Consider the following 144,179-nt stretch of genomic DNA (forward strand, 5'->3'; position numbering starts at 1 on the left):
GGTCTGCAGCTATGCAGCCCCTTGCACAGCAAGCTATGATGCACTGTATGTTTTGACACCTTTCTGTTTGAACCAGCTTACACTTTTTCAGCTATTTGTGCTACAAAAGTTAATTTGCTGGATCAGACCACACAAATCAGCTTTCACTCCCCTTGTGCATCAATGAGCCCTGGCCACCCATGGCGCTGTCACCGGTTCACCGCTTTTTCTTCCTGAGAGGTATTGACCACTGCAGACCGGGAACAGCCCACAAGAGCTGTTGTTTTGGAGTTGCTCTGACAACAGTTGTCAAAGTCAAATCCTTACGCTTGTCCATTTTTCCGGGTTCTAACACGTCAACTTTGAGGAAAATAAATTAACTGTCATGCCTAATACATCCCACCCATTGGCAGGTGTCATGATAATGAGATAATCAGTGTTATTCACTTCACAGTGGTCATCATGTTATGGCTGATGCAAACTGTTCATGTCTATCAACATTTTTCAAATCCAAGGAATCCACAGGAATTATTATAATTATTTTTACCTGAGGTCACAACATACACCCTTGTAATACAACCCCACTTGGAGGTATGTATATATATATGATTACCACCAAAACATCAGCACAGCCCCATGTGACCTCAGGAGTAGACCTGCAAGGTGTTGCTTTGTTTTGCATAAAAAAAGCTGCCACAGACTTAAAAAAGAAAGAGTCTCACTGTGCCACAGATTATATGGTGTACTAAGAGAATGTAAAACAAGGATGAGTAGCTACTAGGTGAGACCCAGGCTACACTAGCTCAGCCAATGTTGACATATCTAATAACATAGAAATAAGACACATCTATGGAGAGTTGTTTTTACTACTGCATGGGCTGGGAGAGAAATCACATCGGGCTATCAAACCAAATGCTTATCCGAAAAGATATTCTTATAGGGTAAACGTGTCATTGTTTCATTTCAGAGGTCACACGATACAACAATGGAAAATTGTACTTTAATGCTGGAGAGATGCTTCCTCAAAGTACCCAATAACAATACCTTATGGATGAAAATTGTCCTGATATTTAAATTTATCATCACCTCCAGTCATTTCATTTTCCTTATCTAAGTACTGGACTCTCCCTTGAAAGACTGCCAAGTGACCTAAAGTCTATCCTTTGTCATCTGCTGGCTCAACCTCATGCCTCTTAATCCTCAGTTCAATTGATAGCAGAATCTACACAGGGCACTGTTGAACTGTACTTCCTCATTTATGGGGACTATTGTATGGTGAAGTTAAAGGTTAAGACTACTTTATTTCTTAGCTCTGGTATGGTGGTCTATTATCATGGGTCATCATCAGAAGATAGTCATTAGAAAAATGAGTGTGGCCTTAACCTCCAAACACCCCTTACAGTAAGGAAGCTGGTAATTTGTGATGTCAGGAGTGGGCAGACTGCCTTCACAAGATCGTCTTCAGTGACTCACAAAGAGCATTAGGATTTTTTTTTTTTACCATTCTGAATCATCCATTTAACATTAACAGCAATCAAGAAATAAATGATGTATTTCCCCAATTGGTTTTGTTCATATTTTACTCATTAGTCCTAAAGTGAATAAATGATTTCAGATGACCCAATTTAATGCATATGCAGTCAGTGTATTCCTGCATTTAGTGAAAGAATAACTTCGACATTTTCTGACAAAGTATTATCAGGAGCACCACACTTTAAACAGTAGCCAAACTTACTTTCTCTAATGTATCCATTTAAAAGTGGTTTTGAATTGCCACTCCAATCCATACAGGCAAAAATGCTGTTGGGGAGAAATGCATTCTTCGATTTGTTCAGATGGACGAAAAGGGAGAAAATGTCTGATATAAGATGCTGCTTATTGTCTTCGCGAGCTCCTGATTTTGTATTCAATAATGTTATCTTATGTTATGGCCAATTACAGTAAAGTACATCATTCAAAATCCGACAGATGAGCACTTCACACTGTGTGCTCTGAATTTGTTTTTTGCTGGACTGGACTTCCATTCCGTTCCATATCTGTAGTTGATAATTGTTTATTGAATATATGTAAAAGATTGCGAAACACATTGAACAGCCAGAAGGTTATTGTAAAGTACGTAAAGTGACCTTCACACATTAAAGGTGACGACATCACTGGGACCATGACCTGATTTGTTTGCAACCACATGGAAGCATTAGATCCCTAAACTAGCTACCAAGCTACTGTACTGTATTATTATCATTAAATAATATCACCAGAAAATCAACAAATGCTGTGTCTAATTCTGACTTGATGAGCCTAGTTTCATATATTTGCTCACGCTGGCCCCAACTCATCTTTACTTTTCCTTTTGGCAGATATGGAGGGAGGCAGAACGTTCCCTGTTGGGAGGGCTGAGAAGACAGTCTCCTGGGGCAGCTAGCAACTGGGACAAACTGAACCCCACAGTTATCTAGACCCACAACACTGTCATCCATCTGTTCAATTAACTGGCAGCTTTATCAAAACATTTGATATACTCAGTAGACAAACTGAAAAGGGGGTTGCAAGCTCAAGAATACATGACATGCAAGTAGGCCAACAAATAAGGTCAAATATATTGCGATAGAAGAATTTGACACTTTCCAATGAGAGTCTCAAAATACAGTTTGCATACTATCAATATCCTGCCTCTATGAAGAGCGATAAGACAAATTTACTTTTTCTTATCCCTCAACCAGGAATCCCTCATGAAAATCAAATTTTCTCTCTTCAGTGCAGATGTAAGTCTTATTATCTGACCTGTGTTTCCTCCCCTCAATTCCCTCAGTCTTTGCTCAGTAAGCGCATCAGACTGATTAGAGAACTTTTCGAGGAGTCTTACCCTGCTTCATTCCCGGCTCCTGTCTGCGTTATCATCCCACAGCAAGCACAGCCAAGGGATCCGGTCAGCACACAGATAATGTTGCACACGTCTCCGACACCGGCTTCAAAACTGGCTACAATACATCACCTTCCTCTTGCTCTCTTTGTGTCTCTTTCTTTCTAAATCTCTTTTTCGTACTCAAAGTTCTTAACTCCAGTTCATTTTCTGTCTTTAACCGTTTGATTGAAAGGGGATTTCTATTTGTTACTATAGTTTCATGAGACAAACTCTTTAGTTGTATAATCAAGGTATCCATAATAGGACATCATCAATTTTAGTTATCAGACATGAATTACCAAGGTTTGTGAAACTCACAGGCAGTCACACAAAGTCGTGTCAGGATCACACAATCAGTCAATGTAAGCAATGAGCCAGCTAGCTACTTTTTCATGCACACTACAAATGACTAATCTATGGTAACTGATCTTAAACTGAAGATGTGTTAGTGTTTTTTACATGAACTGTTCAATTGTTTGAACAGAAAATGTTTTGTCACTGGTCAGCAGAGAGTCTTGTCTATACTTTTCACTTTCTTTACACTCTGAATACAGCCATTTTGTCAAATGCATGCAATTGACAAAGTTTTATCCTACAGTGCAAACAAAGTAGGTTGCAGTGGTCTATGTGGAAGTGGATTATCAGGAGGGTACAGCCTGCATGCTGTTGCTGTAATCTCAGTGCTTTTAGGTTGGATCAAGGACACATGCTGACGGACTACAGGCGGTAATCAATTTCTTCACCCTGAAATCTTGGTGACACAAGCAGATATTTCTTATTTATTTATTTAGCTATCTTCTTATGCTTAAATGTTGCTTTACCTGTGAAAATATCAGTTTCTTTCAAAACATTTCAAAGCAGGCTTTACCAGGAGTTCAGAGCTGATAACCTCCTGCCACCTTCAGAAGCCATTATTCAGACTCATGCGGGGAGAAAGGCATTAGAGATAGGGTGTCGGATTTTATGCTTTCCAACAGGAACATGAGACTGACATGAGAGAATCATGCTGCTCCCCTTGTAAGGACTGTCAATATATTAAACCAAGGATTGTTGACTGGATTTTTATTTTCTCTTAGACAACAGATATATTTCTGCAGCAAGCTTGATCTCCTTCTGGATCAGATTGTACCTTATCAGAAGAAACCGACTGTGTAGAGCTATCTTAAGATACTGCGGCAGACTGAGCTCTCAATCCGCATGTGGTTCGATAGGCACATTAGCCGCATCATTATTGCAGGCCCAGCGACACTGCACTGCTGCTGTGAGGTAACCTCCTGCTGAGGGGCAGGGTGGATATCTAATTGAAAACCAAATGTTTCTCTCACATAAGCATTAAAGGGGATTGATTTGGCATTGATTCTGCAATTCCAAGGACATAACCTTTGCTCTGGTGGTGATGACATGAAAAGAGACTGGGTCACCTGAAGTCCCCCAAATGTAACCGATTATGTGCCTGTTAAATGGACTTCATTCTCTTCCTGTGCATGTCATGGGAGTAAAATGTTTAAGGACTCTTATTTCAGTCTCTTTAACTATACAGTCTCTTACGTTTTACAATGCAAATGGTTCTAGCTAGACGATGCTCTGACAGTTGCAGCTTGTGGAGACCAGTAACTGTATTGTCCACAATAATGTCACAGTTGTGTTATAAACTATTCTTAATGTTTGAGGCCAGTCAGTATATTCCTATGCTGTTTGAAGGTAACAATCAAAGCTAATCAGATCCAAGGAACTGCTGATTCCTTCCTCTGTCCACAGAATGACCCATGTGATGAGCTCAGTGTCACAGCCCACCCATCTGATGGTAGCTCAATGGTCAGCCACCAGTTTTCTCATTTCTCTTTAAAGGCCTTTGAAGCTCAGGCTTTAAATTAAAGATCCACTGATATAATTCCTCCCTTGCAGCAGTTCGACTCGACTCACTTCATACTGCCTCAGCAGTTTAACTTCAGAGACTTTGCTAAGTGAAAGGGTTTTGGAAATGTTTGGACAAGTGAGGGATGAAATGACACAAAGAGGTCTGAGGTATTGGTGCTGAATAACCATGTATGTGTCTAAATAATCCTAGTTAGATAATAATTGATTTTTATCTTGATGATTAGTACCTAATGCAAAAGATCCATCCCTGTAAGACCCCTTGTTGTTAAATTCCAGTTCAAGTTCAAGTTCAAGTCTTTTATTTGTCAGGTACACAGACTTTTAGCACTTTACTGTAGTTGCTAATTTCTTTTTTTTGAAAGACCACATTTATCCAATAGCCTTGCAAGGCAAGACAATAGGACCCATTGGCAATGAAAATGTAGTCTTTCAAAACAAATCTTATTTGCAAATGTGTTTTTTGGAGAGCTAAAGGTGTTGTTGTCATTTTAAACCTGGTCTTACAGGGGCGAACTGTGTGCCAACCTTACAGTGTTCTTGTTTTTACATTTACATTACATTTACATTTACATTTATTCATTTAGCAGACGCTTTTATCCAAAGCGACTTCCAAGTGAGAGGTTTACAAAGTGCATAGGTCACTGATAATAACAACAAGATAGCCCCAAAGCATTGTGGGTAGCCAAAAACAAGAAGTACATATTGTGAACAACCAAAAAATAAGTGCCAAAGGGAAGAAACCATAAGAGCATGTAGTTAAGCAAGTTACAATTACACAACATGAATCTCTAAGTGCATTCTACATGACTTTGTGTTTGTCTGTGTATCTGTGTGTATATTCATGCGTGTGTGTGTCTCTGTGTGTGTGTGTGTATGTGTGTGTATGTGTGTACGTGCGTGTGTGCTGCTATTTCCCTACTTGGTGGGCAGTGCCTTGAAACCCAGGTTGTGACCACATATTCCAGATGATCTACCATCTGGAGTGGACTGACTCACACAGAGCTCTGGATCACATCACACTCAGCAGTGTGAGAGGGGATGACAGAAGTTACATTGCCACGCTTCCTATTAGCAACATATTGGTTGTGTTAATGTGTACATGGTGGTTTGGGGGGGATACTTCTCACTGTTGCCCATCATGCAGAACAGAAAACATTATCCAACCAGTCAAGCTACACATGTCCTGCCTCCCCAAACATCGCATGCTTCAGCTTCCTAATAATATACAGTATACAGACTGAAATTCAGACCTAATGCTTATAAAAATATACAAGATTTGCATCAGAACATGGATGAAAATGTTGTCTCACTACACCGTGATTAACCTGACCAACATGCACATTTTGTGGGAGGAAAAATGTATAACTTTTCACGTCACTAACTCAGTCCCAATGTGGAAATAACCTGTCAAATTCAATTTCTTTATAAATAATTTAGACAGTAGAGAGAGACCAAGCCTTGCATTATGAACCGTATGAAGCATCAAAGTGATAAAAGCTTTATACGGCTAGATTCTGAAAAAGCCTATTAACCCATGTATGGTGTTCAGGTCTGTGGGACTGATTTTTATGTTTACTAAAAGATAATTATGTTTACTACAATCAATTATTTCTTCAACCTGAAACTCATTGGCTTTTACTGTGAAGAAAGTAAAGTGTACACCCACTACATATGTATATTACATGTGTGCTGTACATGTGTTATGTGCCAACCAGGTTCAAATTGCGGATTGGTTTACAGAAACTGTTGGCTGTGTTGTTATAAAAACTCAACAGTATGGGTCTAATGTCTACCATTCATAATGGTGTAATATCGCATCCATCGCTATCCTGTAGTATGTGAGCACCTGTTTTCTCATTTTCTTTTCCTTTGACATAAATCCAACTTTAAAACCGTGTTTATTCCCTGCAACTGTTCTGAGCTTCACATCTTGTTAGGTCTCTGGAGACTGAGTGGCACCCTTGTCTCATCTGCTCTAAATGTTCAGCCCTGCTGGGACAGAAGGCCTTGTCAGGTTGACTTTGAAGCCCTAGTTCGGAACCCAGCCAGCCTTTCTCCTACAAGAATTCGATTTATTGTTGGGTGAGAAACAACAAATTTCAGAAATGTTTATGCTAATACAATACACTGAGCTACTGACTGAGAAGTACATTGGAAACATAAACAGAAGCTAATGGAGGCCTATACAAAAGGCATGTGGTAGTCTACAAAGACTAATGATGTATTCCTTTGAAATAAAGAAATGCAACAATTTCCTCAGGCTGAAGCCTGGAATGGTGTGGACATAATGCACTTTACATAAAAAAGGCCAGGCTTTGCAGGGTCTTTGCATAGTCCAAGACAAAAAACATAGTTTACTGGTAAATGGTGAGTTTTTTTGTTAATATATACATACACAAAATAACTTCTACCATGATCATCAACACCAATGAGCCAAAACATTATTATAACCTGCCTAATATGCTTTTGGTCCTCCTTGTGCCGCCAAAACAGCACCGAGCTGCCAAGGCATGGACTCTACAAGACCCCTGAAGGTGTCCAGTGGAATCTGATTTTAAAAAAATACTTCAAACCAATAGCAATCTAAGCCATTGAGTTGTTGTTGAGCTTCATTACTGTAAACAGCATTCAGTGGCTCCATTTTCTGAGAGACAACCTTTTTAAATTGTCAGCCATCTCCATATTGCCATATTGTTTTAATTTTGTCCATTTGAAAGTAAATGCTTTCTTACAGACCAATCTCAAAATGTGTGCTTACTAGGCATATTCAAATTCAAATTTTAGATTCATTTAGCCATATGGAACACAACATCTTGCAAGAGGCAAATTGTGCTTTAGAGGTGAATGGACCGTCTTTCTTCATTGTAATTTTAAGCATTGATATGTTCGGGAAAAAATTGATTTAAGGAGTGATTTGTTTTGCATTGGCCCATGATTTACAATGAAACTAATTAGATCTTGCACTGATATGCAATGCCCCTTTTTGTGTTCCTACAGCTCCATGTGAAACGGCTGTACAAGGTGTACTTACGGTATTACTATAAAACAAATGGACAAATGCGATTTGGAAATGGACCACGTGACTTCCTACACATCTGCTGGAACATCAGCAAAAGGTGTGTAAGGTGCCCACAGGTGGATGATGCTACTTTACTTTTACTATAACAAAAAGATGAATTACTGCACAGGTGCAGGTTAGCATGTTAGCTTCACGGAGTATGTTGCCAAAGTAGCTGACTCGGAATACTGAACAAAGAAAAAGAAGTATGTGTTGGTAAAGGGCATCAAGGTTGGGAATCTCATCACAGGACTAAACATCAAGTAATAAAGGTTTAGTAAAGACAAGCTGATGATGGTGGTGCATTGCTTAGAAACATCACGTGTCTGTGAAGGACAGCTTACGTAATAGTGTGGCCCCTGTGATGCATGGGCTGACAACAGCAGAATGACAGTGAAGCATGCTGTTGTCTCTGCTCTTATCGCATGTGTTTGACAGACAGATGACCTGACCGTCGAGAACTGTTCTCTGTAGAGAAAGTAGAGTGATAGAGCAGAAAGGATGAGGTGGGAGACAGCTAGAAACAAAGAAGCAAATCATGGAGGGATGCAGTTTGGGTGTGGGAGAGAGAGAGAGAGAGAGGGAGAGAGAGAGAGAGAGAGAGAGAGAGAGAGAGAGAGAGAGAGAGAGAGAGAGAGAGAGAGAGAGAGAGAGAGAGAGAGAGAGAGAGGGAGAGAAGGAGAGAGAGAGAGAGAGAGAGAGAGAGAGAGAGAGAGAGAGAGAGAGAGAGAGAGAGAGAGAGAGAGAGAGAGAAAGAAAGATATGTGTTGTCGCCACATTGAACTCAATATCTGTTTCTGAAACTTGACATACTGGACGTGTGCAAAAGTGAGATTCAACACATTTTGCACACTGCAAAATCACCCAAAAACGTATTGGTACTTGAAATCACAATCGAAATATGTCTTTGACTAATACAAATAATACACCTCAACAGGGTAAAATGATGGTAATCATGATGTGCAGATGCTGAATAAGACACTTATGTGACTGCTTGAATGGTCCATTTCTTCGTGAATGAAATAAAAAAGTTTAGTGAAACAGTAAAAAGTCTGAAACAGACCATACCTCTGATTGTACTTATGAATATGTAGCTCCTTCGCCTGACCTGCGCTTCATTTGATTTTAATGTCCAGCTTTATCCAGAGCCCTGACAGTGACACTATTATTGCAGTTTATTGCATTTTTTTGAATGAGTGTATTAAATTACATCAAATAGCTATTAAATCAATCACCGCCTCCCAGTAAAGGGTTATTGGGGTTAATCCACCAAAAGCACGGTGGTGCAAGCACCAGTGACTAAAGGTTGATTTAGAATAAGTGTTGAAAGGTGCACTCTATGTTCAGTTTTCATAACATTTGCTTAATGTAACCTTAATTCTACTGTTACACAATTTTGATGGTATCCACATGCTTACTGCACTCCAGAGAGAGTAGTAAGGATGAAAAACAGTATTATAGATCATTACGCTATGAGCAACCTACATAGATGATTTCCACTCCATTTAGACTGGTCCTTTTAACATATGTATAGTGGACATGCTTGCAGTTATGAAACTCTATTTAGTCCATGTTTTTCTAAATTTTACTTGTTTTATTTGTTTATTATTCTATAAAATGTGTGATTAATGCTACCATCCAAAAAAGAAACTGACCCCAATTTTGAAGAGGTCCAAGGTTATTGTATGTGGTCAGGTAATTCCTCATGGCTTATCAGTGTCAGTGCAGTCCTGTTGGTATTCCACTTTTGTTCCAGAGCTGGTTAATGCAGCAGAAATGCAATATAGCTGTACCACAACTGTTAGCAGAGAAAACTTGTCCTTTATTAGGCCAATGTTTGATAATGAAAACATTGTGGATTGAAGATAATACAATACTACTTGAGAATTAAGATGGATATACAATGACCCTCTTACCAAGCAAATAGGAAAAAGATACCAAATAGGACTCAAGGAGATACGATTGATTAACTGATCCATAACAATAATCAAGGGCCTATTGTCCACAAGAGGGAAGTATTTTCACACTCATCTGCCAATTCATTTGTAATTTGTCACTTAACAGATTGTCAATAATTTCTGAGGAGTGGGCCTAATCTAATGACTCACAGCACGAATATCTCAAAGTAGATCTGACCGATTCAGAATTAATTGTTGATAGTGTCACACTTTACAAAGACTGTAAAGATAGCAACATTGTGTTACACAGCTTTATTTTGTATTATTATGAGCATTGCAAGATAAGGGAAGAAAATATATTGGACTAGATTGCACTGCAAAATAACTTGGTGTTAGCCTACACAACGAATGAACAGCATGAAATGTAGGCTAACATGCAGAAAAATAAAGTTAACTTATATAAGCCCATTATGTTGGTTCATTGACTGATGCAAAATAAGGAGTTTGTGTCCTTACAATAAGAGGCGACAGCCAGTCAGACATTTGTCAAAAACTTATGGAAAGCGAGGTTTTCTGAATAAAAACTTTCCGTGGCTTTAGCCCATAGTAGGCTAGCTTTGCCGCTTAGGCTCCTCCTTGTCTAACGTCATACGATTCTCATCTCTCAGCGTAGGCGATTGTCAGCTACTCTGGCAGTTCAGGTTGTGGAGTCTTTAAGGACAGTCTTCATCGCAGGATCTTAGGCTACATTGTAGCCTATTCGGTGAAAAGGGCTCAGATAATTTCTCGAGACTTAAAAAAAGTCCTATAGAAGCGAACTACTGTTCACCATAGTCACGGAGCCGAATTCTCAATTTGGCAGGAGAAAGACGTTTGAACCTTGTTTTAATTTTAAAGTTTCAGGACCTGTCAATACAATAAGCAACTAGATTCCTGTTCTTTTATCCTGCGGTTTATGCGCCATTTAGAAGAACGAACTGTTTCTGGAACTTGTCGTTGGAGCATCTCCCGCCCCCTAGCCTGTACTCTAAAATACCAGAAGGGGGTCCTCCACTTCCGAACTGCAGCACTGGATGAATACGGGATTCAAGGTAGACTGAGGAATCTGTAATTTACAACCTGAACAGAACTTATACGGCTTTTGATCATCTTCTTTTTGCCTTTATTCATCTGTTGTACCCTTTGCAGAACTGAGCTCATCTCGTTCGCGTGTGCTTGACGCGCTTTGGATTCATTTTGTAAGGGAGATTTAATCTTTCTTCGATCTACTCGATCACCGATTTGAATCACGAAGCACAATTCAAAGCTACCAGAGCTGTTATTGGAATAGCCGTGGACTCTTATTGATGCTTTAAGTAGGCCTATATACTTTGAAAAGTACAGCATCTTCTCAAGGTAACGGAGCAGTCCAGACGGACAGGAATTTGCGCTGAAGTTTGCATGCCTAGTCCATATCGTCTCGAGTGAACGTAGCCATCCACTCAGGGTATCAGAAAAGGTCCGTGTGGTTGAAGTGCCATGGCGATGTCTACAACTCTTTGGATACTCCTACTGGCTTTTAACATCCAAGGTAAGCACACATTTAATTTTGGAAACAGCTTGAAATCCATTCACGTTTGTGGTCTTTGTTTATTGTTTGGAACACAACTTAACATCTAAATACCTTAATCAGCCCTTACAGGTCAGTAGCATTTATTTTCAACTAATCTCTTGAGGTTACAGGATAGGTGCATACTTGACAAACGTTGTAAACCTAAAGAGAAAAATCCCCAGTGAGTGAGAAATAGACGGCTACTTTGGCTGCTTGTTCCCAGCGCAACAACAGTGCTGAAAGATAGATGGCGATAGTGATGTGCGAGGCATCTGGCCGTTGAAACTTCATAAACATTCTTCTAGACCAGGTAGCTCTAACATGCAAGGCCAAGCAGCACAAACTAATGCTAAGATTTACAATGATTTTAAACACTAATTTGAGTCAGTACTGCAATTGCATAGATCAGTATACAGGATTTCGTTATTTGAATGCACGTTTCATCACAAAGCAATGTATGCAAACCATTTAATGAGCAACCAACTCAAATATAACCTGTGAAAATTAATAGGATTACATTAAACTCTCAGCCTTGGGATGTCATCAATGCAAAATGTACCTTGATTGTAGGTGAAGAAGCGATTATTCCCTTTATATTCAATGAAGATTAAGAAAAGCAATTTTATGAATTGTATGGATCTTCTTATTGCAGGATCTCCGCCTATTTGTTTTCAGTAAACGGATTGCATTTGAAGATTTGAATGTTGTTGCTCTATGGAAAACTATATAGGCCTACTGAAGGTACTTCATCCACATCCTAGCACAGAATATATGGTTTCAAGTGTCAAATTATATGGTTAAAACAAAAATAATTATCGACTGTGGTCACAATTAAGATACAAGTACATTAATCAAACATGCTTTTATCCTGGCAATGCAGAGGACAAACAATCACAACTTTCACATCAGGTGCTTCTATGTCAGGTTGAAGGGACATACATGATTATGTATGTGATGTGTCAATCCAAATTGAAGGCATCAGGAGTGTGTCAAGGAGAATAGCATTGCAGTAACACAATAATGATATGTGTGTGGCAGAAGGGTAGCTAATCCTGTCTGTTCATGTAGCTTGGAGCCCAAGACATGAATCCATTATGCAAAGGGCTTTCAGCTAACAGGCTTTCCTTGCAACTTTAATGTTCTGTTTACATTATGGATTGGAAAATTCCATTCTACAATAGTAGGGTTTCTTGTGAAAAGAACTTCCTAAATGGGCTTGACCTTGGTGATGCCTTGTCATGTAATTCTTGTCATCTGAATGATGCAATCAGCTTGATTCATGGTAAATAATTTGACTGATTTAATGACATATCCTGATATCTCTTTGAACTACATACCCATAAATTGCTAAATTACATTTACTGCTGATAGAATGTAGAGGCAGTTTCCTTGTATGCAATTTGTCCCTCATGTATGGGACACGCCAAGTTTCCTCAAGATCTTGTCCATTCACCTCCTTTAGACTGACCAGAACACAGAAATAGTGCTTTAAGATGTTGACCTTGCTCGATACTGAGTCTTATGCGGTATGACTTGTTTAAGACTGATGCTCGCCTTTGATCAAAAGCCCTGTCTGATTTACATTGAGATGATCCCTTTGCTTGTGGAGAAGATCAGGATTAACTGGTTCTCTTGGGATTCATGTTGGATATCTTTGAAGCTGTTCAACCAAAGGAATGAAACAGTTGAGAATATTGCACATCAAAATGTCAGAAAATGGGTCTTTATAAGTAATAGTGGGAGTGGTGTTGTTTATTACTGAAATCACTGTGTCCATGTTTTACAGGGTTTTATTGTATTTCAAAATGATATATGTTATCTGGCTTAAAGTCCAGACAAGTTATTACTCATTGGTGTATACAGTAGGTAATTCATGTCAACTCATCTTTGCAAGATGTAAAGGGTTTGCAAACCTTTTGTTTTTGCCCATACTTTGTTGGTTCTTTTGACATGCTTTGGCAGGAATTCCGTCTTTCACCCCAAGGTTAAAGGGGATCGCCATAAATGCCTTGTGCCTTTGATGGTCTAAGTGATATACAACATGTTCTGCAGACTACTTGGATTTCTCAAATGCACAAACAAGTGGGAATGGCTCAAACAGATGCATGTCACCACAATCCCCATCCATCTTGCCTAATTAAATACAGGCGTGCTTGACAAAGGAAGCTTTGGTTATTTAAAAAGGAGATTAGTGAACATGTATGAACTTTGTCATGAAAACGACACGTAAAGATAGGGTGATGGTATGACACCACTTACTATAAACTCATGTGTAGGGCATATGCAATTACACAGAACTAATATGCAGGCTGTTGATTGATTCATCTGATAATGTTCATAAAGCACATGATCTAAGAAGTCATGCAGCAATTTCATGAATGTGTATCTTGGATTAAGAGGATTTAGGCACTGATGATACATTGATCAAATTTCCTCTATCAAAATGCCTTCAGAATACCTAATATTTCCCCTCCTCCAACACATTGTTGTCTGCAAGAGTGTTGAGATCTCAATCTATCGTATGAAGATATGACCTCATTTTCTCACAGGCTTTGTGAAGAGTTCTTTTTGCTCTCATTTCAGTTATAGTTAACTTTCTAGTAGGCCTATTTGGCTGTGATGAGAGAGATGCTTTCCTCGAATCATAAAATACAATTTTAGTAGTATGATCTTCACTGTAAAGTAGACCTATGCTAATTTTGTAACCGAGCAGAAGGGTTGCAATTTTGTCAGACAGACAGTTATGACTTTCAACATAACATTCAGTTCACTGTTGTAAAATATTGAGCTTTTATAGTGAGTAATATGCAACTTTCTTGGTTTCACATTCATTTATTTTACTTACCTTTGAATTCAAATTCAGTATTCAATTGTCTGTTACCTGCTTTGGTGTCCAGTCCCTGTTTTGGACATGTCAGGGCCTTGTAGTATCGAAGTGGTTGTGCCCAAATAGGTGTCAGCTCCAGTGGCAAGTCAAGGAGATTTCTTACTTCATTTAGATGGATTAAACATTTGGGAAATGAGCACAGAAGATTGGATGCACGGCATACACAAATACTATGAATAAAAAAATAAAATAATCTTGTTTATAAATGTAATCCCATTAATAACTTGGCAGCAGACAAGCAAATTATCCTGCTTCAGATGCTCTCTGGGTCAACTCATAAAAAGGTTTGTATTGATTGCTCACAAAAACTAACGAGAGTGCATCCTCATGTGTTTATTCTATGTGTGTTTCTGTCTATGGTATCTCAGTAATAACAAACTGATACGTATGACAGAGGTCAAGGGACTGTCATCAATATTTGATGTGCTTGGAAGCAGAAAGTGTCTGAAAGTGCTGGTGTGTGTGATGTGGGCAGCACTTCAGGGCCAGAGAAAAGGAACATTCTCAGTGGATTCAGTCAGAAAGATAAGCTGTGTTTTTTTCCCTCACTGTTAAGACACCCATAATTACTAAACCATTATGCATTGCATGCAATTTGGTGGACCACAGTCAGGGCTGTAAAAGCGAAAGAGTCTTTCTGTATCAGTGGGACTGCTGGTTTGAGTGTGAATGCAAATGGGAGGGAGCCCTCTCCCCTGGGGAGTCTATCTGTAGTCCCTGCTGAGGTGATGGATGGGAGAGAGCTCCCAGCCCTGGGTGAGCAGCTAGGAGGCCACACACTGCACATTTAATCCATCTTTTTCCTTTAAGGCATATGGAGGCAATTGTGGACTAACTTCATCAACCCTGTTTGTGTATTTGAACTTATTATGGCTTGGATGTCAGATATAATGTAAATCCTTGTCAAAACAGTGTTGGGTTATTTTCGCATGAGGGCACTTTCAGTTCAGCATCACCGTTTATGCTTTTTGCAAATGGATGGTCCTTTATTTTTTGTTGTTGCAATTTTTCATTTCTTAAAGATTATTTCATCAGTATGTCTGTAGGAGAATAAGGGATGAGTTGACTAAGATCTGCCAAATGCACCACATAAGATGTATCATTTTAAAAAGCTTTTTCTTTTTGTCATTATTTCCTTGTAGCATTTTTGGTACCCTTGTGGTCCCCTGCACAGAAGCAGTGTATCGGCCAACAGATGAATAAAACATCATGATAAGCCCTGAACCTAAATAATGGAAAGGTTATGGCAGAATGGAGTGTTCTCTGCTCACGGATGAAAGCACAACTAGTATTAACGACTGAATGTTAAATTAGGCTCCCCTCCTTATTGTTAAGAGTCCGCAGTGTACGTAGTCCATATTGTTAACGGGGAAGAAGTCTGTTATTTGAATCTTTAAGTGAATACTCCCTGAATTTGTCTCATATTTTTCCTGTATCATCTGCTTTAGTAGGCATCCTATAGTCTAGGCGTTTGTATCACTTCTCTATCTTTGTCTCACATACAATCCAGTAGGGAGCACAGTTCAAAATGTGTTTTAGTCTAACACTCAGCTCAGTTGTTTGACCAGGAAATATTTCAATAAAGGGCATTGTCAGTGGGCTCTGTTCGAAAGCATGGGCTTGGAGTTTACCATCGAGTTGGCTGGTTGGTTGTGGTTGTTTTACTGCTCAAGTGTCTCCACGATCTCACGCCTTCCTAACATCACAGCACACATGTTGGATCAGGATGGAGCCCATATTTATCTGCAAACTTCAGTTGCAATTTTCTGCTTCAAATCCTTGAAATCCTGTTCTGTTTCAGCTCAAGTCACAGAATCATTGAAGGAAGGAAAGAGGGAATCAATAAAAGGGAATCCAATCTCGCCAGTGCTCGTTCTGATTTGGTATTAATCTGATTCTCTGATTCCAGTCCTGCTTTACAGATTATATGCTTGATTCTTCGTAGAACAGGATCTCGACTGACTGTTCTTGTACCTTTACGCTGTTTATGAAAGTGCTTTTCCAGCGGCAGTATGTAGACTTATTAAGAAATCTAATGTAAAGGGTTAGGGTCCTCTCTAAATCCTCTCTGAAGAAAACAAAATAAACCCAAATGTCTGAGGGCTGACTGCACTCAGTCCACACTAACAAGATGGCTTTCCTCCTCACCAATGGCTCCCAGAAGACTAATCATAGTAACTACACACTTCTCAGTCCAAGGTGTCGAATTAGTGACCAACTGTAAACAGTCTCTCACTGAAACTGCTAGCTTGGTCCATTTTGTGTTGTTGAGACCATATTCCATGTGTTATGTTCATCCTTCAGATTAATTTAGACTTGGGTTTCTTTGCTGTAGTTTTAGAGATAAAGACACTATACAAGGCCTCCTTGGCACATGGTTTCAGGATTTGCTTGTGGTGGTGGTTAGTCATAGGCCGATCCGGGATTGAAGGAACGGATAATTCTTGGTCTCCTCGCTAAAGCTGTTATGCCTTTGAAATATATCATATCTGATCACAGGAGTGCCCAACCCACTCTCTCTTCTTGTCTGAGTAGTCAATTTATGACAGATATCTGGACTGATGTGTTTACATAAGAGTCCAGGCCAAAAGGATTAATGTCTATGGATAAGATAACAATATGGTTTAGGGAACAACCCTGTGGAATATATGTAAATTAGGACTCTAAGAGAAGGCCTGACAAGTTGAATTAACTGTCCATGCTTGTTTTCTTATCCCTTTTTATTCAATGAAATCACCGTCCTCATACATTCAGTTTTCTGCAGTTTTCCTTGTTATATCTATCATCTCTTTCTCCATGAGGATCTCTATTTGGATGTATGCATGCTGCAAGGGCAACTGGTTAGAGCGGGACACAAAAGGGGGTCTGTTACATGAAATGTTTCCCTTTTTAATGAGTGATGGTGTTCTCTCATTTAATATTCTGAGCCGATAACTCTCCGGGAGACGACTGTGCTTCAAAGCAACAGCTTGGTTGTAAATAGGGGTAGGGGATGGGAGGGGGGACTGCTTAGAAAACACAAACACAGGTTTATTTATTCTCCCTGACAGATAGCTATGCTCCCATAGCACTGAAGCTTCGTGCAAAGCTCCTCGATGCCCTAGTCTCAAAGAGGGACAGACAAACAGACAGGCAGAGGTCATCTCCATCCTGCAGATGTGGTTTCACCTTCCAATACAGCCTTCTCATTCAAATCTGTGTTGTCAGTCTATTCCCATGTATTTGTTTAACCGCAGATTATTAAAACATGAAGGCTGAGATCTTTAGCAGAGACACATCTTTTTTTTCTGTTGCCCTGTGAGACTGCACATGAAAAGCCAAAATGTGTGTGTATCGGGTGAAATCTCTCAGATAAGATGCCCACTGCCTATCTCCCTGCTTTGATACTGCCCTCTGGACTGAATTGTAGATATAGACAAATAGACAGCTTTACAGAGATGAAGATAAACGCAGAGATGGCCTGCCGTTTGGCATTGATCCCTCCGTGTGCCCAGCAGGTTCCAAATCCAGAGTAACTAATGTAGTCTGCTATCGATTCCCCAGTTTCAAGCTTGACTGAGTTTCATTTTAAAGCTGCAGCGTTTTCAGGAAGTCAGATCTGCCAAACGCCCACACCTGTATGTTCACCTCCCTCTCACTGTCATTGAAGTGTATCTGTGTGGATGTTTCTACACTGAAAGGTTTTCTGCATGGAGATTTTTGTGTTTTTGTGTGTGTGTATGTGGAAAGATGTGTGCATTTGTGTGCGTGGTATTTTTGCTCTTTGTGTGTGTGTATGTGCCTGTTTGAATGAGATATGGAAGAAATGACAGAAAAATTAACAAGAAAATACAAAAAAGAGAGAGTGGAGTATGGAAGGAGAGAGAGAGAGAAAGAGATAAAGAGTGAGAGAGAGTGAGAGAGAGTGAGAGAGACGAGGGATAACGAGAGAGAAATACATAATGGACAGTTTTCGGGGGGGTTGAAGCTTAAATCGATAACCTCACCCATACCATGCAGTCGTTTCTAGAACTTTGGCTACCTGAGGGGGTGGCTCTAAAGAGTTGCAAATGACACAACTGTCAGTGAGTCACACCCATTTAGGCTAACCTTCGGATTCTCATGTGCATTGCCTCTTTCTACCAATGTTTTTATTTGAACATATTTTTTCTCTTCTGTGTACTTTTTTTTCCTGTGTCCGGAACAATCAAACCACCCCTTGGATAAATTGTTTGTCACAAACGTCTCTGAACTGGGAAAATTATAATTCATCCTTTGTTATACCTCTTCAGATGAGAGAACAGGGAGTGCTCAATCCACTGTTATCAAAAGTTAAGAGAGGCTGTTTGTCTGAGAGTGATGAAGTAAGATGCTCCTAGTGTTCCTCCTCATAAATACTGAATGTGATTTGCTCAGCCTCTCGGGGTCTGCACCACACATTCAGACAGACAGACAGAGCTCAGCACCTCCCCATGAAGCCTGAGGATTGACTTTCACAGAGAGGCGCTGGGAGGGGGGAGCTGTCCTCCCCAGACAGAAGCTGAAGCTCTCCCTCTCTCTCCTCCTTCATCTCTCCAGGCCGCTGTGTCCCGGAGCACTGTTTCTTCTTCCTGTTCTCCATCTCTTCATCCCTCCACCCCCATCCTGCATCCACACTCTCTTGGAATATCTTTACCAGGAGATCCCACATGGGAGCTTTCTCTCCTCCAGCATAATCTACGCATGACTGTAGGCTCGGTGGTGAAATTAACCAGTCAGAGAGCTGGAGAGGGCTAAGAAATCTGCGAAGGAATGGATGGGTCTGTCTGTGTGTGTACTGGGGCCGGCCAAGTCTTTGTTGGCATGCACGGTGCCAGGAGTTACGTCAGGCAGGACTGGTTAGAGTGAAGGTTTCGGGCGGGGGGGGGGGGGGGCAGCTCAAGTTGGCCATAGTTTTTGACGACGGCATGTGTTTCTGCACATGTGTAAATACTGTGCTGGCAATGACCCCCACCCACATGACTGGTTGCAGAAGCACAGGCTGAATCAAGGCTGATAATGAAGAACATCTATGATACTGTAACAGTACAGTGATTTAGCTTAGAAGTTTTCTATATTATGTTAATCTTATACCCTATTTCCTGCTGAGATATGTGGACTCGTTCTGTGCTGAATGTTCCTTGCCAGTTGCATTAGAGGTCATGTACTGTATATGCTTCTGGCGGGGGAGTCATACCGGCACTTTCAGCTTCATAAAGGCTGAAACTGGATGAGTACAAAAGAGCAAGTAATAAAAAATTGAAATGTGAAACTGCAGCCATTTTATCCTTTATTTAGCAGCAGGCCCCTTAAAACAAAATACTGTGCTTCTGCTTGTCGACGTTTAGGTTGCCAAGTTCAGAGTTGTACTGTACAATGACTTAGAGCACTGTGCTTCCTTCTCTTATTCATGGAAAAATGATTTGCAAGGGGAAGAAAACTGCAAAACGGAAAAGAGAAAGGCAGATTTACATGAAGGCACTAAGGGGAGTCGAGGAGGGGGCTGGGGAGGCCACGCTTTTTGAATGAGGCCGTGTTTCAGGGGGTGACTCCAGTTCACCATGAAATTGTGTTCCTGGCTGGATCTCTGTTACTGAGCACCTTGGGATTGCTGGCTGGGTGAACAGAACTGCAAATAAAAGTTTGTACAACTTTTTTCCAGCTCGTTACACTTTTTTTAAGCTTCAGTTTAGGAGATTTGCAGACCTCCCTAAACGCCTCTACCCTAATCATGCTGCCTTCAGAAACAAACATTTTCCAGTTCATATGAAAACAAAAACTGGAAATTAATTATCAGTGCAGTAACGCTCTGGTAATAATGTGGTCGGCTGAATTGGTTTAATTAAAGCAATTCTAAGTTTAAATGATTGGAAAGCTTAGCTAGATCTTGCAGAACAAGGGGGAAAGCAACGGTATCCTATGCACTGGAATGGATGAACGTCTGTCCAGACCAGGTTCAATGGATCTTGAAAATGCTAGCTGAAAATAGTGGGAGGATGAAACCAATTGGATTCGCCCCACATGGTTGAGGGGGTGTTTTATCCCTGCTGTTTGTAAATTAATGGGAACTCTGAAAGAGAAAATGCAATCCCTGCCAGAGCGGTGCTCTTGTGGAAGTAATCCTGACAACACCGGTCTGATTCTCTGTGACGTTCTCCGGGGTTTAAAGGGTTAAGCCTATTGATAGGGTGCTTGGATTTGCCAATGTGTAATTCTGGGGGAAGTTTCCTTGACTTCTGTCTACTCTGTGAATGGATATGTTATGTTTAGGGATAGGGGGGCTGATGCCCCCTGCCCCTCTGCTCTGCCTCAGCACGGTAGCCCCTCCCCGGCTCATTCTGCTGATGTTTCATGGTGGGGGGGGGGAGGCTATTTGTTTTTGCTAGGGGATGGGGGAGAGAGGAAGCAGTGCAGTGGACCATGAATGTGTGTGTGTGTGTGTGTGCGCTGCACTGCGCAAGTGCACATCCACACGCAGTCCTGAGGCAGAGGCAGCTTCACGTTGCCGGCCCCACTCCCCCTGATCCTGACCCACTTTCTTTCCCCAGCTCCACGCTCCCTCTTTAATTGCCGCTCGGCACACTGAGGCCATCTGTTCAACTGGGGCCCGTCGCCATGGAGATGTTGGGAGGCTTTTCGGATTTGCGGCGGACTGACCAACAGGGAAATAGGGGTCAGGGAATGGGGGCGGGGAGTTGGATAGAGTCAGAGGGGCACTGGAACTGTGTCATGGGATTCTCCTATCACTGATTGTCATTGGCAGAGCAATACCACACCTGCAAGCTAGACCTGAAACAGTGTCACATACCCTGAATGCTTTGTTACACGTTGTTTTCCCCCTGATAGTAGAGCAGTACTCATCACTCGTCTGATACCACAGTATCTGATGAAGTGTCAACTAATGTGGATATAACTAAGCTTGGTTAATGGGAGGGATTTTATAGTGATCCCTTTAAATCAGTACTGTTGTGACTGAAGGAAAAGGGATGGATTCAACCTTTGCAGCTTGTTTACAAACTCCTATCAGGGTGTACCATTCTGAATACAGTGCACACACCTATACTGCAATGGCATGAAGGAATAGAGTTGCCCCTCAACAGATTAAAATTTTCATCAACATTGATTAGTAACACGTGTAGGTGCAAGTATTATAGGATATGTATTCCTAAACGGCCCTGAGCACTCAAGTATCTTTTTTGAACTTGGAAAAGGTTTGAGTGACAGGTAATCATTACATTTCCACAGGTTTGTGTAGAAGCTTTCTGCTTAGATTCCCCATTTGGCTCAATTAGATTTGATGTGTAGTTAACATTGGCTTTATTTGTTTGCTTATGGCACAGTGAGAGGTGCTCTTAAATCATCAGTGCTGTCTCTCCGTATTATTGGAGCTCCTCTTTATTTCTTTCCCAATGACACGCTTCAGTGAGGAGGGAGTTGTGCAATGTTTCCAATTAACACTCACGCATAGTTCAGAGCCACAGTTTGCACGTCGCAGTTGCCTCTTGCTACAAGACTGTCAGCAGCACTTGCATCAAATGTGCCCTGTGCAATGTTTAAATATTCAAATATTCCTTGCCTGTTCCACTGGCTCCTACTGGCAAATAGCTAGTTGCCATTTTATTTTTAGCGGAATGTTTAAACTGAAATGGCTTCTTTGGATCTTTGCTTTTGACCTCTGGCACTAGAACTGTTGCTAGTTTTGAGAAGCTTTGTTTATTTTCCCCTCTTAAAAGGTCAATATTTGGAACTGTCCTTTCCGAAAAGGTCAATAGCTCATCAGTGCCCCAATAGTTGGTCTCAGTGCAGCCGTTGTTCCCCGAGTGACAAGGAACTTCCACATTCCCCTCTTCAATAGCAAAGACATTTGGTTTGTATGTGTTTTTAGAATATGTTAAATACAATGCCATATGCTATATATAGATACATATTTTTTTCCCAGAACATATCTATCATATGGCTCTGCAATTATAAATGATAGCAATGCAACTTGTAAAGTATAATACATTGTTCTGTACAGAAACATAAGCAGTTACTGTGTAGCAGAGAACACATGTCTAAAACATTCATAAGATTAGCTGCTGTAGGAAGAGATTAAAACATGTAAAGACCTGTAGCATCAGGTGTAGTCAAAATCTTAGATGTGCCATGACGATAATAAGGCACAGCTCTGTATAAAGAAACCTCTATGATTGCACTCGATTCAGACCACCTACTAGGCCTGCCATTTCTTGCCATGTTTGATGCCAGTGAGATCAGCATAAATGCTCTGGTTCCAGACAGCCTGCTCCTCTTCTCCATCACTCCATCCGAGACAGCTTAGACAGAGAAATACAGGGAAACTGTCACAGGAAACAAGCCAGGGCTGTCAATTTAGCCCAGTCTGAACGCTTGATCCTTCCAGTTGCTCAAATCTACAGTGAGCGAGCTCAGAGTTAACAAAACAGGTTACCTGGTTCCTGTAATTGGACATGTAGAGGATGGAACATGTCTGTCTGTCTTCAGATGGGGTCATAGAGCACCGATTTAGGGAGATCTTCCACCATTTCCCCTCATCGTGAGACACCTTATCCTGCTGTTGACGACCAAAGGTTGATACAGGCCAAGGCCTGTTGTGGCTTGGGGGGTAGTGCTCTGGATTACCTACAGTGAAGGATTAATCATAGTGTTCTGTAGTGGTAGGGTGGAAGATAAAAAGCTAAGTACAGCCTAAGCAAATGTGCTACAGTGCCCTCCAAAAGTATTGGAACAGTGAGGCGAATTCCTTTATTTTTGCTGTAGACTGAAAACATTTGGGCTTGACATCAAATAATGAACGTGAGACCAGAGATCAGCGTTTCAGCTTTTATTTCCAGGTATTTACATCAGGATCTGATGCACAACTAAGAAAATATCACATTTTGTTTGAATCCACCCATTTGTCATGTGATCAAAAGTATTGGAACAGATATACTTAAAACATATTTAAGTGAATAAGACTTAATATTTAGTTGCAAATTCTTTGCTTTCAATAACTGCAGCAAGTCTGTGACCCATTGACGTCACCAAACTTTTGCATTCTTCCTTTTTGATGCTTTCCCAGGCTTTCACTGCAGCCTCTTTCAGTTGTTGTTTGTTTTGTGGGGTTCCTCCCTTCAGTCTCCTCTTAAGCAGGTAAAATGCATGCTCTATAGGGTTTAAGTCTGGAGATTGACTTGGCCAGTCTAATACCTTCCATTTCTTGCCCCTGATGAACTCCTTTGTTGTTTTGGCAGTGTGTTTTGGGTTGTTATCTTGCTGCATGATGAAGGCTCTGCCAATCAGTTTGGTTGCATCTTTCCTTAAATTGGCAGACAAAATGTTTCTGTAGACTTCCGAGTTCATTTTGCTGCTGCCATCATGTGTTACATCCTCAATGAAGATTAATGAGCCCGTCCCAGAAGAAGCCATGCAAGCCCAAGCCATGACATTACCTCCACCGTGTTTCACAGATGAGCTTGTGTGTTTGGGATCATGAGCAGTTCCTTTCTTTCTCCAAACTTTAGCCTTTCCATCACTTTGGTAAAAGTTAATCTTTGTCTCATCAGTCCATAAAACTTTGTCCCAGAATTTTTGAGGTTCATCTCTGTACTTTTTGGCAAATTCCAGCCTGGCCTTCCTATTCTTCTTGCTAATGAGTGGTTTGCATCTTCTGGTGTAGCCCTTGTACTTTTGTTCATGAAGTCTTCTGCGAACTGTAGATAGTGATACCTTCACTCCTGCCATCTGGAGGTTGTTGCTGATCTCACTAACAGTTGTTTTAGGGTCTTTCTTTACAGCTCTCACAATGTTTCTGTCATCAACTGCTGATGTTTTCCTTGGTCTACCTGTTCGACGTCTGTTACTTAGTACACCAGTAGTTTTCTTCTTCTTCAGGACATTCCAAATGGTTGTACTGGCTATGGCCAATGTTTCTGCAATGGCTCTGATTGATTTTCCATCTTCTCTAAGACTCACAATTGCTTGTTTTTCACCCAAAGACAGCGCTCTGGTTTTCATGTTGTTTTCACCTCTGAATACAGTCTGCATAGACAAAACCTATCTTACCCAATCTGAACCTGAGTGTAGACATTCAGTGGTATTTATTGATTGAATAATGTATGTAATAGGACACACCTGGGCAACAAAACACACCTGTCAGTCACATGTTCCAATACTTTTGCTCACGTGACAAATGGGTGGGTTCGAACAAAAAGGTGATATTTTCTAATTTGTGCATCAGATCCTGATGTAAATACCTGGAAATAAAAGCTGAAACGTTGATCTCTGGTTTCACATTCATCGTTTGATGTCAAGCCCAAATGTTTTCAGTCTACAGCAAAAATAAAGGAATTGGCCTCACTGTTCCAATACTTTTGGAGGGCACTGTATGTTTCTATCTGCTTTTTGGCCTTGAGCACCTCTGATTATTTGATTCTTCTGACCTCCTCAGCTCATTGTTTGTCCTTCATGTCATTGCCAGGGGATTATATGGATATTCGACTTGAATACTTGGACTGGAGCCATAATGAGAGTAAACATTGTTTAATGATTCAAGAAACCTTCAGAATTAACCAAGGATGTGTCTGTGTAGATAAAACTAGTTAAGCCTAATCAAACTGATTGTGACAGCCTGTGTTATGTGTAAGTTCTGATTGCAGTTTGAATGGCAAAGTCAGACTAATTAGTCTTCCACAAGAGCACGCCCTGACTTTGCAGTCATACTATTTGATAGTTTTAATGAGGGTTGACCCCCATTCCTATTTGAATTGGACTTTATCAGTCTGTGCTTATAGCCTAAGCTTTTGAAGCAATGTATGCATTACCGTATAACATTGTCACACTCAACAGAATTACATTGTCAATTGTTGGCTGGGAGAAAACAAAACAGTGGGATGCATTAGCATTCAGACGAGGACAATTCACCTCTCGACCACTCTGCCAGGATATTTATTTATTAATTTACCTTTGAGATGCCATTTTGGTCGACGGAATCCCTTGAGAATAAAATGCATTAAGCCACTCACTGTATTTACTTGTGTTGGATTGATGTTGATGTGTGAGGGCAGGGTTAGAGGATGGAGGATGGGAAATTGATCATCAGTGAATGAGTGTCAGGGGAGTCTTGACATTACAAACCACTTTTCATGCGCACAACTCGCAAACTCTGTCATGCAGAAAGCCCATGCCATCTGAGACTGTCCACAACGATGCAGTCCTTGTTATCCATGCAGACCTGCACCCTTCTGTCATCTCTTGTATCATTTGGTCTTACGTGATCATTTATTCTTTTTATTTGCTCATCTTCTATGATGTGTTTGAAATTTAATTGGCAGCATGAGCAATACAAGTGCATTGCTACTCAAGTAGGATAGTGTGTATTTGTGTGTGTAGTAGTAGAAGCAGTATAAAAGCAGGTGGGAATTCTTTATTTCCTTAAATAATACATGCATAAATAAGACAGGAAGTAGTTACCCGCTTTGGCGCAAATGATAGTGTAAGTTCCCATGGGATTCCATATTATCCCTTGCTGCCTGAAAAAACCCTGTGTCATTGTGTTTGCCATTAGCAAGAGCAAAGCAACATATTAATTGAGATTAAATAGAAGAGAGAGAGAGAGAGAGAGAGAGAGAGAGAGAGAGAGAGAGAGAGAGAGAGAGAGAGAGAGAGAGAGAGAGAGAGAGAGAGAGGGAGAGGGAGAGGGAGAGGGAGAGGGAGAGGGAGAGAGGGAGAGATAGAGAGATAGATAACTGGGTAATATGTGTAATAAGAAGAAGTGATTCATCTAAATGGAGCAATAATACATGATACATGATGAAAACCTTGTTATAAAATTCTATAAACCAGGATAAAAATTATATAGACCATACTGAGGCTATGGCAGGTGTTGCATTTTTATTTATTTAGTATTTACCCTGAATGTATTGCTTTTCTCAAGAAACACTACGAATCTTACTCTATATTTCTCAAATGCAGCATAATGAAGAACCTTAAACCCCCTGAGAGCTAAATCCTTTATAACTGTCTTTCGTCTCTTGTCTTTGAGGTTCAGTCATCCCACACGCCTTGAAAAGAGTTTTAATCTGACAGAGATGAAGTCTTCCTCCCGTTTGAATGCCCTAGAGAATCGTGAGGGGGAGAGAGATAAACCACCATTAAGTGTTCTGTAGCATTTGAATTCAAGAAATTTCAAGGATGGGTATCTGACGCTCTGATGCATGAATGCTTCTTTGTGTGTTCAGACTCATTTGTTGTGCTCTTCTAGATATAGATAATGTTAACACAACTGATTTAGCATGGTGTGGATTTGAGATACACTGGATTGTTCTGAAACAAAAGGTGTATTTCTCAATCCACTTAATTCCCTTTGATTCATACTCTAGAAAACTGTTCCCCTAGGTTACACTTTATGTCTATGCTGCATCCTTTCCTAAATTACTGATTAAATTAATTATAATCAGTTGATTCCTTCTCATCAGACACGCTTGTTCCTTAAACTTTAAACTTCGTAAGTGCTTTACTGTTCTTGAAAATGTTGTTTGTTTTCTCCCCACATATTTAGTTTTAAAATCAGTCAATATGAAAGAAAATGTCACAGGACATTCGACTAAAATGTTTATGTTTACTCAGCTAATGCAGTTCACAACTAGAGTATGTATCTGTCATTGCTATCTTGCTTTCCTAGTGTCTTTGAATGTAAATGTATTATTCATGTCTGCATTATAATGTCAGAAGGTGTCAGCAACCTATAAATCAATAACTGACTTCAACCCAGACACCTCAGGGCTCCAGACCAAGCTATGTGATGTCTGTAGAGCCCAAGACAAATCTCAGCGCAATTAAGAAAAGCAAGGCAATTTTTTAAAATTCTGTCCATCATAAGTATCACTTTGCTGGTTATTTTGAAAGTATCAATCAATGGAAGTGAGACCTTTTGTGTTTTACTACAATGTCGCCACTATGTTTAAAAGGATGCTTCCAAAGCAAACTGCGTTTCACCAATGAAGAACAGTCTTTTCCATGCAAAATGAATTCACCCAAACGGATGATACTCTACTATGTAATTCTCTGGAGCACAGTTGCAGACGTATATTTTTAGGAGCGTGCATTTCGCAAAATGCACAGTGAGCAATCTGTGTGTTCTGCTGAGATGTGTCAGGATGGCATAATGTTAAGGGTTTACTCAGATGGTCCTCAACGCTTTGCCCAGAGCTCTGCAGAAGGGATGTGTGTGTGTACCCGGTGCTGGAGGGGGTCACGTGCTGACCTCATTGTGCGCACGAGTAAGTGCACTCTGCAGTGTGAGGCTCTGTGTGCTGCACCCCCCCCCCCCCCCCCCTCCCCGCTCCCTGCATAATGAGAAAGGGACTTTTCTGAGTGCTTACAGCTAATTGATTGATTTGCCTGGCACAAATATCCTAGACAGAGACATTTATTCCCTCTATTATGTCTGTCTGCGGAGCACAGGAAGCAGTGAAAAAATGAAAATGGACCCCCATCACGGAAAAAGGAAAGATTTAATATTTTTTCATCCCTGGCAAGGAACTGTCACAGTTTATTACTCTGCCTCACCGCCCCCATCCGCCCTCTGCAGATAAACTATGTGCATAGCCTGCACAGCTCGAACATGCACTGGGTAAAGCACCTGGACCCTAGCAATCTTAAAACCACATTTTCCCAGCGTAAACACGGAGGTTAATGAGAGTGGGCCATTTTTGCGAGCTCCTTGTTCCCTAGTTACACATCCAGGCGTAAATAGAGGAGGCTTCTCTTGACCCCCCCTTCCCTCTGTCCTTGCCCAGTCAGAGGTGGTGCAGCAACTGGCGGATGCATCTCCCTCAGTCTCTCCCGTCTCTCAGCCAGAAGGAACTTCCATTTCCTCCTTCTGGACCCTTAGAGAGCGCAGCTGGTCCATATCTTTCGCTGCTACATTAGCTCTGGCTGCCTGAGCTGCTTCCCTGAAGCAGGCCATTTGCCGCCGGAACAAAATACAGCCGGGGGTCAATCGCACATGTCTAAAGGTCTGTTGCGCTGTTGCCGGGTGTGTCAAACTCAAATCACACTTGGCATTTGGGCGGGTGCTGTTAGAGGTCAAATGTCTTTTATGCACCAACCAACATGTACTTGCCACACAGCCAGTGTGACCGGAAAAAAAATCTGCAGCATGGACAGATGGTTTGTAGTTCCAATGACTAAACCATGTTGACTAAAACGGAGGAAGCAAGTGTCAGTGAGGATAATGAGAGTTCTCAGACAATGAGATGTGTTTCTGTGAAAATATTGACATTTTCTGAGCTCAAGGTGATTTCCCACGTGGAACACATTGCTATTTGACCTTGCGTTCCAAAGTGTTGATCTGTTCTCCTCACTGCCACAATGTCTTCATTTTTTGTCAAGATCATGGCACACATTCCTACTTGATTTACCACTATTGCTGTGTACAGAAACATCCAACAAAATAGAGTTTTACCGTGGATTGTGTTTCATTTTGCCATAGCCTTCGTTTCTGCACCAGGGAGCTGAGTGTTCTGCGTACCGCAGCCTAGCTTTGATGTGATAAGATATGACATGATGCATTTTAGCAAGGTCAGGATTCTATTTTGGTTTCACCCCAGTCTTGTGTCTCTTACTCATGGACTCCATTTTGAGTTGGTATTCCAGAAGTGAAAGACTGTCTGTAGTGTTTGCCTGTAAGCATGCAGGATTTGAATACAATTAGGCAACATGTGACTTTAGAGCTCTGAATATAGCGCAGCCGTCAAACAGAGAAACAGCATCAGCCATCATCTCAGCCATCAAACTGTGAAAGTGCATTTTGTTGTCGTTATCATTCAATTTGCAAAAAATTCTGTTACATGTTGTTTTTGAACAAAACAGACACACAAATCCACTGCAATTCAAGGATACTCTGCATGCATCGAACTCACTTGGCCATCAGAGTGCAGTTGACTATTTTAGCTTTTTCACACATATTTGCGTGCTTTAGACGCAGATGTTTTGTGCCATAGCCAATGGCCGTGCTGTGTAGCTCTTGGTTGTGCGGTGCTGTGTCGTGCGCTGCGGCTCCATGAACCAAGTGTGGCATGATGGCATTTGAGCCGTCAGCCCGTGGCCTGGCCTGTCATTCTCTATCAAGCCAGCATATGACTCACACACAGACCCTCTGGGTGCCGGCCAGAACTCACAATAAAGACAAGGGTGCCCAGAGTCCTAGCCTGAGCCAACGCCCCAAAATATGCCTATGTGAAGTGTGGTTGGACGGTATCAGTGCTGAGGTGTTTTTTATTTTCATTTTTTTACCCTCCTTGTCATAGTTGCTGGGGTTGGTCTCACCTGACTGGTGCTGAGGCAGTTGGTCTCACCTGACTGAGGCAGTTGGTTGGTTGTAATGTGTGATCGCGCTCTGTCTCCCACTGTCTGTCCATCCTAGGTCTTTGATGTCTCCCTCTCTCCCCTGTGCTCTAACAGGACACACTCTCAGAATGCTATCCATCAGAAGTTGTCAGGCAGCGCTCCCCTCTACTCACTAATACAATGGTGGTGGTATAACATCATCTATCATCCGGGGGCCTTTGTTCAGCATCCTGTCCCAGATGGGGGCTGGTAGCCAGCTCTAGGGTGGCATTCTATCTGACAGAGCTGCGCAGATGCTAAATGACAGTGACACAAAGAGGTGGCCTGAAACACAGGTCCTGACAGTGCTGTTTTCCACAGAAAAGAGTTTAGGGAGGAAAGTGATATTGGCACTGTGTGTTTGCCTAAACCTCAACAATGTTTGATAAAGCCATAATTCAGTTAAAGCGAGTGCATGCAATGTTTTACTCAGCTAGATTTTGACCCCCCACAAGCTGTGAGCTAAACACATAGTAAACATAAACACTCAACAATGAATGGCTTTATGTCGTTCTTGTTTGTTTTTCACATGGAGCGAAATTACTGCTTCGGGTCTGTGAGCCAACATGATAAATGGATAATACATTCAGATAACTCCAGTCAGATATTTGTGGTTTGGATCTGGAGAATAAAATGTACTCTTACAATGCTGCACAGTGTGGTCATACTGTACAATCTAGTGCTGTTTTGCAAAGCAAAAACTTAAATGTGACCAGATCAGGTTTGTCTGGTGATGGGTGTGACCAAAATGCACCAGAGGTATTCACCCAATGAACATAATCATAGAAGATGTGCGGTGTTACAGTTGTTCCAAGAACAAATTCACCATTCTCTGGATTTCAACTTTGACACGAGGCAGAGAAACTGTGTCATGTATTTCATTATTACAAAAGTAACATTTGTATACACTATTCTTATGGTTTTATTCATTGATATTTTATTATTTTGGTTTATTCAAAAATATGATTTTAATTCAAGGTTGCATACAAACGTATTAATGTAATCCATAAAATGTATTATTATTTCATGTTCAGACTAACCATAAATGCAAAAAGTCTAGGTAGACAGTTCTGTACTTTTTTCTTAAATGTGTTCTTAGACTGGCAAAAGTCTGGCAAAAAGGAGAATCATAGACAGATGTTAATGGACTCTGAAAGCCCTCTGTATGCAACTTTGATGTCCAGTCACTTTCATTGTGTGAGATCCATTAGGAAAGTCAAAAAGCTGGCTTTATTTGCCTTTAGTGAAGGGAATGTAAAATTAAAGCATGATATTTATAGATCTATAGTAGTGTGGCAGTGTGGCTCTCCAGGGTATATTCCTTCAGATTACAACCTAACACTAGTCTCATACACACGGAACATGGAGACAACCATGACAGCTCAACGTCACATTTAAAGATGGTCTTTCATAACACAAAGTATACCTAAAATCAAATGAACAAGAATCAGTGTCTAAATGCATATTAAATTAGCTTATGAAGCACACTCTTGACTCATGTATTTGAGACTTTCTTCTCTTCCAATGAGCACTGTTGTTGCAACACAAAGTGCATCCCTGGCATGTCACACGGTCTTTGCACCCTTACACAAAATGGCATCCATTTTGATAAAAAATGTAACTTAGAAAATACTGTAACTGCAGTAAGTATAGAAGAAGTAGGTACATTCTGTGGGAAACATCTGCTCATTTCCATAAGAATCAACCTATATTGTCTTTGCTTTACTGCACAGAGTATTTTATGACCCATTAGGCCAACCGATTCAACTGTTGTCAGCTTTTGCTTTTGCCCTCGTTGTAAAGGAGTACTGCTGAGCCTTTGAGGCTAGCCTTACAATTAGAGACCATGTAGACACTAAGGGTTTGTAAAGCTGTCACCTTGCATGGGCTGAAGAGAAACCATGGGGACTGAATGCCCGTATCTCACTGGGTTTGTTGTTAAATACACCAAAGGCTAGCCACACCCGTTTATTAGCAGCTGCCATTAAAGGATTTGAACTTTTGTCTGATGGAGAATGAAACAAACCCTTGGGGGGCAACAGAGAGGTAACGAGTTCGATCATGAAAAGATAGAATCACTTCTGTGCTTGTTGTTTTTTTTTTTTGGTTCAGGGCTCTAGGAAAAAAGAAGAACAAATAAATAGAAGTTATAGGCCTTTCCTCTTTAGACGTCTCTTCACACATTCAGAGCCCTTCCTGCTACCCATTACCACCTTTCCTGACTGTCCCTATATTCCACATAAAGTACTCCTGTACAATGCCCTAAAAAAAGTTCTACTTTTTGAATGTGATCTAGGATTTCCAGTGAGTGACCTACCGTGATGAACAAATTGCATTTGTGATGTGTTTTACTGTATTTTCATATACCTCTGCTGCTAAAGGATAGCACACTGGATAGCACACCTCCTTTGCCTCAGCCACAACAGCGCCTTAGCAGCCCTAAACCAGTTCATCTTCTATTTCCTGCTCGCCATAGGGAAGGCTGACTCATCACAAGAGCTCTCAAGTTGACTTTAAGAGTAAAAGTGAACCATGTGCATTTCACATTCAATAGTCCCTTGATCTTATATGTGAAGTCATAACCAGGACACACTTTGTACTGTGCCCCTGCTTTTCTGTGTGGCTTCTGTTGATCACCTGATCCACCGATTGTAACAGCATCCTCCTCTCCGTCACGTCGCTCTCAGCCTCAGTCCGCTGAGCTGAAATTCCACCTTGCTTTCTCTGAGAGCTGCCAATGATGCTATTATCTTTTCATACGCCCCCCCGCAGCTGTCCTTGTTCCTTGGACAAAGCAGAACACACTTAAAGGCTTTTTAACTGGCAGTTCATGTTATGGAGGTAAAAAACAAAAAACTACCATTAGCATTCATTTTAGGAAATCCAAACGCGTAATATAACATGTATGTGATTTGATATGGCCACTGATAAATGGCCAATAGATTGTTGTTAATGATTTGAAAAGGAGTCCTCAGAATTTAGAATGTCCCTTATGCGTCAGGTAGGAAAGGGGTTGAAAAGCTTGCTGAACACAAGCTGTTGCCTGTGACAGCTTCATCTGTGAAACCATATTCTCAGTGGGCTCAAACTCTGCCCAAGGATCACAGGGACCATTTAAGATTACATGTCTGCTGGCAGGGAGCGGCAGATAGGTGAAAATAATTGGCTTGGTCACCCCTTCCCCCACCAGCTCCCGGCACTGTTGTGAATGACAACAAACAGTGACACCAGGAGGTAAAAGGAGATCAGGCCAAACCCTCCTTTTCTTCCTTCCTCCTTCCCTCCCATGCATGTCTGCTAGCCTACTACAAGCCTCCTGGTCCTATGGCATATAATCGACAGAGGGATGCCCGCCCTCTGCCCCTGCTGATTGGTGTAAAAGAGGTTGGGGACCCAGTTCTATGCAATTAGTGGATGACTGCCAGACGCTAATGGAACACAGAAGTGTTGGCAAAGCTCTCTGGTGGTTCTGTAGTGGGGGCTAGGGGCAGAGTGAGGCCAGGGGCACCGTCCGGGGCTGGGGGCCAGTGTGTTTTAAACAATGAACTGGAATTGGAGGTGTGGGGGTGGGGTGGTGGTGGGGGGGGGGGTGTCTCTACCCAGAATGCACTAGAACATTAGGGGTTATGGGAGGGGCATAGTGGGAAAGTAAGCCTGCTCAGTGTAACATGAAAATATTATTGAGGTGTTGCAGATGGTGGGGATCTGGGGACCACACTGGGGGAAAACAATAGTGAATGGACATTTCTGTGGCCATTAAACTCTAATTTGTGTTGACAGCAGCGATATGGCATTGATTCTTTCGCTGAAGACTGCTGGGGAAACACTTTCTGATAGTAGAGAGAAGGGAGGAAACTCAAAGTATAGCTTTTGGTTCTCTTCATATTGTCACCAAATGTGTCCAATAAATAGACAAGAGGTTATTGTTACAAAGCATTGAATTTTGTGAGAAAAGCAATACATTGATATCTACAGTATGTATATAGATAAATATACAGTATTACTATTGGCGAGTCATTATACCTGGAAAAACCTTGTTCTGTCATGTTAAGGTAGGTATTCAGCACCTTACATCTCTTATCTGGGTAAGTTGGGGACAGCACTTTTAAAAGGTCAATTTTAGAACAGTGCTAAAGGAACAAAGGATGACTCAACAGTCTATTCTAATAGGGTTAGGGAACCGAAATAGATTGGTCCTCCTAAATGGTTACACATTGGCTTTATGTAACAGTTAAAATGTGTTTTTTAAATTGTACTTGAAATAAAGGAGGAAGAGAGTGACAACAATTACTCTACCCAACCCATTTAGAGACCATGAAATAAAAGTCTAAACACTATAAAATGGGATCAAGTTAGCGGATACGAAAAGCATTAGCTCAAGTTGGATCGAACCTGGAATGCACTCTATCGCTGTGACACACAGTTTGGAGCTGCAGTAGCATGAGAGGATATATGATAAGTTTGTAATGGGTTATTCATGAGAGAACTATCAACAAGGAATCACAAAATAAGTAGCCATGGCAGAAATAAGGATGCACTGTGGGACATGCCTTTCGTTCGCTAGCTAGCTCTCTGCTACTTCAGCAAATTGGAAAGCACCATGGGACAGCAGGGCTGCTTCAGTTGTTTTGAGGCATCCGTCTAGGTAGGTGAACCAATTAGAAACGCAGTCAAATCAAATGAAAGTAGCACAGATAAACCAGGGAAAACACCAAACAAGCTTAGTGGATATTACAGGCTAACCTTGGGGGGAAAGGGAGTGTCAGCTCCTCTGATGTATGGAGGCTGGAGAGAGCTGAGCTTGCTTCAGCTGTGTCTCTCTGAGGAGCCTCCGTGTGTTGAACCCCCCCACACACCCACCTACAGATTGACATCCGCCCCCTCTCCCCACGCCCCCCCCCTCCCCACTGCCCACTCATTAGCACACTTCCCCCACACAGACACACACTCGGCCACGTACGCGCACACACCAGAATGCTGCACTGCCACAATCATGAGTGGAAGTATTAAATGAATAATTACTATGTGCACTTATCCTATGACAGTTTTGCTTCCCGATTCCCCAACACCTCAGGAAGTTCGGACTTGATCTATGACAGGAAAGACAAGTCCCTGCTTGCATTCAAGTCCTCACACAACCGACTCTCGCTTGGCCCCCATTCAAAAACGGTTACGGAAACAACGACCTCACCGGCCGTTTGGCTCAATGAATGGAGCCTATTGTGTGCTTGCTGACATGTAATTGGCCTGTTCTAGTTCTGTGTATGATTCATTTTCGTGATCCCACATTGTTTCACAATCAGCGCAGACCTGATGAAAGATGAAGGTAGAATATGTCAGCGGAAGACGTAAGCCAGTATAATGCCCTGGCCAAAACCTACAAACAGCCGTCTGTGATAAAATAGGGACAGATGGAACGGTAAGCTCCTTCCTCCTCTGTGAGGTTCCATTATTTTACTGCACTACCTCCTCTTGAGGCAGAGTGTCCTTTGTACAGATGTTTCAGTTTGGTGGTTAGAGCCCATTTCTGTCGCCTTTCGCATGGCGCCCGTGTCCCTGACGTGTAATGGCAGAAGATGGGCCGCTAAGAGTCTGTCTGAGTCGGATGTACCAGCACACACACACACACACACACGCACAGCACACACACACACACGCACAGCAGAGACACAGCTTCCTCACACGCAGCTCAGTCCCCCCCGTGCACAGACAGACCTGCTGCTCCTAGACACACAGACGCAGACACGCAGCACAGTCACTCTACGCACAGACACACACACACACACACAGCACAGTCACTCTACGCACACACACACACACACACACACACACACACACACACACACACACACACACACACACAGCACAGTCACTCTACGCACAGACACACATACAGCACAGTCACTCTACGCACAGACACACACACAGCACAGTCACTCTATGCACAGACACACACACACACACAAAGCACAGTCAATCTACGCACAGACACACACAGCACAGTCACTCTACGCACAGACACACGCAGCACAGTCACTCTACACACAGACGCGCCGCCCCAACCGACCTGCTACTCCTAATGCACACGGCACAGACAGGCCTGGCGTCCTTAAGGGACACAGACAGACACAACATTGACAGCTGGGGCGTTCTTAGCTGGCAGTGGTGCTTATGGGGTTGTAGCCATCCCATATTGGCCATGTTGCGGTTAGGGAAATGTGTAGAAATTATACAGAGGGCTGCCCTGAGAGTAGGCCTGTGGCATAGGACACCACACCCTCCCAACCCAGATCCTCCAACTGGAATAGAAACAAGGGTGGGTGACATCAGCTCGCTGGGTCTGTTTAGCCTGTTCCTTTGCTGGGAACTTTGTCACGTAGAGAAGCCGTTAAACTCGTCCTTAGGCACATGGAGGTTTATGCGCACATCATATTTGTTCAGGGAGTGTTTGTTTACCTTGTGTTTGTATGAGGATCTGTGGTGATGTAGCACAGGACAGAAGCTGGGAAGGAAAACCTTCACACTGCAGTAGGCGAGAATGATCCTTTGCAGAATCCAGTATTAAATGGGGTCGCACATTTGCCCTTTTCATTGAGAGGCAGGGAGCCTTCTGTGAGGAGTTTTGACCTGTCTGCTTCATCAGAGTAAAGCATGGTGTGTCTGGTCTGGCTCCTGCTGTGGAAGTGTTCTCATCCCCCCCCCCCCCCCCCCCCCCACCAATCCCCCCTGCAGCCTCCCTACACCCTGGCCAAACTCCAGTTTGTTTGTCTGTCTGTGGGCTTTCTCCTGGCCAGTCCCCTTCAGTATTGTATAATGAATTGTATTCACTAGTGGAGATATGGAAACCAGGCCATGGTAAATTACAGGTGTCTGCAGTACTACCCCACTGATAGGGTTGCATCCTGTGTCGACAAGCCCACTGTGTATTGCTTTATTGACCTTTTACGAAGCCAAATCCGCCCCTTCATCCTGTCTCTGAGACACAGAACAAGGAGAGGTGAAAGGGGAGGGACTCAGACTTCAACGTTTCCTATGGTGTGTTTTATATGCCCCTCAAGAAACATTTGTAACTGCGCCCTGTCTTCCCTCTTCATACTCTTGTTTTATTTACCTGGACATTGGAGCGAATCCTGTGGTCTGTTGTTTCACTTTTTCACAATGGAGCCACTGCCACATCACAGCGTGACAGCCCCTCTCATCAGCACATCTGCTTTCCGCATCTGGGAAGAAGGTGCCAAAGCTGGGGAACCAGGTGTTCTATGGAACGCAGCCCAAACATGGAGGAAATGCTTCGCTCCACTCCTCTCTCTATTTGGCATAGTGAATAGCCTGTATAGCCTGTAATTATTTGATCAATACTAAAAGCACTTTGGAGAGGTTTTTCAGGAGGGTAATTGAGGTTTTCAGATTGACAGGTTCCGTTGTTGTTGTTACGTGGTAGACAAAGTTGACAGTAAACTACCTTCCCTGTCCTAACTTGTTTGAGAGTCATTTGCCAGTGACTTCCTGGTTGGACATTCCAACGACATTTGCCTAAAACATTGTGGGCTAAGTAAGAGTGTAGTATGAACTGAAGACAAAGATCAAGGTCTATTGGATCATAAAATGACATATATAGAAATTAATAAAAAATCTAAAAATTCAAAGTACACACTTTTTGATTGTTTGTAGCTGCCCTTTAATTAACTTAATGAAATCATTGTTCTGTGTTCCCATCTATAAATATACCGCATTTTCATGCTGCCATTCCTCAAGGATATTTTCTGCTGCTTTGCTCCCATAATGCAGTTCTAAGCTGCGCACTGATGCTTAAATGAAATTGTGATGCACTGTGCGCTTCGCTCTCCCTCATCACTGCACTGGGGCAAAACAAGCCTCTCGTCTCCCCATGATGTGGCACCCCAGCTGTTCTGCTGCACTCTGTCCTCCACCTCTCGCCTCTTCTTCTCACACTATACCTTCCTTTGCTTCTCTCTCTCTCTCTCTCTCTCTCTCTCTCTCTCTCTCTCTCTCTCTCTCTTTCTCTCTCTCTCTTAGTCACACTCCTTTTCTTTCCCCCTAATTTTTCTTTCACCCCCTCACTTTGTCTGTCTGTCGTTCTCTCTCTCTCTCCCAGTTCATTTCTTTCTTTCTCTGTCTTATACATACTGTACATACTCAGTATTTTCTCTCTCTCTCCTCTATCCAATATCACACTCTCTTTTTTTCCACCCTTTTGCCCAGCGTCCCTCCCCCTGTGTGTTGGAGCGTGAGGGGTGGGGCTGTGTGTCACACTGAGCACACATAGGTCAACAGGCCCAAAGCAAGCCATTGGAACAGCCACACATGGCGAGACGCTGTCACACTTCAATGGAAAAAAGACATACCCTTTCCTCACAATGGCTCTTTTTTGTCACCTTGTCTTTCTGTATGAACCTGCTACATCTCAGCTTTCAGTGTGCCACCTTTGCACAATTTGATACCCAGGTTACTGGAGCCTGACTGACTATTTGTCTATTTGTGAGATGGATAATGGATGAAGAGTATGTGTAGTGCCTCTAGACTTAAGCATCTGTGATATATTGCTTAAACGACACACATCTTTCAAGCTCTGTGACATATAACAGAGTTGAGATTGATAGACAAAGCCCCCTTTTACTGTCACAAAAACAAACCAATCGAAGCCGAGTAGACTGTGGTGTTCATGTATGGTACTTGGTGGGAGACCCGGGATGGCCTGTATTTGGCAGTCTATCGTCCTCTGTTGCTGCTGTCATCAGTTTTCTTGTCATCCCTCATGAGGGGTGAGCCATATGACCTCGGCAGCCGCAGAGAGCAGACTGAATGCTTGGTTCGTACAGCCCTCCATAACAAAGATCTGAGGGGTGACCGCATGCTCAAGGTCAACAAGCAACGGTGTTGTCGGAGGGAGACAGGTTCACACACCTTGGCATGCAAACACTCAGGCCTGCTGGTTTATTCATGTGGGGCATCTATTGACTCCTCTGACAACTGGGCCAAAGAGGACATTTAGACAAGATGGAGAATTAATGTACCTTCTATTTCAGAAGCATTTTCAACTGACCAAGAGTGCACAGGTGGTCAGTTTCACGTTAACATATTCAAAATAGATGGGAGAATTGCTCGGGTCATGTTGAGTGATTTTATGATGTAATGTTTACTCTTTAACAATGTAAATTGGCTTTAGACAAACATGAATTTATTGTTTCTATCTCTCTAAGATAATGCTGTGAAAGACACGGGGGGACAGCTGTATAATCAGCTCATTTTGGCAGGCGTTCTTGCTCTCTATTTGTGGAAAGCGTAATCTAATGCATTTTTTTAAAGGTGTCGAGTGGCCTCTAAAATGCACAATTGGCCCATTGATTCGTGGCAGCCCCCAAATGACCCTGTGACGGCTTGTGAGTTTACAGTCGTGTTGGGTCCTGTTTCAATATGTCCGTGGTAGGCAGGCACCACAGTGGTGTGACATGAGTCTTCTCTCTGACTCACAGCTAACTGATTGAAAACACAGCTCCGAATAACAACAGCTGGGGCTCCACAGACCATTAGAACACCTACCGGTTGTTGAGAGAACATCCTGACAACTAGCCTGGCTGCCAGCCCAACTTAGCCCCGCCCACAAACAAATTTGGTCGGGAAGTTGGGTCTGGGATCGCTAGTTTTGGGAAAAAGTAGCAGAAGCTGTTCGGACCAATCAAATTGTCAGGGCGGGCTTTGTACGATGATGGACAGATGATCAACAGTAACGTAATAAACCATGTCACCAAAGAGTGCTTGGGTTGAATTCGTTTTCAACAAACAACTTATTACGTTCCTCTGATTGGTTGTTGGTCTATCCAATTTAGCGAAGAGGCTTTTTTTCCGGGTTCGGTTGAAACACACGCCATAGTCACAGCCCAACGGAGCGGTTTCAGACTCATATTCTGACTAGAATTATGAGTATGACAACGTCAGGCTACCTGACAACAACCTGTGCTTTTTTTAAATTATGTCTAGAATTGGCTTTCCTGTACTTTTGGGAGGAATTAGCTCCTGAGTCCAAGTCCAAAGTACCTCTGGGGTGGCAAAGAAAAGAAGTGCACCTCCCACTCATTCATGTCAAGACTGAGTCATTTGTGAAGCAATTACTCTCAAGCCTGGGATCAGAGCAAACTGTATCAACTCTGAGGGTGTGTCTACCTGATCATGTCTCTGCATGTAGGTGACGTGGTTTATGATATCTTCTGCTTGTACTGAAGAATAAACTTCTGGCTCCCAGTGCCCCTTTCACTGACTCCACTTTCAATCCGAAAGAAAAAAGATATCTTTTAGGTGTTCAGTGAAGTGTCACTGGTGCGGCTGATGGAAAGTCTGAGAGCAGTCAGGAGCGAGCAACGATATTTTACGCTCCTCCTTGCTGGCCTGCGTGGCTAAACGCAGCTCAAACAACCTTGAAGCTGTGTCTCGTCACAGTTCATCAGCCAAGCAAAGTCAGGCTGGCTGAGCGGTGGGAAACAGGGGAGCGTCACCTCAGCCTGCCCGGGCCTGCTCACCCGGCAGGGGAGTGGCAGCACATTAACAAAGCCCAGACGCCCTGCCTGCCACTGAGAACTAGAGAACCAAGGAGCTGCCCTTCACCCGCCTAATCAGCCAAAGACTAGGGCACAGAACTGGCTGTCCCAGACGCATCCTTCCACAACAGTAACGATAAGGATGCTTGTGCAAAATATCATGCTCCGCGTAGCTGTTTCTGCTTGGCTGGTCTTGGGCATGGAAAGAAGGCATGGCCTTGTCATCTGGCATTCTACTAACTAGGTCACTACAAGGCTCCCTTTAGTGCAGCTGAGTGAATTCTGCTTGTAGCTTGGAAATGGGCACATAAATATTTAATTGTTTTATTTGTTGTATAGTTTTTGCTATACAACAGCAGGATTAGAGAAGAAAGAATACATTTGTAATCATTTAAATACATTATATTTTAGATGATACCAGTTATTATCCTTGCCAACATAACGTTGGGAATATACAGACAAAGTTGGCTGCAGAACAACATCAATACCACTTCCAGGGAATTATTTCCTTTGATAATTAAATTGCTGGAATTATTACTTTAAATTGGTTGGTAATACTACAATACACTAGTGCATACATTTTTTTCTGAAATGCTTTACATGGGATATTACACGTGCTTAGAGATGTGCCTTCTAGAGGGCATTTTTCAACACTAAGAGACCACGAGACAAACAGTAGGAGTTGTTACAGCCAGAGCTTAACGATTCCAATGAAATGAACCATTTGCCTCATGAATATTATAAGTTCTATACACCCATTTGGAGAGTAAAGGCAGTGCCATCTAAAGGTAGCTACAGTATATGTCAGCATGTTGAGGTGTTGCTGTGTATCCAAAGCCACACAGCAAAGAATATAGACCAACCCAAAAAAATGCTTTGTTTGTATTTTTGGGGGTTCTGCATACCAATCACTGTTCCAGCTGCAACATTAGCATCATAAACACATGCACTGGTACTAGAGATGCTGCTCATTAGAATGAGACACCCATCCTTCATGCAAATAATGCTCTCTCTATCACAAACCAACCCATGTTAATGTAGAACTGGCAGCTCCATGGCAACGCACCAGTGGACTACTTCACTTAAGCACTGACTTGATTGTATAGACCCAAATAGGTTGCAATCTGTGTGTGACACTGATTAAGAAAAACGCATGGCATGACTTAACAGTGCATTTAAGGTGACCATCATTCGGCCCGCATCAGTAACTTATGACATTGGCTTGACAACATGATTTCAATGCTACTTGGATATTGTTAGAGTGCATAGCCAGATTAAACATGGGGATGGTTATAGATAGCACTTTGCTTTGGCCCCCACCTCTCCTGGCTCGAGGGAGCCTGTTTTCACATCTGTGTAAAAACACTCTGCAAGGAAAGTGTTAGCTTGCTCTTCTCACTTCTCTGTTGTGTAGTCAGTCCTCAACGCACATCTAAAAGTAGACACGGATGTCATTGCTGTGTTTTAGTTTAAAATAGTCAAAACCTATTGTTGCATTTTTGCATGTGCTTCATTATCAACTGAGCATCTTTCATTTTGTGTAGACTGAACCAAGGTCTTCTTATATGGAGGAAGCTAAAGTACAATACGCCTCTGTGCTCCAGCTCTGAATCATATCACAACACACCGGTTAGACCGCAGCATTGTGTGGGAGAGAGTGTTATTTAAAATAAGAGATTTTTGTGGGATGGTTGCAATGTGTGGGGCAGAACATGCTTAGAGGTATTTTCAGTAAATCGCATCCTTCACTAGTCTTATCCAACCCGTACAAACCACAGGATTTTTATTTATTTTTTTCAAACAGATGAATGTTAGATAAAGTGTCAAAGGAGAGATGAGCTTCTGTAAGATACGTGGGACTCTGAGTGTTGGGGTCACAGAAATGAAGTCAGTATAGATAACTGCAGAATTGGGTGGTATCTCCACTATCAACCAACTCTAGCAGAGCTAAATTGAAATGTCCATTCTTGGATTAGGACACCAACGAGTTTGATAGAATAGAACCATCTGTGGCAAAGCCCCCCCCCCTCTCTGCCTATCCCCCTTAAAAACAAGAAAGAAAAACAGACCAACTTTTGCAGTGTGAGTGGATGTTTTACAAGGGATGGCAAACTTAGATTAATACTACTAAGATTTTAGAAAGTTTGTCTGAACTTCGCATGAATCATATATTGATTCTTTGAATCAGATCTCGAATTCCAGTTTTTTGTCCACAAGCGAATGTCTAGGAAGCTGCCAGCTGTAAATAAATGCATTGTAGCAAGTTCAATAACAGTTCTCAGAGTAACACCATAACATGTTTTAGAACAATATGCTATGATGTGCTATAATGCATGCTGTGCTAGGTTAGCTAATTTCCCAAGTAAACCCTAAGCTCTCCTATTTTGATCCACTCTATCCAATTCCTGTTGGAAGCCTGCCTGTATGGAATTAGACTGTCTACCAACATGTATCCTTAGCATTAGAGGGAAAGGAGAAGTCAAAAGAGGAAACATTCCCAGGTGAAAGGCTGTTTTGCAAGCCAAAGCAGGGCTGTCAGCTGGGAGAGTGTATGGAGCCTTAATGGAGCCATTGATCCAGCACGCATGGAGGACACACCCAGCAGGGGCCGGCTCACAGTCAGGAGACAGGTGTTCGCTCGATAGCTGTCCCACTTCTCTGACCTTAAAGCTTTTAATCAGCTCTGCCCGGGAGCTTGTCAATCCTGTCAAACGATGAACAGCCCAGACTAGGCGCAGGCAGGAAGGGCAACGCTTAAAGCTGGAGCTCCAAAACAACCCTCTGAAATGTTGGGGGAAGTGCAGTTAGCAGGCTATTTGGTCTGGGCTCCCATGGGTGAGGCCTCTTGTGTGTCTGAGCTGGTCATGCAGTCAGTCCTCAGCCTGTGTCAGCAGACTTCCAATATGGTTCATATCAGAGCAAAGGTGTGCATGTGAAATATTTCGTTAGGGGTAGGAGTTTGTTTGTTGAGTGGAAAGCTGGAGTCTGAGTCCCATATCATGAACAGCTCTTTGAAAGATCCTGTCATCCTTGGAGACAGTTCTCTGCACTGATGGCAAGCCTAGCATTCTAATCGCCCTCTCCCCTGGTAAACCAAGCCTCTCCATTCGCTGCACAGTGAAGTGAATGACAGTAATTTCAATATGGCCTAATTGAGTTGTTGAATCTCCCTGTGACTCCTTTCTCACTTACACCAGTCTCTGATCAATAGTAACACACTATCATGATTTGTCAGCTGTATTTATTTTTATATTTTTCTTCTTTTTTCTCATCAAAGCCTACCAGCCAAAACACATTCTAATCTCATCGGCTCATTTCACCCTGTTTGAGATATACCACCTGATGGAGGACTCAAGTCGTTGTTATTATGCATCCCATGAGTCCAGATAGATGCAGTTTGAAGTTTAGCTACAGACAATCTTGAATATGCAGTGTTTCCCACAGATTAGAAAGCTATATGTGGCGGGGGGGGGGGGGGGGGGTGTTGTTTCATGTCAGACCGGGGGGGGGGGTCGAAATAATTCACAAAATCAATCAACAACAACAAACAAATAATTTCTGCATATGCAGGTAGCGACGCTGCATACAGGGTGCTAAATAACTATTTAACTGGTCGGCTCCATGACGCCGGGTAAGTAGCTAGCTCTTGAAACTTCTCACCAAAACAACGAAGGGGAACCTTCGATTAAGACATGTCCGTCGGTACCTAGCGAAAAGTAGCCTCAACTTTCCTAGACCTTTAGCTACGGCACTAATGCTGAAGGCTCGCTGATGTAGCTGTCGGTCTCACTAGAACGGCGTATGCATCGTTGCTAACGTGTGCTGACGTAGTGACTGTGTGTGTATGTGAGAAAGACGCGTGCGTGAAAGAGACGGAGGGAGAGCAGGGAAAGGAAATGCAGCTGAACGAATACGCTGCGTGTTTTTACCTAAATAGCGAAAAAAAAAAATGTTTACGAAACGCAATGTGTGGCGGCCGGTGTTGATTCTGTGGCGCACCGCCACAAATTAGTCTATGTGTGGGAAACACTGATATGGGAGGTAATTACAATATAGGGTTGATGGCGGTTAATGGCAAAGCTGTTGGCAGACCCATGGCTTCACTGGAATTACCATAAAATCCTCAATTATCTACAGCAATAAACATCTGTAAGTCTTTTCTCTCCTGTGCATTGCATAAGCACAATTCATTGCAGATTCTAAACTGCATGGAAACTTTGTGATCATTTTCATGGATAAAGTGGTGAATTGAATGGTTTATACATCAGCATGTACCATGTACCCAAGAGTGCTTTTTTGCTTTTAGCTGAAGGCTGTCCAGGCTGAACATGGTGAGGCCCTCGACTTGATTTCCAACATTGGCTCTGTAAAGCTATGGGGTTCATTTCCTGGCGTTTCCATACACCCATGAACCCACAGCCCACCCAGCCAGCTGCGTTCAGACTACATGAAGAGAAAAAACAAGTCAATTACCTCATGATTTGGTGTGAGAGAGTACCAAAATGCGAAAGACCTACTCTCTATTGTACAATCATTTTGAAGTGCTAGGCTACTGGGTTCAGTGGTTTTTATCTTTTGTATACGGAGTCAACATTAGAATTCCCTTCTACTGATGGTGTTTTATGTCAGTACACATTGTTCGACATCTAAAGACCAGCAGAGACTCGTGTAACCCCACACCACCCTTCTCGTTTTTCAGTTTCCCCCTTTCCCCTTTCCCCCGGCAGTGGCTTTGTTGTTCCCTGCCTATGTCTCCCTTGTCAGTAGCTTTTCACTTAATTGAAAGGCCTATTGCTGAATGCCATGCGTTAGGTCAAATGCTGACATTTCTGACTGGTTAACAGTTTATCCATTTTATTACAACAACAATGTTCCACTTAGTAGAACAACTGTGCCCAGTAACATTTGCAAGGCCAAATTGGGATATCATCCCTGTCTTAATTGCCTGGTCTAACTCGATCAGAGTTGCTGTAGTATTTGCATTTGTGAGTCTTTGATCATACAATGCATTCAGCACTGTACCAGATACTATATAAAAAATCTGATCTGATCTGAAAGATTTCTATATCACAAGATATGTGTGAGATGATGCCTCACATCTCGTAGCAGGATGTAGAAGAGAGCGAGTGAGTGTGTGGACTGTGTGTTGAAGTTCAGCGAGTGGTGGGAAAGTCAATACTTGATCACAGCTGGGGAGCACATGCCTCTCAGAGTGAGTTCAGTCCTGAGATGTGGAGAGCATTCCTATGGTTGTGTGTGTGGAACATGGAGCATTACCCCAATCCCCTTGGAAAGATCTCCTGTGGTCATGGTTAAGGAAATGGTTCAGCTCTGGTCTGGGAGTCCTGCCTAGAACCACTGGATTTTGTAGAGCTTTATGATCAAAAAGTATGCAAAGGGAAAGGGGGGTGCCTGGGTCCATGTGCTTCTTTAAAACACTCTAAAATCCCTTGTGAAGTCATGCCCCTAGGGGATGTTCATTTCCATAGGGTCTCGCTACCATCAATTTTCTCTGGCAGATAATATCATCTGTTATGTGTAACGTCTTAGTTCAGTCAGTGAACATCCCACAGTCTCTGGCTCTACCCTTTGAAAGTACAGCTGTTGTCGTGGGTTCTTTGCAGCACCACTGAGTAATTTAATTGATGTATTTGTTGTTAAAATTTGTTTATTTGGGTGATTACTACTACTTACTGACTACACTAGCATTAATTTTGACTTAGTAGTATTAGTCTGATGTATTTAGCTTGAACCAAGATAAGTTATAACTGGGCATTGGCAAAATTGGCGGAATACCCAGTTGGAGTGATCTTCATTCAATCAGAAAATCAACATATGTTAGACATACCTTTTTCAGACCAGCTATCAGGATATTAGTCTGTAGTAATAGGTCAGTTAAATAAGAAGATGCTCATCTATAAGAGAGGAGTGAAACCGAATTCAAGCTTAACAATCGGTCTGGTTTAACAGGCTACCTGAATGGCCCTGTTGGTTTACAGATGGCTTGGCTCGCTCTAGCTGAGATCTACGGCAGCAGGATGACATTTGTCAAGGTCCCCTGTGGATGACTAGTCCGACACATACTAAGTGCGCCTGTTAATTGATAGCAGCAGACGGGGTCTTCAGCCCACTGCCCACTCCAACTGGAGTGTGAATTCCCACTCCTACATGTTAATGGCTCTGATGGAATAAATGGTCTGCCCCGGCTCGTCACTCTGTAGAAGAAGAACAACATTACACTCTATGCCAACAAGCAAAGTTGTGTGCTCAGTGCCCCTGACTGTCCTGTTTACGTCCCAAGAACCATTAAAGATGCACTTTGATGACAGCAAGCTCTTCTAATTTTTCCTCACACATGTTTAATAATGCATGAGTTCGCACGGCATGACTTTCTTTCAAGAAATCTATGGAGGCCGCCCCCATTATAACACACCGTGGAGAATCTTGAAATATCACAAGTGACTCTGATCAAATATTGATTGAATTTGTAACTTTTTCCACTGCTGTTATACGCTTGTGGTTTTGCAAGAGTATTTCTTACTATTGTGAAGGGGGTGACCTCTCTCTCTCTCTAGGGTACTTATTGGGTGTAGACCTAAGCTGGTCTTTGTAAAGAGAGAAAGGGGAATTGATAGATCATTTGCTCAGCCAGGAAAGGTCATGCTTCGATGGGTCAGGTGTCTGAAAAAAGGCATTTTGAGCTTGTGCTGTGCATTCCCAAGGGTTAGGTTGTATGTGTTATATGGATTTACGTCACATGCAATATCAACAAGTTATGAATTTGTATTGACTTTCGAAGGTCAGCAATAGAGGTGTTACTTGTGCCAAATGTATATTATTAGTTATATTTCTTGCTCAATGTATTGCCGACTTGCTCACAATTTTACATGGACATGGGACATTTGTACTTTTTGCTAGACTTATCTTTACTTTTGGACAATAGAACAGATGGTGTGGGAAAAGGATTTATCATGCATGGTTGTCCATGGACGGCCTCTTTCTCAGCACTTTTTGGCATGACTTTTTATACATTTCATGCTGGATTTGCTGAATGTGCGTTGAAGTGCAAGGTGTAGGGAGGCTGCTTGCTCAGGAGTAGGCCTAGGTGGCACTGAACATTCGTTTGCAAGCCATGCTTCATGTTAATCCTAAATAATGTAAATATGCAGGCCTATGTCAATAAAGATCCAAGTCCAATTCCCATTCCAATAGGGTTATCATGGTGTCATTATCAACATGCTGTGTCATCTGCTGGTGCAAGTTTCAGACAGGCTAGAAGTTCATTCAGTTTTGCTTTCAAACTTTTCTAAAGCACTTTAAGCTTGCCTAATCATGCCGGTGCAAGTAATACAGGCCATCTTGTGTGTGAGGAGATATTTATGGTCTTGCTGCCTAGACATGCTTTCATCTTGCTCTAATACTGATCTGTCCACACGAGGTGTGCTCCCTGCATCAGACCCAACCCACGGGGCCTCCTATACTTTAATATCCTGAGTGCTGTAAGCTGGTCACTACGCCTGACCCTTCGCTTGTCACTCTTACTGCTCCTACCCCCTCCATGCCAAATCACTTCAGAAAATCCTCTACAACACATTTATATAACCACTTTAGCTGCTACCTGATGGATAAATAGGCTATCTGCTCCCTCCAGGGTCCGGCCAGTCCCGGCTCCGAATGCATCAGTCTGTATCATACCCATGACCTTTTTTTATTGATCAGAACATTTTCTTATTAAGATGTTCAACAGCTGCCCCAAATTAAAAGCCGAAGGACACATAAGCATTATTGAAAATAACCAGCCCTCATCACTATGTAATAGCACTCAACATTAGAGGATGATGTGCTTTGCCCCCCCCCCCCCAAATTTGTTTAAATATTTTTGGATTTTTCCACCATTCTTGGCTTTAGCGGAAGATTTTTTTTTTACAGCAGATATATTTTCATACCTTTTCTCAGTGCAGTCAATTTCCAGGTACTGCAAGGTTTGAAAGTATTGAAGAAAGTTTACCTCTCAGTTTCTGTTCATGTAATCATTGACCATTTGGAGGTTGTTGACTCTCGCTTCCTCCCCCCTGTTTTGCCTGCATTTTTGGTGACAGTTGTCCTCTTGTTCTGTTATCTCGTATCGGGGGTGATGTCATTCAGCCATTTGGTCAGGTAACGTCAACATTGTTTATTTTTGTTTCAGTACCGAAACTGCAGTGGCCTTGTTTAGAGAAAGCTAAAGGGCAAGGGAAAGAGAAAGAGCAGGAGAGTACAAGTGAGGCACAAAAGGGAGGGAAGGTCTGTGATACTGTCTTTACACTTGATACTAGAGACTCCCGGGCAAAGCGTTATTTTTGGCCCAGCAGCATTTGCCTTTTCCAAGGTCATAGAAGAGCCAAATTCCAGATTACTGTTTCATATTTAAATACTTTCAACATTAAGGATCCTGGCTGAAAATGTGCTGGATTGTATAGAATGTTGAAAACACAGGGAGAAACACGTCTAAAGCTGTGATGATGCTAATTGAAACGTATCACTTCTAAATGCTTCAAGATGCGTCTGTTGCGTCTGTTGCGTCCAGTGGCAAAAGCAATGATTCATTTGTAGGCAGATTGTAGGCAGTCTGATGCATCCCCTTGACATTTAAAACGCCTTCCAGCTGCTTGGGCTGTTGTAGGCTTGTGCTCTTTGCTCGGGTTGCATCAGATAGTCGTGTGGGTGGGGATCTGTACGCATGAGGTGAGAGATGCGAGCATATGGTTGACTGGCTAAAGTTCTGCTCTATGAGCCTGAAGGTTGTAATTCCATATCCCTTGTGGGTAGCCTACTACATCTCAGTCCTAGAGCTGGGTCATTCACATTCTCCTATCACATATTTAAAACAACTCACTAGCTGAAAATGTGGAGGTTTTCCCACAATCCCCGTACTTTTGCTACCCTGAAAAGGGAAGTACGTTCAGTGAATAAATATTCGGGATAATGTTTTACATTTACAGTACAGCAGCTGTTACATGGTGCTTCATCAGCGGGTATATTGTGTTATACAAAAGAGCATTTTGAATTCAAACTAGAGGGTTTTTTGGGTGCGGAGGAGGAAATTACAAGCAGAGCTGCTAACCATCTGTTGCAGTAAGGGGTATTGCTGCTGCGTTGAGTGTTTACTCAGGAAGACACGGAGGGCAATGGAAGCTGGTGAAGATGGTTGACAATTGTTTACCCACGAGACCAGGCACTACCAATACTCTTAGCTCTAGATTTACACAAAACCTCCCTCAAACACCCACCACATCCCATACAAACATGGAACCATAAAGAAACAAAACAATAGACTAGCTTTCTCTTCGATAATATACCTTTTCTAGGCAGGACCAAACACTCTTTTTTTCTCTGACAGTCAGTCATACCATTTGATTATCTGGGCACAATGGCTTTCAGTTCCTAATTGGTTTCCTAACGATTCATTCTTTGATTAATTAATGGGGTGGGCAGCGTGCCACTGTTTTCCCAGAATAGGGAAATGTGTCTTAGCATTCTGGACTAACACAGGAGAAAAGCTGCTTCGATTGAGAGACAGAGCCTATTGGGAGAGAATGGTCACTGTGTGTGTGTGTGTGTTTGTGTGTGTGTGTGTATGCTTGTATGTACAGTACGTGTGTTTGTTGGATCCAATGTTTTCGATGCAAACTCCCCTGAAATGCCCATGCGTGCCCCTGTGAATAGGACAAGGCCCTGTGTCATTGCCGTGGGAACTGGGGCTGGTTTAAACAGCTATTATCTACTGTGGCGCAGGCAATGCCGCCCCCGGTGCCGTCCCACTAATGCACCAATGCCAGTACAGTACCGTCACGGAAGCTAGGATCAAAACAATAAGACGTCTGCTCTGGAGTGTCTGGATGGGGGAAAAGGGGTTCCAAATGGCCCTCCAATAAAGCTCAATGAACATTACAAATATAGTTTGGGTATGATGAGTTAAATTTCATAGAGCTCTAAAACTGAATCAGGCCCTATGTTCACAGATGAAGAAAGGATCAGATCCTTGTGTGCAGCCTAAGCTGTATTTTCAGAGACAGTTGGTTGCTGGTCAACTGAGCTGTACAAAGAAAACAGTCCTACATATCCAGCACAGACAATTATGCAAGAGCACGCAGTTTTTCCTCTGCTTTTCCCTTACACTGTACACATCTTTGCTGTTATATGTCTCAATGTGTAGTATTATGTTAGGAAATTGGCTAACATTGACTCATACATTGTAGATTGCAACAATGTTGCCTTGTACAAATATGTTGTGTATGAAGTGTGAATCTCTTTGTTAGACTCTGGTATTTCAAATCCCAAAAGGATGAGCAAAGTTTTAATCAATGTAATTAAATTCCATGCAATCACCTTCTGGAAAGAAGATCTTGTAGCAGGATTAAAACTTTGCATAATTCCTGTCCACCACACAAGGTCATTTAACTATTCTAAAGCTACTGCCGCATGCCGTTTTCAAGTGCACGGCCAAAGACACCATATGCAGACATCATAGGGTACATGTTTTCCCCTTGTTGCCTGAGAGCCTCAGTCTGGCTACAGTCAAATTGTTCATAGAACAGTGCTGTTAAGGGAGCCCGCCCTGTCCCGGCGTTGCTGTCTAAGAGTAGGCCCTTGTTGCCAGACGGTTGAGCAGCTGTTTTAGTGGTGACCCCACAACCTTCCCTCACCCCCCTATCCCTCCCCAATCTCAGTCAGCTCACCTGGCATGAATCAGATCACTCTGCCGTTCCTCTCCCTGCTCGGGGATGTTGTTGCTTTTTTTGTTCATCCGTCATTTTTGTTTCTCTAAGAAATAGAACTCCCTTTCCATCCCACAGGCATCCCTCTGGTGGTGCCCGTCCTGCCCCCCCCAACCCATCCCCCCCCCCTCCCCCACCTGACTCTCCCCCTGCTACTCAATCTTGTCTGTTAAAGAACAAAGCTGCAGGCGACCAGCCCCTAGAGCCCCACCTACCTGCAGACATGCCTCACTGCTTCCCACTATCCGGTATTTCTCTCTCTCTGTCTCTGTCTCTCTGTCTCTCTGTCTCTCTGTCTCTCTCTCTCTCTGTCTCTCTCTCTCTTTAAATAGCTGTTATTTTCGACTCTTGCTCTCTACCTCTATGCCTCTCTCTTGATAGCCCTCTCAGCTCTTTCTCTTTCTCTGCCTCTTCTCTGCACAGCCCTGGCTCTCTTTCCCTCTTTCGCTCTCTCTCTTTTCCTTTCTGTCTTTCTTTCTGCAGCAGAGCAGCACCATGGTGTAGGCTCTAATTACAGCTCCTCTTCCGCACTCTGCCAAGGACCCCTCTGGTCCTCCAGTGGAGGAGGGGGCCCCCGGAGGCCCCTAGTCCTCCGCAGAGTGGCTCAGGGGCTGTGGCTGTGTAATTACGCCGTTCCTCCCGGCCTTCATCTGCGTGGGCTTCTGTTTATTTGCTGCATTTTGAGAGGGGACCACCAGGCCCAGTGCAGTAATAGAAGGGAGGAGGAGGAGGAGGAAGAGGAGGAGGAGGAGGAAGGAGACAAGGACGACAGTCGCTCCCGTTTTCAACCTCTACCAAAATAGTTTTAGTTTTCAAGAGTACTGGAGTTATATATTTATGAGTTTCCCTCCCTTTCCCCCGCACCCCTTCACTTCATCTGTAGAGACAATACTAACCACTGTTGGCACGCACTAAATTGTATTGGTATTTCAAAAAGGCATAGCACTATATTTCTCAACGCCATAACTGGTAATCTACACGGTAATACACTGAACTAAACTACAGCCCTGGGGTGCACAAGGACACAGGTGTTTCTCAAGGTACGGATGACGAGGTTGCGAGTGCTTCCTGTCAAACTACATTAGTCCATCAATCTGTCATCTCCAATTCCCTGAAGTGATTTTGAATCTCTATAGTGAATGTCTTGTTGATGTGGTCTGAGAGGAATGGAAAAAGATGTGCTCAGTCCCTTAAAAAAAATTGCCCTTTTTTTATCCCTCTCCGCTCACTGTAAAATACTGCACTTGAATGATGTGGTATTCAATGTAAGAAGCAGAGGACCTATGTGGCTGCCCTTGTTCAAGAAAAAACAAACATGTTAAGCAGTTCAATCCAAGGCCCAAGCCAAACACTTATTCATTCTATTTAGTTGAAGCAGACACACAGACACCCCCTCGCTCAGCTATGGGTACAGTATGCTGAGTGCGCTGGATGAACTACAATGAGTTTCTGGCTGCTAGCTGTAGGATCAGATTCTGTATTCATTCAGTGACTCCATACACGCAGGCTTCTCAGATCCTCTTACACATTTTAAAGACTGCCTGGGAGATTTATCTCAGAGTACAGCTATTATCCATGGGCGAGCCGCTGTTGCTCATTGTGAAGAAGTTGCTGCGAGGAGGATGCATGTGCTAACGCTAGAACCCTCTACCCATTAGGGGCAGGAGTAGATTTCCACTCTGTTTTCAGCTTCATTCAGTTGTTAGTTTTTTACGAGTTAAACATGATTAACACACAAATCCCAGGCTTTCTTCCCGTGGGTTGGAGCTTCTCAGTGGGAGATAATTATAGTGTTGGCTGCCCGTGAATGTAAGCACAGAGAGAAGTCAGACATCACCTGGAGAGAGATGAATCTACCTGAAATAACACTAATGTGTCAAAGAAAACAGGACACAGGCGCCCCTAGATCCACCCCAGAGCCACATCTGTCCTCTGGCTTTCAGGCTGAACTGGGGGGAGGTCGGAGGGAGTCGGGGTTGTTCTGGGACAGGGGGGGGGGGGGGGGGGGGGGGGGGGGGGTGACCTGGGCGTCGGACGGGACGGACGTGAAGAGGGGGGAGAGGGAAGGAGGGATCTGGCAGTAGAAGTGACAGCGGTTTTAAGGCTTTTATCAGGAAACTGGTGCATGTGCCATTCCCCAGGTGACAAAGTACTGGCTAGGAGAGAGGGACAGGGAGAAGCGGGGTGAGTTTGACTGCGGGCCAGAAACGCTGTGAGAGACTTGAAACGCAGGGAAGTTTGCACGAGGCGCCACCTCTCTAATTGACCTTTTTTGTGACTCACAGCGGCGATGAAGAGGCAGAGAACCCTTCCATTTGCTAATTGCTCGCTTTTTATGTAGCTAATGTGTGCGTTCTCATTGTTGGTGCACTCGCACAGGGATACACATTGTGTCTTTTAACAGATGCTTCAGGCGGTCATTGAACTATTTGTGACTGGAAAGTAATTAAAGTTACAATGGGCTGGCCAGGTTGGCGCAGGGTAGGTGGAGGGAGGGGTATGGGGCGGGGGACAAAGGGACGACTTGGCTCCAGATCACTGCCCTTGGACTCCTTCATTAGCGATGCATTGGTTCCCCCTCTCCTCTCCTTTCTCTTCCCATCTCATCAGAAGCAGTTCCCTGGTAAAGAAATGGGAGGAGGGGAGAGATGTGCCTGTTATGTTAATTCCATCTCTCAGGCCTGCGACAAACCTAACTCACCGTACTGACTACAGGGTCTCGGTGAAGGGATGGATGTGGGTGGTTGGGTGTTATCATGTGATTAAGTATGAGTGAGTGTGTATGGGTGCGTGCATGCACTGCCTAGCAGGGTGAATTGACTTGCTGACTTGCAGTGCATGTCGCGGGTATTGAATGCAGTGTTTTGTTTGGCCCTGCTTAATAGTAATGAAATTGTTTTTTTCCTCTCGCTCTTTGTTTGTTTCAGAGGGCCATGGGCAGATGGTACAGATGGACTCCATTAAGTCAGGCTTCGTCGGCTCTCAGGTGGAGCTGCGCTGCATCTTCGTCAACAGTAACCCGCCGGTGAAGATCTCCCAGGTCACCTGGCAGAAGTTCCTCAACGGCACCAAGCAGAACGTGGCCATCGCCAACCCTGCCCTGGGAGTGTCTGTCCTGCCACCCTTCAAGGAGCGGGTCGCCTTTAAGCAGGCCGCCGTCCGCCACCGCACACCCTCTCTGGAGGACACCACCATTGTGTTCAGCAGCCTGCGGCTGTCCGACGAGGCTGCATACATCTGCGAGTATACCACCTTCCCTGCTGGCAACCGCGAGAACATGGTCAACCTCACTGTGTTCGGTAAGCCTCACCAACAAGTAGCTATGCAACAGTGCCACACTTACAGGTAGTTTTCTTGTGTTGCATTGCAGTATCTACTGGGTTTTCTTAAGATGGAGTGACTTGAAATACTACACTGTAGTACTACTATATCAAGGTCCTATGGTAGTTAGCGCAGTGACACAATATCTTTACTGCTCAGTAAGATGGCATTTTAAAAAGGTCATTTATTAGGGGGGGGGGGTGTACAGTACAGTGAACAATAACATGGCAAAAATAAATGACTTTGACCTTAATCATTCAATTGTGGGGGGTCAACGAAAGCTTCCTGTAATTGGTATTACTGTACTCTCTCTACATCATTGTTTCTTAGTTTGCTTTATGTGTTGGCAATTTCATGAAAACATTTACACAGTAAGACCTCAGGGACCCCAGACATCACTGAACTTAAGGAGGGTCCTTTCCTTCGCTCCTAGAGCAAATAATTAAAAGGATAGAGGAGCTACGAAAACATAAATCAATAAAGCACCATCTCTTGATGGTGTGTGTTTGCTGGCACTGGAGTGTAATAATCTTGTGGGCGGGGTGAGCAGAAGTGTACTTTATCTCACAGAGAGGCAGCTTTGAAAAGGTTATATGCTGACTCTGATTAGAGATCTAATTAGAATTAGTGTTGGTTTGTTTTCCATTAAGCCCCAGCAAAGGAAAAGCACTTGGCTTAAGTAGTCCCTGTTGCCAGCGTGTGTTGTCAACTCCAAGCCCCCCATTTTGTGTCAGTGCCAGTCTGGGGAGTCCCAGTCCCTTTGAGGCCTTTTTGCGGCTCAGTGGTTGCCAGAAACCTGTATAGATAACTGACTGACAGAGCTCAAAGAGGCTCTTCATGTCCTATCTGCAGCTCCCACAAACCTGCTACTCATATCTACTTACAGTTGTGCATTTGCTCTTGTTCGAGCCTGCCTTTTGATGTTGCTTGGGTAAATTGCTAATTGGCAGCTCACAAAGGATTTGAATTGGATGACTTTGAAAATGGCATCTGCATCTGTTTGATTTTTTTTTGTTGCTTTGAGCCTTAGAAAGCAGAAAAAAATTTAAATATCGATTTCAATCACTGTAAACTGTTTTCATCTTACCTCTCTTCAAACTTTTAATTTCAAATGACTGTTACACTAAATCTAAATTCTGACGATAGGGGAAGAGCAGATCATTATAAAGTAAAATGTCATTCATATTGTTCAAATCTTCATAGACATGATTAGTATGTCTTGATTAAGGACAGAGGTTGGAGCATTAAAATAAAACAATTAAAACATGTCAATATAAATTAATCTCTCGCTATGTCCTTCAATCTCTCTGTTTTTCTCCCTTCCTCTCCCCACAGCTCGACCTGTGACACGTATGACACTGACCACGCCTACCATCGTGGCCCGAGCCCAGAAGCGAAAGATGACAGTGGCCACCTGTCTGTCAGCCAATGGCAAACCTCCGAGTGTGATCAAGTGGGAGACGAGGTTGAAGGGAGAAGCCACCTTCCAGGAGACCCGGAACCCTAACGGCACTGTGACGGTGCGAAGCAACTATGTGGTTGTGCCAAGCCGTGAGACCCACAAGCAGAAACTCACCTGCGTCGTCACTTACCGCAACGAGAGGATCACAGACAGCGTGGTGCTGAACGTGCAGTGTAAGGCTCTCTCGCATTCTCACACACTGAGAGGATTTGATGAACACATTATTTTGCTTTTTGCTTAAGAGACAGTACCACTTTAATTAACTATTTAACTATCATTCCTTGAATACAACGGATATGGTTTGTAGTGTGGGAGGCCGAGTGGCTGTCTTGCTAAGAGATGTCTTTCTCCTGCAGATGAACCAGAGGTGAAGATTGAGGGCTTTGACGGGAACTGGTACCTGAACCGCCAGGATGTCCAGCTGACCTGTAACGCTGATGCCAACCCACCCGTTACCGTGTACCAGTGGAAACTGTGAGTCTCACACGCACACTGGCATGCACACACACACGTACTGTACACCAACACTCACACACACACAAGCACGCACACATATGTACATGCACACACACACACACCCACACACTAAAGCTGCATGTCCTCAAACAGCTCGCAGCCCAAAAAAAAACAGCAGGATTGTTTACTTCACTTTGCAGAAATCATTGTTTTCAAAATCATACTGAACAGTGGTGTTTTGCTATGGTTCAGCTGGTAGTAAACACCACTTCTACTTTGGTTTGAAGCTACCTCAAATAGAGTGCCCTTTTAAGAGAAATGCTCTCCACATTTTCTCCATTCTTGAAATCCTCAGCTTTCCCATCTCCTGGTTTATTTACAAAACAGGTAATGAAGATAAGCCATGTAGCTGAGGCTGAGTACAATGGACCTATTAAGGCAACTGCAAACAGCTCTATCTGCAAGATGGTCACTGATACCGTGAGACAAATGCAAACAAAACGTAGCCAGTCAGCTTTGCTTTTGTGTCTCCTTTTGAAGGGCCACGTACCCCCATGCAGGTGAGGCAGGTTGAGAGGAGATTACTGTTATTGTTCTGTGTGCTTTAGGGGGGGCTGCCAAGGAGGGCTGTAGTTCTCAGCTCAGAGGAGACATTCAGGACTGGGCTGAAGTAGGAGCTATGGACTAAGTCTGCATACCGGAGAGATGACATCAGTGCTTTGCTCCACACAGATGATCAGGGCAAGGAGGGTGGCTGTGTGTGAGGCAGTACAGACTGAACATGTTTTCCGAGCCCCTCGTGGGGATTCACCAAATAACTCTGGGCTTGATTCACTCTGACTAATCGTGTAAAGATTGGCCTTGTTCAAACTGCACGTTCAATGTATCCAGTACCCTGACCTCGTGAAGAACAGTTAAATGTGGAAATGTTGGCAGTTACTAATGTGCTTTAACTGTTGTGCCTGTATGCAGTTATTTCCTGGTTTGTCAGCTATATAAACCTGTTTCCAAAGCCACTTTGATATAGTGGCACTTTCCCAGTATATCACTGTTAAAAATGAAGGAATTATCCACAGAAAATTGAGAGATAAATGTAGCAATTTGTCCTGTAATTGCTTAGTGAAAGTTGGGAAGAGAAACATGTCACTGTCTCCAGCGTGTGTGGATTAATAGGCTATTGTGAACTCCTTGTATTTGCTCTGCAGGCCACTGCTGGGTTTTAATGAGAGAGAGGGGACTTGTCATGGTACAGACTCTTAGGGCAGAAACACTGAAACTCACGAAGCGACAGAGGAACACAAGAGAAGGAGGATACGTTGCTATGTTTTCTGGTTTTAGGATGGCTAGAGATGGAGAGGATAGGGTAGAGCAGGAGGGAGAGAGAGAGCACGAGGGGAGGACGAGATGGTGATGCAAAACGACGAGGGCAGTGGGTTGACAGATAGGAGGGGATGGCCATTGCCGTTGTGGGAACGAGATGCCAAATCTGTTGTGAAGGTTCCCCTGGGCTTCACTGTGGAGGTCAGAACAAGACTGCTGGAACCACCCGGAACAAGCAGGCCTATGCACAGCATAGCTACCTCAACACATAGACACTCACACACACTAGTGTTTAGTCAACACACCACCCTTATCACTCTTTAATTCTGTTAACCAGTGTTTCAAATCTGCAGTAGATCCAATGGCTGCATGCAGCAGTCAGGATTTATTTGATATAGTAAGATTGACAATATAAGGCCCGCAAGGCCGCCATAATTGGATTGTGATTCCCAGTGTGAGGGGTCAATAAGGATCCTTTGAACATATATTAAACTAAAACATATTTAAACTCAAACGATCCATTGCTATCAAAGATGCTATGCAACTGTAAATTACAGACTGCTGCTCTCTGCTTTGCCCTAACCCCACTGTAATACCATCCACTTTCTTACCTGCGGCACTTACTATGCACTATTTGTATGTTGCTATGGATAAAAGCATCTGCTAGATTAATAAATATAATGTAACATGGATGTATTCGTGCAAAGAATTCAAGCTGTAATTTCTCAGCAATGCTGAAGACCCAGGTTCACTGTCAACACTGTCAACACTTCCAACCAGTTATACTGTTTTATGTAGCTAATTTCTCAGGAAAGGTGTATTTTTGCCAGGATACAATAGTTTTTAATTGACCTTTAATGGTCATTAATTATGCAAATGTTACACTAGAGTGTGATTCCCACTAAAGATGGAGGTCTTTTTTCTTCCATGAAGCCATTTAGTGGAGCTCAAGTACTTGATGTGGCATCATTGTTCCAACCCTGACCTGATTTTGTCAGCTCTCTGTAATGTCATTTTGCTCCTCTCTCGGTGTAATAAACAAAGCATTTCATTGTCTTTAATGCTCCGACGGATTGGAGCGTTCTTCCTCCAATTGAAAACAGGCCGAGGACTTCAGGAGGGAAATGTTAGTTTCATCCAATTTGTTTACAGGGATGGGGAGCAGATCATTACGGGGCTTAAACTCCAACAGCTGCAGAATAAAAGCGTGCCTGCACAATTACTCACGTGGTGCAATAAGATCAACTCCCCCCCACCCCCTTTTACCCCAACCAAAATCAGACTTGTCTGAGTGGAGCTTGTGAGGATTTAAATAGCTGAATGATCTGAAGTTATTCAATATGCAACTGAACTGAAATGTGATCAGATCATCCTTAATCTCGCATCTTATTTATCTCCAGAGGCAACGTGAAAGGTTGTTCTGATAAGACAAGTGAAGAGTTCATCCAGGGTTGATTTGTTAAGGAGCTGTGACCTCTGTGACCTTTGATAAAGGGCAGGGCAGGTCTGGTTGCGCTGGAGAAGTGAACCATGAAAGACAGAGGAACAAAAACATCTCCAGCCAGGCCGAACGGGGCCACGGTTTTCTTAGACTCACTGGCGTTTGATAGATTCTGCATTTATCGCCTGATCAGCTGCTTCAACCAATAGTTCTCCTGTGTTTTGAGCCCAGCCCGATGAACTCACCTGGGAGGAAATGGAGGAGGATGAAAAAAAAGACAAAATTACAAGATATATTTTTAGGCTCCCGAAAACATTGGTGTTGTCAGGGATGATTTGTAGCTGTATGTGTCATACCTGTCTGGACCTGTTGGCATTATTTTCTCTCGTAACTTTATTTTGACTTCTTGGATGATGGGTGGATAAATCCCTGTCAAAAATTCCTGGTATGTGATCCCATTCAGGCTTGTTTTTCTCTGGAGATTGTATTTTCCACAATGTCTGAATTGCTTTTCTACACTTGGGAGAGGGACATGTTATTGTGTTATGGGGGTGTTTTGATGGTGACTTTAATATTGCCTCTCTCTTCTTTCCAGTTTGAATGGCTCCTTGCCCAACACTGTTGAGATCAAGAACAACTCCCTATTTTTCAAAGGGCCTGTGACCTACGACCTGGCTGGCACGTATGTCTGTGACGCCACCAATGGTATAGGGACCCGTACTGGCAGCGTGGAAGTCAACATCACAGGTAGGTCACCTGGCGGTCGCCTCTCTCTCTCTCTCTTTGCTCCTGGCTTTTGGGAATGTGTTTTTCATGACTCTGGCATTGCATGCATCTGTGCAACAGGGGTTTGGGAAATGTGACAATGACATCCAGGGGCATTGGCTCACAAATTCCTCCCACCGCTGTCGATAGTGAACATGCACGTGCATGCACGCACACACACACACTCAAACACTGATACGGAGGCAGAGTGGTCCAGGTGATTGTGGTGGTCTCGCCCGTGTGTTTAGGATGTGGTGCCCACCTGCCAGGGTTGTTAGGCTCCCTGCAGCTCCGCGTGACAGACTCCAGGAAGCCGACACTGCGTCTGTCTCTCAGCGCATTCCTCATTGTCACATCACAGAGCCAATCCCACATCCCCCTCACAGACACAGACACATGTGTAGAAGCAGGATAAAGCAGCCCTGTCATCTCCACCCAAAATAACATCAAGGAAATGAGGGGGGGGGGGGGGGGGGGGTTGCCGTATTGATCATAGTTTTTCACTACATGCTCGCATTTCTCCGAACAGCCTTTGCCTCCTTCGCAGTCAAGCACTTCTCATTTTTGTATTTTTCTCTGTCTTCCTGGGGGGGGGGGGGGGGGGGGGGGGGGGGGAGCAAAATGCAGAACAAAACTGATTCAGTTCCCTTGCCTTCCAGTTTAATTGTAGGCACACTCACGCTTTGCAGTGGTTCCTTTGGGTTCTCATCCAAAGGGAAAGGCATTTTGCAATAAAAGGACCAACTGCAATATGTTCCAGATCTCTTCATACTACACATAGAAGGAGAGATCCTATCTATTGCTGCCATCTGGGCGTGGAGCTGGGAGACTGTGACAGTTTTGCTCTGGTTGGGCAGGAGAGACTTCCCTGTCTGCTTGGTTTCCCGGGGGGTTGGATGGCTCGAACTCGCATTGCTTTGCATGTTGATTCATGTCTTGTCTCTGACGGCGCTGTGCTTGGTGTGGTATCAACGGCTGAGCATCCTTTCTCTTTCTTTCTTTCTTTCTTTCTTTGTGTTATGGTTAGTGGTGTTCTTCCATTGTCAGTGCCTCTAATCTATCAAGTTCACTGCTCTAGTATGGGAGGCACTGAGATGTCTTCATAAACACATTGTTAGGCGATGACCGCATGAGACTGCACCTTCAGCAGTGATCATTAAAATTTGAACATAGACTTTGCCAATCAAGCATGAAAGCAATGAAGAATTCTAGAGGTAATACATGCGTACCACAGTGGTGGTGAGCAGAATGTCTGCCGCTGAATGAGAGGAGATGTCATTCTTCTGTACTTCTGTTCATTTTCTTGTCATTTCCTGCTTAGGTTGCTTGAATTCACTCTATTCTAACTCCATTTCCATATATTTTACTGTATTTCAAACTCTGTTCCCATCTTTGTTCAGTGTATTCTCAGGAGCATATTAATCACCTTGAATGTAAACTGTGATCAGACAATGACTGTTTTGGGGTGTGTTTTGTTGTGTGTACACATACACATGTATATAGGGACGTGATTATGGGAATGATAATACTAAGACACAAGGATCACAGAAGGAACATCTAATGTGTGCCTAGTGTGTCAACCTAGTGTGGGTCAAGATTCCACTCTTCATTGTGTGTGTTGCATCCTGAATTTGACTGTGGCATTGTTTTCATTGAATGTGAAGAACTATTCACATCGGTTGTGCTGAGAGCAGCTTGTTTGTGTGTTGGGATGTTTGTACATGTTTACGTCGAGAGATCATGGATATATACTGTACATGACTAGATATATAAACCAAACACCATAACAGGCATCATTATGTACCAAATGTTTGTGTCCTCCACGTTGACTGAGCTTGGAAAATAAGCGTATACAGTAGGTTACAGACACCCAATGGAGGCTACTAAGTCGGCTGCACAACATGAGTATTGATACAGAGGTTTGACACGGTATGCTCTCTCAACAACCGTACAACCTCCTGTTAGAGTGAAGCTGTAGTTGTAGCCATGCAGGCGATTCAAGTTCTTGGACAAAAAACATATGCCCTTTAGGGACGCACTGTGTTTAGCTATTTCTTTTACTTCTCAGTTCATTTGTGTTTCATGTAGCTGTGCTTGCTGTATGTGCAACTCCATTTTCCATACTCCAAAGGCTGCAGATACCATGACAGTCACTCACCAAGACAGCGATGGTGTCTTATGTCTCGTGTGGTCTCTGTGCTTGCTCTCATTAGATCCTCCCCCCACCCCCTAAAAAAAGCTAGAATCACAGTTGTAAGTGTGATTTCCAAGGGGTCCCATGCCGTTCTGCAAGCACATCTGTTTCCATAGTAACAGTTAAGGGGATCAGGATGTCTTCTCTTTCTCCTCCTCTGTCTTCGCTGATCCTGTGAAATGCAACACACTCAGTCTCATCGGAGACTGCCAGCCAAGGTCTCACATCTTCCTTCGAACCGTCCAGAAATTCTTACCTCAGAGACAAAGATATTGAATTGAATATAGATGTTTTACAGCCTTGTGCTACACCGTATATCAAGACTTTTTTTGGTAGCGGTTGGTTTTAGTGCCGGCCATTCACCGATGATAGGAATAAAAGCCCCCGTTAAGAGAAAACCCTGGAGACGGCCGCACTGCCTCTTTGCTCTTTCATGTGCTTTGTGCACTCTTGACTTTGGCTCTACATAATGACCCAGCAGTGGAGGTAAAAGAGTGTGCTGATGCTTCATTAACTTCAAAAGGCATCTCTGCGCCTCCCAACAGCCTTGGATAGGCCCGGCAGAGGGGGAGAGGGAGCCAAGGGGGGGGAGGGGGGGGGGAGTCAGGTTAGAGAGCCTTCCGCTGGCTCATGTTCAAGGCTGCAGCACACGTTCTGGCAGGTGGTTCCAAAAGAATGCTCGATAAGTGCTCTATGCATTAAAGGAAGGTAACCAAAGCAAACAACACATACATTCTAAACCAGTAGGTCTACCTGTCCCATGCTTGCAATTAGCGGCTTTGTAATCGCTACATGCATTATTGAAAGGCGCCTTTTGGAGGTGTCGAGTCACAAAAGCTTTTAGGGCAATTATGTTGTTTGACGGAATTGAGAAGTTGTACCTCTTTGATTTATTTTGGGGGACCTAAACCTTTCAGTAAAGTGTGAATGCGGAAAGGCAGGTAAGCAAAGTACATAACAGTATCATAACTAGTTGCCTCAGTCTGTTTTGAACTCACTGGCTTAGATTACCTCTGTTACTTCACCACACCTGGGAACTGGAAAACAATAATGACTCATGGAGCATTTAAATGAAGCTACTGAAGCCGCTTTCCTCAGATGAATTTCAAGGAGCTGCAGAACTGTCACCTATTCTTGAAAGGGCCACAAAGCACCTTGTTTCAATTAGTTGAGAGGTAGTGTTAGTCGGATGGCATCGACTGCGGCGGGCAGCTTGGGCTGATGTGGTACTCTCCAAGGACACGTGTTCTGGAGATATGGTGTCACTTGTCGGAATCTAATGAACCACTCTCCTGTTTTAATCAATCTACACGCAGAGAACAAGGAGGAGACAGGGAGAAGTGTAAGAAAGGGGAACAGGGGAAGTGGGAAGGTGCGGGTGAAAGAGAGCTGTGGTTGTGGTGGGTCTTGTAATTGGAGGACTTTTACCTTGTCGTCCTTTGCCATTCTTATTTACATTCCGGTCAAAGATCTACCGAGGGTAAATTTACATGTAGTCCCACCAGAATACCAAAAGGCTAGATGAATGTGCCAGTTTCTAAGGTCCCACAGAGTTTGTTTGAAAAAACGGGAATATTGAAAAGCACACTGTACATAAGCCACTGTAGTTCAGAAATCATTTACATCTAACTGAGTAACTGTCCACTAAATTACCCTAGCCTCTACCTTTAGGATTAATCCCTGCTGTGCTTCCATCTACTGGGAATAGGGAGGAAACAAAAATCACAGGATATAGAATAACTCAGTCAGTCACAACTCACAGCAAAGGGAAGAATGATGTGGTTAACCCTCAAGATGATTCCCACTTAAGAGGGCAAAATGAGTCTTTAATTACGAATATCAACTTTACCATCGTCACACTCCCTTGGCTGTGCATGGGAAACGAACAGCTTTGCAGTGTGATTTTGAGATCCACCCGGCCACGACCGTCACGATGAATGACTGTTCTGTCAGACTGCCCTAACAATTATGTTATTATCACCCCTGAGAAAAGAGCAGTGAGTGGTTCTCTGCTGAGGGCGGCTCTGTAAACAACAGTGACACTGGCGTGATGGGAAAATGACTGCCAATGGGTGAGCAGCCATTCAATGGGAAGTTAATTTGTTTACCCTCTTCCGAACATGTTTTGGATAATGATCTCTGTTTGATTGCTTGGTATATGAGCATTGGAGGCGCACACGGTAGGGTCAACCTTTGTTAGTGTGGGCTGCAAAGATCCAAAGAAGATGAATCCTTCTTGGCATATTAAGGTCATCATATGTGTAAGGGAGAATGGGAGTAGTATGCAGTAAGGTCGGGCGGAGTGGGAGCCTTTTAGTCTGGCAGTATCCTAGGCAAACTTTCATCTCCATCTTCAGCCACTGATAAATCTGCTGGGTTTGACTGCAGAGGTTGAGCCTTGATAGCTTTTGGACTCGTCTCTAAGGTTAAATATGCAATAGAGTGACTAAGTTCGCCTCAATTTAGCCAGAAAGTATGGGGACGTAAGCCTCCGTAGGCACAGGCAACCGGCACAGACAGCTGTTCACGCCTGCCTGAACAAGCAATCGCTCGTTCTTCTAGAGAGAGACAGATGAAGGGAAGAAAGTGAACCACAAGGTGAAAATGAGATGAATAAAACATAGATATACACCATTGAAAGATATAAATAAATGATGGAATCCATGTGACGAAAATAAATGCTTCAATGAATATGGTATTGGAATTAAGTTCAGAGATAAAAATCATGGATGCCAGGAATAGGCTCTTTGTCGTACGGCAAAACCAGGGATGTTGAGAAAGATGGGGATGAAGGGGGAAAAGGGAGCGAGGGAGGGATGGGTCAATGAAGAGGGGGTAGGAGAAGGACAAGGGAGAAGCGAGGAAGAGAAGGGATGGCACCAGTGGTATTTACTTCCTTTTACCAAGGCGGCTGAGTCGACGTCTTTCTCACTGCTTGTCACATATCCTATCCTCCAAGACATGACCTGATTGGCGAAGACAGGGGGAGAGATGGGAGAGAATGGCACTGTCCTATAGATGATTTAATTTCGATGGATGCTCCAAATTCATTGGCAGCTTCTATTAAGTTCTATCTTCATTATATACCATCTCTGTGCACAAAGTCTGGAACATCCCAAGGACCGATTGGTAACAGCAGTACTTATGGTGCGGACCATTTTCATAAACTATGAAAGGACTTTGTATCTTCTTTGAATACCTGTCTGTCTGTGTTTGTATTTGTATTATTACGAGAGCAATGTCCCTGAATAATTCCATTATTACACTGTATAAACTGAACTTCACATGCCAGGTCACACACTGCAGTTTGTCGTTTTCCTTGTACCCAACTAAGACGCAAGGCATTATGATGTCAGTGTTGCGGAAGCTCCCCAAGCAATGCTAAATTTGTTTGTCTTGTCCTGTCATGACAGGGCACATCTCAATCTGCCTGGCATGGCGCTTTGCACCGTGGTTCCACACAGCCATCTCTGCATTATTCATCGACTTCAGCAGTCCCACACGGAGATCTTGTATATCATTAAGCCCTCACTGTAAGTCGACATGTGCCGTCGAGTCAATTGAACACTTTCAAAGCACTGTGGGTGGGGGTCCGCGGTTGTGCCGCCGGCCCGCGGGCAAGCTCCCTGCCTCCCGTGAGCTCTCCCAGGCACATACCTGGGTGGCTTCAGGCATGTGGGCTGATGGAGCGTGATTCCAGCCCTCCTCTTGTCTTCACAGGCAGGGCCCCTCACGGCTACCATCCCGCCAAGCTCACGCCTCATTATCTAAATGAGACATTAGCATGAGGCTCTATGCCTCGCTCGCACACCATGGGCTACTGATAAAGCGTCCGTTGTGCCTGCACTGGCAAAAGTAGAGAGTCTCTAGTCGCCGGTTGCGTTGCATGAAATGGAGGCAGCGTTGCTCTGAGCGGAAGGGGGTCTTTTTTGATGTGGTGTAGGGGGTGAACTGGAGGGATAGGCTAGCTACTGGGCTCCCAGTCAGGAGGGGATGGTGTGTGAGCAAGGGGGAAATGTTAGTGATTTATTTTAACATTTGTTTTTTGCATGTTTGCTGTTTCGGCTCTCCCGGGGATTTAGAGAGGAGATGCATGGCATAGAGATGGAGACAGATGGTGCATGGGTATTGGTCCAACCCGTTTAGCTCTGCTCGTCTCCTCTATCTCCCTCCTTGTAGTCCTCCTTGTTCTCCTCCCCCTTCTCCTCCTTTCCCTCAGTGTCCGCTGTCAGGGCTGAGGCGTTGGCGCTGGCATCTCCCTGGAAGGCTACTGATTAAGTAGGTCAGACAGTGTCCTAGGGTCAGACCACAGGCTCCAGAGCTGTGGCTGTGGTGATTCACTCAATACCAACACACATGCACACACACATAACTACGCACAGTCCAAAAATAATAAAGACAGCGAGGAGAGGGATGGTCTACTGGTAAACAACTCCCGTCCTCTCCTTTTCTTTCCGCCCCTTGCTGACACACTGATAAAGAAGACGTGTTTGTGTATGACAAGTTCACATCTGCTAGCCTAATTATTTATCCTCTCATTACATGGGACACACCCTCATGCAGATCAGCTCTAAACCAGAGAGATCCATCCTATCTCCAAAGGGATATTGGATGACTGTTAAATCATGGAAAAATAGCAAGAAAATGCATCCGTAAAAGTGAAACAACGTGAAAACCGGGTAACACAATTCTCCATGTATGCCTTGACAGACAGGGAAGTCGGAGCATGTTAAGGACATGTCAGTGATGCTGTCATGTGTGTTTGATGCCAGTATTATTTGGTAGCGTTATCTCACTCGGCACAGACTCTGCCCCCTGTCCTTTGGCTTTTTACGGGAATTGGATTTGAATTCCAGGTCCAAAGGTTTTAATGGCGTAACTGACATTTAGCAACAAATAACTGAGGCTTGTGCTGCTGGACAGTCGCTGACAGCAAACAGTGTTGACAAACACAGGATCAAATTAAAGAAAGGAGGATTGGTGGTCTGAGGAAATAGGCTGTTCCTTTCTGTCTGCTCTCAGGGAAGGCACAAAAAGCTCACTGATGAGCTTTTATTTATAGTGGCAGTATTACATCATCATGACCCAGTGACTGTTGGAAAATTCAAATTGGAGAATGGCAAGGACCTTTCAAGTCATTGAATCTTTCAAGTCATCATTTTCTTTGTTCGTTTTTCCCAATTTCCCTCCTCCTACTGTCCCATTATGTTGTCTTTTAGTTGTATTCAACTTCACACAGTTAACCATCACAACATACTTCTTTTCACCACTGAACGTTCCTGTCTTGAATGTTTGTATTATAGTCAACATTCTAACTGCTTTTCTTTAAAAACCCTGGTTCACTCGCTTTCTTTCTCGAGAGCTTGCCTGAGTGATTTTGTTGATTCTCAGGAATGTACCTGCCCTCCTGCATGTGTAGACAGGATTGCAGAACACCCGGGAGCTAGCCCCGCAGGCTAGCGTTGTGAAACCCTTTCTGTCTGTGAGAGCCCTTCGCTCACCTCTTCGTATCTCGTGAAACATCTTTGACATGTCACACTGGTGGCTGCAGGGAGCGTACTTGGAACAACAAATCTTGTCTTATGTATTCCTGTGGAGAACATTCATTAACCAGACGTATGACAGGACACACTGTTGATCTGAGATTAGATAAACATTGCCGTGTTTATAGCCTTGTACTGTGAAATGAGAATTGTGGATCTCCTTAAATATTTTGTTAGTAATAAACTAACATCAGTTTTTTGGTCATAATAGTATATGGAAATGTGTTTATGTCAATGGCTTCCAGATAGTAAATAGTTAAAAAACATACCTACATTTGATCATTTGCGTAAATACCCAAAATAGAATAATTGATTGAAATAGAAAGTGTAATGGTAGGGTTGTTTCTCGTTTAAAGATTTAGAGACACTTTTTCATGGCATGCCTTTCTGTTGAAATCCATCATGACTCTATCATGCCTAGATTGAGTTATATCCTTTCATGGTCCATCTTGGCACCTATTAATCTCAATAGAAGGTTTCGGCTGTTGGTACTCAAGGTTACCTTGCAATCTGCATAGTCCCAGCGGCCCATTAATAGACGCATCCTTTTGTTGGCAGGAACAGTATCAAGGCTGCTGTTGTGACACTTTGAGGCCTTTTTTATCTATCTTCTGGCAGGTGTTGCCGTTAGCTACAGAAGGCTGCAGAAACACCTCCTCCCTTCCTCCTTGGTACTCTTCACAGTACTGCCATATCCCTGCCTCTCAAACAGTGTGTTATTATTAATGTTCCTGTAATAAGATTAGTGTGTGCCATCAGCATTTTAATTTCACATACTCAAATGGGTATGGTACGTGAATCTCCCACCAGGGAGAGGATGCCTGGAGGCAGATGTAGAAAGTGTGAAATTATTTGACATTTGTTATCTCCATGTGTTTGCAGGCCAGGGAAATAGAATGTGTGTCTCATAGATCATGGCTGTAAGTGACCTTGGTAGGCAAGCAGAGAGGCAGAAAGTAAGGGAGAGAGACGGAGTGAGAGAGAGCGAAGCCAATAAACATTTAATATTTTGAGAACGACCAGGAAGAGACAGAACCCCCATGCTGACGCACCTAATAAAAGTCATGTGAAAGGAGGTATCTTCCTCCCTCTGCAGTAAACTGAAGTGGAGAACGAGCTGATTGAGGTTCCATCTGGAGGCTTGGTCCTTATCCTTTCTCCTCAGAAAGTCAGAGTTCCATTCCTGTAAGGAGTTTTGTCTTCACACTCCTCTTCCGTTCTCCCAGGCCGGAAGAAAAGCGAGACAATATAATAACTCCATTGGAGAATTTTGCCACTTGCAGGATCATTTTTGGCATTGCCACCTTCAAGGGCCCTCTTTTATGACCTTAATGTTGTGTAAACAGAACACTGGAAGAGTCTGACAAAAGCCTATGAAAAGTTGGAGGGTTGTTTTAACATCATTTATCAGAATGAGCTAACAGATTCGAGAATGATTAGCGCTGGAACACATACTCTTGAAACACAGTGTCAGTGAGAATCCTTACTTATTTCTATTACTACCGTTCCCAAAATAAAAACGACTTACTGAGGTTTATATCCAACTTGTGTTACTATTATCTTTTCACTGTCAACTTTCAAGTGGTTTAATGGCCTTCTGTGGCCCGTTTTTAATAGAATCTGACCAATTAGAGTATGCGAATGGACTGATGAGAGTGCTTGCTGCCAAAAGAGGGGAGCAGTGAAGGGTGGAGGAGAGGATTACACAAGCCTGTTTTCCTTCTCTCTCACCTTCCACTCCTCCAATCCTATGGATTTTTGCTCCTTCATGGATGTGGTGGGAGGATGTGTTCCCGGGCAGAGGTGACCTGGCTCTGCTCTCTCATTCATGTGTGTAATGAAGGCCCTGTGTCTGAATAATCCCATTAGGGTGGTCAGATTAAAACCTGAGCTGCTATCTGAGACTGTGGCCAGCCCAGCCAGGGAAACCTGAGAGCTTTCTCATCAGCCTGGGTAGAAGAAATGCAGACTAGAAGGGAGAGGAACCGGGAGGGAGATAGAAAGACATTGGCCTTTTGGAAGGTCTTTCTCCTGGACTGATAGATTGTTTTGGTAATTGTGTCTGAGAGGAAGATTTCAGGAGTAGTCATGCCACCCTACAGGCACTAGAACAATCCCCAGACTACTGGAGCCCCTGCACTTGATGCATTTATCAATCCTGCTAATGAGGCTGCAGTTCTAATTGAATGTAATAGCTTTGAGTTAACACCAAAACTAAATAATTTGAAACTCAATTATTACTTAAGATATAAGGGTAATTTGTCTTTCCTTTGTCTTGTGTGAAATAATGATAATGAGGACATTCTGTTTCTTGTTGCCATGTTTACTAATACACATTATATCATACAGTCTTCCTCACTCTTTTTCTTCTGTGAAATTTGTATGTAAGGTGTGTGGAATCATCCAAGGTTTCTCCATGTATTATTGCAAATCCGATCAAGCTGTCTATAGAAATAAGCCTTCTTTGGCCTTGTTGATTTCCACTTGCAAGTCATGCATGTTATTTTGTTCTAAAATGACACCTCATTCAAAAGGCCAAGGTTCTGGTCACCTAGACATGCATTGTCCTCACACACTTGCATACCTTTCTATAACATACATTAACATTACTAATGTGTTCTTTATGTTTACATTCTTTTACAATTGTGCCTTTTCCAAAGCAATTCTAGAACTGAGATGTTGCCTTGACAGATGTATTGGGTTTGTTTGCTTGAGATTGAGTTGGCTCCCCGTATCATGATCCTACATTGCATGTGCTTGTGAATCTGTTCTTTACTGTCTTCTCAGCAGAGATGTCATTAAGGGCTGTCATTTGGGTGTGTCTTTTCAAGGTTTAATCTTTTCTTTCCCAATCCTCTCTTCCACAATCCTTGTAGTAGACACCTTGATTCGTTTTTCCTGTAAAACATTTCTCGCAACTGAATTCACTGCGGTTTTTTGCAGGTTGAGACAAGAACTCTTGTACCTCTGAGAAAGGCTTTGATCATGTTGTCGAATAGTAGTCACTCTGTTTCATCACAATCCACCACTGCCTTCAAAGGTTATGTTTGCACAGTCAAGCTTTAACAAGAGAAGGGAATTACCTATAAGGTTTTTAGGTTTTGGTTGCTAGTCATGTGTTGTAATCTTTGAGGTCAACAAAAAGTGGTAAATTGGGGCCAAGTTCACAGTTTTCCATTAGCAGGTGGTATGACGCGCATCATTTGATTAGTTCTTTCCCGTCATAGTCATTGTGTGTAGACTGCAACATACGTTAAATCACTTTCTAAGACTGTTCTGTGTGCTTTTCATCATTGTAAGTGTGGGTTTAATGTCTTTTTGACATGATCATGGTAATGACTGTGTTAAATTGTTTGGAGGATATTTGTATTCACCACATCGGTTGTAAACCAAAAAGAAAAATCCCATATGAAGGTGTTTTCAAGACACAGTGTTTACGGTCTTTTAAAGACCACAGGGATTAAAAAGACTGTCAGAATAGTTGTTTATTTGAGAAAAAAGCATCAGCATGAGGTCTACATATCAGAAACGGTTGTTATTTCTCCCCTTTGGTTGTACCGTGTGCTAGACTGGCTGTTTATTTCATCCTTCCTGATCTTCTGGAAACGCATGTGGCTGTTGATGACTAATCTTTGATTTTACAGAGGTCTTTCTGGGTTTCTCGGGGTGGGGGGTCCGTCGTGGGGCGGGGGGGTCCTTCCTTTTCCCTTTGCTTTTCCTTCCCTGTCTCCCTTCCCTCATCTTTCCCCCCCAAAAAAGAGCACCTGCACAAAGCACCTCCTCCCACCAGAGCACTGACACACTGTCCCCTTCCATCTGTCTTTTCCTACCCAGAATTCCCTAACAACCCACCACCTGGGGGCCGTGAGATCCCGCAGGAGCAGCACAGTACTGGGGCCGCCATCGGGGGCGCTGTGGGGGGAGTCGTCCTGTTGGGGGTGGCTGCCACCCTCCTCTTCGTATTCCTGCGGCGTCGGCAGCGCACCTTCAAGGGTGACTACAGCACCAAGAAACATGTGTTTGGGAATGGCTATAGCAAGGCCGGGGGCCTACCTGCCCATCCTCCTATACCCAAGAACCTCCAATACCCAGACGACTCAGATGACGAGAAGAAGCCTGCCCAGATTAGTGGCCCAGGAGGCTTTGAGGCTAGCGAGCGCGATTTTGATGGAGATGCAGAGGACCTGAAGAGGCCCTATTTCACTGTGGATGAAGGAGAGAGCCGAGAATATGACGAACGGACTCTCACTTTCCAGTATGACCCTGAACCTGAAATCGCTGATGACATGGTATCCCAAACCGATGGCTCAGTCATATCCAAGAAAGAGTGGTATGTGTAGGGGAATGCAACAAACCAAACAACCCCTTCCCCCCTACCCTCCTGCATCCCCCCCCCCCCCCTTCACCACCATGATCAACCCTACCCTTCCATTGTCTGCCCCCAACCCCACCCCACCCTCAACCCCATCCCTCAGTTGCACAACCTAGCATCTCCCATCAGGGCCCATTCAAATAATCTGTGTTAGCAAACACAGTGTCGATTTAAAGAGCTTGCAACGTCAACTCATCAACAATACTTCATGGTATATCGGAACTCCATTAGATGAATCTTCAAACAATACAAAAAAATATGTATAAAAAATATTGGACTCATGCCAATCACCATTGACTAAAGGCCAGGGAGCTGGCTACCTTATCAATACTGGTGTATTTTGCTTTTGGTGAATTTTTATGTTACTGTAAATGTATTAAATGTACAAAAAGAGACAATAAGGAATGGGGTATTGCTAAGCACATTTGTGAAAGTCCTACACTGGATGTATGATACAGTTTTTGTAATTCTCATCATTGCCTTGTGTGCTTATGTTTTTTATGATCTACTTTTGTATTGGTTCAAGGTAATCAGAAACTAAAAATAAAATTCCTTGCGATTCATTATTTTAGAAAAAGTGATATTTTTGCTGTAACAGCCCTTTTCTCTCTGCTTTTCTTTTACCATCTACATATTGGCAAGACATTCATATTGAACATCAACATAAGGCATGTGTTGACTGATACAGAAAAATTAGCTGCCTTCCAAGACATTGAAATGCTCAAAACTCAGTGTGTAATGCTCTTACACCATGAGACCAGATATCATACTCCATACTCATGGCAGTACCAACGGATGACATGCCAGAACATGCTTCAAATTTTCAATCGCCACATTTGTTTGGTGCCCAACATTGAATGACTGATATACCTTAGTATGAGAGAGGAGGACTGTTGTCTTTAAGCATTCGACGTCACTATGTTCCACATTCCCTTTTGGATTCAATTGGGGTGTGACACGTCCACTGTTTTCAACGTAACATGTTATGCTCTGACATGCCATTTCTGTCACTTAAACTTGAAAGAGTGTTCCTGTGTAATCTGACCACTGAAATGAAATGTCTAATTTTGTGTTGAGTGGACATAATTGTGTTTTCCCGTAATAATGGTTATTTCTAGTAAGGTTACATCAGAGAAAAATTGCCTTTGGAATTACTCTGATGCTCAGTGGTGTGACTTTTGCCTGTTTATGACTTTGGCTTCTCTTGGCTGTAAACAACTGGCCAAGTGTGCTTGGCAACACTGCACCATCTATTTAGAGTGTCTGATGGACATGGACATTGGGGAAATATCAGTCTGTATGTTTCTGCATGCAGGATTGTGATTTGTAAAGAAAAGGGAAACGATATTGAAAGTGATATTTTGCGGAAGATTGAATTATGGAATTAGTCTGTAGTGGGGTTTTTTTTGCTCTCAGAGTAATGTCTCAATACATTTGACTGCAACAACTATTTTCAGGTTCAAAAAAAGAAGAAAATAGAATAAAACACATGTTCTCCTTCCCCAAAATGTTGGCAGCGGAATCTACAGATGGCAGTTTAATCATCCTTTATAGAAGCATTGTTTTGCTAGCTTTTATAAACCACAATAACGAATGCCAGTGAATGTGGTTCCTATTTTTTGCCCATATATTTGAAGTCTGCCACACAAATGGCAGGCTTTGTTATAAAGAAAAATTAACCATTGCAAAATATGAAATATATATAAAACTACATCTGACACACTGACCAATATAGATATTAAGCCTTATTTTATGCATGTGATTTTGTGTGGGGGTGGAAGTGTGTGTGTGTGTACTGTTTTTCCTCAGTGTCAAGCCAGACCATTGTGTATGTGGGTTTGCAGCTCGGCAGAAAACACCATGCCAATGTTTATAAAGTGGTGACGTTCAGGTTTTGTAAACTGGTGGACAACAAGGATTTCAGGATCAAAGACTAAAGTCTAACTTTAAACGTGCACGTTTATCTACAGATTCATCAGCTGCATTTTTCATCCACAATGCTTGTATTTGTTCAGAAGAATGTGGGTTATAAACCACCACACATGCAGTATTTTACAAAATGTGTATTTTTTTTACATAATCACATGAAATGGAACTGGTACTTTAGTTTGTTCTTTAATGGATGCTTTTATTTCTTTTACATTTTCTATGTCATGATTATAACCGCATACAACCAACATTCTTTACCAAAAAAGGTAACGTATGATTAATTGCTTTGAGATTTTATCATTCAGTGCCTATGAAATTCTGGAGATATAAGGTTAGGTAAACAGTTGCTGCTCCCCTTGTCATCCAATACGCACAGTGTGCATTGCCACTTAAGTGTTGCATGGATTGTACTGTAATTCATAAAAAATACGGTAGAAAAAAACAACTTTTGACAATTACCCAAGAAAAATTATATTTAATACATTTTTCTCCATTCTCCGTGATTGTAAAAGTGACCTTTTTTTTAATCAAAAATAATAACAATTTGCCTAGGAAATCTCTAGCACTTTTACTCTGTTAACAAATTTAAATATCATATTTGGAAAGGACAAATAGAGTTGCAGATTGGGAAATCTCTGTGAAAGCACAAACTGCTAACTTTGTAGTGAAATATTCATAATTTAGATTTTGGTCAAGAATTCATGAACCCAAATCCAACTGTGGACCATGAGCAAGTCGTTAATGTAACTAAGGTCAATTCTATTTTATCAAAGCACAAATGGAAATACTCTTTGTGCTTTTATAAAACCACTGCCATACGTTCTTCTTGAAAACACAAAAACCGAGTTTGTATTTTCCGGCTACACACTCTGGTTGGTGTAAACATTGTATCCATAACGTGATGATGATGTTCTCTTTTGTATAACTGACCACAATTCTATTCCATGCCCATCTACTGTTGTATACAGTATGTCTGCTTCAGAGCTCAACATTCCACTGTAAATAATGTACATAATGTTGAGATTATAGTTGGTTTTATCTAGGGATAACTGCATAGGGACCCAGTTAATGTGTAATGGATCTATTTTGACTGCAAAGCTGAGAATCACAATGATGGATTGATTGATCGATCTTACTATTATAATCCACATAAATGCCACTCCAGTAGGTTTTGTTATGCCATCGAAGGCTTCAGTGTCAAACAAAGGGGTGTTACTTATGTTGACTTTGTATATAGGAGGAAGAAAAAAAGAGATCTTTTCTGTACGCAGCCATGTGAATGTACATTTCTGAGGGTGTTACAAATATGAGAAAATATCTTGTTCACATGTGATGACCCAGTGAAGTAACTTGTATTTGTTTTAAAGCATTAAATGATTTCAATAGTCAAGAATGTTTTGTCCCCAATCACTAAATGGTTTACATTGGTTTACAATGGTTTACATTTTAAAATGTCTCTTATGAAATCTGGTCCATATTTGCAATGCATCTCATACTGCAGAATCAGGTAATGGCAAAATCCAATTCCAAATTCAACCACTGGTAATGTAACCTATATGGTCTTCCTTGCAATTAGTTTCATTGTAAATCAAATGTTGATGATATGTATTCCAAATTATATATTGGTGAAGATGTTTCTTATGGTGCAGTTGCTTATTTGGTATGGTCATGTTTTCTTATATTTAACTTCTTAGCCTTATGGGTAATTTATTTTCACATTATGTGAGCCTTAAGTGTAAAACATCACATATTTGTTTTGAAATTAACTGGGTCCTTACTTCATTAACGAGGATGATCACCATAGATGATGGGAATAGATTGAAGGGCATAGGGTTTCAACTCAACAACTTCAGATAGATCCCGATATTGTTAACCATATCGTATACCTTGTAACTTTACATTAATCCAGAAGGTACACATTGCAAGGTTATGGGGAGAAATATCCTGTCTTAGCCAGAAATACCCATCCAAGAGTAGAGAACTGAAGGGCAGACATCTGCTCCATGTTCATTAAAAACCTATGAGTTCATCTGCAGCTGTTGCTATCCATCCCAAAAAAAGAGCCCTCTGTCCAAGCGCAGCTTTGATGACGTATTGGGTTCTGATAGCATGGGTAGGGGGGTGGAGAGGGGAGTGGATGTGTGTGTGTGGGGGGGGGGGGGGGACATACAGTTTCTAACCCACTCGGTCCATAGCAATGTTGTCAAATCTGTAAAACCAAATTTGTATGCACTATTGTGTTTACAGTGCAATCCTCTGTTTAAGCTGTGGTGTGATCTCAGTAAGTATTGTTCTTGTAATTGAAAGGTACAGCTATCTTACATGTATGGCGTAGCCTGTAACTAAAGGAGATGTGAATTGTTTTGTTACCATGGTATATTTAAAGCATAGTTCTTACAAATTACATTTTTTGGACATATAGATTGTTGATGGGTTTTATCAATATATGTTTATTTTGCTTCTTATACTTGCTTTAAATGTGTACAGTTGAAGGTATCATGGAGCTCTCCATAATAAAAGAAAATACACAACTTTACACTGAATTATTTTCCTCTTGTATCAAACACAACAATGTTAAAATCTTAATATGTGAAGTGGATAGTTTTTCAAAACAAACCTTTATTAAACCCTTCATGTCAAACTGTTTATTTAATTTACATGTCTATCTTCATAGTCTTCGAACAAGATACATTTTCAATGGCCATTATACATAAGGCTATGTCATGAGCTTCTAAACAGTCATCCCTCATACGGTAATTTCATTAGTAAATGATTAGTTCACTAACCACAGTTGCTAACATACATGAAGTTTTAATAGCTGAAATTCAAAGTACTGTATTGTTTGTGATAATGCACACTACATAAACATTGATAAAAAGCCTTTACACAAAATATAATACACAAACTAAAAATACACAATTGCGTAGAATTTTTGCAATAAGACAAAAATACCCAGCCTCATGATACAGACACAGTTTACATAGCTTTTTAGCTTTCAGCGTAGCTGTCAGAATTGTGCACAAAAGACTACAACAGTAAGGTCTTGTTTCATTCGTATGTAGTGCAAGTAACAATAATTCATGTTGTGCAAACAGGCAGAAAAGACAGATATAACAGAGACATAAGTATGCCTTGATCATCTATGATCACAAGTTGTTGGTAGAAAACAGAACTGTCTGATAATTATATTTATCTGGATGAATACTAATTCATGTTTTGAGTCATTTTTTGTCTTCAGTCATATGTAAATAGGTATAACTTTACTTAGTATTTCCTGGCTTGTTTTGTGCTGTTTGTAAAGTTGTTTCCAGTACTTGTTTAGGGAAACAGTGTGTTTGTGAACAACAGAGACCCAAAGTTGTGCAGACAAATTGGGGATGGCTTCTCAAATTTTCTATGAACAAAACAAAGGGGATTTTTATTTGTATTAAGTATTTTATTGTTATGCCTTCTGCCCTATTCCTTGCAGCATATGTACCATGGACATGTACCATGTACTTGGTTGACAAACGGTTTTAGTTGGTTTGTCATATAAGTTATATATCAACTGTATTTTGAACATTGTTTTCCAAGGTTTGCGACTATTACTTCCCAAATTCAAACTTAAACCTGATGTTATTTGGAAAAATCCTAAGTGTTGTGGTAATGACAATCAGCTAAAATGTCAGCCGATGTTACAGTAATAGTAGCCCTAAAGCCCCTGAAAGGGATGGCATTTTGGAAAGTTATTAATGTTGGATTATTGACACAGAAACAATAAATCCAACTAATGGATGACTAGTCAGGATCAAGTCAGGACACATCAGCAGACAAAGGGTTTCTTCTTTATTTTACATGAGGGATGGAGCCCTGAAGACCTTTCATTTTTCAAGAAACACGAAACTTTGTTATCTTTCATAGGAGGTTCAACATGTTGCTATTCTCACATGTTATGATATTGTTGGTCTCATTTCCTTTTTTTATGTCCCTCTATGTTAAACTACATAAAAGTTAACTTAACCCCTGAGTGTGAGTGGGAGTCCTAAGAGGTCTCAGGACTGGGGCAGATGTTATACCCTGCTCTTTCCCCTCTCCCATGAGTACAATAGAATGACTGTAAATATTAAGAAATTAATTGTACTCTGTGATAAACAAAGTCTCTTTATAAACGGTAGCATAATAAATCTCTGTAGGAAGAGGTTATCTATAATTACAGACCAATCATTGGAACTGGTGTATAATCATGAGAAAATTGCATAAATCAGGCCATTAACCCTCAAGTGATAGGTGCAGGGTCCTGAATAAACCCAACCTGCGCATGAGTCTTCATCTAAAATATTGCCCATTACCGTTTAGAAGTAAATATTATTTTTGACTCATAAAATTAAGCATACTGGTAAAAGGGTTAAGGGCATGATTAATAAAAATCCCACTTCCGTATATGGTTTTAAATGTAAAGCTTTGAAAGAGCTTCACAAAATGAAACCACCTTGTCAGTGCCTTAGCAATAGGATTGTAGAGCCCCTCAGTAAACAAAGCGATTACAAAAGCCTTATCATTTACAAATGCCTTTGATTTTGTAAATAAGAAGGCTTGAAAATAAATGGATCGCACAAACCTTTCAAAATAATTGGTTGCCATTTTAGAGAAGACGGAACACTTCACACACTTCACACACACACACACACAGACACACAGACACACACACATTCATACACAGTGCCCTCACATTAGAGCCAGGCATGGCATGAGCAGCCCTGATATCCAGCTGCGCATTAGCTTTCTCCAATTAAACTTCAGCCGTGCCAGGCAGAACGAAAGGCCTAAAAACCCTCTGGTGAGAAATGCTGACACCCCTCTTCTGTAAAGTCCTGCTGGGAACACTCAGTTAATGATCAGTCCACCAGAGGGAAGGAGGGGTTATTGTGTGTATTTTTGTGTCCTGTATGCTTGTGTGTGCCAGCATACATACAGTAACTTTCATTAAAAGTTGTAGGTTAGTTACAAGAAACCAAGCTGGTACAGCTACAAACAAAATTGCATAAGAAAGCTTATCAATGTGTTCCTAAATTTTTTCCTTGACCAACAAAAATGTGGGTATTTGGAGTGGTTGTTATTGCTTACTGTTCTCTGCCGCTCTCTTTTTCTTTGCTCTCTCTCTCACACAGTATTTGTCACACAGGAACAAAACCACCCCTACTATCCATAAGGCAAGTCAACCAGTGGGGAGTGATAATGGCAACCTCCAAGGTGCCTTTTACAGTAAGGTTTGATATTACTGCTAACAGCCTCCTACCCATACCCTGTAAGACTTCTATTGATTAGGTTGCTGTGCTGCATTTGCAAAGCCATTTCTGAAATGCTGATCCATTCAAAACACGAACACTGATCCTCCTAACCCAGACTGTCTGGGTTACCATGATACTGGCAGGAGGGGGTGAGGACGGATGTGAGAGAAGGGGGGAAGGTGGTTAGCATACAACTTCTAATCTCACTTCTGACTCATTTGGTAAAGCTGTTATTTTGATGGGCTTCGACATGCACAATTCAAGAATCTTCCTCATGATTTGAGGCAGTGTTCTAATTGGATTATTGTCAAAAGAGGTTAGAAAATCATAAGCTTGAGATAGAAATAGACATGGGTGTCAGAAATTGGCCAAATAATGTGTCTGACAAGTGTGATAGAAAATGGATTGGGCATTGGCTTGCAATTATGTTTAGGACAAAATTGAGCAGGGTCAGAATCCACTCTTAAGTGATTTGCTTTAAAATCATGTCCACTGATCATAACTATCAATTTAACAAAAATGTCACATCTATCAGGAACAAAAGCATTTGTCATCACATCAAAGGGTCACATGACATAATGACCTGTTAGGTCTGGCTAGTTTCATCTTGTACAACAAATGCCCGCCATGGGCTAAAAGCTTCCTGTTTAAATAGATTTCCAAAAGGTAGTGCTCATCAATGAAGTGCCATCCGGCCCCTGAGCTGCATGGAAATGATCCTTAAGAAACACCAGACAATGGGACTCTTGAATGTTAAGCTTCACTTTTAACCCCTGAGTAAACCTTCTGGCTTAAATCATGATTCACATCCATGCAACTGGTTTAACCTGTTTAGGTTGTAAACTATTAAAACAGGATCTAATGGGATTTTGGATTTGTGTAATTGCGTAATGCAATATTGAAACCATTAAAACAAGGTGCTATAAATTATAAAGAATAAATTAAGAATAAATGATAGGCTTTACTCATGTTTGATTCTCCTTCTGAACATCAGAACATACCATGAACCCAACATTCAGGCTCGGAGCCTTGGTCAAGGTTTTGTTTGTAGAATCTTTGAAAATGAAAGATGGATTTGTGTTGATGGTCTTTTGTTCAGATTATTTGATATTCTATCAAGGAGGTTTTGTTGCAGGAAACATGACTGAAACCCTGGGGCCTAGAAGATGGAGGGACCGCGTGGCTACATGCCAGCTAACAGACACAAGCATTTGCTTGCCACCTAGTAAACACTGTTTACATGACAGATTCATGTTTGTTTTTGTTTTTTGTTCTCCTCAGAATCAGAATGGGATTTATTCGCCATGAAAGTTTGCACAGACAAGGAATTTACTTTGGCAGGAAGGTGCATACAATAGACATATAGGAACCGAAAATTTAAATATCTGGGCTATCTATACTAGTAAGGGTACATAGCAAGGCCGTAATCACAATACATATTGGGGGGGACACATCCCCTCCAATATTCAAATCTGGTCAAAATGTCCCCCCCAATATATTGATATAAAAATATAAATGTGCTACGCTACAACAGGCAACCACGCACGCTGCCCGAAATTATCATAAATGAATCAAAAAGTCCCCCCCAATGTTGACTCCACGGCTACGGCCTTGGTACATAGGGTACATAAACTAGCAGTACTAAGTGGAATTAGAATTAAATAAAATGTACAATAAAATACAATCTAAATTGTCATAAAATAAAATATATATATAATTTAATTCAATATATAATTATTATATATAATTATATAAAATAGAATTTTCTTAATCTGAGAGTTTTATTGTGTAGAGAACAAGTAAGTTTACCACTTACACAAATCTTATAGAACAGCAGAAGAAAAGAGCAACCATACTGTTTTTTAACAAAGAGGGGTATCTGTTGGTGAATACAAGTTAGATACAAAAAAGAATAATAGTTCCCAAAAAAGAAATGTATTTTCAATTTATTATATATTATAACTTTTTTTGTGTGTGTGACCCAGATCTAGTAACATATTTACCAATTACATGTCCAGTTGTGATATCCTTTTTTCACATAGAGCAACAGAATTGAAGATGCGGACAACAAATCACATGTAACCTTTCCCAAGATGAGGAGATGGGATGCCAAACAGAAGGGATTTTGAGAGCATTTCCTTATGACTTATTTTTTCAGCTTTTTCTCTGTCAAGGTTCTTCCCCGTCCAGTAATTCAATCATAGCTGCCAGGTCTGTGGCAGTGTATGGAATCAGTGATGGAAGTTTAGCAGAATGCATCTGTTTAAAATGATTGTGGAAAATCTTCACTGTATGAATAAGCTGCCTTTCATTGTTCACATGGCATTTAGACGACAGTCCATCTTCTGGTTAATTGCACTAGGCTGCACAGGAGTACATTGTATTAGATCTTTTCTGTCATTCGTTTTTTCAGGGAAGACTGAATCAGCCTCTCTTCTCCTTATCGTCTGTTTTGACACCCGACAAAACTCATCGCCTCTGAGGGAATTGGAATCAAGGGTCTTGTTTTGTTCTGGCAGTTCTTTCAAGAGTGCCCATCAATCAGGTGATCTATTGTGTTAGTGTAGGACCTTTCTGTATTGAATTGCATGACTTGCTTCATAAAGCAGATGACTTGAGGGCATTGAAAGTTTGTTATGGTCAGTATAATCTACAGGAGCGTCAATCAAAGCTGAGAACATACAGTATAGTTGAACTTTACATTTCATTGTTATTGTAGCTGAAATTATAGTGTCTAGACAAGCTGTTCTGATTGGGACTTTCTGGCCTTTCACATAGTTGGTTTTATATTGACATGCTTTCATATGGTTATCTTCCATGGCAAGGATCCCTTTAATTGACCCAGACAGAATAGAGGAGAACTTCTGTTGAAATCCCTCCCTTTGTGCCTCAGATGATTTTGTCATTTTCCAGTCAGTGAAAATGGAGCCATGGGCGTGATCAAGCACTCAAATGAGAACATGATTAGGGAAGCCCATCTCTCTTTTAATGAGGCTATTACTGCCAATACCCTTTATTGCCCGTTTTTTCCATTTAAAGAAAAAAGCAGTACAAATACTCTCGTTAATTAGAATTGGCCAATCAGTCTGCCATCAAACTCTGGAATACATTTAAGTTGTTACATGAAAGATGACAACACGGGTACAGTGTTGCATTCCAATGAGAGAGCCATGGAGCTCATATTTATGCTGATTGGATGGGGTTTGGATGGGTTATGGTGGCATGGTATTACATTGGAACAGAGTGAAACAGAAAACGATTCAGCCGTTTTCACTTGATGTTGCAACTGATCGATGAGAGGCCCGTGGCTTGACTTGTTGAGCACATTCACTCTAGTTTCGAAAGCTTTAGAGAATTCAAAGAAGTACCACTTAATTTGCTGGTGCTGTCAGTAACTGGAGGTGTTCTTCAGTCTGGAACAGTGAGTAAACAAGGTGCGGGTCCTAATTAAAGAGTCTTCGTCTTTGATTATTTACATTTGTCATTTATTTTTCATGTATGGAAGTGGAATATACAATGCCTGATTTTTCAAATAAATTACTGCTTAAAGATGAATGGGTAACATTATACAAAGGTTGTGTTTTACTGAATGTATTTAAGTTATCTGTTTCTTTGTGGAGTTAAACAGTCAATTATCTAAAGCTTGTATCTTGGACATGTCTTCCTTCTCTCATCTTGTAGATTTTGTATTGTGTTTTTTTTTTGTCTCTGATACCATGGTCTCAAAAATCTAATCAGAACGTAAGGGGCAACATCATCATTTTTAGTATTGATTGCAGAGAACGAGGTTGATGTAGACAGAGCAGCAATTCAATCTCAATCTCTTTAGTAACTGAATAGTCTAGATGTCCTCTGGGTGGTAATGACACATGATAAGCACTTGCTAAAGCACTGTTTGGCTGTTTCATCCATTTTCCTTCGGTGAAGGTGTTTGAATTCTGCTCTCAACAAAAACACAATCTTTCTTACACATATCTGCTCCTCAGGACTCTCTCTTCTCTCAACATTTCTTTTCAATGAAAATCTATTCCAACTCTACCTTTAGAGTGGGAGGGAGAGTTTCACCTCAGAGCTTCACCCAGCACAAGTCATCTACTGCCTGATAATGAGTCTATGGCCTTAGCCTCCCATCTGGGCTTCGCTCACTCTCCTGTCAGCCTGGACTACCATGGCTATAGGGTCTCCTGTAGAAGAGCTTTATCAGCTCTTCAGCGTGGGACTGAGTAATGACATGGTAACTAGCTGTTTTGCAAATTAATCATGACATGATGGAACACATAGAATCAAGCACCGGACACATTTATAACAATCAACTAGGCTTGATTTTGTTATTCCAACTGACTCGATGCCTCAGTGAGAGCTTCAGAGCAAACTGTGGCATAGCTGCATAGGCGGCAAAGAACGTGGCAATAGAAAGAAATATAAAAATGAATGTCAGGGAATCAGCCTGGATTCTGATCTAAAATAGTTGTTCACAGTTCATAACATGCTGTCAGACTGTGTTGTGAGTCTTCTATCTGTGTGATGAATACAAAAAACGGTTGATCTGTGGATAGAAACCATGCAAAGGAGTTTTTAATGGCTGTGACTTGTCCCTCCTTGTTTTTGTTCTTCCTTATCAAAGGTTCCAAAAAGGTTGATTAAACACAAGTGTGGCTACAGTGACTAGACAAGATGTTTTGGCATGGCCTGTCTGACAGAGCTACTGTAGTGGAGAGGCTTGTCGGTGCCTGCCCTTGCAAATCAGGTTTCTCCTGCTCCTCTAAAATCCCCACATGCCCTGGCTCCCTGGCAAAGCCATCATGATTAAATGTGAGACATGAGCCATCCTGCCAAGAGAAAGATGGGGGGGAGGAGGGTTGGGTTAGGGGGACCTTAGTTTGGAATTTCTTTGCTGTTTGTCATACACAAGGAAAAATGAAAGCAGATGGCGAGAGGGAGAGAAGAAAAAAAAGAAGGGGAAAAAGCATTCGTCAAGAACAAGGGGTACTCTCCCTACCCTACATGCAAACTACCAATCACTGCCCATGTTGTTAGATTAAATGTAAGAATGTACTGTAGCACAAAACATGTAAGTGCAAAGCTTTGGCGTGGAGGGCGACCACAGAAAGAGAGAGTGAGAGGAAGAAAGGAGAGAGAGAGAGCGCAAGTGGGCATGTCTGATTGAAGTGTGTGATCCAGGTCTAATCTGGGCTGCTTTGGATGAGTAGTGTTGTCGGTGGCTTCTTATAGAAGAGAGAGTGATGGCGGTGGCAGAGACCTCATCTCCTGTACCTAATTCAATTGAAGAATAAATGAGTTCTGTTGGTAATTTTGGAGATAACCTGTGCAGTGGCCAAGCTTAAAAGAAGATAAGAAACACCACAGAAATGAAGACAAGAAAATGAGAAAATGTTTCATCCTGCCTCCGTTGAATTAAACTTTTCCTAGTTCTCTGGAAACTTTAATTAAAACATGAGTACACTGACATGCTCGCACACACACACACACACACACACACACACACACACACACACACACACACACACACACACACACACACACACACACACACACACACACACACACAGACTCACATACCAGATAATCCAAGCAGAGCAATCAGTTTGATAAAGTGTAGTCTGTCAGAGGGTGAGCCTGTTATGTTTGAAACCTAACAAAACATTACATTGTTGGGTGGATTAATTATCATTTGTCCTTCAGTGGCTGGTGTCCAGACTTTGTCTAATACAGTCTGAAGTAGTAGACACATGCAGTGGCTCAGTCCATATGGAGACTCACAAACAAAGCAGGGTCATTCAGAGCTTCAGCTTTGAGTCCAGTTTTTCATTATGGCTACAGTAAGCTGTCTCCTGCCTTGTGTGCTTTATTAATGGATGTGTTTTGTGTAAATAGCTTCGCACTGCTAATAGGTTTCTCAAGTCCTCTTTTGAGCTGTCATTGAGAAGGATCATATCTCAAGTCAAAAACACAATACCTGTTATGTTTTAATTAAGTCATAGAATGCATTGCCTCTAATAATTTGCATTGAAATGTAGCTAATTAGTTTTTCCAGTGCTAAAATAAGATATATGGTCCGATAGTTTTCATTGGAAATCATCACTCACTGCTATTCCAAGCCACAGTGGTAGACTGAACTCAACTGTGTCCCTTTCATCAAGGCATGGAGAGACTGTTTGTATTGGAGTGCCTGTGTGCCTGTGTGTGTGTGTGTGTGTTTGTGTCTGTGAGTGTGTGCCTGTGTGTCTGTGCACATGTGGGTTCCTGGGTCCTTCAGAATACTGAATTTTGTTTTTACTGGGCAGATGTCACACTGCAATATCTTAACTTCTCCTGCCATAAGAATGTATATTTATTTATTCAGGGTAAATTGAACTCATCCCTGAAGCAACAAACCTGACCTCAAAAAGACACCAATGCAAATATGGTGCTGATTATTTCATAGGTAGCACTGTGAGAATACTGAGTTTGTGTGCGTTTGCATATCCCAGTTTTTCCTCAACTGCTCTCTCAAGTTACCAGTAAAGGACTTAAAATCAGCCCCAGTGCATTGCAGTAGTATTTATTTGGATCATCTTCCTTATTTTCCTCCTCTCACACATTACTTCCAGTGACCACAGCACTGAGGCTTCAGATTCCATGGCGGTGGTGGTAGAAGTAAGCAGCTCCAGTGGTGAGATGAAAATGTCTTTGAAACTCTAGTGTCTCCCTAAGCTTTGTGTGGCTGCTTGAAGCAGGGCTGAGCTGGGCTAGAGTGAGAGAGGTGATGGTATGCGTGCAGAATTGCAATAGTCACCCTTATTACTTGGTCTGAGGCAGATCTGAGCTCAGGCAGCTTCCCTGGTTGACAGCAGAGATTTTCCTGTCTGTGCTGAAGAGGACCTGACTCACCCCTCAACTTTAAACTGAGAGCAGACTGGATCAGGATGGATGGGTACAAAGTGATGTACTAGTCTTTTGCTTTGAATTTCAGCACATTTTGTGGAAAAGGACAGTGAACGAACATTCTCCATCATGTATTCCATGCATAACAAGCAGGCTTCAATGAATCTTGAAATGATAGTCCCTGGTAATGGGTTCCTAACACAAGGCAGTGCAATGTTTTGTGCTGTGAGGTTAAAGTACATGTGTGCGCCATTTAGACTATGTCCAGTTTTTGTCCAACCCTTCCACCAAACAATTGCAGTTAACTCAAACCTTTTTTCTGAGGTTGAACAAGGTTGATGTGGTTCAAGTTGACTGCAAATCAGTAAGATAGGCTTTGTGTTTCATCACAGGTAACAATCATGCAGATTGTTTGGTGACTGGCTTTTTTCTTGAGTCACCCTAATCAGTGCTGCATTCCAAATTACATCACATATTCCCATTTTTTACGTTATCATCTTGCTTTCTGGCAGGCCAAATTATGAAAAAAAAAGATCCCACCTAGATTTGCATCGTGTTCACATTGTTATCTAATTATGTCCAACCATAGATTTTGGGCTTAGGTTAAGGCAGAGTTAACTTAATTTGAGATACAATAGCTTTACATTCACACCAAAGGTATGTTACTGCATACTGTAAGCCAGGATGAGATTCACCTTATTCCATTTGTGATTTCAAGAGGGTTGACTTCTTCCTGTGAATACTTCAAATGCAGAATGCTATATTTGTTTTTTCTTCCAATGTGGAATGGAAGCAAACGGGTTGCGGGAGACGATAATGGCTCCTTACACTGACTCACCATGTTGTTTCTGAAGTTTTCTGTCTGGAATATCCAGTGTTGTAAACAAGCAGGCAGTGAAGTCCTTGTAACTGCCTTTCTATAAACCACAATCAACCACATTTTACTGCCAGTCTATAGGGGATGGACATTCCTCAGGAACTGTGGGTGAGGTAGACACACCCGGCCAACCGTGTTCGATTATTTATGAGAATCAATCCAATGATCGTTTTCTTGTGCTCACTCTGTTGTTTGTATTGATGATTCTTGAACCAATCTCTATAAAGATAGTTGCATGTTATCATTCCACGTCAACCGTGTTTATTGAACTTCATTGTTCACAACAATTCATGTTCATTAACAACTATATGACTTTGAATTGTTTCCCCCTTACAATAGAATTGTCTGATTGTGCATCAAAAATATGCTTTAAAAAAAATACTTTTCTCTGTTACTGTAGAACGCATTCATAGAAGACGTCACAAACCAGCAAATGATATGTAGGGTTCAAAAAGGAAAACAGATCAGTCATGCTCATCTGTACACTGGCAGGTACATTAAAAGGGATGAGCAAACAACCTAGCGTACAGTCACGCATGATAACAGATTTCCTGAAATGGATAATCGGCTGTTAAAATTATTAAATCAGTCACTGACAGTAAAATGTCTTCTATAATTGAATATCAAAAGGTGTATTATATTTCCCCTAGAAACACAGATGGTTACAACTACTGAATGGACAAAGACATTCATGGAGACGGACAGAGACATATCAGAGTGATGTCATTCTAAACCTAATACCCTGTCATGTTATTGTTATGCATTGGATGTTGTCTGATGCTTGAGATGATGCACTTGTTCAGCTATGGTGGAGGAAATAGAATTGAGGGGCCATTGGTATGGGCTCAGCAAACACATTGGCCCAAATGTTGTGAAATTGAAAAGCTGTTCTCCAGCATATTCAAGCTGACTGGGCCCCTACTCCTCTAGCTTTTGACCAGGGAAGGAAATTACACCAGTGACCTCTTGATGCTTGGCAGGAAGATACTGTGGGCACCAAGAAGTAATTTTGCTTACAGAAAAAGGCAGCGGGAAGAGAGAGAGAGAGAGCGCGGACAAGGTGGAGGGGAAGGTACAGATCTGTCTAAATACTGTGACTCCTGAGCTCGGAGCCATGAGCCTCCATCACATTAACATTCAACACAGGGAGGAGCCCAGCTGGGCCTTGAAAGGGCCGGGGAGCAACACTTTATGTTAACTCAGTCTGAGCCACACGTCTGTCTTTCCTTGTTGCATATAGGGATTCTATTCTTCACCGTCACTGCTTGGTGTAAGATTAGTGATGCATGCTGTACATTATTTTAATTACAGTATGGGGTTCCCTGTGCAAGTGTAGTTGGAAGCCACATCCTTTTCAAAACTGTCTGCTGTCTGACTGCCAGTCCCCATCAGGCCAGTATAGTGAAGGACTGTGTTGAGCCATCATACAGTATCTGAATGTCATACAGTCCACAGTACCCTGTGATGAAGTTCACCAACGAAATGCAGGCGGCATAGACTATAATCAAGGTGTGGGCTGGAGTGTTGTTGGGGGCCTGTGGGCAATAGAGAGGATCGAGAAAGGTACACACACAGCTCGAAATAAGCTATTACATTCTGACAGCCGCCACCAGGTTGCTAAAGTTAATAAATGAGCACATTTCACATCCAGCAGCAATGTTGCAGTTTATTCCCCCATTAGGAAGCACCGGTCCACGGTTCCAATCACTCTTTAATTAGAACTGTTGTTATTGGGCTGTCACAGGAGGTAATGCCTCATGACAGCCTCAGCTAGACAGCCTGCAATCTCATATTTGCTGACACGGACTTTGGTGACTGTAGTTACCTCTTGTTGCATGCTGGACCGGGCAGTGCACCCGATGCTCCTAGCTCATCTAAACAGGCTACATGGTTGCATGCATAACCTCTGTCTCTTCTTGCCCAATTATTTTGTTTGTTTGTTGAGAATTGCAGAGAATCGTGGAAACTGTGAAAAGTGGTGTGTAATTTGTATGTGTGGTGGTTAAAAGAACATTTATTTAATTTATTAAACATTACTTTCTGTAAGGTATCCTAGGGCTCAAAGGAAATTAATACTTAATAATGTTGTATGCAGTGTGCTGCAGCTGTTAGGCAAACTACAACTACATGTGGAGGTACTCCCTTATGCCACTGTACAGTAGACGTTTCTTCTATAATAGACCTAAGAATATAAAATGTGTTTTTCATCATTAATCCCCTTTTGTCTGGGAAATGGAGGTAGCAGTTGGATGGTTCTCATTTTGTTTTATGTTTTTTCGAGACACCAAGCAACACTGGCCGCAGGTGTTTTTTATGGCGTCCTGGCAGTTTCCAGAGAATTAGGCCCATAATGGGTTTGGTTTTATCTTAATAAACACATTCCAGGTGTTAGCAATTTGTTGGTAATGAAGTGCTGCCCTCTGTGGAGTGGTGTAAAACAACAATCAGACACAATCCCAGTGTGTCCCTCCCCCGGGGGCGCCTGTCTCAGGTCTGACTGCGTCTGAAGGGCAGTAGAGGAGCGGGCCGTCAGCACGTGCATACGGGTGGAATAGGAATCATCCTCTCCCCTGAGTAAACTACTACAGGGAAGAGGATGACATCAGGATCCCTCATCCCCAGAGGAGACAGCCCTGGAAACACAAGACTTAAATGAGATTCTCAACTGTAGGAGGGGGTTGGGGAGAAGGAGAGAAAACACCAATTGCCGCTCCGAGTTGGCAGCATAAAACACAGATTTATGAACTTCATTAAACCGCATTTCTGTTTCTTTATTGGGGCCTGCGGTATTTACCCCATACGGAAAAAAGGGGGATATAAAAATCTCTTCTGAATAAATTGCAAACAGATTCTAGTTTGCATGTGTTGAGTGTAAAGCAAGCTGGATTGTTTTCAGTCTCAGTCCACTGGTTTTGATTCCTGGAGATTGCTGTAGCCTAACTGTCACTCTGGTCTCTGGAACAGGTGGCAGTCTTGAACTGGCATTGGTTTTCTTGGGCTGGCAAGGGTTAGTAGCCAGACTCACAATCTGTCCACTTGAAAACTCCCCAGGATTTCTGGAATGTATTATGGCCCCTGCGGAGAAGACACCATTTAAAATTTCTGATGGGAGAAGAGGAAGCCAGCAGCCATGTTCACGCCTGGTATGTGATCAGAAGTATGACTGGAACATTGTCACAAAACACAAAACCTTTGTGGAGTATGAAGATACTTTTTAGCAATGTGGGTGCAAATAATTCCAGTGTGTCAGCCCCTTTATGGCTTTAGAAATGACTCATATCTATATTGTCAGCATTTTCTGCACTCATGGTGTGGGAAGTACTGTGATTATCTTGTGATCATCTTGCGATTGTTTGACACACTTGCCAACGTCTGAGGAACCATGCTTTTCCTCTGCAGGAAGATGGTAGACAGTCAATGGGTTGCACTGGTGAAGAGAAAATTCCAGATTACAGTTCAACTCTGCAGCATGGCCACAGCTTGCAACAGCTTTTCTGGCTTTGGATGGTACAGAGCCTCTTCCAGCTGGGGATCACTCACCCTTTGGCCCCCCTTCTGAACCTTTACTGCTTTGCTATGTGTGACTAACGTGGTCCATGGGAACCTGGTAACACTATAGCCCACAACGTTGGGCTTGGTTGTGTCAAGACTCAAGATAGCGCCTTTTTTTTGTTCTGCTATGCTTATTCTCTGATGATTATGCCTGTCGAGAGTAGAGGCATTACTCGGATAAGTGTTTCACCAGTGTCAGCTTTTATGTACTTGATCACAAGACAAAAAGGCCCTGTGCAGTAGTTGTGTTCAAATTAATGTCTTAGAGGAGCTTTTACACACAGTGGTCTGGTCTCCAAACTCTATTAATAAGACGTTCCGTTGCCTTAGTTCCTGTAGTCGTGGCTCCCCTGTTGGGAGGAGGCGAAAGCTTTCCGTAGGGTTTGCCTGAGGAATGAATGAGTAATGACCACATGCAACACACGGCTACCAGTGTGTCCCTCCTCCCCTAGGGACCCTCTGGCTGCTCTGTCTGAACTCCGCTGTGAGCACAACGACCTGCTGGGCACACGTTGCACTGAAGCACTGTTGCTTCCATGATGGATCGCTGGGGAACTCTGATTCTCCTTGGGTGCCAGCCTGATGGAAACGTAAACCCTCAAAACTTATCAAAGACAACGTGGTCATGGGATTCCAGAGTGGTTTGTTAAATGGTTGGGGAGATGAACCATGGATCAGACGTGAGTAATAGAGAGTGCTCATTGGATGCAGCCAGGAGAGCACAAGGCAGTGGACTTGACAAGGAATCGAGGTGTGCGCCACCTACCAGGGGGTCGTACCGCTAATAGTTAGGTCAAGGGGTCCCACTAAGCGAGTGACAGCACAAGGCGAGAGCCACTGTTTGGTTGGATGCTTTACTCTTATTGAAAATCAATAACAATCTTTCTGTGGCAGCAACAAGATGTAGTTGGACAACAACCCTTACTCAATGGTGACTGCACAACGCTTTGTGTCTTCAACAGCTTTTTTGCTGTTAAAAGTGATCAAGTTAAGTGCTTTGGGTGGGTGTCATTTTTTTTTTTTTTTTGCTGTGGATTCAAGACAGCCAAGATCAAATGCACCATTACAAAGCTACAGTAGCAGTTTGTTAAATGATTTAGGAAATATATGGTAATACCCATATGTGTATACACATCAAGTATTTCAGTTGCATGTGTTGATGGTGATATCTCTGATCATTAGTATAATAGTAATGATGGTTTGTGCTACTGATGATCCAGAAAGACATGAGTTATCTTCATGGAACTACTTGATTTGCAATCCAGCATGACTTTTTTTTACATTCTCACAGTCTCCTGCGCTTACATCATTGCAGATTTACAATCCATTACAATCCTATTTAGTGCTGTTGTGCAGAAATGCTGCAGACGGAAGGTTCTTACCATGCAATTCTGTTTAGTCTGTAATTTGATCTGAGCAAGAGGTCATTACTTTTACTGAGGTGATTGAACAGGCTCAAGAGCACGCTATCACAACATAAATGTGATCTCTGGCAGCTGGTCAACCCCCAATGCTGTAGTAGGGCAATTATGAAAAGTTTCAGGAAGCTTTTTTGTCACTGATGACTAAGTCATTAAGCAGTCTAAGACCTCTGGCGGTAGTCCTTGCATACATACACCCCAATCTCCTGGCCACCTCACAGACTGAGGGTGTTAACGATTCAAGCTTCCGGCTATGATTACAGAAGCTGCCTTCAATACTCTCTGTACTATCTCATGACTCCAGCATCAAATCCACCTTAACATGGACAGCATTAGAAATCCTGCACATTTACAGGGGTTTTCCTGAGCCCTTCTAAATTGAGAATGTGTTTCTGAAAGGTTGTGCACAGAAAGAAGCGACTGAACAATAGTGTTGCTTAACAGAATTCTTTGACCTCTGAAGTCTTAATGGCGAATTTTGGAATTCTAAGCATCTACCAGCATCACACATCCAACATTTAATAGAATCCTCGGGCACAAGACAGACAGAGTTATAGCTAGGTGCTTGAACTAATTGAATTTTTGCTGTCTACCTTGGCCATGTATTTGGAGCATGGTATTGATTTATTTACCCCAATTCCTGAGAGAAATGATTAATACGAAGGTCCCAACTATTGCAAAGAGCCACTTTTCGTTTGTTTTTGGATGTGATGGTCTTAGTTCAACACAATCAACACAGTGGACCTTACATACAGTTTTAAGACAAACAGGACCATGTTTTTTTGGAGATAAAATGAATGACTCGTCTTTGCAATGGACCAGTGACAAGGCAGTTGACATATTGTATTACATTTAATCTATATAAGATAGATTTAAGAATTTAGCTTTTCTGAACTGAACTATATGAGCCTACTACAGTGCCCTCCAAAAGTATTGGAACAGTGAGGCCAATTCCTTTATTTTTGCTGTAGACTGAAAACATTTGGGCTTGACATCAAACGATGAACGTGAAACCAGAGATCAACGTTTCAGCTTTTATTTCCAGGTATTTACATCAGGATCTGATGCACAAATTAGAAAATATCACCTTTTTGTTCGAACCCACCCATTTGTCACGTGAGCAAAAGTATTGGAACATATGACTGACAGGTGTGTTTTGTTGCCCAGGTGTGTCCTATTACATACATTATTCAATCAATAAATAACACTGAATCTCTACACTCAGGTTCAGATTGGGTAAGATAGGTTTTGTCTATGCAGACTGTATTCAGAGGTGAAAACAACATGAAAACCGGAGCGCTGTCTTTGGGTGAAAAACAAGCAATTGTGAGTCTTAGAGAAGATGGAAAATCAATCAGAGCCATTGCAGAAACATTGGCCATAGCCAGTACAACCATTTGGAATGTCCTGAAGAAGAAGAAAACTACTTGTGTACTAAGTAACAGACGTCGAACAGGTAGACCAAGGAAAACATCAGCAGTTGATGACAGAAACATTGTGAGAGCTGTAAAGAAAGACCCTAAAACAACTGTTAGTGAGATCAGCAACAACCTCCAGATGGCAGGAGTGAAGGTATCACTATCTACTGTTCGCAGAAGACTTCATGAACAAAAGTACAAGGGCTACACCAGAAGATGCAAACCACTCATTAGCAAGAAGAATAGGAAGGCCAGGCTGGAATTTGCCAAAAAGTACAGAGATGAACCTCAAAAATTCTGGGACAAAGTTTTATGGACTGATGAGACAAAGATTAACTTTTACCAAAGTGATGGAAAGGCTAAAGTTTGGAGAAAGAAAGGAACTGCTCATGATCCCCAACACACAAGCTCATCTGTGAAACACGGTGGAGGTAATGTCATGGCTTGGGCTTGCATGGCTTCTTCTAGGACGGGCTCATTAATCTTCATTGAGGATGTAACACATGATGGCAGCAGCAAAATGAACTCGGAAGTCTACAGAAACATTTTGTCTGCCAATTTAAGGAAAGATGCAACCAAACTGATTGGCAGAGCCTTCATCATGCAGCAAGATAACGACCCAAAACACACTGCCAAAACAACAAAGGAGTTCATCAGGGGCAAGAAATGGAAGGTATTAGACTGGCCAAGTCAATCTCCAGACTTAAACCCTATAGAGCATGCATTTTACCTGCTTAAGAGGAGACTGAAGGGAGGAACCCCACAAAACAAACAACAACTGAAAGAGGCTGCAGTGAAAGCCTGGGAAAGCATCAAAAAGGAAGAATGCAAAAGTTTGGTGACGTCAATGGGTCACAGACTTGCTGCAGTTATTGAAAGCAAAGGATTTGCAACTAAATATTAAGTCTTATTCACTTAAATATGTTTTAAGTATATCTGTTCCAATACTTTTGCTCACATGACAAATGGGTGGATTCAAACAAAATGTGATATTTTCTTAGTTGTGCATCAGATCCTGATGTAAATACTTGGAAATAAAAGCTGAAACGTTGATCTCTGGTCTCACGTTCATTATTTGATGTCAAGCCCAAATGTTTTCAGTCTACAGCAAAAATAAAGGAATTCGCCTCACTGTTCCAATACTTTTGGAGGGCACTGTATAAATGTCTCGCCCCAGCTTGGCACCATAGCGACAGTGATGTTGTGTGACTTAGATGTCTAACTGATACCACATCCCACTTCTATGTATTTGGAGGTGAAAATCACAATCCTCTTTTGTTAAGTGCCTGGGGTCCCACAACAGAGAAATTGCATTCAGATTATGCCCTTGTGTGTACACCGTCTACTATTGTGTCTGGCACTTGTATTAGAGCCATGAGAAATCAGGCCTTCTGGCACTTCCTGTCCAGTGTAATGAGACAACAGCAGGGGCATTCAGCTATCTGTTGCCATGCTACGGTGGAATCAGATTTATTCCTACTCTTCAAAGCCTTTCCTATCGGGAGTTATATTTTTTTAATTTTTTGTGTGCATATTCTATGAAAAATGGTTTCCCAACTTCACAAAACCTTTTTTTTTTTATGTGTAGATTTGGCATCACATGACTTCTAACTACCAAAGCAGGGAATTAGAGTGACAGCAGTCCCGGCATAGTGAGAGGCAATCTGATGGGAGTGACATGTAATCACTTACTTTGAGGCGCTGTGCGTTGGGTACAAAGTGGGTAACGTGCCTGCTATTGTGTGGCCTTGTGTGAAGTAGTCCTCTGTGGATCCATCATTGTGGGGAGAGAATCAGTGGAGCAGACAGGGGCTGGCGGGAAAAGGCCCCACGGGAGAGAGGCCTTGTCCTGTCAGTAGCAGGAGGGATGGGGAGATAATAATGGAGACATCATTGGGGCTGGAGATAGGCTGGGCTTTTCATTGCAGAGAAGGTGAGAACTGTTCTCTTTCTCTGCTCGCCAGAATCACATGTACTGTCTTTTATTGGAGTGTTGTCGTTTTTTGTGTGTTTTTTTCAGAATGGCAGCATCAGGTTATTTAAGAGCAATGGGGCAGATATAATTGGGCCTAAGGTGTACAGGTACACTCTTGTTGTGGCACTCTGCCACACTCGGGTGTCTCTTTGTTAGTTTTTTTCTTCTTTCTTTCTGTTTTTAAGTGTGATGAAAGTCAAAGTGGCAACACACTTTGGAAATCAAATCAAATATCAAATATAGTAGTTCACTGAAAGCATAAAGCTGTTGTCATTGGTTCTTATTGACTCAGGTTTGTATTATAATCATATCAGATAAGAAAAGTCCCTAAACTGTCACTAAAAGGATCATAAAGTTTAACTATATAAGTATAATTTCTACACTTTAATGGACCAATTATTCATAGACAGGCATTAAACATATTTTCCAAAAGACCCATTTCTTTGTGCTTCAAATGTCTATTTTGTCACTAGTGTAGAATATGTTTGACACTCTTTCAGATAACTTTGAGTCTTTGAGAAATTTTCCTTTTAGAACAGATAAAGTTATAAAAGGAAGTCAAAGTTCAGTTTGAATGAATCTGCTGGACCACAATAGCCCAATGAATCCACTTATAAATATACATCAATCAATAAACCTAATGAGTTTTCAGACGCAAACCTAGTGATTCAAACACTTGGATTCTTCAGCAGTTAAAGAAATACTTTATTGATCCATATCTTGAGTGGAAAATATCAGGGATGCCCTCTGCTCATTGGTCATTCAGCTGTTCATAAGGCCTTGAGAAGATTTGAAAAGAAAAGAAAGTTGTTGCGTTGTCCTTTTATTTGTATTTCATATGTTTTTACCTAATCCGTTGACTAGTGCAAAGCAGCGCTAGTTTTGTGAGTATTATTTTATGTTCTCACCGACTTAAATTGCTCACTGGGATTGATATTTAGTCCCATGTCATTTTACATGATTACCCCCTACTGGTGAGTACCTAAAATGCATACACTTTACAATGCCATTGAGAGGGCAGTTGGGTTCAGTATTTTAATCCTTGCCAATGTGTGCTGTTTTCCCCCCAATGGAATACACATCATGAACTCTGCAACAGCTGCAGCAGGCTCCACAACACTGTGCCATTCATATGGGGCCAAGGACAATGCTCTCATCCAGCAAAATCCAAATAAAGAAAACAAATGCTTGTGTGTCCTGTGTGTCTATGAAATACATGCTTATTGTATGTGTGTGGGAGGTGTGAATTTGACAATTGTGGCTGTCTCTCACAATGTGATGAGAGTCAAGTAATGTTCTAGGTATCCTTCTGTTTTGATGTGCTACTCGTAGCACACCGTTGCCGTCATGGTGACAGTTCTGTATTACCGTTCTTTTCCTTCTTTAGTTTTGTGTTTGGCATGGGCTGTTTAGTGCACTATTCCTTAGAACAGATGTTCTAAACAGATTTCTCTCTCTGTCTCTCTCTTTCTCTCTCTTTCTCTGTCTCTCTCTCTCTCTCTCTCTCTCTCTCTCTCTCTCTCTCTCTCTCTCTCTCTCTGCAGAGAAGCCTATGGCACGGGGTCCCCCAGGCGGCGTCATTGGAATCCTGGGAGGTGTAGTTGCCGCAGGACTCATCATTGGAGTGGCCGTTACAGTTTTCATGGTCTACCGACGGCAGCAGAAGACCAGGACCGAGACAGATAATGACCTGTGAGTACGAGGGGCCATCTGAAGGAGCTTTAGTGGGCGGGACGGAGAATAGATTAGAACAAATCTGTCAGCACACTGGAGAGGACTCTCCCGAAAGACCAAACATTGTAACATACTGTATATACACAAATCTCCAGGGGCTTGTGTCTGCAATACTTCAAGTGTGAAAACCTTGGTCAGTCATGGAGTTCATAAGGTTCAGTGTGAACAAGAATTGGTCAGCTGAGGACAATAGGGTTTTATGCTTTAAAAAACGATTGTAAAACTTGGTATCGTCTCCAATTTGTTGGTTCATAGATTGGCTTGATTACATACAAGTGCCCACAACCATCTATTAAATTGTTACTTGATTGCGATGTGAGCTTGATTTGACCATTTCCCATTGAAAAACAGGTGTTTCAATCACGACTGATTGCATGGCCTACACCATGGGCACTCTGGGTAATGCTTGGCCCTTCAGAGCTGTTTTAGCACGAGGAGAGATTCACAAAGCTACTTATGGTGGCTTTGTGTTATGGGGTGCTGAATAAAGGTTTTTCATATTAATGAGCAGTTGAATACTTCTAAATGTTTTCAGCTGTCATCGGCTTTCAGAATATATGCGTGGATTTGAAAACATTGCCTAATGTTTGGAAGTGCGTCTTGTCATACCTTTTAGAGACATTTCTCATCAGATGGGAAACTACTGTATAATTATTCTCGGAAGGAGGTTGACAGCGTATTTCCTTTTAATTAAGACAGTGGAAAGCTATTAAAGAGAGATATGGGGAGATACCCTGTATTTAATCTGTTTTGCTAGCCACCCCCTAGCCAGGTAATTTCAAACTGCCTCCTGAAACCATGAGAATTTAGAGATGACCTGCTGTGGCCCACACACCGACGAGAGAGAGAAGTAATGTAAAGCAGTAGTTATGACAATAGCAGGAAAGTTCCGAAACAAAGAAAGGGAATTCACATTCTCTCCTCTAGCTCTCCCATGGTGTCTATATCCTGTCAGCCATCTGGCAAGAGTCCTGGGAGATGTTTTCTTTAACAAAAAGCAGGAGACATGGAAGGACTATCATACTAATTGCTTTTGTCTAGAACACCTGGCTGTGTGGTGTCAGGTTGCCAGGAATCCCATAATCCCTTGCTCTCTGAATTTACACCGTTGACTCAGGGGAATGATTCTGCTGTGTTCAGAGGTCGGCTCTCCTCCACACAGAGACTATCACCAGAATGACTGGTGGAGGGGGTGCCTGAATGTACCTGTATCTCTAATACATCTCATATCTCATATACATACATATCTCTAACTTGATTAAGAATTATTATTGTAGGTGGCCTCGAACCATAAAATAAATTAGATATTCATGGCGATCATGTTAGAACATGATATTGGATACACATAATATGTGCAACAGTATGTTTGGCTGAAGAACTTTCCCCTAAGCTATAAGTATGTCTATAGCAGACCCATAGGGTGAAGAACAGACCAACCTGTTTTCAGCTCTCTAGAGTGCTTTTTAAGACAAATGAAGCACATACACGCTTCACCCATCCTGATGCTTTCTGTCTCTTTCTCCCTCCTTGCTAATCTATCTCTCTTTCTCAGTCTGCTGCCAAAGTAACTGCTTTCTGTTTCCCACTCCCCCTCTCAGCATTGCTGTTGCTGCTGTGGCTGATAGTTGTGTGACACAGGCTCCCGAGAAGCCAGAATCCCCCACCAGGAAAGTAGAGGCATCTACCCCTAGTCAATCCCCTACTGAACCCTGCTCTCCCACTGGTTCCTCCATTTTGCTGCCCGCATGTAATGGTGGTGTACAAGTGACATACTTGAGCACACCTTTGTGAAAATCGACAAGTATGAGCAGATCCTGTAGCACCAAACCAGAGCCAATACGTATAGTATCATGCCTACCATGAAGATGCTTACTTGAAATAAGATACACACAGTGTAAACATTTTTTGATTGTTATTTCAGTCTGTGTTGCTCCAGATGTTACTCAAATACATTTTGATGATGAAACACAGTGAAATATAATTGATATTAAGAATCCACAGTACAGAGCAACCCCTGAGAACATAGTGCCAAGATAAACCAAAATTCATTAAAATGGTGTCTGATTAAATGGAAAATACCCAGTTTATCAGTTTTGCTAAGCCTAATGTGTAGAACAAAACACATCCTAATCTTCTGAGATAAGAAAAAAAAAGGAAAATGAATTAAAGGAAAATAAATAATGCCAAATCATTTCAAGAAAGGAACATATGTTTAAAAGATTATTGTACATATCGTAACATTAAATCTTCATTGCTAATTAGAACCGTTTTTGGTCCTCGTTAACAGTGCAGTCTACCACCACTGTCTATTGTACCAATCACCTCTCTCCTCCTATTTGTTTGCATGGTTGTTGTCTAAAAAGCTTGTCAGAGTTTTCCATTGTTATTATTGTAATATTTGTGCTTCGCATGGTATGGTGATACTTCGTGGAATGATCTGTGATCTCAGTATACATGTTTATTGCTTGTTGTCAATGTAATGATTTTGTATCACTATCAATATGTATAAGATTGCCATAAAGACAGACAAGTCATTTTCTTACAGAGAAGTGATCAAATAGCATTTTAAAATGTTGAACAACTGTATGTAAATGCAGACAATGTGAAATCAAAAGAACGTGTGATAAGATCATCTAAGTTCCATCAGAGTGTATAATGTCAGATTAATAGGGAGTATTTAGCCATGTTATTTCATTCTGCATGTTGAGAAGCTGCTAATCATGCCTGGGCATTTGATAGCATGCCTGAATGCTCCCGTAGTCACGCCTGTGTTTGCCCTCAAACGGCAGCACATGATGAGACTCAAAATTGGTCAATTCCAATAAATCATTGCCCCTTTGGAGGCTGCACTGGCACAGCAGTCATCCTCTAATCAGAATAGATGTGCATTGTCAAAACTGGTGTTCTCAGTGTAATGTGTCCATCGCTTTGCTTGTTGGTGCAATTTGATGGATCATTTACAAAATGTCCGACTCATCCCAAAGACTAGTGCAGTCTGTATTGACAGAGTTGCAAAACAGTCAGTATGAATAATTCTGATGTCAACTCCCTGACTGTATATGATAAATCACATGCAGAATGTAATACAGCCTTGAAATGTGAGTTAGATGTCAGTGTCAACAACAGACCCGTTGATTGAGGAGTGCATTTGTATCTCGTTGTCTCTCCTGGGATTAGGCACTTGTCTCAGAAAATTACCTTAAGGGAAAAAAGGGAAGACTCAGTTTAACTGTGGAAAATTCATTTTTGTTGCTGCTTCCAACAGCAACTTTGTGATTTAGAGGACCCATGAAAGTATTAAATATATAAATTATCCATTGTGGGTTGAGAGAGTCAGTTTTAGATGTAGTTATATATGTACATAGTTTTGTATTGCCAGCTTGGACGTGCATCTACTATCCTCTGTGTTTACCAGAGGAATTGGTGTGCATTAGAGAATATCTACAGAGTAGTCATTGGCTGTTCTCCCCAGGCAATCTTTGGAGACCTATAAAAGCTGATAAATGGTTATTGATGTTGGACATTAATTAGCCATTAATTTAAGGATTATATCTTTATTATCTTGTGCCCCTCCTCATGGATAATTATTGTTGTATTGAGAGTGAATATGAATTGTTCTCTGTTTTTGAGTATTGTATAAGAGTAGATACAATGCTTAGTATCTCATAGTACAGTCATGTGCAGTATTGTTGACTGTAACATCAAAATGTCTCACTATTACAACATATCTTGCATATTATGCTTTGTATTCTACATTGGACTTCAAACATGCTCAAAGATGTCTTGACACAACATACTTTGCTTTCCACAACTGGAAATATGATTGATAAACATTTCAGGAGCCAATCATGTAGTGTTCTTTTTTTTTATTCTCTTTGGTCAAAATCAGATAAATTGGGCACTTGTGACAACTGAATGGAAAAAAAGGAATTGTGGTCTCGCCTCTGAAGAGATTGGAACCCCAGATAAGACATGGTGGTAATTGGCTCTTCAAGATCAGATTACATTGATCTCATCATGCAATTAAAAGTATCATTAGCATTTAAATTGCTAAATAAGATTGTGATCAACCGAAATCAATGGGCGCACCAAGGATCAGCTCCAGTACTTCATGTTGCTTTCTATTGGGAGGACAATGTCCACAATCCAGTTCTCTTATACGGAAGCTTCCAGGGAGCTCACATGGCTACTTTCCGATGCAACAGAGGTTGGAGAGAAAAATATCAATTCAGAGTTTGTCAAACGAAGAGACATCTTCACTTGAATATTTTCCATTCAATAATCTGCTTTCCTTAAGCCAAATATCGGGCTAATAGGTTCCCTTTTGTCAAAGCACCCTAAAAGTCCTTTATTTTTTTATATATAAACCTTCTCTTACAGATTACACTTTTCAGTTTAAGGATTAGTTATGTTTTCTCTTCACTATCCCCTTTAAATCTCCCCTCTAAGCTGCCCTGAGCCTTTTGTAGTCGGCAGACCGAGGAAGAGCAAGGTCTTCAAGGTGGATGTCTAAGTAGCAAGTGGTGCAACCTGAATGGAACTCATGGCTCTGTGTTCTTTGCCCAGTGCTTTATCTTCCCTGCAGGCCTGAGGTGCTTGTCGGCTTTCATTAACGTTTCACAAAGCCAACGCCCACACCCTGCCTGCAACACATCCAGCTCTGATGTAACAAGCTGGTTTACATGCAATCACACAGCAGAAAGAACGTTGCTGTGGTAATGCAGGAGCAGAAAACTCTGTTGTAGCAATGGTGTGTCTTATTAAGGAGACTCTAAACAAACATTGGGCACAAGCCAGGTACAGTAGAGACTATTCTTAGAACTGTTTATATTTTTCTGTTTTTTGTTTTGTGAAATTCCATTTACACTGCTTTAGCTAGATATTGGTTAAGCTGAAGACACAGAATTGATTCAACATGGTACATGCAACAAGTTGTGTTGAGTGTTATACCTTACTGACATTGATAACCATCGATTTATTGCTCATAGACTGTTTTCAATCCATTGTCCAGACCTGTGATCCATGATCATTGTTTTCAACCATCAAGATCATACATCAAAATAATGATTTACCAAATGAAAATACTACAATCCATTGCATCTTGTGTATCTATTGAATTCATTAATCTCAAAGAAGTTCACATGAGAAGAAATACATAAAAATCACATCAGCGCCTGTGGCACCACAGCTTCATAGAAAAGTAAAAAAAGTCTTGACTGAAAATGGAAAAACTATTGTATTATTTAGTTGGCTTGCATTGTTGTGCTCCTTTGAAGCAGGAAATGTCATATATGGCTGAAGATGTTTCTGCCAATTGTAATCACTGTGGTTCCCTCCCCCACACAAGGAGCACTTTCTGTTATTTGATAAAATACAAACATCCTACCATCCAACATGATAATTGATGACAGACTCATTTAGGGCAGAGCTGTTGCTTTTCATCAAAATAGCATAGAGGCCATTAAGAAGATATATGCTGAAGTGGAGGCTCTCTGGGTCCTGACAGCACTCTCCATGATGTTAACGGAGCAAAGCAGACACCTATTTTGAAATGTCTCTGTCTGTATCTCTTTTTGTCTGTGTATCTTAGTCTGTATAAAATGTTGGATAGCCTCCCTCTCTCAGATTTCCTTCCCTCAAGGTTTCTCCTCAGGCATAGCATGATTACAACACTACTGTAGCTATTACATCCAGAACCTGAGTAATAACAAAAATTGAAGGCTTAAGAGTTGAACTCTTCACACTTTTCACTGTGTAAAAACTTATATTTATTCGTTGTAGAGTGCAGAACTCTGAGTAGACCAAACAGCTAAAATGACACAGAAGAATTGGTGAGGACTGGTAATACAACGGCTGCGACTTTTGAATTCTCTTTAGATAGCAACAAATATCCAACTCTGCTCTGTGCATCATACGTTAGCAGTGTCTGTTTCAAACATGCATGAACAAAGAAATTATTAAGTGGACAGCGAGCTCAGAGAGGTCTTGAAATAAATATTGTTTCAAGTATGAGTGAAAAACAATTTGACAATGACCTTAGTTCGAATTATTTTTCAATTGGGCCCCATAACGTGAAATTACCTTTCCTCTGTACCACCTACCTTCCCTTCATATATTTTAATCAGTTACAATAAAAACATGAAAAATGACTGTTACTTCAGAATTTCTAATCTGTTGAAAATTAAATTGAGAAAAATGAATCTTAATTTAGATTTACAAGCAGATGGCATCATCTTAGCATCATTATTTATTTCACTCTTAACGTTGTTAAATGTTCCCAGTGAAGGCACAATGCTATCAATCATCAAGGCAATGGATCCCAACATTTTATAACGTAGTGAGCATGCTGCTAAATGTGCTGAAGCATTACATTATCAAGCCTTCCTCTGAGTAAATGGATGTTTCCTTCCGATGAGAGCCCATTGAACAGCTTGTGTGTGTGTCTTTGTTATTGCCAGTGTGCTGTGCTGTAGTGGGTGTGTGATGCTATGCCCCTGGTGCTGCCTGTCTGAAGACAAGGCCACATGAATCTCTGGCCAGAGCCAGAGAAGCCCTGTCTGGAGACCAGGTGATATGAACTGGAAATAATGTGCATGAAAGAAAGAGTTAAGAGGAGCACTCATGCACAAATTGCCCCCAACATCAAAACCCCGGTTGGCCTGGTGGAAAGGTCGTATTATTCTATGAGGACTTGGACCAGTGCAACTGAGGCAGGAGGCGGTTGAGATAATGTGTGGAGGTACACAGCTCTGTGTGTCTACTCAGATTCATTATCTTTGATCACTCATGATGTGGTGTCAGAATGTGGCAGATGACATCTGACTGTTAACATGTTTGAGGGGAGGGAATTTCCTTTGTTGCAATTACATTGCAACGTCCCTTTTGCCTTGTTGTCTGAAATAATTATTTGGATACTCTTCAAACAATTTGAACGATGAGCTTTCAATTATTTGTCCTCTCATGTTTTGTTTATTTCTCTTTCTGTTGCATTCTCTTGTGGATTTATGACATTTCTTTTACCCGAAAATTCACTTGTTGATTACAGAAATCAACATGAATAAATATCAGTGGTTTACTAAACCTCTTAATAAAGGCATGCAGTGAGAATCAGCACAGGTGAACCAGATAGAGGGAGGTAGTGCTAGAGTGTCGGGCGTCGCTCTCCCGCAGGTGTTGGGCCTTGGGTTGGGCGACAGCCTGGGGGCATGTTAGTGCTGGAGATCCATGCACAGGGGGAAAGGAGTGCCTTCTTCCTGTCTCCCACTGTGCTCTCTGACTCACTGCTCAGAAGGACATGTCAAACAAACGCTGGCAGCACAGTGGGCGGCATGTTTGTCCGCGTGGCACTCTGGACCAGGCAGAGCCGCAGAGAGGACTTGACTTACGCTGCCCCCTCTCTGCCCCCACACCCCCTCCATCTCCTTACCTCAGTGTCCAATTACAGCCCGCTCTCATTAGTGCAGTCTCTCCCCAGCGAGAGCCATTGAAAGGGCAGGGGAAATGGCTGCAGCTGCAACAAAGCCACGAACAGGATGTCTATCAAAATCCAAGGAAAGAGTGGAAAAAGGCAAGTGCAGGCAGGACTTCTCATTATAGAGTGCTGTGGAAGGTGAGGGTCATGGAAAGAGGAGAGCCCTTACTGTGCTGAGTGTCATGTTATCCTTTCCCTCTCCTAACAGGACCGACCTCCCACCGGCCCACAAGCCGGCCCCTCCCCCACCCAAAAAGAAGAACAGTGACATGAAGGGCCATTTAACATCTGATGACATCCAGGTAGGTCGTTCCCTCTGTCTACCTCTCTGCATGGATTTGGCCGAGCTGACACGTAGCTTGACAGCTTGCCAACTTTCAGTCTAAACTTTTTAGCTGTTGCATAGAGGAAAAACACATTGAATATCTTGCAAATACAACTAACACAGCATTTGAAGAGTGAAGTGATTATTTTGAAAGCAGACATTTAATCAGACCCTGTGCTATTTTTGCATTAAGGAAATAGCAGTAGAAGCAAACTACATAATTTCCCCCACCCCTGATGTCATCATTTGGGGACATCATTTGAGCTCATTCTTGCTTTACATAGACTATGCATATATCTATAATGTCATAGTATAACATTGTATGACACAAACCACTGTATATGATGTTCATGTATGTATTTCTATCTAATGCTCGGTGTTGGATTCATGCAGTCAAAGTTCATCTTGATAGAACAGAGAGCTGTCTGATTGCATCATCATGTTTTCTGTGAGTCGCACAACAAAACAGGTGATAGTACTGTATCTGGTGCAATGGCACCCCCAAAAAGTGCACTGAATTCTTCACAATCCCCTTGGATCAAATCAAAGCCAACCCTGCTTTGGTATTGGAATGTAGTGATGCGGAGATCAGAGCCTTCATCATTGACAACCAAGAAGCATCTGGGATCTGGGATCTTGTAAACTCCTCCTCACAAAACTGTCTGGGATGTTTCTCGATGTTTCCCACTTTTGTTGACATCCAACTTTTTTTTGCAGTTTGTTCTTCTTATTGACGTTTTTGTTCCGGCACATCACCTCTCTATAAATACCCTGAATTCTAAATGGAAGGGTGTATAAAGGCTTCAAATGTATGAAATCCCCGTCATGGACTTTTTAGCAAAAATGACCGTCGGCCCTGTGCCAACCTTGATGGCTCTCTCATACGTTATGCATGTGTTCTTAACAGTGCTCCATATACAAAATAAACGTGCCTTTTCATCACTATGGAGATGGATGGTGCTGTGTTGCTCAATAATGATCAATGTGTATACCATTCTAGCAACTTTGTTTTAGCTGAAACAGGAAGTTGAATTGTGGACTTTTACATACATAAGTACACACCAAACACAAACAGTGCCGATGATGAGGATGCATTTGATGAATTTTAAGTGAAATGTTTTGTGTCGCAAGATATGTCCTGTAAACCTCTAATCCTCTACTGTGAATAGATATACTTCAAAAAATTGCATAGAAAGGCACGATTGTTCGAAATATTTATTCAAAGGATGCTCCTGCAAAAGGATTATCCTACATTTTAACATTTCAATTCAGTCACATCAAACCATTTAAACTCCCCTCTAAGCAAACGACTACAGGCTCTCTCATATCTAGAAAGTTAGTTTTTATTTTGCCCCCTTTTCTCCCAAATCAAAAACAAAACACTGTAGTGTTGTCTTCAGAAGTTTACCTTTTCCTTATTTTTTACTTCATTTTCACTAGAAGCAATAAATATTTTAGTTTTTAGTTTCATCTTCTAAGCAGCTATTTAGAGTTATTTATAGTCTTCACATACCGATTTATTTTCATTGAGAAACAGTAACTGAATCCAACAATATTCTAGTCAATATACAAGTGTGACAAATATCATAAAGGCTTGCGTTTACCACTAGAGCAAACAGCTGTATGAACAGGTTTGTAAATCACTATACAAATTCACAGTGCCGTATATCACACCTTCATAAATGTAATGAAAAATACTAATCTACAACAGTGTGGCGTCACATTGCTGCTTGTTGATAATCAAATCCAACATGTGAAAATAAACTTCGAGTGACAGACTGCACCCTCCCCTACACTTAAGGATACATGGTTGGTGCAATTTATACTGGTCCCACCACAAAGTTAGTCGAGAGGTTAGGAAGGTGGATGAAACACCATTAGTACACGGTTTAATCCCAGAACTGTTAAGAGTATTAGTGGTGGATCGCATTGAGCTCATTACATCGTCACTTCCTGCCTGAGCTCTGGTGTTTCCTGTAGGTGGTTCATCTGGACAAGGATGAGGAAATGCAGAAGCTTCCTCTCCAGCCTCCTTATTACGACATGGCGCCCTCTGAGTCCACCCCCTTCACTGATAAGCTGGTGAGTAGCTCTGTCTTGAGCAGGTTGGAAGGCCCCCTGCCCCCGCTCTCCCCTGGCTCCTCTATAGACACCAGTGCCTCTAGCTAAGGTCATATATGGATGGAAAGAGAGGGAGGGTCACAGGAAGTAGAATTACTGTGGACATTGGTGGGTGTATCAGTAGGAGAAAGATGGATTATTTCCAAGTCCTTTTCCTGTCAGGCAGAGGCAGAGGATCCTTTACATGGAACATTTCATGGATGATTACAGAGCACGTCTTGACCACTACCGTCTCTTTATTAAGAGGTCCCCCCGCTGACGTGTCGGGCAGTGCCCAAGGCCCCACACATTGTGCAAATCTCATAAGTAGTTTGACGTTTTTCTCATCTCATCATTCGCATCACCATTCACCTCCTAACAAAACTATTATGTCCATCCATTGTCCTCTGCTCGTCTGTGCGTGTGGGTGTGTGCGTGTGTTTCTCTGTAAGTGTGAGTGTGCATTTGGGTGCGTGCTAATTCGGACTCTGACCCTTCCCCTCACAACCCACTCTTCTCTCCACCTCCCCTCCCCTCAAATCAGTTAGTAATCCTGCAGTAATTACACAGCTCTCCTGTACTGCACTGTAATATATTATCGGTCTCCAGTGTCATTGTTCACTAGAAGCTGCTTGCCATGTTTATCTGTATGGATGTCTCTGCTGGCTGTGGGTTTTGCACAGTTACAAACTGATTCCAGGTGTTTGTTTCTCACATTGTTACAAAGACTGCATTGTGTTGACACATTTTTCTCAACTTGGATTGACAGCATGGTTGGTTCATTCTGCACCAGGCGCCTCTAAATGCAAGTCTGTCCATGTTGGTCAAACTATAATCACAGTGAAAATAACATGAGTTGATTAAGATACACAAATGTATAAATTAATTCCTGGGGTTCACTGCTCCCTTTCATTTATTGAATGGTGATTAGAAATTATATCAGAAATTAGGAAAGAAAACACATTTTTACTATTTGTACAGTAGCCAACAAAAAACAAGCTCACTGTTGAACCAAAGTATGTTAAAAACTGCAACTGGCAGCAATTCTATTTCAGTTTCACAACTTTAACTGTATCTCAGCAATATCACACAGTCAATGCACTAGAATTTGCAGTAGTTACTGTCATTGCCTTTTGCATTACGGACAAGGTCCAAGACCATGTAATACCTATAATAAACATTTCCTGTGAATGCAAAAAGAATTCCTTCATAGTAAATTGTGATGTCCAACCATTGGATGCGAAACGTGTGATTTTCTGTAGATTACAGTGCTCCATAGGTTGGGCAATCAACGCTGCTGGATGTCTTGTTTGTTGCAAGGTGGAGATACATTTACTGTTACTCCTATATGCAAAGGATTTACCTGCGATTATGTACTGAAAGAAGGTAAGACTGTTGTCAAGGGTGTAATGTTCAGTTGTCACGTTAAGTCGCGTTAAATCAAATTATTTTCTTAGTCTTTGGCGCTCATGGCTTGTACACATGCCTAAAGCTTAACCACATACTCGGGTCAAATGTATGAACTAAAACCAGAAGTACTGTGCCTTAAGTTGTGTCTGTGTTTGTATCTGGATATTTTAACATATAAAATTGCAACAGTCAGTCTTCTCACAAACTGTGCCAAATATATTTGTATTTCTTCCACATGTAAACTGATGTAAACAAATCCTGGTTCAATCATGCCAGGCCTTCAAAATACTCATATTTTTTCATCGATCTGTGAAGCATAACTTAATTACTATCACTCTATGCCATGAATAATCAATTCTCCATGTTGATAATGAAGGTCTGAAAAAGAATTATGTTTCATTCCTGTGTTCTGATGTGTGACTATCAAGGTTTTATTTGCTTAAATCTTCTAGACCCTTGCTTTGTCTTCTAAAGACTTCACTTTAAAGGAGGATACCTCACAATAATATAGGACATAGGATATAACCGATTTTGCTAAGAAAGTGCTTGGGTAGCTTTTACAAGACGACTGATTAAAGGAGTGAGACTAATGAGTGAGCTTCTCTAGGATCAAGCCCCCTGTCTCTTGAGGAATCATCGAGTTCTCTGCCGTTATGTGGCTGTAATTGGACTACAACTGCTCAGTTGTACTGGTGATTGCTCTGTTGTTATGAGAGATCAGAGATCTCTGTCTTGATGTTTGGTGTCATACTAAAATTCAGTACAAAGAAGAACAGAACGTTCTGTACAAAGAGAATGTAAAATACCAGGTTTAAACAATGAATGTCACTTTCTGCAGAGGTGTTTGACCTCTTTTCAATTGTATCCTCTTTCCAGAGGACTTGGATAGATTTACCTGCATTTTCTTTCCCCTACATTTTCTTTGTCAACAACTCCCTCTCTCCCTACTTCCCTTCATTATGATCATCACAAAAGACAAGCTGACAGATTGAGAGCAGAGCCATTGCCATCCTCTCCAATCAATATCATCTCACAGCTTTGCTTTCAGTAGAACTACAAAATGCCACTCGTTTCACAAAGCATTGAACAAACTGCAAAACAGCAAAGTCTGATTCTGGAAACTTCACTACCCCATACATGACAAGCACACATGAAAAACAGTTTTGGGCAATTATGCCTGATTTAGTAAAACAATTGGGAATTTTCAAATTCAATCTTTATCTTCAGGATTTACTACATCTCATCGGTAATATAATGTACTGCCTCTCATGTTTTGGAGACTTTATAGAATAGCTCATTGTGTCATTGTGTACTCTTATTCCTACAACAAAATATTTTTGACTTCTTTGGTCTTATAAACTAACCAATAATATTTTGATACATTTTCAGGTGTCAACTTTTCAGTTTGATTAGATCAATTTCTTGATTAATGTTGTCAGAATTTTTTTTTAATGGGCCAAGGAAATCAAAAGTTGTGTTTCTTACAATGTTAGTGTATTACCTTGCTATCTGTTCAATGTTACAGTTCCGTTTATATGTTACACACATATCATTTAGCAGTCTTACTTCAGTGATAATACATTGGAACTTGTCCATGGTCTCCAGTGTCCACGTATCTTTTTCATGTGGTTTTCGTATCTCCAACTATCCTCATTTCATGTTTGTCTTGGCATTTTCAACCTTTGACCTGTAGTCATTGAGTCTGTTGGTGTGCATTGCTGAGCAGACTGTATAACATATTTTATAGAGACTGATTGAGGTTAATATCAGCCTTCTAGATTGTCAATATATAATGACTGAAATCTAATCTTTATGTAATATCAATGCAAAACATCACACTCAGCTCTATGTCTTTGTTATACCCAGTTGAATGGTTGTCTACATGTGTCTTTTCTTTTTTGTGTTCAAGTGTATCTGACAGTCTGAGACATCAGTTGTGTGTCTATGGTTTTTTACTGTGTAGTAATGTTTTTATGTGAAGTTTCATTATGTCTTATGGTCCACCAAAACTGTATGTCATCATGTCTTCTTTGTGCATTCACATCATTTTATCTGACTATGTTTTATCTGTTATCTATTTGTGGAATACTTTCTTTTTCACCTTTTCACCTTTTTCACATACCTGTTTGTGCCTGTTCTCATTGTAATAGAAACCTGCAAGTAAAGTACGTCCACACATCTGCAGTCACTCAATCTATCTATCTCTCTCTCTCTCTCTCTCTCTCTCTCTCTCTCTCTCTCTCTCTCTCTCTCTCTCTCTCTCTCTCTCTCTCTCTCTCTCTCTGTCACTCTGTCTCTCTGTCACTCTGTCACTCTGTCTCTCTTTCTCTCTGTCTCTCTCTGTCTCTCTTTCTCTCTCTCTCTCTCTCTCTCTCTCTCTCTCTCTCTCTCTCTCTCTCTCTCTCTCTCTCTCTCTCTCTCTCTCTCTCTCTCTCTCTCTCTCTCTCTCTATGTCTCTCTCTCTCTCTCTCTCTATATATATATATATATATATATATATATGTAAAATATATATAATATACTCACTCTTCTTTCCACTATGTCTCTCCATATACATATTTCTCCATCTTTCCATCGTCCCCCTCAATCTCACTCCTCACACCTCTCGCCTCTCTTGTCTCCAGAACTCTGGCCACAAGGACTGTGATGTCCAGTATGCGGAGCTGGATACTGCAGCTTTGACCTCCTCTCCCAGCCCACGAAGCTCTGTTCACACTGGCGGGGACCTTGTCGAGTATGCAACCATCCAGCCTAGCTCACACTAGCGCATGCCATTGTAGGCCTTTTTCCCTCAGACTCTGGCCTAAAGGTACACAGACTGATGCACTCTCCTCCCTTCCCGCCATCTAGAGTAGATAACTCCTTCACTGCTACACACTGACCTCACTTTGTGTCTTCTGTCTCGCTCCCTGGCTCCCTATACCCCACCCCCCCCCCCCCCCCACCGCTTGCCATTTTGTGTCTCCTATCACACTGTCCATAACTCTTCTCCGAAATATTAGATTGACTTGGAGATGACAGAAGTTATTTTCATATCATAGAACAGGATTGCTGCTCATACAGGATTATTAATTCTCACCAAGAGGAGTGGTATGTAAAATGCAACCAGCAATGTCTGGTAGAATTATACCTCTCTTTGAACTGTTACAATAATAAACAGGGAGTTGACAAGAAAAATTGACATTTGATCGTAATTTTTAACAAATAAATAGGTATGGACATTTTGATTATGGCAATACAATTTAAGTATGTCACAGTTTACTTACATTATATGGCACAAACATAGCACATTCAACATTGTTAAGAGTCAAGAGTGTTGTCAAATCATCCCTCTCATTTTCATTTCTGCATGACTTGTGTCTGAATTTGTCAGTAGACTTCTCTACAAACGTTTAGTGGCATTCAGGGTCTTGTATTTGGGAGCAGATAGAAAAGTGACGGTATTGTTGCATGACGACAAAAGACGTTGCATGCCTTTTGCATGGAGATCTTGAAGGCATGTGAAACAATATAAATGTAATTCTTTGCGCCAACTTACATTTATTTTCAAGAAACCCAGAAGGATATCTGACTCACAAAATGATTGAGTTGGCTTTTTTATGTATATGAAAACAGAAAAAAGAAAGGTTATAAAATAAGACAAACATGTACATCCTTTTTTATTGTTTTTTCATCAAACCAAGTCCAAAACACATTCATACTGGAAAGGTTAATTCTATACATTACAGGATTTGTCCATAGCTGGCTGTGGCTTGCAAGGTACCTTAAAAACACAAACTATTTAAATTTCTCAGAAACTCTTCACCTGTCTATGACGATAAAGAACTTTATTGGGAAGGAGGGCCACTTATTGTTACAGTAAAACAGGCAAAATACTATCCCAAAATCCCAAACTGGTCCTTTTCAGATAAAGGATTTGGGAATGTTACCAGCGGCAAAACAAACCCAATACACATGACTGAAGAAAAACACACAAAGCTCATTTAATTATCACATTCATTTCACCACTAGCCAACACATTCTCTTGAATATAAGATCATAAACTTGTTCACTGATGTCACGCGATACATATGATCGGAAGAACAGAATGTTTCACCTACAACACATAATCGGAAGAGCGGAGATTTGTAACATGAATTTTGGAATTAACCATTCTTATGGTACACACCACATTTACTTTATGGAAATGTGTCAATTTTGTGGGAAGGTTTGATGGCTGTCAGTCTGGATTGACATAACAACATGACCCTTTATCTTCAATAAAATTTTATTGCAATTCAATTTGCACTAACTTTAAACTTGTCATAATTTTTTTTCTCAGTGGTATAAAAAAAGGCGTTATCCTCCCCACAAAAAGATTATAATTGACTTAAAAGGATGGCATTTTCAGAAAAACCTTAAATGACGCCTGGGCTCCACTGTTTTTCTGTACTGTAGTAGACATTTAGATTTGGCTTCAGTTTTATTCTCTATTGAATGTCACTGCCTCATGCTTTCATCTAGGAAGAGGTGCTTGGGGTAGAAAAATGTCCTCTGGATGTTTTCTTACATTCATAGTTTAAAAAATGTAAGTCAGTTATCTCAAGAAGCAGCAGTTTGTGTTTTCTGTCTCATAAATGAAGCCTGAAAGTTGTTTCAAAAATCAGTCTTCTTCACAATTTTCACAACTAGAGTTGTTTCTTTGGGCCTGCTCTAAATACAGCTGACAATTATTTATTAGCTTTGTCAATGCTTCTGTTATGGTCAATGCTTCTTACTCTATTTTACGTGTGGTGGACCTCACCGCTTTTCACAAAACATTTTAGTTGCACACATTAACAACAGGGACCACTCAATTCTATGTTCCTTGCAGTCGTGTTCCAAAAGCACCTTAGACCAACAAAGTTAATACATTAATCACCTGACAAAGTTCAGGTTTGCAAGTTAAGTGTTAATTTTATCAGTTTTGTATCTGTTCATCCATTTTATAATATTCATATTTTAAGACACTCTCCACAAACTTGCATGTTACGTAACAAGGAATAACTTGATGTATTCAGTATCTCTAATGGTAGAATAGTCAGAGTAGCACACATAAATCAACATTTTTGTTAAGATTTGAGAGGATAATTTCAGCCATTTTATAATGTTATGGTTACAGTGAAATGTATTCTACAAGCATTTTATTTCAGGATGTGACCTCAGCCCTAATGGCCTGTCTGTCTAATATCCCTTGTTCATGGTGCCCACCGCATTGTCCATGCTTTGCATATTTGTAGCAGACCTTTACACTTACTAGTCAACTTGCAAACCTCCCTTTGACTCCACCCTTGCTATTAGTAAGCATTAGGTGTTCACGTTTTTTCCGAATATATATTTTATTATGCTGCCCCTTACACATACTTGCAGAATTGGGATCATCCTTATCCTAGATCTAAAGATGCTTGGAGAGTAAGTTAATTTTCACTTTCATCTCCATGTATAATTTGTAATCCATTCTTATGTGTATGTCTGCATAGAGTTTAATGTGAATCAGTTTTTAATTTCTTAAAATGATTAGTTTACAGGTTGATTGCCATTTTTAAGTTAAATTTGTGCGATAACAAACACAAAAACACACAGACAGTACTGCCATAAAGTAGAAAAACTCTCTGAATTGAGTCACTCATCACATTCCAACCTAAAATTCAAGCAAAGTACAGTAACACAAATAATGATTAAGCAAGAAAATCTGAATGTTGTCAGATAACCTACAATAAGCTGCTCTTGAAATTCTAATTTTCATCATGCTTCTATTGTTCTTTGTGCCCAATCATGTTGAATGCTGACACGACACACACCCTCATCTTGATCAACCCAACTCTCCATTTGATAAGAAAATGCTTACTTTCCAGAAGTATTTCCTTGTCTGTTTCATGTTCCTGTCTTTACAGAACTGTGGGGGGCACCACGAAGAACTATCAAACCCGGCTGAATATGTGAGCTGTCATCGCGTCTTCAACGAGGGACATTGTCCAGAGTCGCAGGCCGCTCAGGCCTACCCTCCTGTTACTTTCTTACCCCAAAACCCTTACAAGCAGCATCCATCCAATGACCCAATGTACACCAACATCCCCCCTCACTCTCCTCGCCCCACCTTTACATTCCCCAAGGAGCAGTCTGTGTGACGTCCTGAAAGATCTCAGGCCTCATGATAGTGCCACAATGCTTTCAAAAATCTAAGCTATGCTGAAAGGGTGCACATCATCCCACCTTGCTTCCCATTGTCCTGTTAGTTTCATTACAGAGTGAGAATCCCCTGCCACAATGAAAGTATCAGTAGTGTGTGGATCTGAAACCACGTGTATAGTGCACTGCATGCTCCACAGAGGCTGTCTGTAGGACCCCTCGTTTTGTGTTGTTAGAGTTCAAACTACCGCCATCTCACTCCACTACCCCACGTGTAGCTCTGCCCTTCCTCCCTAAAATGTGCCCTTTGATCCGCCCTGTCTTGATTGATTCTTCTTCCTTTAGTATGTTTCTTTTGCCAAGTGTCCGACTGTGTACAGTATGCACCATTGTGTCACTCAAGATTTCTCCTTTCCATTTTCTTTATGTTTCCCTCAATGGTCGTGACCTTTCATTGATTGTTGCACTTTTATATGTAATGATTTATTTTGTTTTGTTTCATGTTTGTTAATACTTTTCTTGTATTTTCAAAAACTTACATACTGTATGTGTGATTGAGTGTGTGATATAATTTATTTTCTGTTGCTAATCATGCAATCAGAACAATATTGGCATGTACTATCCTTATATTGACAGTAAATGAATTGGCAGTCATCACTTATTTGGGCTCTGATAAGATTATTTTGGATTACAAACAGTGAATGTTGCAGTATGAAAAGAAAAGGGCTCTAGACTCAATTAGTAAAAATATTTGCTCTACACAAACTTTGCTTAATCAATTTCATTTCTTGTTTTCTTTTTTTCCTACTGGGTAGTTGCCAAAGAAATATAGCAAACCATACAGTTGATGTTCATTTGTTTTTATGACAATGTTTACGTTCAACCACAATTTTGTTGGATGGAAGGTATTGGAAATGACTAATGTGTGTCTATACTTTCCAAGTTTACATCATTGCTTCTTTGCCATACTATTAGTCATATCTGTAAGTTAATTACTGTGGATCCACGAAGAGATCTACTTAAACTCCATCATGTTAAGTGTAGGTCCATGTTGATGTGGAAAAGAGTATTCTTAAGAAACAAAGCCTCTTCCCTAGACTGATTATGACAATCATAAAACCGGGTTGTCCTTGAAAAACTTGAAGACGTCAGTTGTGTTAAATTGTATTAAACAAACCTATATAATGAGCAAAGTGAATTGACTTTTTCCAGGACAACCCGCATCTTTTCTTTTAAGTATTTTTAAATGTGTTTTTTTTATGATATCGATATAAAGAATTTCCGATCAAACAATTTAACATTAACCGTACAGAGAATAGCATAGTTATTGTATTTTTTTAGAGAATAATCACAAAAACTAGAGTAATCAAAATCTTTGACACAACTTTACACTGTGACAGTCGATACAAACCACGAGCAGATAGGTTTGTAGAACATGGTTTTAGGTTTCTGCCACCTAAACACAACCATCCTCCACACAGCCATTCTATAAAAACCGAAGGTTCACATTGTTTTGCCATGCCAGATGTATGTTCAGGAAAAAAATGAAACTACTTGTGTTTGTGCTCAATGTAAAAGAAAAAAAAGATTAACCGTAGAGGTGTTGAAGGTAATAAAATGTAACTTTTACAGTGGTTCTTGGGATAGAGTTAAACTTGTGAGACGTTCTCCTGTGCTCACCTTGTCTTGCATTGGCTCAATATATGTGCTAGTATTTAATTAGGTCGACCAGTAGTTTCAGGACTACTGAAGAAGTGTATTTTTGCTGTACCCGCTGTATGAAAACACTGAAACACATTTGTCCTTTTGTGACACGTTTACTATTTCTGCTTTCCTTCTTCCTTGTAATCTTATTATTATTATTATTACTATTATTATTACTGAATATGCTTACTTGTGCATACTTTTTCATTTGCATACTGTATAATATTCAGTAAAAAAAAAATTTGCATCCTGTTTTCCACAGCACTGAATTATTTTGAACTGGAGATGATTGATGAGAATTTATTTGCAGTTTTTCCCAATTTATTTTTTATTTGTAAATTGAAGGATTTTGGTTTATTTTTTAACATGAAGTGTTTTTCTTTTGCCACATCTGTAGAACGAAAATATCTGATTTGTGGAAACCTGAGCTTATGGTCTCTGTGTGTCTCGCCACTGCTGCAGTAGGAAACTAAGTGAGAGATTTTAACTTGTATTTTTTACTTGGAATTATGTTTGATGTAAATATAACAATGTACTGTATCTCTGATGTGTGAAAAGAAAGTCATGCAGTTTAACATTAAACTTCACAAACTCTCCATGCCATATTTAATGTTTTTCTTATGCTTGGTACTAGAACTGGATTTTGTCATACTTCAAATACTTAATGGTGGAGTATGAAGAAACTGACAGATAAGGGTGCTGATAACCAACTACTGAGTTTTTTGTTTACTTTTGATTTCACTTTAATTCATCATTTTCACAGCTATTGCAGAATAGCATTGTTAGAATGCCATGTACAGTATACTTTACTTTGTCACACTATGACACTTTCATAGTAACCTTTTGTAAGAAGCACACCCATATCATCAACGGGCAGAACAAAGTGAAACAGTGAGAGCTGAACTGGGCATTCAGGTACAGCAAAGCACACTTTTCATTTTGGCATCTTCTAATTACCATTAATTGTGCTAATTAGTAATCTAGAGAGTGTCCCTTACTAAATCAGATTCTAGCAGTCATTATGATTTAGCGGGTCATTAAATAGCTGTTGTCTTAATCCAAGGAGTGGCACAGCTGAGAAGTTTTGTAATTTGATCCAGAAGATTCTAAACACGTTTTCTCAGGATAGTTTATGAAAATGCTTAAAACATAGTTAGTTTAAATACAACAATCTTTATAGACATGTTTATAGAGATGCTGGTTACTGTTCATCCTGCCTCATAATTTTCTCTAAATGACAGATGAAAGTATCACTCATCAAATTCTTCTACACTTCTACTCTATGAAGCTGGGCCTATTCGGAGACTCTGGATACATGTGACAAACTTCTTTTTAAATACTAAAAACATTTTAATTGATGATAGATCATGATGGAAAAACATTTTAATGTCACAAACCAGAAAGTTAGCGAGATAATAGTCAAAGTTGCTTCTGTGGAAGTTTGGAGACTATAATTCCATTTATCTTATCAAAGAGCTCTTTAGACCCCAAACTCCCATGCAAAGGGTCGAATAAGAGATCACTGACATGACTGAGGCCAAGGTCTTCAGCATATTCAACACCATCAATATGTCCTTATGAACCCCTAAAGCAGTATGCCTATTGTCCACATGCCTTATAAAATATTTTCAGGCAATGAAATGTTCTACACGTGTATTGAGGTAATTCAGTCTGGATATAGCCCTCTGAGAACATTGTCAATGTCCTCATTCTTGACTCGGTGGAGGGCAAAAAGTCTCAACCACATGACCAGTGCCTCTCCCAGATCCAGGACAGAATACAAGCTGTCAACTTGATGAAGTTCAGACACAGGCCCTTAAATTGTGTATGGGGACTTCCCCTGTGGCAGTGTTATAGTTGGAGATGGGGGAGATGCCACTGCATCTAAGATGACAATGGCTAGCAGTGACGGCCTAACAAGAACAAGTGACGTACCACCTGGTCCCACCTGACAGGTGGAGGTGCGGGTGAGGTTCATGTTACATTTAAATAGCCCTTTATGCTATGTATTGTAAGGCAAATTAAAATATGATATATGTTCTGGGAAAGCATCCAATAGGTGTTAGTCGACAGTTGAACTCTGTACACCATATCCTGCTTCAGAGTAAACAAAACAAAAGAGAACAAAAAAAAAAGTTTACAATGGTGAGCCTGGGGGGGACAAAATCTCATGACGGTTGAGACCCCAACACAGTAGGTGGTAGTAACACACAATTATGTTGGAGTCCAGTGTTGTTAAACACTACAGAAGAAGAAGGCAGAATACCTGGGAAAGTTCTGATAGACCCCTGGCCACAAACAAATTTGTATCTTTCACATGAAATGCAACACATAATTGTCTAGTTGTCAAACTAAATTGGCAGGACATTAAATATACTAGGCTTTCCAAATCAATGTCAAGGTTATTTCTGTTATTTGGATATACCTGTCATTCGGTCAGAAGAGCAATTGACAGTCTCAGCTAGTAGCATAGTTCAAGTAGTGTCTATACATGTAAAGCGACTTTGAGTATTAGAAAAGCGCTATAAAAAAAAACGAATTATTATTATTATTAGTGTAGCCCTATTTTAGTCTTCTGCTGGTATTTAGCTGCCTTACAACTTACTTGCCATGACGATATTGGTGTATGAGCTAATGGTAATTTATTTATTACGAACTCGTAAAACGAATGCCTCTTCGTTCAATTGGATAGACCTACAACCAATCAGAGCAACGTAATATGTTGTTTGTTGAAAACGAACCCAACCGCTCTTTCGTGATGTGGGTGATTACTTTACTGTTGATCATCTGTCCATCATCGTATAAAGCCCGCCCTGACCATTTCATTGGTCCGCCCAGATCCTGGTTTTATATAGTTTGTCCCCAATACGAACCCCTTCAGACCCAACTTCCCGACCAATTTTTTTTTGGACAACCGTTTGTCCGTGACAGCCAATCAAATTCAGCAGAAAAGCCACCAAACAGGAAGTGAAGTCATATCTCAGCAGTTCTTTGAGGCAGTGACACAACATTTTGTACGCCGCCTCGGAACCTTATTCTGAGGATGTCCTCCAAAGATTGTGTCATGTGACTAAGGGGGCGTGGCAGGAAGCAAAAACGTGTTTTGGCTAATAACTGTTGAAGTGTTTACCATAATAAAGTAATTTCTTTGGCTGTTGATGTCTTGTGAGATATCAAGCTTGACCATCGATAATATTTCATTACAACCGAATTGACGCGGCCGCTATTTTGGATTTAATGGAAAAGTGTAAAAACCTTTTGCACGCCCCAAATTTTGTCCAATGTTTACTAAATTTGGCACAGATGATCTTCAGACCAAGCTTCACAAAGGTGTCGGATGGATCTTCCATTTACAAAACCGTTTGTTCGGTAGAGCTGATCAAAGGCAGCGGCAAAGCCGCAAAAGACACGTGAGAGCATAACTCAGCAAAAATGTGTCCTATAATCACCAAACTTCGGTTCCTTCGTTCCCACGAGGAGCAGAGGAGGCCAGTGGTTTTATACCAGAAAAAAAACAATTTGAACACTCAGTATTCTTGAACGCAAACAGATGTTTCAACCAAACTATGTGTGTTGCATGAGTGCAACAGGTTGCTGTGACTTAATGGTTGCGCAAGTGCTATGGAGGCCTTGCCCTGCTCTGGACTGCTTGGCCCCTCCATTGCTGCTTGCAGTTATATTTTTAATTCAAATTCTCCTTTCATTCTACTGAATTCTCCTACTTTTGTGTGCCAATTAGTATTTGTTAATTTGTCACCCAAATGAAAAAGATTGAGACATTGTCAAAACATTGTCTGATTGGGGCACTTGGCAGTCTGGGGTAATCAGATATTTTACCCACTTGTCAGTTTGTAGATTAAGGCATGTTTTAAAACAATTAGTCATCAAGGTTTGGTGGAGTATTCTAATTAGCGCTTAAAAAAATTTAAATGGTGAGTGAAATAACGACAGTCATGGAATTGAAGACATTTACTCAATAGGACCTTAGTTTATTATGTTATTTTGTATCAATTAACTAATTGAGGTGGATTGATTCAGGTGGATTGACAGAGGAACTGATTGTCATACTGTAAACACAGACCGACACACACTCGCAACAGGCTCAGAGTACTGTTCAGCGTTTCTTCTGTTCCCTCTGACATGTCCACTCCAACTCTGTTCATCAAATAGATAATCAGAGATGTACAAGTCTACAGTGAGAGACAACTTCAGCTATTAGAACATTTGAGAAATAGAGCCCAACAGCAGCCAATGCATGTTAGATGTAGATGTTTTACTTGCCATATTGTCCTTTGAGGATCCTATTTAAGAGAAACAGAGAAGGGTAAGATGAACACACATTTTTGAATATTTTCAACTCACTGCCAAGGCGACAGGTTAACTTGAACACTTGCTCCTGAGAGATGCCGGAATTGCTTGGGAACTCATCCGCGAAAAGCCCAGTTGATTGGATTGGGCGAATTCTTCTGGAACAAATCCCTCAGATCACTTTATGTAACACAGTGCTCCCTTTCTTTCTGACTTCTTCCTGATTTGTTTTGTTATCTTGCCATCTGTGTATCGTACATACCCCAAGAAAATGCTTGATGTCTTCTTGATAAAAAAAGTTTTCTGAAGGAAGAAAGTACAATATTTCAGATTCTAAGAGCCAAAAGCCTTTACCACAGGCATGAAAGTAGGAAGTAAATTATAATAACCAGAAAGGCATCAATAACAAAGCATATTTAGGAGATACAACATTTAATCTCATTAAGCTTCCCAATAATTGGAAATATGCAACACTTGACCTTTTTGACCTCAATGTAAGAGGCATCTGATTTGTGTGTGTGTGTGTGTGTGTGTGTGGCTGGACATGCATTTGTGTCAGTTTGTTTGTGTGGGATTTTGCTTACTGTATGCTCTTTGCAATCAAAACATGTGAGGAAGAAACCAGCAGCAGTCCAGATGGGCATCAGACGCATTTTTTCTCCTCTCATCCCTGCCATATTTTAATATTGTGTCAAGCTCATTGAGATGCATAGGAGAGAAAAGAGGAAATGGAGATGAAATTGACTGATTCGCTGCCTTGCACAAATAGAAATAAATTCCAAGTGACACAGGGAATTCTAATGGCGATTCTCCTGGGAAGAGAGAGGGGTCTCTCACTCACCCAGTGGCCACAGATATTAACCCTCACATTACCTCTGCTGTGCCCATGCATCATGACCACCCCTACCTTGAATTCAGACCTGTTTTACTGAGGTGGGGAGGTGGGAAATGGAGGCAGGTTTGTAAGATGAGTTTGCACCTCTGCATTTCCAACCATCTCTGGAGGAGGGGATCCCTCACTAAACTGCTCCTCCTGAGGCTTCTTCCAAATTTGTCCCTAAGACTTTTGGAGAGTTTTCCCTTGTTTTCTGTGAGCTCTTAGGTTTGTTGTACAGTAGGTGCTGATCGGTGGGTTTCTGTGAAGCTGAGTGTGAAGTTAGGTGTCACACACAGGGCAATCAAATTGTTAATTTTTTTATTTGATGAGCTTCTACCGTACATATCCTTTACTGTATGATGTGCCCCTATAATAACGTGTTAACTGTGAATGCAGCACACTCCTTGACAAATTCTGAATAATGCATGGGTCTGCTGTATTGGAGAGACAAGAGTGCTGATGCAGAAGCTGACTAGTTCACTATCTACCTTATTCTCAGTAACACACAGTGGCCCATCAACCTATTGAGATAGCTGAGTTTCAGTCGGGATCACAGAGTTTGACCTCTTCTGTGCTTGTGTGAGAGCACAGGAGAACCGCATGGTGTAGCTTCCTGAGACCCTTCTGCTCCTCCTCATTAGGACTGCTGGGCCTTTAATGAATAACTGTCTCCCCTTTTTTGTCTGAACTGGCACTTTGGAGACCAACAATCACCATGTAGCTTAAAGGCAATCATGATAGCCCTTACTGCTGCACCAAACTGTCAATCTCACCTATTTTGTTTTCTCTGTACCAAATCAAAGGGGACAAACTAGCGAAGAACAACTTTTGACAGAACATATCCCCTGGTCAAGATTTGGTAAAGTTGCAGCAGGACCGGATAATGGGAACAGGGAATAAGTGAGAAAAAGAAATATAAAAAAATATATATATATATACAGAACTCATCTTTTAGACTTTACCTTTGAGCTACACAGCAATTTACCATTAATAGCATTGCAATACAGCTTTCATATTCATTTAGACATCTATAATATATTTAGGTTTACCATAGCATAAACAAACATCAAGGACTTTGAATTTGTATTCATATTATCAAGATTTCCTTCCCAGAATGTATGCTCATTAAAGAATGATGTACAGTACTGCAGTGTTGCTCTGATTCCTCAAACAACACAAATACCATGTTAATTAGAAATCAAGTTCTATTTGTATGTTTTGGAAATGTAACATTCATCAACCAGGAGCCATGTCACTTGAGGCTGATTGAGAAACCTCTCATATTAGCTATTTTTAGCATACTGCAGGTATCGTTAAATTGATTTCAATATCACTTAAAAAACATAATTTATGTATTTTCAAAATACATTAAAAAACATACATTTGAAAAAACATTTTAAGCAGTGTCATGTGGAAATTATATCAGGCACAGTATAACACCTTCCGGAACATGAGGTTTGACCTTATCTTCATCATGAGTTCAATCGTTTAATTTTAAAAAGCACGAAGCATTGCAATTATAAAATTATAGACATGGTTACAATAATAAATGTTTTCTTAAATTATACTGTTATGTAAAAACAATAGCATTATGCCAATACTGCATGGATTAGATTAGAAAAATATCTTTACTGTTTTATTTACAAATGTCCTCTCTTTTTTTCAGTCTTGGGTCCCTTAATGTTTTTAATCAAGGTCACAAACTCTTTTAAGGACAGGAACACTTTCTAAAGTTTCTGACTATACCAGTGGGCATGTGGGATTTTCCTTGACAGAGTTTGGAAGGAGGAAAATTGCTTCAACGGACAAGCAAGGAAAACTAATTTATACTGGATCAAAAGCATGAAAGAGCACTTCTGTGGAGTGATGATAAGCCTGCAAGGCTAGTGCCAGATCCCCAGGACAGTGCTCTGGTCTCAGTCATGTGGGCACTCTCGCTGACCACCTGTGTCCATCACCATCCAAAAGAGGAGCCATGGGGATGCTACAGCAGGAAACCAGTGCCACTGATAAATGGCCAGGCATGGGTGAAGAGGCAGATAAACAAAGCACAGTGGAAGATAAGAAAGGGGACAGGTGTTGCATATGTTATCACGTATCAAGCAATCCTTATACATTTCAGGGGGAAGCCACAAATAGTGTCCTTGAATCCGGGAAAGCATTGAATTTTTGAATCATTCGATGGACAAGAAGGCTGATAAATGATAAATGCTTTGGCAAAAGACTTACAGAAGTACCCAATCCTTTTTGCATGTTTTTTGACTCTAAACAGTCAAATAAACTCCTGAATACGAAAATCGTATCAGTTTCCTATTAACCTTTAAAGCTATTGAAATGTCAATATACTCAACTGTATGCCAGTGCAATGTTTTGTGACATTTATGATCTATTGAGTCATTCTAATGAAGAAGTCACATTAATTTGACCTTTTGTCTAGATTTTCTTCAGCCTCAAGAGTCCATTTCAGCCCTACTGGTATAGGTGTTATGTCCTATGAAATTACCGTAATGTTTTATGGAATAAGTAATGGGTAATCTTGTCTAATTGAAGCCCTAATCATCTATGTATAAATAATTGATTACACACATAATGGCAGTTCAAGCCATCATTCCTAGTAGTAATTATGTTTATTTTGGTGACATTACAATTTTGTACTGTATTACTAATTGTAATATTCACATTGTCTTTTTAGGTTTATGACTTCAGCTGAATGACGTTGATCACCTGCAGCCATTTTATCCAAAGGGAAATCATCAATCAACATTCCATGCAATATTTCTCCTGATGGAGAAACTACTGAATATGAACATATTAATATGATAGAGAAATATTAAATTTCCTTCTACAATGTTTGACATACTGCATCACCAGCATACACAGTAAAAAAAAAAAAACGGTAATCCTGGAGTAGACAACAGTTTTGTATTATGAGAAACTTCCAATAATGTGTATTGCTTTTTAAATTATGACCCCATTTGTCATTGGAATTAGCAATGCACATTTTTCACAGGCTCTACTGCTAAACAACCATGACAATGTATGCAGGAAGGCTCAGACCTTGGGGAAATAGGCCTCCTGTCATCAACAATGACAGATGCACAATACTTAATTTAAGATTTAGTTCGGCTTTGCCCGGTGTGCCTTACTGTGCACTGCAAACGTCAGAAATGCACTTGCAGGAACAGAACGTTTTCAGCACTGCTAAAACACAATCAGTCTACAGCTGTACACAGCATCTCTCCTTACTCCTAATCATGTGATTTTTTTTTTCTTCCAGCACTTTCTTCAGTCCAAATCAGCTTTCTTGTGTGTGCTCAGCAGGGGTACCAGATCTGAAATGACAAATCCACACAAAGCTCTCATCAAAGCTATGCTTAGGATCCTTATCTATGGAAATGAAATCATGGACAGATATTAACAATATAGCACACTACATATATGATATTACCTTAACGTGTGTGGTCATATTTATCCCATCAGCTTTGGACTCAGTAGACCAAACAATGAAACTGCATTCTATCCTAACAATATGATATTACGTAACCACTGGTGTGCGTGTGTTGTACTGTGTAGGCATGATAAATGTATGTGAAGACAGCTTGATGTCGAAAGGATTCGTTATTTCGACATGAATCATCTCTTCTGGTATTTTTAGATTAACACCTGTAGCTCACAATTTACTTAAATAAAATAAAATGAATTATGTATCAACCCCAAGCCGTTTGACATCTCCTCAAAATGATGTTGGTGATAGAAATCTACACTTCAGTTGAGACTTATAATACATTAGTCTCATGACAAAAACCTTAGACGATGTGGAAAGTACACTATCATTAAACTGAAGACACAAATTAACCTCCAATGCTATTCACCACTAAGACATTTTCCTGTGAGGTATTAAGTATTAACTGAGCCTATTATAAATGATATAAATAATGTGAGAGGATGTTATTGTAAGTCAGTGTTTGATTTGGATTAAAGGGCTTGTTGGTCAATAGTGCAGTAGACATGAGCATGCTGTACAAATCTGGTGTTTCTTAAAAGTTTGTACTCCTTTCACTGTCTTCACAGTCTCCTTTGATCGAGTGTTGTACTCAATTTCAATGAAAGGAATGACTTTTCAGTGTGTATTCCAGATTCCTTCCTTGAACGACGAGAGAATGCAGACTAAACAGCCCTTTGTGTTTGCTTGTCTTCTCTGTTGTCCCTCCATTGAATGTCAGTGCCACTGAAGGGTTACAGATGTACACGTAGATACATCCACTTTCAAATGGTTTAAAGGGCTGAACACTTTACAGTTCATTTTGACATTGTGGTATAAACTTTGGCCTGATTGATAAATGGGTTGCTGTGTGTTTTATGGGGCATTTCTCTTTTTGTCAATATCAATAAGCTCTCCATCTTTTCGGTCCTTAAAAAAAAGGTTGCAAAGCATTTTGAGTAATGTCCTCTCTTATTTTGTAACTCTATCTTTCTCAAGCATACACCCCCTCACATCCATTCTCTCTTTCTCTGGTGTTCTCTCTTCCTGGGTTTCCAGAACCCCTTGTATTGTATACTGTTGTATACTGTTTATGATTACCCAGAATTACAGGTTAATACACTTCATTGGAATCCCATTTTTGCATTGCAGGCTTCATATACAGTCTTTTGGGCCTTGGGACAATTTACTGACATTTTAAGAAGGCCAGGCCAAGCCTAGAAAGCTTATGTTTATGTGGGACTTAAGCGAGGGACAGTGGGAGAGAGGAAGAATGGCATTGCCTGCTAATGATGGATTGCAGCCCGAGGAGACAGGAGGCAGACGGGCCAATGACCACTCTGCTGGAGAAAAGGAAGAAGCACTGCAATACAAGGCATTTACCAGAAGGGGAGCTTATTTACCATTTCACCAGACTGTTTAATACTTTGATGTCCCTTTTGGTTTCATATGTGCAGTCTCACATCCAACAAGTACATTCATTTGCACTTACTAAAAGGTTGTTGTTCAAGTAAACTACGAAAACTACTTGAAGAAAGCCAAACTATTCATTTAAGAGGAGTCACAACCCAGTTATATAAGGTCTTTATAAGTTCTTAATGTCTGTGCATACTGGACAATTACATTATTATATCATACTGTATGAACTTTGCAAGCTTGTGCAAGTGCATTCATTTCTCAGTATTGACCGAAAGGATGTTTTCTTGTTCTGTACCTGTATGCCTATATTTAGTCTGGGAAGTAGGCAGTAGGCATTGAATCTGTGAAAGCACACAGACTGCCCATTACCTAAAATGTCACATGAAGTATTAGATGCACATGCTATGGAAGATAGTGGTTGTTTTCATCAAGAAGTTCACAACACAATCAAGCTATGTTTAAATAACGAAATACGAAGTAACCATATATCTGTGTTCTTTCTTGTCCAAATTCATCTGAACCAATAAATTATTACTGTATGGCACACTTTCTACTACGCCCTCATTTCTCTCAGGTTCTTATGCACGTCATCGCATAATAAAACATCGCTGAAATGGCACTGTATTCCCATTTGACTTTCACATTGCCACGAGCGCACTCAGTAAAACGGAGTAGCAGTGGGGAAGCAGTGTGTGCGGCAACATGCCCATGCTCTCCAGAGAGATCCCCCCCACACACACGTACACTTCCTTCTTCCCTATCCTCTGACACACAAAAGCAGGACTCGTATACTGCGTATTGTGTCCCACATGTCCTCCTTGAAAAACAAGTAGAATTTGTAAACATGTCTCTCATGTGTTTTATAAAGGAGCCATTTTTACGTTAATTGCACATCCGCACACTGGTGCTTTATGAAGCGCAGCAGGCAGATGGTGGATGTGACTCTATAGACCATTGCCTAATGCTGCTTGGCTTTTAACAGTTCAGCTGCATGAGCCCCTGGAGTACATTGTAGTGTACAAAATAAGCAACAAATTAATTTAAGGCCATACTAAAAGGATGTTGTTCCTTTGTCACAGTGACATTTTTGTACTGTGGGTGACTACCTGTGAGAAATGATTGCAGCACTGGAAATATAACAATGACAGAATTCTTGGACACATGCATGAAGACTCACACAAGCAAAAAAGTACACATCACTTTAGAATTGGTGTCAAAGAAAGGTAGTCAATTCTCATCCTGGTGAAAGCTGTCAGGACATTTTGCCCCTGGGAGCCTCCAGTGTAACGCTAGTACTCGTGTGTGTGGGCCCTCTTCTCGTTTGGACTTGCATTTGTTATTAATTAGAGTCCAGTTTCAAGTAGCCATCTTATCCAGAATGTTTGAACATCTATTACATGATAAGGTGATATCATGGGAATTAAGGTTTATTTAATTTGCTTTCAATATTCTAGGGAACTCCCCCTTTTGAGAGGCTGCTGAACTGCCCATGATGTGACAGGGCAACGACAGCAGAAAGTGAACTTCCCTATAAATATTTTATCCTATAAATAATTCTCTTTGTTTCGACTCCCTGCTTAAGGCTGATACTACCTGCGCTGTAGGACTCCATCATACATTCTGAGTATATCATGTAGCAGTAAGCAGAACTTAGCTATTTGTTTATTTAGTTGTTCACTGGATTGCAGAAGCTTCACCAAGGGACACAGTGTTGAATGCTGTTTGAGTGTTTTCTTGGCTTGTCTTGGGGTCCAGAGGGGGGCCATTTTCCCTCTGTGGTTGATGGTGCTAATGAGGCCGCTTGTGAAGATTAAGACCGCCAATTTATAGTGCTGTGATGCAGTGAGTTTGTTCTAATTAAGCAAACTGTAGCTGGAGCATGCGTTGCTTTTTACCTCATGGGAATGTCGACCAAGTTAATGTCACTTGTTTATTAATAGCAACCACGACACTTGCTGAATGACAAATGTTTTTTGTTTTTTTTACTGACAGTCTGACACCATACTAACACTGACATCATACACATAATTTAAATCAAATGGTTCATGCACTATACTTACACAAGTTATACAAATAATAACAAAGTAACTTACAATTTAATGGCGAATGAAGTGTGTGTGAGATTCCACAAACGGTAGTTTGATCTGATCACCTTTCAATTGAACCTGAGAGAGATATCTTGCCTAGATGTTTTGTCATATCATAATCTACAGAGGATTAAGTCAGAAAATGACCCGTGAAGTGTATTAAGAAAGACACCAAAGCACATGAAGCGGAATTACTGGCCATTGTACAGATTGTATCTCACTTATCAGTGCTCTAATCAAACAGCTCTCTGCTGAGATGAGCAAGTGTATTAGATTAGGTAGCTCTAGAACTGACAATTCCAATCATGTGTAGTATCTTCTTGAGTTGAATGTCATTATTACCAGATTTTGATTCTAAAGATAATAAACACTGATGGAAGGAGTGTGGTTGACATTCTTCAGAAAATTAAACAATTTAGAAAGTAAACTCAGAGATTATTCATCTGGTAGTTCCTAGCTACCACACAGAATATAGCATACAGTAGTGTACTGTAGATGCACATACTTTGACAGCTCAGGGTCACTCCCATGGAGTTATATGAATTCTGACAATCATCCTAAGGGAGGGGTAATTAACCTGTAGAGGCAATTAGAATTAACTGGACCCTGGCCTATACTACACCAAATATCCAATATCATGGGTAGTGTACCACCAAGTGAAGTCAAGGTGAATAAACTATGTTAAAGGAGAGTGTCAGTGATAATCACTCCCAACTCCATGACTGAGGCTAGTTCTCTAAGGAAATGTTAAGTACTAATCTACTTATCATGCACACATTGTCTCTGGCATTTTTGCTGTATAAAGGTTATTGTGACCTGCAGTCTTGCACTGGGGTCTGTCCTTGGCGTTTAAATCTATGGGTAAATCCCGGGAATTTCAAGGAAGCTGCACCAACTGTTCACAATGCCACCCTGACAGGTGTGTCGCTGCGCACCTTTCTAAGCCTATGTTTCCTAGGTTCAAACATGTTCTAAAACGTACAACACAGATTAGTTTGGTCAGTTGCCATACTTTTTATGGCATGTGAAAAAAACAGGCAACACTTTATGAACTGGTTTATTTTATGTGTGTACATGTTTGCTGGCCACCCAGTCTTATTAGCATTTACATGTCAATCACAAGCTAATTTGCGACCATCTTTATCTCAAGTTGATGATGCGGTCAGTCAAGCTCAAACTCTCACTTCTTTCTGTTTCCAGCTATGTCAGTCTTCCAGCTCGGTGCCTGTGCTAATAAAAGAGCTATTGCCATTGGCATGACTGTCCCCTCCCTGTAGTTAGGGATGCGATTAACAGATTCATTGTATAGTCACGCTCTGATGCTATTTTCCAAGCCGTCTGTTTTACACCCAGAAGTGGTCCACACTGATACAGACCACCAGCTCTATCAGCACATGCAAAGGCCTTGAACACAAAGTATGCCAAGAGGACTCTATGCCGGAATAAACAGCAACATAATATAACTGCATCAGTGATACTACTGTTGATTTCAAAACCTTGAAACAGATATGGTCATTGCAACTTTAAAAAAATACTTACTGGTAAAGCATTGGTTTTATCAGCAGTTATTTGAACCATGTGCCTATGGTTTCAAAATGCCTTGTTACCTAATCAAGATACAGCAAACACAAATATTGTGTTTACATTATTGCAATGTTGCAACCAATAAACTGTTGTGTAATGACATTATGTTTTGTAGCATAGGGTTTCAGTGAAAAGGATTCAAATGTTGATCATGTTTTGATGACTCAGAGTTTGGAACCCCACCCCAACCCCATTCCATACCTTCCACTCATCTTCTTCCAAAGTCACTTAACTTAGTACAACATGTCCAATAGTGAACAATACGATTCCCAAAGATCTATGATCAAATGGAAAAGCACATTTGCAAGAATTCTTCTGTGCCTGGAGGTTTATTAGCACGTTCCATACCACCTAGTAAGTTATCTACCGTGCCTTGGGTCCTGCCATCAAATATTGACATCTGGAAGATTGTTTACTTAAAGATGTGAGCTCTGTCGGGGCCCACTGAGCTGTGGAAATAGAATGTGTCAAAAGGGTGTGATGTTCATACTTCTACTTCTCTACTCATCTCATGAACCCAACACAACATTCTGTACTGTCGCAAAGAAATCACAAACAAACAAACGTGCATTGTACACAAATATGCAAACAAACAACACACCACATAGGCCCTATACGTTTGCTGTTTCATTTTGGACTTACTGAAGCCCTTCTCGTGTTTTAGGCAGCTTTTCTGGCTAGCAAAAATCCAATTTCTGTCGTCTAATCAGCATTTTTCTTATCCTCTCGCTAAACACTTCCCTACATTTGTTAGACTAAGTTGGAAAATGAAGCAGGCAGAGGGCACAGCTGCAACTGTTTAACCTTCCTTGCAGGTCCAATTGTTATTTATGCTTAGAGTTTTGTGTTTGCAAAGGCAGATAAGTCTGAGAGTATGCAATATGTGGCAATTTGCATAGTTTAATTTGCATAGTTTTACATTTCACCCCCGGAAAAGAAATGTATCCATCCTTTATTAATGGGAATTCTAGTTTTGAATGAGCCACACCACAATCGACAAATTCAGAAGTCTTTACATGAGAATCGATGGGGAAATGTACTTTGTTATCATTGTTTTGAAAGCTTATAATAAGACACAATAATAACGATGCATTCTAAGACCAGAGTTCATTCTAAGTCTTTATTGCAATGTCTGTCACGAATACTAATGAGCTGATGTTTTTTTGCAAGAGGAGGGGATAAATTTAAGGAATTGCCATGGTAACCAACCGGTTGTGACAGGCGGGTGGCGTGAGGGGTCAGTGGGAACTGTTCAATCACTGAGGAGTTGTGACACTGTGGAGAGGTGGCCAGCACCTTGTCGGACAGACATGGCTCAGGTACAGGAGTACACTGACTGGGGCTGCTGCCAGCTTAGAGCAAAGTATGCACTGTGGGATAAATCCAATTGTTGAGAATTGTCTCGGCAGAGCAGGTTGAGCTGGAGGCCACAGCTTTTGCTGATGATTTATTACCAAAGCCTTGCCACATTTGCCAATAGGAAAACACTCCAGTGCAGAATCATGGGAATAACTATAGAGTGAGATAGATTAGATGTGGATATTGGAAAATATATCCACATCTGTGTGTGTGTGTGTGTGTGTGTGTGTGTAAGTGAATGCATGTGTGTGTGTGTGTGTTTGGTTGTATGTGGTAAAGGGGATAAGTGGATATGGGGGTAACACTTTAGAATAATGGTCCGTTGTTAACAAGTAGCTATGCAGGAAGTAATAGGTAGTTCTACATTAATACCAAATGTAATACTATTAACTAATATGGAACCAAGATTAACTAAGCAGTAAGTAATAGCTAATTTACAACAAAGGTAGTTCCTTGGTAGGTATTTGGTTATTACTAAATAAATGTATCCTCTTGAGAACTACTTGTGAACTATGACCAATTAAGAAAGAATAACCAATGAATTACTAATCACAAAACGTAACATGTCTAAAAAGTGGTTGTTTTACTCATAACATGGTCATAACTTTTCAGAAGCTTGTGCCTCAAATGGGTTCTTTGTGGAAACCAGTTTATGAATATTATATCCCCCAAATACGTTGACTACAGGTTGAGATTTTGCCTACTCTTACCAAAGGATGGACAAATGTTCTCTGTTTATTTCAAACTTAAACATGGCATAATACAAATAATGATAATTTGTTTAACATTTTTTATAATTAGGAAGTGATGCTGACACTCTCATGTTTGTATTAGTTTACTATTATGAGCTCTTGAGTGTCAGTTCAATGTCTCAGACTCCAAAGACCTACCTTTATGTTACAGTAGCCGCCTGAGGAGGACTTCTCTTTAGGATATAAATATATTAGTGCTGTCAAACGATTAAAATATTTAATCGCGATTAATCGCATTAATGTCATAGTTAACTCGCAATTAATCACAATTAATCGCACATTTCTATTTCTATCTATTCTAAATGTCTCTTGATTTCTTTTTGTCCCATTCTTTTTTCAAATTTAAATGCTCTTATCAACATGGAAAAGTGGTTCGGATTGCTTTGTGCAAATATTTTTTGTTATTGAAAACAACATTGCAATCGCCTGGCTTTGACGAGGGGGCGGAGAATTTGCATCATCTGTGTGCTTGGCCATCAAGTGGTATTTCAGACTGGACGTGCTGCAATGATAGCTCATTTTACAACGACAAAACACAAAGATCACTTTGGTCTTGTCAATGGAACCATTTGGCAACTTTTTAAAAGTAAACTTTCCATTCAGAATCTTATTGGCATCCATTTCGGCGTCTCGCGCTCGCCATCCACTCAAAACGTAAAGTTAACCCTTTACTGCCTAATACAAAATTCCGAACATTCCATATGCTGTTGAAATATGATATGCATATTAATATTCATATTTTATGGATTTTCATATAAAATCATACACCTTAACTGTTTATACCATCTTGAAGAGGAGAACTAGGGGATTTTTATCATGTAAATGAATATATGATTACTTAAGGCAAATCATATTTTATCAAAGTGGTTTCAGGTAGATATTTTTAACAAAAACTTCTCCATCCACCATACCTCATCAGACAACTGAATTTGTCACCACTTTAATTACAAGATAGAGAAAAACTTTGAGTAGGTGGAATATCCACAAGTCTGTGGGCAATGTAGAACAGAAGACAGATTAGAAATACCTTATTTTGATTAAAAGTTATGACCATTCTTGTGACTAGTGGAGACATGGGGGAAACCGGAATTATCCTGTCCCAAAAGCAGCTAAAAGCAGCTAGCGCTATGGCTAGATACTCCTCTCGATAAGTAAAAAACGTTCGAGTTTCTTCCACAATCGACCGAATTGGCCAAACAAGGCATGTACATTTAGCTTAGAGTATACATAATCTACCTAGTTAATGTTGTTTTTCGAAGTTTTTTAGAAATCTGCTCAAATCGAAGCTAAACAGTGCTACTACCGTCATTGCTGCCTGTCACAAACGGCCAAGCCGGACACGTCATTCTTTCCTGAAAACACTCGCGTCACTCCCACAAACAAATTCTTCGTAAGTAAAAAGTTGAGACTTTTAATAGACAATATTGACAACACATATTAAGGAACTTGTCTTAACTCATAATATCGTCTCCGATTTCAATTCGAAGCTGTATATCTAACACTGTAGGCAATCTCCCATGGTCTCCGCTCTGGCTCCGCCTCAGAAAACAATGGCTGCCGTTGCAGACGATAGATTTATTTCCCCCTCCCACTAACCCCTTAACCAATGATATGTGCTTTGAGCTTAAGTTGTCATGAGTATCTGGCAGTTTTCAGAAATAAAATCGGTGATTGGATGGCAAAGTTATTAAGGCGGGTTCTATGGGTCTTTTTCGACCCATATTTGAATGGTCCGGCAGGAAAGGGTTTTAACCTACTACCAGAGAATGTCTCATATCCGTAAACGGGCTCTGCCACTACGCTTTAGCCGGATCGCAAGCCAAACAAGTGTGTGGCGTGCCTGTTGTTTTGTTTCCGGCCTAGCTAGATCCGGTGTGGTGTTGTAGTTTTTCTAACTTCGGTAGTTGTTGCAACAGCATGTGAAAAAAAACTACAAAGTTTGCTAGGCCAAAAAGAGCGTTAATCGTGCGATAAAAAAATGTACGCCATTAATTTGGGTTTGCGTTAACGCCGTTAATAACGCGTTAAACTGACAGCACTAAAATATATACATTGTTTTCTTTTCAAAAACAATTTGCATCCTGCATTTATGTTGCGATAAGCGCAAACCCCCATCTTCCAGTTAGTTAGAATATCACTAGTGCCTCACAGAAATGTATGCCTGTACCGTATGTGTCAAATATAAAATTAGACTTATTATAGGCCTGTTACTTGTGAAAACCAGTAAAACTCTTCACTAATTACTCAAGCGTTACCTTGTCATCCTGCAGGAACTACTTGTGATGTGGACCATTATTTTAAAGTGAAAAACATGTTAACTCCTCACTAATTACTCAAGCGTTACCTTGTTATCCTGCAGGAACTACTTGTGATGTGGACCATTATTTTAAAGTGACAAACATGTTAATTCCTCACTAATTACTCAAGTGTTACATAGTCATCCTGCAGGAACTACTTGTGATGTGGACCATTATTTTAAAAGTGACAAACATGTTAACTCCTCACTAATTACTTAAGCGTTACCTTGTAATCCTGCAGTAACTACTTGTGATGTGGACCATTATTTTAAAGTGACAAACATGTTAACTCTTCACTAATTACTCAAGAGTTACCTTATCATCCCGCAGTAACTGTAATCTGGACAATTATTTCAAAGTGAAAAACATGTTAACACCTCACTAACATGTCACCTCACAAGATATACAACATAAAACAACTGCAGTGATTGGATAACATTTCTTTTAATTATATGCACTGGAAGATTTCCATGAAGTCGTAAAAGAAAATCCTACATAATGCAAAAATGCACATGGGCATGCAAGAATAAAGCATTTTGTAAAATATGTCTGAATTAAACATTCTTTGTTTTGCACAATGATGAAACCTAGCATTTAAACAAAAATTCTGTATTTTGGAATGAAACATTAAACACACTCAACAAAATGTGATGATAAACTGAGTCAAACATAATGGCTAAATAAGTAATAAGTAAGTACATGGCTAACCCTAACCCAAATCAACGTATAGGCCTATCCACTACAACAGCAATGCTCCCAAAGGAATAAAAATGATTAAGGAAGAAAGAACAAATGCAGGACTGTAAAATAACTTGCTAGATAACCCAATTCAGAGAACAGGAACATGGCCCAAAACGCTAGCTACAGTTATTGCTAGCTGTAAAGCCAGACTATAGCTGTCGGCTAGCTTGTAAAAAGTCCCTCATACAAACTGTGCAATCGAAATTTGCACTAATTCTACAATTCCAAATTTGCACTAATTCTACAATTCCAAATTTGCACTAATTCTACAATTCCAAATTCTAGTGAAATTCACCTAGTCGTTGTTGTCTTATGTTAGCCAAATACTGGATATTTACAATCCATAAAAATGTGCCACTGCCAAATGATTTCGCGCTCCAAACTCACTCGTTGACGTTGCACCAGTAGGTTTAGGGGAAAACATGACATGGATTCAGGACAAATAGGTTTTGGTAAGCCAAGTCTACTGGATTTGGAAAATGGACCGGCCGTGATTTGATATTTTCTGAGCTGCAGAAAGAACCAAATAGCAGACACATCGAAATTGCCCGCATTATCATACAGTATGATCAAATATTGGGGAGGACGTGTCCCATAATCATACAGTATGATCAAATATTGGGGGGACCTGTCCCATAATCATACAGGGACGTGTTATAACGTTAATATTCATAAACTGGTTTCCACAAATAACTAATTTCAGGCACAAGCTTTTGAAATGTTATGACCATGTTAAGAGTAAAAACCAAAACAATTGTTCACTTTGTAGATGTTACTTTTGTGATTAGTAATTCATTGGTTATTCTTTCTTAATTGGTCATAGTTCACAAGTAGTTCTCAATGAGGATATATTTATTTAGTAATAATCAAATACCTACCAAGGAACTACCTTTGTACTAAATTCGCTATTACTTACTGCTTAGTTAATCTTGGTTCCATATTAGTTAATAGTATTACATTCAGTGTTAATGTAAAACTACCTATTACTTCCTGCATAGCTACTCATTAACAACGGACCATTATTCTAAAGTGTTACCGGATATGGGTGGTACTGTAGCTGTCCTACGTGACTGAGTTTGCTTTTAATACAAGGCTGGTGTTGGTCTGTTGTTACATTTCTGTCAGTTTACTCCTGTTTCTTCTTGTCTATTTTTGTTACTAGTATATAGAACATTACATGGTATCTGTGATGAATTACAAAGTGTGTCTCTTTTAGTCATGGCTCATGAGTGAATTTAACATAAATAAACTCTTTAGCAACAAGCCACCCACACTGTTTTCCAAGTCTCCACAGTCTCACTCTCCTGCTGGAGGGTGTACTAGGTCCTAGGAAGCCTCATCCTGAGTGGATAAGTAGAAATGCAGCACTATTTTCTCCAGAGATCTAAGAAAGAGATTAAAAGGTCATTCAGTGTCAGTTACTTCACCATACCAGGAGGAGTGCAATTCCTGTGTCATCCAATGCGGCTTGTTCTGATATCCTGTGTTTTATAGGCACCCCAAAGATTGGTTAGCCTGGACTAACCTGGCTGTCAGACACGATAAATCCCAGCTGCATGTACACATTCTGTGTGTGTGTGTATGTGTGAGTGTGTGTTTGACTGGGTGTCTACGTAGGTCTGCACTTGGGCTGATACCGTGGATGTCCCTTGATTAGATGAACAAGTGAAGCATTCTATTTTGTGAGTATCTCTTTTTTTTTAAGTCGAAGCAAGCAGTCACGAAGACTTGGCTATGCTATTTCTTTTTTTGTTGTTAATTCACACAGCTTTAAATGGGATTAGTGAGATTACAGTCATTCAGAATGATTTCCACAGAAGTATTTCTTTCGCAACTTTTTAAACCTACCTTATTAAGTACAAAAGCTGATTGTATGACTGCACAAGCTAAACTAGAATTCTGAGTGATTCTCTTTAGTGAGACTGATCGCTTAATTTGTTAGCAGCAGTGAACATCCTGTGATGCTGCATCTGAACTTTGCTTAATCATAATTTAGTGAGTACTCAGTCATGCTCAGGATTGCTTTTTTATTGTTATTCATTTCACTTTTTTATAAAAGAGAGTGACTGGACAGTCTGCTTTAACCTCTTTCCACAGAGGTTGGCATACCAGAGAAAAGCAGCCAAAGGGGCAGGTAAACATTGTCCCTTTTCAAAGGGTCTCTGTTTGGTGTCAGCTGAATTGTAGACCACAGTACTCAGGCTAGAGTCACTTTTCAATTCCCATGTGTATTTCCCCACAGGTGGGATTTGTGTTGAGGTAAATGACGATTCAACTGCTGCTTGAATGTATTATTATCCTCTACATGACCTATCTATTATCCTCATCATGACCTGTAACACATCACCATGTATGGGTTCAGAGAGACGGTAAACTGTGTCCACCACGTGACCTGGGGGTGTGCGCTCTGCTCCTTAGTTAGAGCTGCAGGTCAATGGGACCGTGAGATAACCTGGAAGTCCACTATTTTCACTGTTCCAGTATCTCATGTGTGGATCCCTGCTAGATTTCTATCAAAACAGCAGTTTAAAACAGCAGTACCCATATGAAAATGTGACATTTGTTTTGTCTCCTATTATCTAATGAACCAGTTAACATTCCGTTGTTCACCGTAATTGGCTTTTATGCTAACTGGATGGAAGCACATAGTTCCAAATAATGACACTCTTTATGGGGGACTGTCTAATGAATTTAAGTGACGTGTATTTGGCTCTGCATGGACTAAATAGAATACAAATTTAACATTTTGAATGTAGGCGGGTGCCTGATAAGTTCAGTACTGTTAAGTTCACATATGATCAGGAGTTATTTCTTTTCTTGATAAGAAACGAATAATCAGGATCATGAGGAGCAGGACTAACAACGTAAATGTACCTGTCCTGTACTTGTACTAGATACAATTGACACATTTGAAATGTGAAAAATATCTAAACAATTCATCTTCATTTTTCAATTTGACTACGGGTAGATTCAAATAGAGTATGATATAATAGAAGAGAATAGTATAGAATAGAATAATGTAGAAAAATATTTTATTATCCATTTGTCTTTTTGTTTAAGGCAGAATTTATGCAAAGGATTTAGAGCATAACGGAATTGGATTTCATATATTGGAGGGATTGTTGAAGCATAATAGGAACTTGCTTGTGCTTTCAGTAATCATTTGCAAAATGATAATGGAAACTTTTAAATGGTTCTAGCCAAAAAGAACAGTAAGAAAAAATCACAATAATAGAAAAAAAGTATCATTCTCAGCCCTTAAATCACCAAATATAGTTTAGTGCATCCCATTTAATGCATGAATAAGAATGTCCACTGTTGTTCAACCCTGATTCAACTCAACTTAAACAGCTTACAAACAGTCTTCATTGAGTTAAATCTGAAAGGAATAATGGGCACGGTACTGTGTAAGCAAGTTTTCATGTTTTCATCTGCATGTTCTTCTCAAAAGTTCTGTTGCATTTCTCACCTTTGCTCTTGAATCAATTTAACTATCAGCAGTAGACTCCCTTAACTAAACAATGTTCATCCAGATAGGTTATGTTCCACCCTTTAACTTTGCATGATTCAGATCTTTCTGTGTGTAAAAAAAAATCAGATTTGAAGTCAGAAAGACACAAAAGCTCTCAGTGTGTGTATCTGTTTAATGCTTTTCAAGTTACTTTTCTTTGGCATGGAGTCAGTGGAACTGGGTGACTGGAGGAAAATTGTTTTTGCATAAAATGCAGAGTCTGCGCCCGCTGGCAAAACATCACTTACAGTGAACTACAGAACTGTCATTTTTTACCAGCACTCACTACTTGTCTAGAGAAAGCAATACATTATAAAAAATATATTATGAAATGCTTTTGCTGCACATGTACGTCGCACACTTATGCCTCTTGAAACCCTTAGATTAATTAAAACAACAACCTCAGCAGACACTCTCAGGAGAGATCCATGGTCGTCTTTCTCCAGTGTCATTCTGGAATTGGAGGGAGGTCAAGGAGCTTTACTCCAATAATCATCTGCTAGGATTTCCCTCCATATGAGCACAAATCATGCACACTAGTCCCTTCATGACCTGCTCATGTGACCACAGCATGGGGGTGCCGCAACACTACCATCAGCCACGGGGACATAGGTTTGTTCTGTGAGTGGGACATCTTTTTGAATAACTGAGGAACCGCCCTTTGCTTGTTTTCTGCATGGGATGTTTGAACTTCAGAAAATATCATGTTTTCTTCTGTCTTTAACCTGTTGTTTGTAAAAACCAACATGTTCCAGGTCTTTGCATTAAACCGCCATTAGATATGGTGAGAGATTACAGTGGAGCTAATGACAGTGTACGTCACATTCATTGTTCAGTATCAGATTTGTTCTTAGCAAATTGTATGTTTTCATTGCCAGGGGCATAAACAGAATCAAACATTCAAGTCCATTTAAATTGCTTTTTGTTGAATTGGCATATTCAATAATTACCTGTGGATTTATTTTCCATTAAGGGAGTACATGATTGACCCAACTTCATTTAGTACCTTTCTATTGCAGACAGAAGCGTGTTCTTGAGATTGAGAAAAACATACTTTGCAAAGTAATGTCCATGAGCCGCATGCTTGATCATTGCTATGTCAAAACAATCTTTGAATATCCCAGGGCTTTCAAATGTATGATGTTTCATGGCATTTCAGATCCCTAGAGAGTGCCTTTAACAAAGATTTTAAGTTTAATCAAGGACATAAAGTAATTCACCTTCCACAGAACCTTTGGGTTTTCAGAATACAAAAAGTATAAGTCTAATCAGTAGGAATCAACAGCTTCCGCGTGTCAGTGGTTCCAGAATCATTTACTGCCTCATTAAACTCCCCCCACCAAGTGTCATTGTCTTCTCTGATCTCAAAACAACTCAAATTTAGATATATGTTCTGTTCTGTTTATTTCACACTCAGTAACTTCTGTTGTTCTTGGTGGAGCTCATTAGAGATGAATGGCTTTATTTCAGTTAATAAGCATTGGGTTTAGCATCTCAGCCTGGTCTGAGTGATCATAAAGGCCAGTGTGTAGAGCCTATAATAACCAGTTTAGTCACATTGAGTACACTAGGTTGAGTTAATATTACAAAAAAGACTGTCCAAAAATGTATAAATAATTAATCATATGTGTGTCAAATGACAAAGGCATAAATCTTATATGAATGAGCCACCAGCATGATTTATGACATTCTAGAGGTCCTTAAATGTAAAATGTGTCTTAAATAATCAAATCCTTTTAAAGTAGCAGTACATTCACTACATTCACAGAGTGGGTTTGAACCATGAATGTAAATAATATAATGTCATTGTATATGATTTGAAAGAGGTCAACACGTTCAATGAGGTCAATGATGGCTTTCCAGTGTGTTGTGAAAGGCACATACTGTATATGTTATGGGTTTGTTTATTAGACCGCAGAGTCTTTGTACAGAGATTTCATGACAAGTCCTGAAGGATTCTGGTGTTCCAGCAATTTATTTGAAACACAAGTTTTTGAATGGAACAATCACCAATCACAGAGAGGTATCAAAGGTCCATTGTACTTCTTTTTTGTTATTGTTGTTTTTTTCACACTCACAAGGAAAAGGCTACAAACATTTCTAGAATCATCAGAAGACATCATTTAACTATTATGTATTTCAGCCATTTAATACTTTTTAACCTAAATAATCAGTGGCCTGCTTTGTTTCTGCCAGTCATTTGCTTAGTTGGTTATGGGAAAATGCTGGTTGTGGTAGCACAATAAATTCTTCTTATGCTATATGACAGACACTCTTCAGTCAGCAATGAACACAAACCCTACCCCCATGGAGTCAGAGGCCTGTGGCTCCTGTTTAAAAGCCAAATGCCTTTTACTCCATTTTGTTGTCTTACTGTTCATTTAACTCATTCATGCTTTCTGCCACCAGCAGAAACCTTTACTCCAGAGCATGTTTTCAACCTACTGTACAGTATGTGTGCAATCACTATATGTTGCTTACAGTGCTACTTAAACCTTGTAATCAATGCTACTCTAAAGCTATAGATTAGTCAGAACCCATCAGCGAAAGGTCCAGTGTGGCTTCATTTAATTCCAGTCCTGCATGAACTTCCAATGTCATCTCACTACCAATTACGTTGTAAATTGCAATTTATCTCAGTTAATCACCTTAATTAATATTCAATGGAACACCGAAAAGACTCCCACTTGATTTGTTCCAGTTTTAATTTAACATATCACGGCTTATAATCAGGCCAGAAGATATGCATCTTCTTAATCATGCTTGTCTACTTCAGGCACCTTCAAATTCTCCCCCAAATCTCTATTAGGGATTAGTTTTGAAGAAAACATTGAAGATAACAAATTGGTTATTGTTTAGATGTGCTACACAGAACAGGTTATGGTTGCCAAATAACAGACCATTATTTATTATGCCCATACAATCACAGGTCCTTCATCAATACTTGCTGTGATGTCACCGGTTGTAGTGTAGAGTGATCTAATGTTTTTTTACTGGCCATGAAATGTTAACATATTGCATCTACATCCTCTGTGAGTGGACATTTGGCCATTAAAATGAGTGCTAACCCATTGGTAATCAGTTTATTAAAGAATCTGTCAGGAGCTAGGGTGAAACTGCAGAAACAACAAAAAAAGACTGTAGCCGGGACTGACCTAGACTATGAGGGAAAAGCACCAGACAAGGAATTAATTTGCTTGCACCCATGGACACTAGGTTGTCATATCATCAATTGCAGAGATGTGTTGCATTGACGCTGAGGGCTGTGATAAGGATCCACAATTGCAACTGTCAGGAGAATTGAGACATACTGGATGTGCTGAGAACCTGTGTCATTTCCTGTTTGCTATGTATATTCAATAGCATGCTGGCCCTTCTTTCAATTGCAACATCCTACGCTGCTAACATTTAATACCATACATGGCAATTTCCATGTACCTAAAATGTTTAACTTTAAAGTATTGCTATGTAGTTAGATAGTGTTATTTCTATGCCATTCTCATATATTCATAAAGTGAAATTCTGTTTTATTTGAGTTTGATTGAGCTGAGTCTAAAACAAATCATTACAAATGTAATTAGAAGTGCTTCACTTGTTCTCCCCTATTAACTCAGTCTTCCTGTTGACTGAAAAGAAAGGATGGAGAATTACTTTCTTTAGTGCCTTTTGCAATCTTATGCACTGTTGTTGGACCTAGGAAAGTTGGTTGCCTGTGCTTTTCCCTGATGGTAGTGTTTTTAACTTGTTTTCTTCATTTAAATTACTGCTGGCAAACTCACTTTAGTAGTTACTAATGTCTTGGCCCCAAGATGGCATTTTGAAATCTATTTCTCATGCCATGTAATTAGCCACACTGTAGTTTAGTTGTAAAGCAAGATTAATGGGATACAGTGACGGCTGTCATTTCAAATGCGTTTAGCAGACCTGTTTTTGTTTAAGTCACTTTGTCAGTAAACCAGAATACACTGCAGTCATTTAATTATTACATTACATCCATTACATTCACAGTATCCACCCAGTGTTGCAAAAAAGGCAAAGGAGAAGGCCTGCCAGCCAATGGTTTCATCTTTTTTTTCTATATACATCCTTAGCATTGCATTTTTTGCATTTGGCAATAATAGTTCCTACTTATCATTAAACTTTGCGAATTGAACTGATTCAAGTTGTTCCCAAAGTCATATTGGTTACTCTGTTAGCTTATTAAAGAGTAAAGTTAAAGATGTTGACATACAATGGTGTACAGTAAGTTACGGGGCTATAACAGGTTTGTGTTTCTATTACTTATCAAAAAGATGTTTAGAGTAAGTAAGAGAAAATCTCCAGTTGCTAATCATATTTCAGCTGCAAATTTTATTCAAAGCCACTTCAATTAATTTACAGTACAACAGACCAGGTGCTGGCTGCACAAATGTATATCACATAAAGGAAACTCTTCTGTAAAGGACAGTACAATATACAGCAAGGGCGGATTTAATTTGAAAAGTGATTTAATTGAGGTTAGATTAGGTCAAACAATACAAATGCACACTGAAAAAGCCATTATTTGAGAGTGCAAACATTGATTCAATTGTGTTTGAATATGAAACAAGTAAAGCCCTCTGAACAGACCAAAAATAAATCAACATTAATTACACATTGGATTCTATTTTCTATGTAGTCAATTGAGAATATATTCAGAGTAAAGATCTAAACACACAACATTTTTTGAAAGGATGATTTTTAAATTGATATTTATAATAATTGTTTCCTGAAGGTCGATTAAAATGTAAAACAAATATTTTAGACACAAACTGATTTTCTGTCAAATCTAGAGTCCATGAAAGGTCATTGGGTCATTCTCTTCCATCTGTCATGCTAGATTTCACACTCCTAGACAGCACTGATTGTAAAGGAAACATCCACAAGTAATACTGTGCCAGACAACACATTTAGAAATGTGACATGGTTTAGTACATCAAATTAGTATGTTGAATAATATTTTGTTGTTGCATCATATTCCCACACAAAGATTCTGTCCATGATATTACTATGAGGGATACTCTGATCACCAATCCCCTACAGACTGACATCATCCTTTTCTTGAGCAGATATATTAAAGGATTTCAGAGGTATGCATCATGACAACTCAAATAATCTGTGCATTGACACCCTGAACTTCCATCAGTTTGAATAACCTCCAAGTAATGTTTGTCAATTCGTCAAGCCTTGCAGGGCTGACCCATATTGCCCATAGTTATCATTACTGTTTCAAGTTGACAGTTCCCCACATAACAGGAGCTGGCAACGTGCCAAGGTGGACAGTAACATTCAATCAAATGGACATTGATAGGCACCAGGTTTAGCAGAGGCACGCTGATTTGACTCAGTCCCCGTGTGCAGTCTGGGTCGGGGACAAAGGGAGAAGTGGCACATGCCACCAAATATGCAGTGATGGGAAATCTGTCGATGGTGTCCCTCGATCATACCCAGGAGTAGAGCGGAAGTGACAGACGAGAGAGACACGCTCCGGCAAGCAGGAGGAAATTGAATCCCGTCTCGCTTAATGCATCTGAAATGATGCGTCTCTTGCACTTCTGTATAGACCTGCTTATTTTCCTACCCTGTTTCTCCTTCATTTATAACATGGTGCCGTTAACATTTCCGCACGGTCAGACAGACTCCACAGGAAGCAAGTAAGAAACTGTCTCAAGCTGCAGGGTCCGTCGTGAGGAAGGGTTATCGGCATTCATAAGTTACAACTGTTTTAGGCAGAGATGCATTCAGCTATGTGTCTACCCTTAAAAAAGG

The 144,179-nt window shown here is 41.0% G+C and overlaps 1 protein-coding gene across 1 annotated transcript; it reads left to right on the forward strand.

The window, feature by feature from the left end:
* The first annotated feature begins 10,394 nt into the window (after positions 1-10,394).
* nectin1b (nectin cell adhesion molecule 1b) lies at positions 10,395-76,226 on the forward strand. The gene is made up of 6 exons (XM_047036043.1): positions 10,395-11,285; positions 53,815-54,186; positions 55,544-55,843; positions 56,027-56,144; positions 59,483-59,634; positions 71,224-76,226. Exons 1-6 carry the CDS (start codon positions 11,234-11,236, stop codon positions 71,727-71,729), a joined length of 1,500 nt encoding a protein of 499 aa, XP_046891999.1. The 5' UTR covers positions 10,395-11,233; the 3' UTR covers positions 71,730-76,226.
* Positions 76,227-144,179: the final 67,953 nt, after the last annotated feature.

This window comes from Hypomesus transpacificus, chromosome 15 (genome assembly GCF_021917145.1).
Source record: "Hypomesus transpacificus isolate Combined female chromosome 15, fHypTra1, whole genome shotgun sequence".
NCBI classification, from domain to species: domain Eukaryota; kingdom Metazoa; phylum Chordata; class Actinopteri; order Osmeriformes; family Osmeridae; genus Hypomesus; species Hypomesus transpacificus.

What these genes read in the sequence shown, in the direction of transcription:
- nectin1b (XM_047036043.1), top strand. Translation starts at nt 11,234, where the DNA reads ATGGCGATGTCTACAACTCTTTGGATACTCCTACTGGCTTTTAACATC. An exon ending in ACTGGCTTTTAACATCCAAG is followed by an intron (nt 11,286 to 53,814) that starts GTAAGCACACAT and finishes TGTTTGTTTCAG; the next exon opens with AGGGCCATGGGCAGATGGTA. An exon ending in ACCGTGTACCAGTGGAAACT is followed by an intron (nt 56,145 to 59,482) that starts GTGAGTCTCACA and finishes TCTTCTTTCCAG; the next exon opens with TTTGAATGGCTCCTTGCCCA.